At 46.9% G+C, this 143,209-nt stretch overlaps 1 protein-coding gene across 2 annotated transcripts; it reads left to right on the plus strand.

Moving 5' to 3' along the window:
* The first annotated feature begins 9,842 nt into the window (after window positions 1–9,842).
* On the plus strand, window positions 9,843–105,616 carry Gfra2 (GDNF family receptor alpha 2). Of its 2 annotated transcripts, XM_021642428.2 has the most exons (9): window positions 9,843–9,982; window positions 14,899–15,213; window positions 20,879–20,962; window positions 45,649–46,003; window positions 90,886–90,995; window positions 91,709–91,849; window positions 93,677–93,849; window positions 103,131–103,184; window positions 104,202–105,616. In XM_021642428.2, exons 1-9 carry the CDS (start codon window positions 9,943–9,945, stop codon window positions 104,322–104,324), a joined length of 1,395 nt encoding a protein of 464 aa, XP_021498103.1. In that variant the 5' UTR covers window positions 9,843–9,942; the 3' UTR covers window positions 104,325–105,616. The 2 variants fall into 2 exon arrangements, with proteins under 2 accessions (XP_021498103.1, XP_060247410.1); XM_060391427.1 differs by lacking the exons at window positions 14,899–15,213; window positions 20,879–20,962 and having other exon boundaries at window positions 9,849–9,982; window positions 104,202–105,615.
* Window positions 105,617–143,209: the final 37,593 nt, after the last annotated feature.

Below are 143,209 nucleotides of genomic sequence, written 5' to 3' on the forward strand. Positions count from 1 at the left end.
GAGATTCCTCTGTTGAGAATTCTCTGTTTAGTTCTATGCCCCATTTTTAAATTGGGTTATTTTGCTTATTGTTGTTTGATTTCTTGAGTTCATTATATATTTTGGATATTAGACCTTTGTAGGATGTAGGATTGGTGAAGATATTTTCCCAATCTGTAGACTGTCTTTTCGTTCTATTGACAGTGTCCTTTGCCTTATAGAAGCTTTTCAGTTTCAAGAGGTCCCATTAATAAGTGTTGATCTTAGAGCTTGAGCTGTTGGTGTTCTGTTCAGGAAGTTGTCTCCTGTGCCAATGAGTTCAAGGTTCTTCCATACTTTCTCTTCTAATAGATTTAGTTTACCTAGTGTTATATTGAGGTTGTTGATCCACTTGGATTTGAGTTTTGTTCAGGGACATAAATATGGATCTATTTGAATTTTTCTACATGTAAACATCCAGTTAGACCAGCACCATTTGTTGAAGGTGCTTTCTTTTTTTTTCCATTGTGTGGTTTTGGCTCCTTTGTAAAAAATCAAGTGACCATAGGTATGTGGGTTTATTTCTGGGTCTTCAACTTGATTTCATTGATCAACCAGTCCATTTCTATGCCAGTACCATGTAGTTTTTCTTACTATTGCTCTGTAGTATAGCTTGAAATCAGGGATGGAGCTACCTCCAGAAGCTCCTTTATTGTATAAGGTTATTTTATCTATTCTGTTTTTTTTTAATCCACACTAAGTTTAGAGTTGTTCTTTCAAGGTCTGTAAACAACTGTGTTGGTATATTGATGGGGATTTCATTGAATCTGTCTATTGCCTTTGATAAGATGGCCATTTTTACTTCGTTAATACTATATCTAACGCTTCTTGAGTATTTATATACCAGCCTCTGAGGGTATGATGACAAAAAAGGTCCTGCCTACATAGAGCTTTGGGTTGAAGAGGTACAGACAAAACCATGAACCTTTTCAACAGGGTGGGGGAGTGCTAAGAGGATGTCATCCAGAGTGGAACCAGAAAGCCTCTGTGTCCTCACCTGTAAAAGGAGAGGCTCTTCTTTCCCACAGAGACCTATGTGCAGTGGCCATGGGAAACTCATTCCTGAAACAGATGCAGGAAGGTGGGCTCCAGGACTCACTGCCTAAAAAACCCTTCCCAGTTGCTTGTCTGTGCAGAGTATCACACAGACTTCAAAGTGCTGTTGCGTTCACCATCTCACTTGGTCATCCTGCCCCGAGATTGACAGGGTAGGCAACTGCAGTCTCAGAGGAATTCAGGTCGCAAGGCCAACTGGGAACAGAACTGGCTGCATTTATACTTTGGTGACTCATTTTGCGGGCCTGGAGGAGGTGTGCAAATCCGCAAGACAGCGGCAGTTCTCACAGTACACGGACCCTCCTTCCTCCCTTGTGACAGAGACAACTTAGGGGAAGAAGGATTCATCACAGCTCATGGTTTTGAGAAGTGATTACCAGCCCATTATGGAGGGGAAGGCATGATGTTGGGCTAAGTCTGGTCATGGCGGCAGTAGTTTGTGGTAAACCTTGTTTGCATCTTTGTGGGATGTTTCCTGAAGGGAACATTTCAGTTTCACCTCCTCCTTTTTTGGGGGGGAAGTCCTTCTGAGGTTTCACTATATCACTGTGTTATGAACATTGTGCTGCCCTCATAAAAAGTATCAGCCTCTTCTCTGGGCTGGCAGCAAGAGAGGACTCAAGCCCCAATATGGGACTCTTTCCACAATGCCTCACCGGCTGGCTAGATGTTGTCACAGGACAGCAAGAGGATGAAGGGCTGGACCCAGCTCAGCATAAAGGGGCATTTTCACAAGGCATCTTGGAATTCTGTGGGGGTGCTGAGCTCCTATTGTTATCATGAGTGAAGACCATGGTCCAGCCATTCCCTTCCCCTTGTAGGAGCAGTTGGCTATAGTGCTGAGATTGCCATACTGGAGCCTACCTAATGAACACAGTAACTTCCTTATGGCGACTGCAGCCATAATAGGAGGTGATGAGGCAGCCTCAGCTGAAAACAAGTGGTGCATACACCAGACCAGCACCCAGGCATCTGGCTGCTATAGGTGTGTACAGTCTGAGGGATGCCCTCCATACAGTCCTGATCACTGTGGATATTATTCTCGTTCCTTACACCCCTAAGAGCTTTGGCCCTGAGAGCAGGTGGTGGTCATGATTCTACTATTCATGATTCATTCTTTTGTGTTTAAACACTCTTTCTCCGGTTTTCCATTAAGAAGCAGGAAAACAATAAGGTAGGAAACTCAATAAGAGAGCAGAAAAACACTAGTTCAGGGAAACTGTGGCATAAGATGAAACATTTTGGATAATGGGAAAAGAAACCCTTAGAATAAGAGGTCAGGGTGATGGGGGTAGCTATGCAGATAAATGTGCTCATTTGATGAACCTCCACTCTGGGCAGAGAGAGGGCACTTCTGCTTAGAAAGTGGCACTCTTGTTCTCATTTTGTGTCCAAAAGCCCTTGTGAGCTGCTTTTCAGGCCTTGGATACAGAGCTGGAGCCTTTGAGTGACAGTCCGTCTCAGACCTAGTGCTGACGCTCCACCTATCTTGCCAGGCTTGGCTAAATAAAGCCCTGGTCCCAGTGGGGAGCCACTGGGGCTGAGAGCTCTCCTGGGGGCGCCAGGCAGCAGGAGCTGTTCAGGAGTCCTGGCAGAAGCAGTCACTGCCCTTATCTGTCTTAGCCTTGAGTAAGCTGGCAGATGGCCAGTGCCTGAGCGAGGCTGTAGGGTTATTCCAGGCAGCCTGGGGCTGTCAAATACAGCATTGGCCCTAGCACAAGTCTGGGTGTGGTAAATACATGCCAACCACAGGCGGCAGAAATGGCAGGGCCACAGGGCAGGCAAGGCACTGCCTAGGGTTTTAGCTGGCTATAACTCTGCAGAAGGGCGGATTCCTGGCTTATTTACGCTGTGATGGGTAAGCGTGCAGGCAGCAAGGAAGGACTGGGGTGCAGCCTTCTTTTGGAAGTCTGGTGAAAGGAGTTCAGATCAACGCCAGCGGTGCCCAGCTTGTCTGGGATGACAAAGACGCCTTCCCAAAGTGCCCTGGGTACTTTTTCTCTGTCCCCTTCCCCCGACAGCCACCTGTCCTGGGAGAAATCTTGAGTGATGTATCACACCAGCAGTCTGGGCTCTCTCTTCTCCTTCCCGCTTCTGAATGACAGTGAGCAGCCGCTGCTTACCATAAGGTGAGAAGGGGACTACTTTCTTGTCCCAGATCTGAAACCTGCTGCCATATATCGTGACCTTGATTATGCCATGACTTTAGCAGTGTCGTCAACAGTCTCCAACCCAAGTTTGTCCACTTTGAAGGGAGGCTAGTTTTGGTCATGTCTTCTTCTGGGATGCTGTAATGTGGATGGGGAGGGTATTCTTGCTATGTAAGGCACTGCATCTCCACCAGAGGGTACAAGGCTTTAAGGCTGCAGCTCTGTCCTTCCCCCACCCCGCTCCCTCCAAGAAATTGTAGCAAGCAGGTTCTTCCTCCTCTAATGGACGACGTTGGAGCTTGGGGAGGGGCTCCCTGGGCTGGATGAGGCAGTCCCTGGGGCTTGGGAAGAGGCTTAGCAGAAAGAGCCCACCTCTTGCAGAGCTCCTACCTCCGCAGGGGGGATGTGAAGCACTGAGAACACCGACTGAAATCAATTAGGGGAATCAATGCCCCAATGCAGTATGCCTTTCTCCCTTCCTCGTCTGCTCTCCCTCACCCTGCCTTCCTCCTCCACTCTTAGAGAAACGGAAGGTTTAGTTAACCCCCAGGCTAGTTCAGTCTTCAGGGCTGTGCCTTGGGATCCATAATGACTGGGGCAAGGCTGGTTGGGACTCTGGTGTTACTAGAGAGCAAAGGGGCTCTGGAAAAGGACTGGGTAAGCTCAGGGATAATCCAGGCTCAGGACACAGGGCTGCATATTGTGGGGCTGTTTTATGTGGGTAGGATCCTTTCTAGCCTCAAGCCTTGAACTCCAAGGGTGAAGCCAGACAGGTCCAAAGTATAAATAACAAAAAGGATTTTTGAGTCTCATGATTTTTTTCCCCCACACAGACAGGGCAGGGAGAAAGGGATTATTTTAGATGTCCTTAATGCAGGTACAGAATTTATAGGCCTGGAGAGCTGCTGTCATTTTGTTTATTCATATGGAACCCGGATTGACTAATACAGGATCGTGAATCCTGCTGCCTGGTTTTATCCCATTTAGAACAGGACTTTGTAAGTTAGACTACTAACCTAGCCCATGGATTTATCATAAGAATTAAATGGGTGTTAGCTTCTATTTCACTACCAAGTTAGTTGCTTATTTTTTCCCCTCCCCAAGGCAAAGCTTGCAAAAATGTTAGTGCTCTTATTCTAGCTCGGCCATTTTTAAGTAGATGGCAATTTTCCTCCCCCCTTTCACTGTGTTCAAGCTGTCACCAACATCCTGCTGATTCATCTTAAAATGTACTGCCTCTGACAGCCATCTCCTGTCCATGCCCACCGCCATCTCCTGTTAGGGACCCTCATTACCTCAGGCCAGGACTGTCACAACTGCCACCCAGCTGAAGTCCATCTTCCATACAGTTGTCATCTCAGCATCACTAAAATTATGATGTCACATACCTGCTCAGTGTCTTTCGTGGCTCTGCAAGGCTCAAGTCTAAAGGCTGTGGAATGTGGTGCTCTCCCATAGCTACGCTGGATCTATTAGCTCTCCTTTCCTCCAGGCCTGATCCACTTGTGCCCTTAGTTTCTCTCAACGACTGGATGTCTCAGCCCTTCCTTACCACAGCAGCCTCACGCATAACTCCCATGCCTGAAGTGACCTGCTCACATCTCCAGAGTAAACCTCAGTGTCCCGAAGTCCAGTGGCGCTTTCTTTCCTCCTCTCACTGGGATCCAGTTTACCTTTGGGTTGTCCCCTCTCTTCTTCACGGAGGAGGCATGGCTAACTATCTCTAAATGCTTTCCTGGCAGAGACACCCCAGCTGGATCCCCATAGCCTTTGGCATGGTTCTGAAGACAGATAAGGCATCTGGTAAGTTTGTTCTGGTTGGCTGATGGTGAATGTCTTGGCTTAGGCTGCTATTCCATGGATTACACCTCTGTGGTTGCTGGTGTGTCTTATCTTAGCATAATGGGGTAGCATCTTTTTATTTTTAACTCTTGATTGTTTTCCACCTGTAAGGCAAGGGAGCTTTACACCAAAAGAAGACATTCGGGACTATGAGTGGTGGTTATTCTGTGTCTCCTTACTGCTCTTGCTCTTGAGTCTTCTCCCCAAGACAAAGGAGAGAAGGCACCATGTTTTATGTGTCCTCTTTCTCTTCCCCTGCACTCTATGATGCTCAGTCTATGTCCAGGGACGGGCCCTTCTGTGAGCACAGGTGCAGCAAGGTGCAGCCCACGAAAGTTGCAAAGGACACAGGGTATCTTAGGTGTGAAAGTGTGCCATGTCTTATCTCCCAAAGGACACCCTCCATCCATGACTTTTTGCAAGATCTGCTCTCATCTTCTGGAAATCACTTTCAGCTTCTCTTGAACCCTTACTGTTTTCTAATCTCTCCTCATTATGCTTAGATCCTGTAGCCTCATTCTCACTCTGGATACAGGAGGAAAGGGGTGAGTCAGCCATTCTACCAGCGGCTTTCCGGTGCAGTATCTTGTCTAATTTCTACAAAGTTGGTTTTAAGAAATATCCCCACTTTTTAAACTTATTTTTTATTTATTGCATTTTATTCACTTTATATCCCAGCTGTAGCCCCCTCTCTCATCTCCTCCCAATCCCACCCTGACCTCCCTCCCTCTTCTCCTCCCACCCCCCTCCCCTAGTCCACTGATAGGGAGGTCCTCCTGCCCTTCCATCTGATCCTAGCCCCCCAGGTCTCATCATGACTGGCAGCATTGTCCTCCTCTGTGGCTTGGTAAGGCTGCCCCTCTCCCCCTCAGGGGGAGGTGATCAAAGACCCAGCCACTGAGTTTATGTCAGAGACAGTCCTTGTTCCCCTTACCCTTAGGGCACCCACTTGGAGACTGAGCTGCCAGGGTTTACATCTGTGCAGGGGTTCTAGTTCATCTCCATGCATGGTCCTTGGTTGGAGCATCAGTCTCAGAAAAGACCCCAGTGCCCAGATTTCTTGTATCTGTTGTTCTCCTCGTGAATCTCCTGTCCCCTCCAGGTCTTTCTATCTCCCCCTTCTTTCATATGATTCCCTGCACTCTGCCCAAGGTTTGGCTATGAGTCTCAGCATCTGCTTTGATATCCTGCTGGGTAGAGTTTTTCAGAGGCCCTCTGGTAGGCTTCTGTTCTGTTCCCTGTTTTCTCCCTCTTTCAATGTTTATCCCGTTGCCTGTTGCCTTTCTGAATGAGGATTGAGCATCTTACCCAGGGTCCTCCTTTTTGCTTAGCTTCTTTAGGGTACAGGAAATAATCCCCCCACTCTATAGATGAGCTAATTGAGGCCGAGAGAGATTAAATTGCTCCATGCCTAGTACAGTCTCCTCAGCAGATTCTTGGTGAATGGACTGTGTGTGCCCTATCTAACAGTGGCTCAGATTGGTGGTTGGCAGAGGGTGAGGATAGGAGGGGAGAGGGTTCAAGGTAAATGTGTCTCATAGCTACAACAAGTCTGAAAGGTGGTGGCGGCGGCATTGTCCTTTGGGGCCTGGGTGGTCCTGAAGGCCTGAAGCATCTCAAGTCACTCACCTCCTATAACCGGAATCCCCTGTCCCCGTTCCCATGGGAACTCAGCAGCGCTTATCCCTGGCTGTCTTCTGCTGCTTTCTCAGCCCACTTAACTAGAGGTGGGGGTGGGGGTGGGGAAACAAAACTGTCGTTTCAGAGCCCTTTCCCCTTTATGCTCAATGACGGTAAGATGCAGGTATTTGGTTTGAGTAAAGGAGGGATTGCTCAGCAGTAATTTTGAAGCCTCTAGAGTATCCTTGAAGGAGAGGCCTTTGAGGGATGCCAATGAGTGGAGGTGGGCAACACCTGGACTATCAGAAGGCCCTTGGAAGTGGGTGAGTGAGCAAAAAGCTTTATTTATTTAATGGTGAGGCTTCCAGCCTCTGGCTTCCGGGCTAAGAGTCCCTGGAGGTATAACTCATATTGCTTTTCATCTTTTAACCTACACTTGGCTGACCTTAGATCTTTAAGTTCCCCAATTTTGGGGAAAAAAAAAAAACAACTCGGAGACCTTGGGAAGTCATTTCGTAAAACAGAAGCGTCCCGGAGGAGGGGCTGCCTCCCTCAGTATTGAGCGTTTCCCCGCTTTCCTCTGGAACCCTCCACTAGCCAGCCACCACAGGGGCGTCACTGTAGGGTCTAGGACTATTGTGGCTCAGTGGGGCCAGATAAGAGGCCTAGTCTGTGCTTCCCAGTGTTGGAAGAAACCGCCTTCCCGCCTAAATCCACAAGATGGAAGTTGCTCCCTCTAGCTTTCCCACTAGCAGCTAGGGCTGTTGGTTTTGTGAGTGACCTATCTCTTCACACTAGACACACTAAGGAGATTTCTAGCATTTCTTCTATTCCATCGCCTTAATATTTAACAATGTATTCTAAAAGACATTCCTAAATAAGCTTTGGATGTTGTTGACATCTCCCCCCAACCCCCCCGCAACTTGGAAAGTTGAGGAGGCATCACATAAGCCTGGCCCTAGCACTCAGGGTTCCAGGAGCCGTATGCAAGAAAAAGGAGTGCAAAAAAGCCAGGGCAGCCTAGAGTGTGTCATAGAGAAGCGGGACGGAGGGTGCGCGGTGTGTGCGGGTTGTATGATCCTGAGCGCTGCCGTGTGTGCGGTGTCTGCTTCCTGCTACCGCCAGTCAGCAACCTCACTCCGCCTTCAAACCTTTCCCAGCCAGACACTTCTTTTTCGGTGCTTCTGGGCTTTTATCGTAGATTCCGTGACTAAAATACGCCGGTGAGCCGGGCCGAAAGACAGACAGGGTCACTGTCCCCTTCCCGGCTTGGCTTGGGGAGGAGTCCCCATCCGGAGGGGTCCCCACCCGCAGCCTCGGGAGCCGGGAGTGGCCACAGTTCCCTGACTAGTTCTGGAGAGCCTAGGCTATTTCTGTGTGCGGGGTCGGGAGCGGAGGCCTGGATGCTCTGTATCTTGGGGCGCCCCAATCGGGTGGGGTGCGAAACCCAGCTGGACCCCTCCCGCGAGGTTCTGGCTGGCTCACTGGCCTAGGAGGAGGTATTCGGGACGTCCAGACAACCGTCTCTCTGGTCCTGGGGAGGAGACACCAACTGGGGAAGCGGAGTCTGGGAGTCTGGAATGGCTGCACAGCTGGGAGTGTGTGTGCGTGTTGGGGAGCGGGGCGGGGCGGGGGGGGGGGGGGTCGCGGCGGCAAGAGAGGCACCAGTGTGCGGTGAAAGTTGCAGAGCTCCGCAGGCAGAACACACGTGTAGGAGCGCGGGGCTAAACCCTGGCAGGCAGGCAGCTCTCCGGCTTGGAGGGCTGGCCCACAAGGGCTCCTTTGGGTCCCCTAGAGCTCTGAGGGCGACGCTCAGACCGGCTTCCCACGAGGGACACACCGGCTCGCAGAGAGTAGTGCTCCCTCTTTCAGACCTGGACCACCAGGCCAGGCTTTTTCTGCTGCCCTGCCCCCCACGCCTCCAGGATGGCTCCAGCCACCGGGGCTTCAGTGTCTCCCAGCCTCTCTCAGCCTCCCGAGGCTTCCGAAACCTCATTGCCCCGGGGGTTCAGGGCGGGGGTGGGGGGTGGGGGACTGTGGTACTTGGAGGGCGCCAGCTCTTGCCCGGCGGGGACAAGACATTGCAAGGAGAGGAGGAGGTGCAGAGGCTTCGTGGCTTTGAGCGCGGACACCAGCCGGGTGTGGGGGGGGGGGGACGGCGGGGAGGTGGGATCCAGTGGGTTTCTGGCCAAGGCGGCCGGCTGGTCCCAGGAAGGGCGGGCGGCTGAGCCGAGGGGGGCAGCGGTGGAGCTCACCCCCAGGCCAGCGCTCCCCGGCGCCAGCGCCTCCGCCGGGTGGCCGCCGCCACCACCGAGTCGCTACCGCCGCTGCTGCAGAGCGTCGCTGCTCCGCCGCGCTCCCGCGCTCCGCGCCGCCAGCCGCCAGGGAGCCGGAGCGCCGAGCCCCGGGCAGAGGAGAGGGGCGAGGCGCGAGAGCCCCGGCGAGGGAGCCGCGAAAGGGGAGGGAGCAGGCGGAGGGAGGAGCAGGGAGAGAGAGGGAGTAGGGAGGGAGAGAGACTAGCGAGGGAGAGCGGAGCTCGAGAGCAAAGAGCGAGAGCCAGGGAGAGGAGAGGGAGAGAGGAGAGGCACACGCAAGCACGGGCACTCTGGCACTGGAATTCCATTAGAAAAAAAGTGAGCCGAGCAAGGGTTAGCGGGAGAAGATTTTATTTTATTTTTTTGAATCTTTTCCTTCGTCTTGGTGCCGAAGAAGCGACTCTGGTCTCCGGTTCTAGAAGCTCCTACCGGATTGCTCCTCATCCGTCGGTGGATTTCTTTCCTCTTTGCATTCATTCTGACCCCCTCCCTTGCTGCTTTCTTCCAGCCCTTCACTTTCAGATCGCCTCGCCCCCACCTCTCCAGTCCCCCTCCTGGGAAGTGCAGGGAAATTGGACCCACGGGGACTCACGCCTTCCCGGACGCGCGAAGGGCTGGGCTGACCTCAGGACCAGGCTGTTGGCTTAGAAGGCAGCCAGACACATAGCTACGCGTGTTTGATTTCAGTGGCAAGGGGGGACGTCGAGAGGCAGCCCACCGCCCGCCTCCCACCCCACCCCCTCCAGCCAGCGGCGAGAATCCTCGGACTGGGGGGGATCTTCATTCGCGGCCCGGCGGCCCGGCGGGATCTCCGCATTGGATTTGGGGGTCATTACCGTTGCTTGGCTGTTATTACTATCGTTGTTATTTTATTGTTATTTTTTTTTTAAACCTAAGGGAGAAAGACACACACACGCACACAAAACTGGGATTTATTTAACATGATCTTGGCAAACGCCTTCTGCCTCTTCTTCTTTTTAGGTGAGTACCTGCAGGTGGCGAGTCTGGGGGCCACACGGGGCCGCGCGCCTTCAGGCGCCCACTGGAAGCTGGGCACGCGGGGGTGGGGTGGGAGGGCTGCGAGCGGGGCACCGCGGGAGACCTCGGGAGAGAGCGAGCGCCGTGCTAGGAGCCGGGGCCGGGGCACAGCCCGGGAGGCTCTGGAGGAGAGAGCCGAGCGGTGGCTGGCTGGTTTGCGCGGAGGACTGAGAAGGAGACTTCCGATATTCAAACCATCTCCGCACGCACTCACGCGCCGCGCGCACACACTGGCACATACGCTTATTTGGTAGGCTGTGGTAGCGCTCATTTCCCCCAAAATAATGGGTTCAATTTGCTGGAACTTAGGAAGTTAAAAAAAAAAAAAAGCAACTCTTGGTGTGGAAGAAAGGAGGGAGGAGGGAGGGAAGAGGCTGGCGGGGAGCGATCAAGCCAGTCTCCCCTTTTCTGATTGCTCTCAGAGTAGGTGGGTTTCTGAAGGAGGTCACGGTTTAGACGTTTCCGGGGAGCCCTTGTAATCACCACCTATCTGTCAACCAACCTGAGGAAAGCACCCCGTTTCCCCACTCCTGGGAGCACTTTGCAAGTTTCTTCCTACCCATCGCCTCCCTTTCCACCCAGACTCAAGCCAGGTGGGTAGGCAGAGTGCAGGTTTGCAAATGGGTGTTCAAGGCCTTCCGAGAGACAGCCCTGGGGCCTGGGGCTAGATGCACAGGGAAGAGGAGGCCAAAGTTTGTTCCTTGGAAGGAAGAAGATGAAGTGGGGGGATGCATGTAAGGGGAGGGGGCCAGATCTTAACAAAGACAACTCACTGTTCATCCTGGGAGCCCCCTCCCTCTGTGACAGGGAGGTGTGGCCGTCCAGTGGTTCCGGGCACCAGCAGTGACTCCCCATTCCCTTCCACTTTGTAAAATCTCAGCTGCTGGGGAAGCAAGGTCTAGGGATAGATAACAATTTCCCATCGCACAGGTGAAGAAAAGACGTTTGCAAGGCTGTGTGAATCTCCAGGCAAGGCTGCTGTTCGGGAATAGGTATTATGTGTTCTAGGAAGTGTGTGTGTGTGACCTGCTTCAGTTCAGGTGCTGTTCTAGCAGGTTTGCTGGCAGTTCAGAGAGAGCTAGCTGCCAAGCAGGATCAGGAGACCACCTTTCCCTCCAGCAGAAAAGGCTCTGGATAGCCCAGACAGGGAGGTAGACTCTGCTTATGGAAGATGCTTATGGAAGGTCTAGGAAGTGCCCTCCAGATTGGTACTGCGGATGTGTAGTCAGGGAGAGCCAGTCCTGACTGTATCCTGGGCCCTTTGCCTACTCTCAGACTTTCCAGCTCCCAGCTATGCATTCCTAGGGGACACAGCCCTGCCCTGGGGTGTGGCTTTCGCCGTGCTTGCTTTCTCCCTGTGTTAGTATCCCTGTGGGAGGGGGGGGTGGGGGAGACAGAATAGGAGGGCACAGAATGCCCTGGGCTCACTTTCATCCTGCAGTCCTTTCCAGCAGCCCGGGGGAAGTGGTCTCTCATTCTGAATGAACTGTCACAAAATTTGACCTTTTCTCCATGGATGGTCTGAAATCACAGCTTTCTGGGGCTTAGAATGATCAGAGCCGTGACGAAAAGAACATTGCATCTCAGGCAAAGCCAGCCAGATCGCCTGCTGTTGAGTTGTACCCCACCCTCATCAAGCAGGCATGCTTCCAGGCATAGGGGTCCTCACTGGAGGCCAGTGGTCAAGAACGGCCCCCCATGCAGCACAGGACCCCAAGTTGCTCATGGGGTGTGCCTGGCTGAGGAGGCCGAGAAAGCTGAGGAGTTCTCCCTCCTCAGAAGTGGCACGCTGCCCGTAATGGGTGTGTATGGGTATGTGAAAGCATGTGTGTGGAGTGTGAGCTGAGATGGCCACCACTGTCTTCTAGCCAGGGACTGAAATGGGAAGAGGGAAGAGTGAAAGGGGAGGGGGCTGCTTGGTGTCTCCTCAGGCCATGATGCTTCAGTTCCCTGTCCCCCAGAAGTCCCTCTCCAGAGCTGGGCAAAGGGCTCAACTGAAAGGCAGACCAGAGGATTCTGAAAGGCTCTGCTAGGACAGGGTGGAGTGGTGTGAGGGAAACTTAAGCCCAAAGAGGCCTCTTCCTAGCTAGAAGACTGTAGTCCGGAACCACTTGAAAAGTCTGCTCAGAGTAAAGGCGGTTCTTAAGCAGTTTGAGTTCATGTCTCAGGCCAGCAGTTTGGCTGGGGCCATGGTGAAGCGTGCTCCCCCCAGGCCCTGTCAACAAACCTTCAGATGCTCTTTCAAGGATTCTGAGTGAGATCTAGTGTCAGAGGACTGCAGTAGAGAAAAAGGGCTTTTTAGCCCAGCCACCCAGATTTCCAGTGTTGGCACACAGAGAGAGAATGCAATGGAAGGGTGATAGGAGCAGAGTGGGCAAAGGACTGACCCCCTAGTGGCAGTCTAACACTATTCTGGCTCTTGAGGGAACACTGGACCACCCTCCCCTCCCCCACGCTCCCTGGAACTGGGCCACACAGGTTTTCATCCTTCAGGCCACGAAGACAGCCTTTTCTCCTGATCCTTGGTTAGCGGCTCCAGGTTGCTGTGATTCCATTCTCTAGTTGGGCTTGGTTGCTTCTGAGAGTTTTGAAGGTGGGTCCCAGTTAGCGAAAGGATGTCCCCGTCCTCTCCAGAACACATCCTTGCCCTCTCATGGATGTCAGTTGACAGCACGGGGGAAGCCCTTGATATTGGCATGGGAACCAATAGGAGCTTGCGTGAAGGGCACCATGGGGGCTCTGGGCTCCAGGTGCAGGGTAGGCAAACTGAATGGCCTCCAGAGAAACACTCTCTGGAGTCTCTATCCTGACTAAACTTGTGTAAACTCTGAGCCTCCAGAAGGCCCAGGATGCCAGCATGTCCCATACCGAGTCCCCCTTGGACAGTTGAGTCTTCAGCTCAGTCACATGGATGGTGATGCCCTACTGGAACCCCGGGACAACTTGAGAGTGCAGGACTGGCTGACTGAGAGAGCTAGCAGACAGGTGCAAGTTGGTGGCATGGCGGTTCAGCTGGATGGCCCAGCAGCACTAGAGTCCTGTAAAAGGATGTAGGAATCTGCTGAGACCTTGAAAGAAAGCTGCTGCCTCAGCTTTCGTGGAGGGCACATCTCAGGCTAGCGTCTGGGCAGACCTTTCTTCCAGTAACTCCCGCTCTGTACTTGTCTCAGTGTGATTACGTTTTTTGAGCTCTTTCTGTTCTGGGGCTGGGGTTTGGTCAGTGGGAGAAGAAATTTCCCTTTGCTGTAACTGGAGCATCCTCCATCGGGAGTCTTACTCCCCTTCATCTCCTTAGCTGTTTCCTACTGGGGAAGGCCTGAGGCCCTCTGAGAATGATTCACTGCCCCCCTCCCCCCAGGTTCTGGGGGGAGTGACAGGCTTGCTGTGCACAGCTCTACCTGTAGGTGTCGCTGTCCCCCTGCAGTAGCTCCCCCATGAACAAGGCCTCCTAGGGAGAAGGCCTGAAAGTGGCGGCTCTGGGCAGGAATGGGGTGGGGGCATTCTGCGGTATTCTGAGGAAGGGGCTAATGGCCTAGAATTTTATTCTGTTTTGGGGTGGGAGGGAGTGGAGGAAGCCTCTCAAATTAGGTCTTTGGTCTTGCAGAAGGCAGTCTTTGCCCTGAAGTGGTATTTGGGGGCAGGGTCTGGAGTTAGGGCTTTAGGAAGGACAGGGGGACAGGGAGATGTCTTCCATATCTGGGGGAAACCATTTTGGGAGCTTGGCTTTGAAAGGGTCTGGCCAGCTTCTCTCTGCCCTTCATGTCCAGTCCTCAGGTCCCTCCTTTCTGAGGACATCATGGGAAGCAGATAAAAGGGGTAGGCTGAAGCCATGCTCAGGCGGGAAGGCAGGGCTTGAAGGAGGAGGGGGGTTCTTTCTTTTCTGTAACTGATTTATTATTTTGCTTTTGGAAGGAAGAAAAAAATAGAGTGAAATTTCAGAATAGTGTAGGAAGGAAAGGGAGAGAGAGAGAAGGGAGAGAGAGAGAGAGCACTCAAAGGGAAAAGGTGAGGAGTTCTACTGAGAACAGAACTCTTGGGAGACAGGAAGCAAGAGAAGAGGAGAGATGGAAGTGGGAGAGGCCAGTCGAGGTGGGTGGCACAAGGGAGAGTGGACGTGTTCCGCTTTGCCTGATGTATTCTTTTTTGCAGGGGGCTTGGGTAGAAATGTGGCCATGCAGACACTTTGTCAGGCCTCTGTCTGGTGTGAAGTTGGCTGATATTGAAAGGCAAGGCCTACTTCTCCTTCCTGGGCCTTCTGGACCATTGAGTTAAGCTTGTTTCTGGCTGTCTTCTAAAAGCCTAATGATACAGAATGACAAGACTGAGGGCTGGAGAGGCCTTTTTTTGCTTCTCTGTGTGCGACCTTCAGTTGTCTCCCTTCTTTGGACCCGAGCTCCCCAGGAATAGGATGCTGAGGCTCAATTCATGGGCCTGTCTAAGGTCCAGACAGGCTCTGAGGGTTGACTGACTTTTGATGCCTTCAGATTGATGTCTTGGATGGAGCAGAGGTTTGTCAGATGGGAGATGAAACGAGATCCCTCTGCACAACCCTTGCCACTCCTGTTGAGGCCATGCCATTCTGTCTGAACTATTGGCATCTCAGCCCTCCTGTGGTTTTCAGTGAAGGCCTTTCTGGATTTATTGTGCTGTGTTCCACTGCCTAGGATTGTACTTAGGAGGAAGTGAACGTGAACCATGGCTGTAGGGGTGCATGGCTAACTAGGTTGGGTCTGCGTTGACCTTGATCTTGGTGTACTTTGAGATAAAGCAGGTGAGAAGTCCCTTCAAGCCGTAGGCCTGCACTGGGGTCAGAGACTGATGGCCCTCATTCATGCTTGTCTTCCCTCCCTACTACCCAGACGAAACCCTCCGGTCTTTGGCCAGCCCTTCCTCCCTGCAGGGCTCTGAGCTCCACGGCTGGCGCCCCCAAGTGGACTGTGTCCGGGCCAATGAGCTGTGTGCGGCTGAATCCAACTGCAGCTCCAGGTACCGCACCCTTCGGCAGTGCCTGGCAGGCCGGGATCGCAATACCATGCTGGCCAATAAGGAGTGTCAGGCGGCCTTGGAGGTCTTGCAGGAAAGCCCGCTGTATGACTGCCGCTGCAAGCGGGGCATGAAGAAGGAGCTACAGTGTCTTCAGATCTACTGGAGCATCCATCTGGGGTTGACCGAGGGTAAGCCAAGGCGGGCCCCAAGGAAGGGTGGTGGTGGGTAACGGCATGCGTCCGGCTAGGGGTTCAGAAGGGAGTACTTGGTTAAAAGGTGGCCCGATTTGCTCTCGGTTTTACCCACAAGGGAAGCTAGAATCCAGAGAAAATATTATCCCTTTTAGGAGGACAGTGGCGATCAGCACAGGGAGATGACAAGGGTGAAGGATGATCTGGATGACCAGACGCAAGCAAAGGCAGCACGAAGCTGTGCCTAGGAGATAAAAGAGGCATCAGGCAGATCTATAAGTGAGAGCAGGAGGTTCCAGCCCCTGCCACCCTGATGCCCTGCTCCCTGGAGTAGAGCCCAGAGCGATGCTTATTTCCTTCATGTGGTCTTCTGGGTCCAACGGCTGACCTAGGCACTTCACACAGAGGTTAGGGGCTCAGGACTGGACATGAGCAACAGGTCCTATGTGTCCAGGCAAGCTCTCTTCAAGCCTGCCCCAGGCAGAACCTGAAAGCCCCTCCCCCAATGGCACGTCCTGATACTCCTCCATCCAGAGAGGCGCTTGAGACTTGCATATACTTCAGGATGATCGGTCAGCTCGGCAAGGTGTTCATTTACTAATTCAGCAAATATTTATTGAGAGTGCACTGTTGCTGTGTGTTACTGGAAGAGTCTAGAACCTGGTGTAGGCTTTGCCGTCATGGAACTTCTAGCCTGGGATGCGGTGCGTAAGTGAGGTGGCACTTGCCATTTGAAGGCATAAGCGTTAGGATGCAAAGGCCCAGGACATAGTAGGACCATGAGAGGAGCATCTAAGCCCTTGTTAAAAAAAATCTAAAGAGCCTTCTGGGAAGATGCTGTCTCTAGGCTGGGATGGAGTCACTACCTGGGGGAAGGACACACTGAGAGTGGGCAGCTGGAGGGAGAGACACACCAGGGTCAGAACCGAGGGCTGAATCTTCATGAAGAATTGTAAGTAAACTGGGCAGTGTAGAGCGTGTATCGGAAGGGGCTGGGAGCTAGGAGGAAAGAGATCTGGTGGGCAACAGGAAGCCTGAATGGTTTCAATTCAAATTTCAAGGGATCTGATCAGATCGATGCTCTGGAACAGCATCCATGTAGTTCTGGGGAAGAAAGTCAGTTGTAGGGATTGTGACCCCAGGCAGGAATCATGGTGATAGGAACAGGACAGGGCAACCAAGGAGGAGATGGGTCTAAGTGCTTCTTAACAAGGTAGAATCAACAGGTTTTGGCAGCTACTGCCTGTGAGATGGGAAGAAAGAGAATGGCCAAGGAAGACCCTCCTTCTAGCTTTCTGTGCCTGCGAAGGCTTTGAGTGGAAGAAGGCAGGGGGTATGGTGTTTCTCTGGATCTCCCTGCCTGTCACTGGTCAGGTCCTGCAGGCATGGCACTCAGAGGAGAATATGCTTCTAGAGGGAACCTGAAGTGTTGAAGTGTACATTAGCGTATGTTTGGAAGATGGAGCTAAGACAGTGGGTATAATCAGAGAATGCGGGCAGTGAAAGTGTCCCGGGGCCACTGTCATTAAGGTCCACCTGGAGAAGGAAATAGGCAAGAGTGATTGAGAAAGTGCTGGAGGAGAATTGTGTGTGTGTGGGGGGGACAATTAGGGAAAACAGAGAAGACTCTCAACAGCTAACAGCTTCAGGTGAAGCAGGAGAAAGTCTGAGGTATTCCTGCTGCTACTTGGTTAAGCCTCCTAAGGTGGCCCTGGTGAGGGAGTGAATGGAGGAGGCAGAGGATTGGATATGATGAGCTTGGATAACTTTTCCCAGAAATTTGTGTGTGTGTGTGTGTGTGTGTGTGTGTGTGAAGAGAAGAACAAAAGGATGACCCATTTTCTCTTTTAAAGACGTCTAAATCCCAAAGGAGGATGGGGTGATGGTGAGGCTGGGGGAAGACCACAGGAATGGTCTCTGTGAGGGCAGGGGGTGGGCCCAGGGCCGGAGCTGGGCCATTTGCCTAAGATAACATAAGTGTTCCTTGCAGAGTATCACACAGGAAGGATGAAAAGAGGGAGTAAAGTCCCGAGAGAGAAGGACCTCCTGCAGCCACCAAGACAGCACAGCTATGCTTAAGAAGTGCATATACTTAATAATGGTATTATTAATGGTATTATTGCCATCGAGAACAGAATAATTCCTCAGGCTTTAGGTGGCCACTTCTCCCTAGCAACTCCATTCCCAGAGCTGGAGGGATTGAGGATGGCAAGGCAAGGCTGCCCTAACACACACACACACACACACACACTTCTCCGCACATGGCACTGTGTGGAACTGCTTTCCTAACAGTTTGCCTCCGGCATGAACGTCATGAAACCTCTCACTTCTGGAAATGGATAGTTTTGCCTCTCATTTTCATTTTCCACAGCTTTAAAAAAGCATTTATTATTAGTTATTTTTAATTCTATGCAGGTATACATGTCTGTATGTGAGTACAGGGGCCCACAGATTCTCTGGAGTTCAGAGTTACAGACAGTTGTGAGCCTGCCGGGAACTAAACTTAGTTCTTCGGACAGCTGGCAGAGGTGGGCTAGCCTGGGCTGTGTAGCAACAGACAGGGGAGATGAGAGAAGAACTGATTAGAAGTGCATGGGCCGATTGGATTTCTTATCACCTTGGTGACTCCCGTTGGCATTGGCATTCCCCTGTGCAGGACTACCTGTGATCAGAAGCAGGGGAAGTGAGGCATTTCTCTGTGGTGGCAGCAGGGAGCACGATGCTGTGTGTATTTAGTTGTCGCTACCATGTGAGCTTCAAGGCCCCCTTGGAGCCTGGAATACCTCACTGTGCATAGCTGTCTCTGGCCCCATGTCTGAGATGATCTTTTTTTTTTTTTTTTTTTTTTTAATTTATTTGCTCAACGACCACCTGTTAACACTACTGAGTGCCTCAGAGGGTATTGGCTCCACAGAAACTATAGTGTCCATGCTCTTCGTGGGTGGGTTCCAGAAATACATCCTATCTTGCCCTTTCTACAGAAGCTTGCCTCTTCTCTCTAAGAGGTTACCCCTGCTCTTAGATCTCAGGGCTGGAGATTGTCCAGGAGGCCTTTGAACAGGAGGTTATATCCCTGTGAGTGGGAAGGTCTACCTGAGAGTTCATTATTCATGGTCAGGGCGAGCTGTTTCCCTGGGGAGGCTGTAGGTACTCTTTCCCTGCATCTTAATAATACAAATAATACTTAATACTTAATAATACTAGTTGGGCTGGGTCTGAGGCCAAGGGGAGGCCAAGACCCGCTGAGAGAGGAGAGGGGAGGGGAGGATGGGAGTGTCCTCCAATTCATGGTTTCTCTCTGATTCTGAGGTGGGTGGGACTCACGCAGGTTTTTGCTTCCTATACCCAAGACCAGAACCCTACGCCTATGGCAGGAGCTGAGGTGGCACTAGAGGAAGGGGAGCCAGTGTGTCAGGCGTATGGTCTCTGAAGAGATGGCCACTAAGGTTAGGGGTCAGAGCTGTAAGACATTAACTCTGTTTACAGGGGAAGCTGAGGCAAAGAGGTAGAAAAGATGTGCAGGGCATACAGCAGGCTGGAGCCTGAGTCCAGGGTCCTTACAGCATATTTGTGCTGAGGGTAATTCCATGGCTGGGAAAGGGGTAGGAGGGGGAGTCTCTTTTCTCCAGTCATTACAACTGTGTATGGGCACACTGGGGAGGTCACAAGTGGCTGCTCCAAAGGTGACTCTGAAATTCAGGGTCCCCTATCTTTAGACCAGGAAGAGCAAAGACCCACCCCATCTGTTAGTTTCCAGAATCTGCGTCCTGGATCTGCCTTCAGTGGCCCAGGCCTGACATTTCCTGGTGCACCTAGCTGCAGGACCAGACCATTTAAATGATAGTGGACAGAGAGAGGCTGAACCCCTGGTTAGCCAATGGTGTGGACTGCCCTATGACCAGACACATGCCTGTGCTTCCTGCAGTCGGGTAAGGAGGCAGTTGGGAAGTGCTGGGGAACAGTCTGGGGGCCGCAGAGCTCTGACCACAGGGCCTATTGAAGAGCTACTTTGAAGAGCATCATAAAGTGAGGGACCACTGTGCTCTAGTGCCACTACCCTGGGTTTAAAGCCAGGCTCCGCTGCTTACGAAGCAAGGTAACTAAATCACTCTGGAACAAGTTACTTATCTCTGTGCTCTTTGCTTCTCGTCAGCACAATAGGGGAGCGATAGTGCCCAGCTCACACAGTGGCGAAGAGGAGAGTACGTTAGTGTGTCTGAAGTATGTTTGGGGGCTGTGGGCATGCAGAAAGTGCAGCACAATGCCACTTTTTATCCTAACACCCCCTAAGCTCTTACATTGCTTGGCGTTAATTCATGGCAGTGCCTAGGGGTCCCCCTCCCCCCCAAGAGTCTCCTAGGAGAGTAGGTTAAGCCTCAGTGGGTGAAATGGATGGCACTTAGAGAGGCAATGGATGAATTGGAGGGCAGATTCTAGTGAGGCACGCAAGCTGGGTTGTACCTGGCATGCAGCATTTCCTATGAGGCAACATGCAGGCTAGAACTCCTCTCTATGGGAGAGAGCAAGCTTCTTCCCCATGCTTTGGGTACCTTTGCTCAAGGTTGCTGGTACCTTCTGGAGAAAGGAAAGCAGTAGCAGCTATGAAGCAATCCCAGGGCTAGCTGGATCTCCAGTCCTGGTTACCCGTGGCCTCTTGGGCTAGATGAAGGAAGTTCTTGCAGGGGACAGCCTCTGCTCTCTCTTGTAGGGATATTGTGCATAGATGCTGCACAGGTGCCCGACTGTGGAGCTAGGCTGTGCTGGAGAGAAAATCAATGTGTGAGGCTGTGGGTCAGCCCCTGTCTGCCCCTCCCCATCACCACACACACAGTCTGAGTGAGTTTGCATTGATTCCTCCTCACTGGTCAGGTCTCCTGAGAATATTTTCCTTTCTTGCAAGGTGTTTGCAGAGGGCATGGGATTCTTGATAATGTGGTGGGGGTCTCCTGGGCATCCCGGGCCATTTATTTCCTGTCACTCACTTGCTTCTCTACTGCAAGTCTCCGATGTCCTCTGAAGCTCAGAGGAGGTGCACGAGGTAACAGGTTAGAGGGGTGTCTGTTAGAGGCCAGGCAAATAGGAGCAGGGGGTCAGACCTTTCACCTCGTAGCTTTTAATCTCCCCAGCTAGACTCCTTCTGGTGACATGATGTGAGACAAAGAGGAAGTTCTGAGCGTAGGTCTCCAGGAAACCAGTTTAGCCCTGGGTCTGCCACACGACGCTGTGGGATTCTTCCACCCCCAGGTGCACACTGCTGGGCTACCCCAGAACCCTCTCTTGTGAAAAAAGGAATTTGGACTAAAAAAAAAAATCTTGGTAGGACCCCTGTCTCCAGTCTCCAGGTTCTGTGATTTGCTCTTGACCTCCTGAGGGCTACTGTTATTCCCAGCCTCCTTTCAAGAAGAAGGAGGGAAGTCCTGTAGGGAAGTCATATGGCAGGCAGTCATAGCTAGTCTCATTGGCGAGAAATAACTTGCCTCTATGAAATGAACTTTCACCCCTCACTTGCCTGCATGGTGTTTTCCACCTTGGCAAGCACTGCCCTCTCCCACGCCCTGGATGGCCCAGGGTGTGTTAGTGGAACCCTCTCAGGCAGAGCTGCTGTCTGATGGGAATGTTCTGCCTGACAGGAGTCCGTGTCTCATGCCCACCTCTCTTCCAGGTGAGGAGTTCTACGAAGCTTCTCCTTATGAGCCCGTGACCTCGCGTCTCTCGGACATCTTCAGGCTTGCTTCAATCTTCTCAGGTAAGTGATCCTCGCCGGTGCTTGACCTGCTTTCCTCTCATCCCCGTGCGTGGCCCATTCATCTGTTGGACTCAGGTGCTTTTCCTGGTCTTCTGTTGGCTCTACACTTCACCTGGTTCCTGGCTTGTAGGAAGCTACCTGGTCTCTTTGCTTCAGTGAGTGCCTGGAGTTAAGCATTTGCCTGGCTCGTTGGCGGTCAGGGGTAGGTCTTGAATGTGAAAGATGATGCCAGTCTGCTGTGTTGTTACTCATCTCACCCCTGTCTCTCTTTCTACTTCTCTGGCTCTTCTGCCTGGCGCTTTCCTTGGCTAGGCTGCTTACCAGCCTCTTTGTGCCTCAGAGGAAGCCCCTATCTGCTTGGGTTGGTAGTGAGTCAGTGGACTGTGAAGCACATGGCATACTGAGGGATTCTTGCGTTCTGGAAATACTTGGTATAGATTTAGACTCTTTCATCCTGAACATGTGAAATGCTCTGCAATTTAAAATGTGTTGGGCACTGAGACAATGCTGCAGGGGCAAACTCTACAACTGACCCTATGTGATGGAGCACAGCGAAAAAGCAGGCGTACTGAAGGTATTATGTAAGCTTCCCTTTAGGCTGTGTGTATCAAGTATGCATGAAGCAATATAATTTTGAGTTTGGGTCCCATCTCTATGACATCCTATTATGTATATGAAAATATCCCCAAACTGGTGACGTCTGCTTCTTAGCAGGTCAGATAAAGGGGACCCAGCTATATTAGTGTCACCACTATCCAGTCCACTTTGAGTTTTCTTTCCATTGCTTGAGCCACCAGAGAGGTATCTGAGCTAGGGATCTCCTGGTCCTGGGTAGGTCCCTTGAGGAAGGAGAAAGACCATGCTGGCCTCTTGCTTTGCCTGTTGGGCCCATGCTGAAGAATGAAATGAGGGGTGGAGGAGTGATTTGGCCAGTAAAGTGATGGCTTTGCAAGCATGAGAACCCAGCACCCATGTAAAAATGCTGAGCGTGTCAGTGTAAACTTATAATCCCAGCGTTAGAGAGGGGTGGGCAGGAGGATCCCAGGGGCTTCCTGGTGTGCCAGCCTAGCCTATTTGGTGAGCTCCAGGCCAGTAAGAGACCCTGTCCCCAAGATGGGTTTCCTGAGGATGATGTTTAACATTCTCCTCTGGCTTATATGTGAATACAACACCCATACATATGTGAAGACACATGCAAACACCTGTGCATACCTGTGCATACATATGTGAAGACACATGCACATACCTGTACGTACATGAATGTTCATGTACACAGATACACATTAAAAATGTTAGAAAAAAAAAGATCTATGTGAGGTTTGACTTGTCCCCAGATTTGTTTCTAGATGTACCTATCCATTCCTAAGGTGTGAAAAGAACAAATGTCTCCAGACACTGCCAAATGTTCCCGTAGGGCACAGCCATTGCTTATTAAGAAGCACTGCTCCAAACTATGAGCCAAGATTTCCTAGTCTCTTAAACAATGCTTCTCAATTATCTTTATTATTATCACCCCTTTAAGGATAGAAGAATAATTCCTTCAGGTAGAGAAATCAAGTGCCAAGAAATAAAGTTTGTGTCATAGGGTTGAGTTTTGGATGACCACCAAACACTTGGAATGTCTATTTATTTTTTTGTGCATCCAAGGACTAAATTTTACTACTTTGACATGATACCTTCCTTTCCACTGAAGATGTTCCATTTAGATGATCCTGAAGAGGGTGGTGTGTGTGTCCCTGATGGGAGAGAAGGGAGACACTGGCCAGTGTGTTGGCTGTGTCCTGTCGCTATACAAAAGACTTGATATCATTAACTCACAGATGAAAGGTTTATGGCTCACAGGTTCCACTGTTTTAGTTCATGAGTGGTTCCTTTGCTGCTGGGCACCCATTGCAGTGACAGGTGTGGCTGTGGCATAGAGCCAGACTGTTCAGTTCATGCCCGAGAAATGAAAGAGCAGAAGAGAAAGAGATTGTGACGCTATAGTCCCTCTGAGGGCACACTCTCAGTGATCTAAAGACCTCCCACCAAGTCCCACCACTTCAAGTTACTCCTCCTTCTCATTGGCCAACCTGGGGACCAGGCCCTTCATGTATGAGTCTTTGGGGACATTTAAGGTTAAAACTTTAGAGCTAGGCACAGCACCACATGCCTTTAATCCTAAACCTCAAGAGACAGAGGCAGGAGAATTGCTAGTTTCAGGCTAGCCTGGTCTACACAGTAAGTTAAAGGGCATCCTAGGCTAACAGAATAAGACCCCATCTCAACAAAACACATAAAATATTCAAACTATAGTAGGCAGAGAGGCCATCTAGACATGGCCTTGGGTCCTTGTGGTTGTTGGGGATGGTAGAAGTAGATGCAGATTTCAAAGCTGTACAGTTGCAACACCCTGCCTTTGGCCCCAATTATTCTGGGCTCCTCACTAGGGTCCTACCTATCAGTAGTTTTGGGCATAGAGCAGGCTTCCTTCTGGCTCTGCCTGTGGGTACGGTGATAGCTGTCCTATGTGGCTGGGTTATATGATTGACTGACTAAAGCTCCTTCCAACTGACATTCTGAGTCTCAGTTTCTATTAGTTTGGAGTATAAATCCTCTGTGGATTGGTCCTTTTGAGACTGTGCTGAGGCTCACATGTAGGATAAGGACATTGTTGGCATATGCGGGGGACATATTAGGGGTCTAAATGCATCCAGTGTGTTGATTACCCATTGATCAGATGCCAGCTGTTGATTACAGTGTAGTTGGGTGCTTTTGCGTTTGTTCTGTGAATGCTGGAGGTTCGTGGTCCTCACCTTAACCCCAGCTCCTATTGCTTCCTTGATTCAACCCTTAAGTTTCTTCCTAAGCAGAAAATCTGTATGTAATAGGCACTCGACACCCTGTGGGACAAGAGTGAAAGAAGATCACAGAACGTGAAGCTTACAGAGCCAGCATCTCGTGACCTGTTGCTCAGTTATAAATGAGCCAGGTATGGCTCTGGAACTCTGTGGTCCACCCACCGCCCACCATAAGGGCCAGGCATTGGGGGCTGTGGTACTGTATTATAGTTTGGGTGTGACGCTTTCCCCATAGGATGATGCATTTGAGGCCTGGTGGTGTTTTTTTCTTTGGTAGGGTTCAGAGCCCCGTAGATAGCATGGCTGGTAGAGGTAGGTTACTCTAGGCAGTGCCTCTTAAAATCTAGCCCTGCTTCTAGCCCCAGCCCCCCCAGACTCCTGACCCATGTAGTGTGAAACCTGTTACTTCAAGCTTCCATGTTCATAGACCAATCCACTCCAACCCCTTATACGTTCTGTGCCATGATGGATTTGCATTCTCTCAAACCATAAGCTAATTAACCCGTGTTCCTTTGAGTGGCTTCTGCCAGGTATTTGGCCACGATGACAAGAAAAGTTGCTAATACATGGTCCTGTTGACTCTCTTGGGGCAGTGGGTGGAACACAGAGTTCTAGAGCCATATCTGGTCCAGTTATCACTGAGCAGTGGGTAGCAAGATGCCGGCTCTATAAGTACCACATCCAATAATCTCCTCATTTGTCTTCCCAACATCCCTGTCCCATAGAGTGTCACATGTCTATTACATAAAGATTTCCTCCTAGGAGGTTTCACCCAGACCAGACCTGCTGTTGGGTGAGGGAGCAGCACTAGCTGAAGATGTAGCTAGGGAAAGGAGGCCCTCCCCCTGGTTCTATTCCAAAGAGCCAAGGAAGCTATTGAGGGGCCTTCAGCAGAAAGAAGGTGGGGACCAGAATCAGGAGGCCAGACTTCTCTGTAATATGTGCCCCAAGTCCCCCATGGGGCTTTGGACACACAGTTCCATATCTGATATTTTTTTTCTCCCAAGGGATGAAGACACAAGTTTGAGCTCCCCTATCCTTTGTCCTATGAGCTTTGGTCTCAGGTTGTCATAGGTCCCTGGGTTGGTGAGTCTTTGGGAAAGGTGAGCTGAAATCCAGCACACCAGGCCTTAGTGGGTGCTGCCTTGCAGGACATGACAGGAACTGGCTCCCCACATCCACCTGTCTTTGCTTAGCTGTGTGCAGTCCTTCTCTCTCTCTTTTTTTTTTTCTTTCTGTGAAGTCTGTGTTGGGGAGGACCAGCTCTGGGTGACCTCTTCTTGGTTCACTAGTATCAGCTGGGGCCCTGTGGAAACAGGGAGGCTGTTGTATCTTAGGGGTCCTTGTGCCTTTACCTTTTACCATTTTCTCTCTGAGGTTTGAGCCTGTGCTTATTATAAGGATCCCTGGAGCATAACTCTTCATCTCTGCTGGGATTCTGGGAAGACCTTCTGGGATTGAGTTGGCAAGGAAGATTGCTAGAATTCTTACAACACCCTCTGCTTGCCTGAGGCCCTGGGGAGGGCACAGCCTCACCCCTCCCCTCCTTTCTCCATAGTCTTACTTGACAGGCTCTGGGTTCAATGATGAATCAGTCAGTCTCATCCCAAGGCTAGCTAGGGGCCCTGTGGCTGTAACTGACTGACCGAAAGCAACAGGGATGTTGAAGCATGTAATGTTGGGAGCCTTTACTTTAACATGAGAAGAGAGATTTCATGGAGAAATTGGGCCTGCCTTGTTCTTCGATTCAAACTGTCCTTGAAATCATAAACCAGAGCATTCAAAGAGGTATCTGATATAGCAGAAGAGCATGGGCCATCAGTCCTGGGAGCAAATCCTGTCTTGGCTGCTGAATGTGTCAATTGGCTTTCTATCACTGTGACAAAACACCCAAGATAAACAATTTGGAAGGAGGAAAAGTTTACTTGGGCTAACAGTTTCAGGCTGTGGTTGCTCGGCACCATTGCATTGGGCCTGTGAGAAACAATAGCACATGTGGTGGAAGTGTGTAGCGGAGGGAAGCTGCTCGCCTGATAATAGCTGGAAAGCTGAAAGAGAGAGGAAGGGGCCACAGTCCACACTTCCTGGGCATGCTCTCTGGCTTAACTTCTTCCCCCTGGGCTCCATCGGCTAAAGGTTCTATCAGTTCCAAGCATCATCATCAACTGGAGACTCGACACCTGGGCTTTGGAGGACTTTTAACATGTGGTTCATGTGTTCTTAGACCTCACCATGCTCTTTCTGCACTGGGTGGCTATCTCTGTAAACTGGGCATATGCTGTATACCTTTAGCAGTGGTGCAGAGACTTTAGTGAACATGGGCCAGATAATGTAGCCTTTGCACATGGAGACCAAATTGGGGTTGTTAGTTGCTCATTGCCTCTCAGATGTATCCAGGCAATGGAGGTAAGAGGTTTCCTAGACAGGATGTAGGGTAGGGGGAGAGGGTGGTGGGAGGGTCAAGGTGCTGAAATTGAGTGATCATCTTGTCCTAGGTTTTTGTGACCCTCTAAATGCAGCTGGGAAAGCTCACAAGGGTGGGAAAGATAGAGAAGAAAGTGAAAGATTTTAGGCAGAGAGTTTTTCTGAGAAAGCTTCTAAGAAGATGACCGGGAGCTAGCAGATATGTGGCCCCAATGGAGAGCGAAGAACTTGGCTAGGCATCAATGAACGAGGAGGAATGGTTTTGGCAGGCAAGGGAGTCACTGATGGTTATGAGGCCATGCTTAAGGAACACAGAAAAATGATGGGTAGATAGTAGAATGTCATTAGGCTCTGCCTCTGCATTTTGGTTGACATCTCTGAGGGAGTCTCCAGGGGCCTACATCCCATAGAAGCACTGCTTGAGACATAAGTTTGAAGCATATTTATAAACCACCCCCACTCTCTGTTTTCTGTGGCTGGAAGAGAGCCTAAACACCCTACAGGAGATACAATTGAGGTTCCGAGAGAGGGGATGGATATAGAGGATGGATATAGACTAGAGTTCAAGTTCTGCTTTGAGCTCTGCCTAGTATGCCCTAGAAATGTGCATGGGCCAGCAGAAACAGCTGTCTTCTACAGTTTTTCCAAGGGCCAAAGGAGACAATGCAGGCAAGCACTTTGCTTGGCATGTTGCACGGAGATATGTATTAGCTATTTAGAAATGATCACGGAGTAACTTTTCCAAGGTCAGATGGTAGATGGTGGCAAGGCCAGCCTACACAACATTTGAGAACTTGCTGAGTACCTTTTGTTGGCTTGACATTACTTCTGACAGCATAATAGTGCTGTGGGGGCTGAGGAATGAACATGACAGGGTGATGTGTTTAGACGACAGTGGGACCCTAAGGATCAGTTGAAGTCTTACACAGCGATAGCCTTCCAGGTGGGATAGATGGTGGCTGTTTGGAGACCTCGGCTCAGGGGCTTGAGGGCAGAAGGCTGGCTGTGCCTACTCTAACTTGCCATGTAGCTAGGATGGCTCACAGAGAGAGATAGGGACGTTCTTGCAAGTGGCCCCAGTGGTCTCTTTCTGGGGGCTGCAGGACAGGAGAGAATTCATGCCCAAGAAGCCTTGTATATGGCTTCTGAGAAGGGGCACTCCTTTGTTTTTGATTCTATGGCATGGTTCTTTGTCATGGGGCTCATTCTTATGTGTGTGCATGTCTTTCTGTGCCCTGTGCGTGCATTTTCCTCCATACCTCCTGGGTACCTACCTCTGTGCTTTACACCTTTTACCCCTGCCTTTAGAGTCCTGGAATGAAGGATGGCATCTGGACTTTGAGCTCAGCTAGTTTTAGCGTTGATTCCTGGCCTTGGTCTACTAGCTGTGTGACTTCTGGGTCACTCGGCTCTCCCGAATATAATTTTTTCTCATCTGTAGACAGAGTAGGTCAGTTGACTTATGTCTGATGATGACATAAGGACAGCCTCTCCTGTGGTATGTGGCACACAGGAATACCCTAGTTGGTGACCATTGGGGTCTTTGTCTGGGCACTGGAGGAAGAGAGTGAAGATTCATTAGGAGTGTTAGGCCTTCCCAAGAAAAGGCAACTGAGGTTTTTTTAAACAACTGCAAGATGCTCCATGTGTTATGCATCTTAGAGTTCTGAGGTGCAGGGATGAGGTATACCTTGCCAAGGCACAAGAAATGTTCGAAGAGAAGGTGGGGTCAAGGTGAGCCATGAAATGAATATAATTTTATTCATATCCATATGGAGTGTGCACTGCAGATGTATGTAGTCCGCTGCTGTACAAGGTGAGACCTGTGCACTCATTGTACAGGGGATATACAGACACTCTGTATGATGAGGCACCCCGTATGTGGCTTACTCTTCCTGTGGTTCACACCAGCTGCTGCCCCAAGATTTCAGGGGAAGCAGAGAGCAGCAGTGCCTGGGGATATCAGGGAAGTCTTAGAAGATGAGGAAGGGGAACCTGGGAATAACATTTCTTTTTTCCTTCTTTTTTGTATATTATAAATGTGTGTTCATATATATATATATGTATATTTTGTGTATAAGTATGTACATAGTGTTCATGTGTCTATGTGCTTGCAGCTACCTGTGGATAGAGACCAATGATAAACCTCAGGTGTTGTTCCGTAGGTGCAATGAACTTGCTTTTTGAGGTAGGGTCTCTCATTGTCCTGGAGCTTGCTGAGTAGGTTAGGCTGCATGGCCAGTGAGCCCAGAGATCTGCTTATCTTTGCCTCATCTTGCACTGGGATTGCAAGTATGTACCAGCATTCCTGGATTCCCCCCTACCCCCCACGATTGTTCTGTGGTTTGAATTCACTTCCTTATGATTGTGTAGTGAGGTCTCTACCGATATGTCCATCTCTCTAGCTCTGACATTTCTGATGGCATTATGGCTGAGAAGGCTGCCTAAGCTTGTGAGGAGGGGAGACCCCAAATTTCCTGAGCCTGGTGAGCTCAGGGAATATTTTATACTGAGCTTTGTGGCATAACAGAACTTGAGGTAGATGCTTGGTCAACAAGACCCAGTCCTTAGGGAGGGTTGGCTGGGCTGTCCTTGGGAGCTGCAGAGTCAATACACTTTGGATAGCATCCTAGTAGCTCTGGAGGGAAGGTTGGCCCATTTAGCTCTGCTGTCTGCCTAGGGAAACCCATGTCATGTCAGCCTGTCCCTTCTAGCTCCCTGGCCATTGGGACAGGTACGGGCCTTACAGCCTGGGCTGTGCAGAATGATGGAAGGTTTGGCTTCATTGTACAGCAGCCATGCTGTATGATCTAGAGTCTCCCGTGAGACAGCCACAGAATGGACAATGTCTGCAGTGGGTGGGCTGGAGTAGCTGGAAGAGCATAGCTCCTCCCCACCGCCCCCTTCATGTGGCTTAGGCGATAAACTGCTTATCCCCAGGTTGTCTCCCTGAGCCGAATGCAGAAGTGTGTTATTTAAATTTCAAAATCACATTCTTCTTCTAACAGCTGTCAGAGACTCTGAGTGTCAAGGAAAATTGGGCATTAGCTGTGGCTGTGTCACCTCTTCCGTGCCACTCCCCCCGTTTTCATAGAGAACTCTGCTGGCTAGGGAGTGGAGGGGTGGGAGAGGAGACTGTTAGGTGGCTTGGTGGAGATGAGCGACCCCATGGCTGTGGCCATGCTGATGGGTGGCTGGACCAGCAGAGGGTGAGCCACACCCCCAGCTAGGAGTACTAGAGCTGGAGAGATCTGTGTGCCTTTCTTCTCCCTCCATTTTATCTTTTCTGGAAAAGCTGGGGGACTTCAGGCTCCTGTCAGTGGGTGGAAGAATTTGCTGGCACCAAAGTGTGATTTGGTGTTGGTGACTTCAGCTCTGGTTTCCTTTGTGTTCAAGGAAGACATTTCTTGGGGGGGAGGGGGAGGGGGGAAGAAGTACAATCAGAGAAGAAATTTAACCCAAAGAAATGTTTTCTAATGGAGGAACTTTAGGTGCTTTGGCTTGGGTGGGACTTATTTCTGGTGAGGGTATTTTTTTCTTTTGATTCTTCATCATGTTGGCAGCCACCCGATTGCTCCTTTTATGCATGATGGGCTGTGCAGGCACGTGTGGTGCCATTATCAGCTCCTGAGCTGGCTCTCCTGGAATTCTGAATTCCTCCATTGGCCCCTGCTTTAGCCACTAACTACACCTGCTGTAAATTATCCCGAGAGAAGGCAGGCATGAGTGATGTCAGTTCCTACATTGGACACCCGCTTTCTCATCACATGCATTCATCAATATGATCCTGCGCCTGAAGGAAGTGTAGACAAAGGACCACAACAAGGTGAGAGGTCAGACTGGAGTGAGAACAGGGACAGTGTAAGTATGTGTGGCATATGGGTATATATATATATATATATATATATATATATATATATATGTATACATGCACAAGGTGGTGTTTGTGGACCAATGTGTGATACATGTGATACATGCTACGTGTGTATGCGATTATGCTTGTGTGGTGGTGTGTGATTGTGTTAGCCTTCATGTATGTATATAGATATGTACGTCAGGATGCATGAGCAGCATTTACCTATTGTGTGTGTAGTCCTCTGTGAGCATATGTGAATATGTGGTGATATGTGTTCATGGGGTACTTTGTATGTGTGTGTTGTGATATGGATATAGGTTGATATGTGATATATGGATATAGGTTGATGTGTGATTTGTGTGTGTTTATTATGTATGTATGTATTGTGATATGGATGTGTGGTTGATATGTATTTATGGTGTGATTTTAGTGTGTTTATTATGTGTGTGGTGATATGGATGTGTGGTGACATGTGTTTATGAGATGGTTTATTGTGTATGTTTATTGTATATGTGTATAGGCTGTGTAAGTTAGTATGTTGGTGTGGTATGTGGGGTGGCTTGTGCACATAGATTGGTGTATGTGTAACGCATGCTGGCATGTGTGTGTTTGTGTGGTGATGTGATGGGATATTGGGTGTGTTAGACATGGCATGTCACTATATGTATAGTGGTGTGTGTAGGAGTGTCTGTGAATTTGGGGCAGCAGCTTTCTGCCTGCAGATAGAAAGGAAGTCAAGGAAGGGGCCAGAGTCTGGGAGGTAGAAAGGTAGAGGATGGAGATCTGGCTTTCCCCAGGTCAGAACAGAATCCAAAACTGCAGCCACTCCTCTCAGCCCCCCTTTGTCTTTCTGGAAAGTTCTGCAAACATGGTTTAGGGTTGAAGACCGAGGAGCTTCAGAAGACAGGAAGGCATTTTGGTCTGGCCTACATAAAGAACTAGACTTAAGCGTGTCTAACATGGGTCATTCTACACCTGGAGGCTCTTCCCATGAGCCCTCTTTTAGGAGGCATTTGTTTTTAAATATCCCCAGAAACCCCTGGTGTTGCATACCCTTATTTAGGTATAGAGGATGCACCAATAACTTGACTCTGTTCTTATGGAACTGAGGTGCTGCAGATAGGAAAAGAAAAACCACAAATAGGCCAAGGAACAAATTAGCAGGAAAAATATGATTGTGACAATTGCTAAGCTGACACTAAAATAAGATGTTGGATGAAGTGATTCTGAACACTCAGTTATGACTCACAGGAAGAACCTAGCATGGGGGAGATTACGAGAATGGCAGGTTTGAAACAGGTAGAAAAAGACCCCAGTGGGGAACCCATGTGTGGAGGTGGGATCTGCAAAAGGCCACGGAGCTATACCCTGAGTGAGGTGGAGAGTGGTGTTATGGGAGAGGAGTGCTGAGGTAGGTGGGCACTCCAAGTGATGCAGATCAGGTACTTAGGAGTTGGAGTTTAGTTGAAAAGTGATGAGGAACCATCAGAAGAATGTTAGATGATTGAGCAGCACAGAACAATAAATGCATGTGAAAGCCTCTCTTGCTGAATGAGAGAATGGATAGTGAGGAGGAGGCAGGGGCATGGGAAAGAGTGGAACCAGTCAAGCTGTTACTGCTGATGTCCAGGTAAGGGACAGACAGAGGAGAATGGAGTGAACCTGTGGCTTGGAATAGATTGTGTAGGTGTGTGGGGCTAGAATTATGGCTCAATCACATTTTCAGCTTGTGCATCAGTGATGCTGCCATTGATTAGGATGGTAGAGATGAGGGAAAGGACAGAGTGGGGCAAGATGGGTAGAAATCTGGAATTCAATTTAGTCTATGTTAGGATTGAGATGCCGGGTAGGTGTTTGGCATTTCACCAGGAAATGCCAAAGTCAGGGGCAATCTATAGAGAGCTGTTAGTGTAAAGATGGTGTTTTGAGTGGTGGAAGCCAAAGTTTATAGTCTGAGAAAGATAGAGGTGAGAACCTAAAATGTATAGGGCTAAAATGTGGGCTACAGGGGAGGAAACTGGCTTGGAGTGGGGGATGGGTGGGCTCTAGCTGTTAGAGAAAGAAAGTGATGATGTGCTAGGTATGGCCAAAGTCAAGCAAGAGAAGCTTGGAGACATGGTCACCTCTCTTTACCCCCATGGAGCCACCCCAAATATCCTACTGAACCCTTCAACAGGGAGATATGGGTAGACGGATTTTGGGGACATCACCCTCTCAGGCTTCATTATGAAGAGGAACAGCTAAAGAAGGGGACTGGTGGGCCAAAAGGAAGTTTTGCTCTGTTTGAGGATGGGTAATGGCTGGGTGTTTGTTCTCTGCGCTGGATGGAACATGACTGGCAGAACTTGGAGAGCACAAGAGGGGAATGGAGGGGGCAAGAGGGACGTCCTTGAGCAGTGAGGAGGGACGAGAGCCGCATGGCCCTCACAAGCACAGGAGGCCAAGTGGTCTTTGTCAGGGATGCTTCTGCCTTCAGGGTCACAGGAGGCCAAGCTGGGTTGCAGGTGAGAAAGGCTGGTTGGTGCCAGGGAAGGAAGGTGAGGGAAATTCTGTTCAGCTCTTTTGTTTCCTTATAAAATGTGAGGCTGAGTTCTGTGCTCTGAATGTTTGTGCAAGCCCCACCTCCCACCCTGTTCCTGTGTCGAAATCTTAATTCTGAAAGTGATGGTATTAAGAGGGCTTTCATTTATTATTTTGAGTTTGTGTGTGTGCGCGTGTGTGCATGAGTTTATGTGCTCCTTGTGTGAAGGTATCCATTGGATTCCTGAGGAACTAGGTAATGAGGGGTATGTCCCCCTTGACTTAGATTAGTGCTTTTGTGAAATATTGCCCAGAGAACTCCCATGGTCCCTTTGGGCAAACAATGGCATAGGGAAACATGATTGCCCTTGAGCTGAAAGTTAGGGCTTGCTAGACATCCTAGACATCCCAGCCTCTAGAGGGGAATTCTGGTATTTATAGGTCACCTGATTTATTATTATTATTATTATTATTATTATTATTATTATTATTATTATTTGTAGCAGCCTGAACATACTAGAACACAGTGTTGTCAGATTAGAACAAAGAGGGAAGGAAGGGCTCAGAGAGACTGAGTCATGAGAAGCTGTGAAATGGGTTTTTGTTTTTCTAAATAGGACATTTGAGACTTGAGGACAGACATTTAAAGAGACCAGTCAATTTGGGTGTATCTGAGTGATGCTCAGCCATCTGAGTGCTGGGCCAGCGTGGAGATAGGAGGAGACTTTGCTTCCTTCCAGATTAGCGTGTTTGAAGAGAGATTGATGAGATGATGCGTTTGCCTGGAGGCCTGTAAGTTACGCCTGTAAGAGGAAAGTCTGAGGATGGGGTGGGGTGATGGAGGGCGTGGTTAGGACAATGATCAAGTCTCAGGAAGGGTGGAAAATTTTGCTAGAGTGGGTATTTCATGAGAGGAATCTAGGGAGGTGGCAAGAAGGTGGTCCAAGGTTGGGCTGTTGGTACAGTTACCAATGAAAACAAGGTTGGGGGCCATGACTGTGGCAATGGGGAGTAGAAGAGTCGGAAGGTGTCATGGAGGTGGGAAGGAGACCCGCATTGCAAAGACCATTTTTCTTGAGTGGAAAACACAAGAATGACATGGGAAGAGGTGATAAACCAGATGTAAAATCACTCCTAGAAAGAATGAAGGAGTTGATAGGTGACAACCCACTGAAGTGTGGGGACAGGGGCTTGGTGATATGACCTTCACAGGAGGACAGAAATGTTGAAGGAAGAAAGGAAGACATCTCATTGACCATGGACTTAGAGGTTAGCTATCCACCAGCTGGCCAGTGGCCTCTTCTTCTAGAATTAGTGTGTTAAACGAAGAAGTCACTGGCTTTTGTCAAATGTGTTATTTATCTACATTTATTGCTCTGGATCATTTAAAAAGTTTTTAGAGATTTGTGTTGAATGGTTTCCATGGCTTTTGCGCTTTTTGGAAATGTGTTTGGTAACTGTATTTTAAGATGTATTTAGTTTATTTTAGAAGCTAAGGGTTGTAAGTTGATGTATATTTCCTGTGGTGAGAAAAGTCTATTTCAAAATTGGTAAACACAAAGGTTTAGTTTACAGATTGCAACCTTATGTCAGCATCCGTTCACCACAAGTAAAAAAATGCTGAAGGAGGTCAATCATAGCAAAACAAAATACCTCAATTTCAGGTTTTCATAAACACAAAACTAAAATTGACATGCCTCTGTTGTATATATGAAAATCCCACATTCCAGAAGTATATTCCAAAGATGTAGAGACCACAAATATGGTGTAAGAAGTCCATTCACATTGGAAAAATATAACTTAAAATTAAAATTTCTAGGAGCACAAAATCAACTGTGATCTGTCTTTTGAGGAATTTGAGAATAAATTTTAATTATGTTTAAAAATAGTCAAAATATAGCATGATATTCAAAAGCATTAAAACTGATTCTTCTTGTTGATTTCCACTGTATTTTGCCATCCATCAAGTTGACTTCTGAAGGGCTGGCCTGCTTTCAAAATGTCTTCCTCCTCTAAAGAGTGCTTAGGTGGCTGTGGCTTTGTGTTGGGGTCACTGGACTTAGATTGGGACTCTCAGGGCATGTCAGAGGGAGGGCCGTGCTCTGGACATACAGAATATATATGAAGGATGAGGATTTGGGTCCTCTCAGGTCTCTGGGCTTTGAGTGACAACTGAAGGGGATAGGACATAGAATGTTGGAATTGGCCCTGTTGTCTCTTGGGGGAAACTAAGATACTATTTTTTGTAGATTGATTAGGAGCTTCAGGGGTGGGGGGATGGATATGAGAAGGGGTCAGAGGTCCTGCTCCTTCAGATTCTCTGTATGGAGAAGAACTCTGGAGATGGCCTTGTGTTCATGGGGGGGGGGGCAAGAGGTCTTCTTTTCTTTGGCCATAGTGTATAAAAGCAGGAGCATATGGGTCTGCCCTTTCCAACTGGTGAGGTGTGATGGATGTCAAAATGGAGAAATGGAAAGAAGTACTTTGCAGCTGGGGAGCTTATTTTTAAGAAGGCCCTTGTCGAAGAGGGACTGCCTCTGACATAATCTGATTGGCCTGCTCTTTGGTCACCTCCTCCTGAGGGGGGAGCAGCCTTACTAGGCCACAGAAGATGACAATGCAGCCACTTCTGATGAGAACTGATAGTCTAAGATCAAAAAGAAGGAGAGGAAGACCTCCCCTATCAGTGGACTTGGGGAGGGACATGCATGCAGAAAGGGGAGGAAGGGTGGGATCGGGAGGGGAGGAGGGAGGGGCTTATGGGGGATACAAAATCAATAAAGTGTAATTATTAATAATAATAATAAAATACCACAATAAAAAAAGAAGGCCCTTGTCACTCATATGCTATGAATTGGAGATTCTGGACCATTGGTAATGAGCTTTGCATTACTCTAAGAAAAACACTAGAGGCAGCTGATTATACAAGAAAAAAAATTTCATTTAGCTCAGGATGAGAGGGTCAAAGTCTAAGGCTGGAGAGGGGAAGGCTTCTTTGTGGGGGCATGTATAGGAACAAATGGTTGTATCTTGAACCTGAATAAAGAGGCCGATGCCAAATGACAATACTCTCTATCTCTAAAACCACTATTCCATGAGTGCTACCTTCCAAGAGCATGTACCCAACAAAGTAGAGAACTCCCAGTAATTCCCACCTCCAAAAATTCTGGCATGTCCTAGTAGCAGGGAATTAGCCAAAATTTCAATCCCCAGGCTCTTGGAGGACATGCAAACCACATTTAAACCACAGGGTATATTTTCATCCTTTATCACCCTGTTTCACCTTGGGCTGTATATATAAAGGGTGAACACTGTGGCCCCATCTTGCAGATGAGACAAACGAAGCTCAGAGAGGTTCCTATAACTTCCATACACTTGTTCTGCTAGTCAGTAGCTCATCTCTAGATAGGTCCACCTCTCAAACTCCTGCTAAGCCAGAGTACCCACTCTTTCTTTCTTTCTTTCTTTCTTTCTTTCTTTCTTTCTTTCTTTCTTTCTTTCTTTCTTTCTTTCTTTCTTTCTTTCTTCATTCATTATAATGGATACATCTTTATTGGAGGAAGAGGAAGTTAGAGTTCATTCTGAAGCCCCCTAAATATCAGTGTATTATGATTATGTGGGGTTTTCTCCAATAACAGCTCCTGGCTTTTGTAGATCTCTACAAAGTGAAAAAGCAAAAGATAAAGTCAGGTGCCTGCTTGTCGTTATTCTCCATTAATTAATTTATTTCTTCACTTCATATCCTTATTGCAGCCCCCTCTTTTCTCCCAGTCCCCCTCACAACCCCTCTCCCTCATTCTCCTTTCTCCTCCTCCTCAGAGAAGAGGAAGGTCTCCCGTGGGAGTACCCACTCTTAACAATAGCCAGAGACACAGAATGAAACCCAGGCGGCAAAAGGCAAGTTTTTGTTTGTCTATGCTTCTCATCTCCTCTGCTTTAGAAAGTGAACTCTGGGCAGCTGGGAGCCTTCTCAAGGTTGTTAGTTAGTGTTGTCACTTCTCTGGCAGGCTTTGGCCTGTGATGCGATAGAGTTCGGAGACTGGTGGTTTCAAAACTGAAGCTGCAGTTGGGTGGCCTCTTGAGGACAAGAGGTGAAGATTACAGCACGAGCTCCCTGCTTCTGTCTCTTCTCCTGTCACTCCTGTTCCCCGTCTGTCTTTCCAGTCAATCATTCCACTTTGGTAATTTGTTCATTCTTTACCTCATTGTCAACATACCCCTAATTGCTTGGGGTTTGTTGACCACCCGGTTGACTTGCCTTCATGTTTGCACCTCTTGACTTTATGAAACTAGACTGTCTGGATTTCTTCCAACTCAAGTTCCATTGCTTTTCAGTCTGTGCTATTAGCACTCACAGTCCTGCTCCCTCCTCCTTTAATCTTCATTCTTATGCCCAACCTAGACAGTTTTGTTGAGTTTGGTTAGCCCTCAGGTCGGTTATGACTAGCTTGATGTCTGGCCAGATGGCTCAATGATCTTTCTGTCTTGTACCATCTCTATTTAGCCACTTATTGATTTTTCTCATACCAAGCAAGTTTTATCCTGAGACAATTAATTCTGATCTGCTCCTTCCTTCTTATCTAATGACATCATCACTGTCTACTTGGTATTTGAAACTTTAGTCTGTCTGAGTTTTCTCTTCTCCTACTCAAAATACAGCCAGCCCTGTTTTATTGTTATTCTCCACTTAATGTGAAGAATGACCACCTGCCCAAGCCTCTTTGGACTGCTACTGAAACAGTTCGTTTGTCATTCATCTCTTTTGCCCATTTACCCACCTTTTTCTTAGTATACAGACCTTCCATGTATTGATGAATGAGCTATTGTGTCTCCTCCTTCAAGTGCTTATCATTTAGAGTAAAACCTAAAGGTCTTACCCTGCCCTACAAGAAGCTTCAGCCACTCCATTTCCTTCCTTCCTTCCTTCCTTCCTTCCTTCCTTCCTTCCTTCTTTCTTTTCCTTCCTTCCTTCCTTCCTTCCTTCCTTCCTTCCTTCCTTCCTTTCTTCCTTCCTTCCTTATTTGGAATTGGGGACATGCCTGCCTCTAGGCATGTGACTGTCCTGGTGTTTGCACTCTCTAACTTTGGATTTGTATGTGTGCTGCACGCCTGTTCATCCTTCTCAAGTTGACATCACGTCCTGGCAGACACTGCGCATCTCATCTCCTTATCATCCTTTCCTGAAGTTTCTTATTCTCTTCATTACACTTACCAACCCTTTCAATCATTTTGTGAGTATGTGTTTTATTACCAGTTTTCCTGTGGCTGGAATGAAAGCCCGTGGAGAGAAGGGACTCCATCTTTCAAGGCCTTGGCGTGTAGTCAGTGCGTGAGAATATTTGTTTGTTTGACTGACTACTGGCTGGTGCTATTGGTAGAGAGCCTTTGTGTGCACATGTGTGCAAATGGACTTGGGAGCAAGTGACCCATGGGCAAGAAGGGAAGGTTCCTGGCAAGAACGGAAGCTGACGTATCTAGGTCCCTGTGACTTGTCACCATCTCAGAAAGCTGGGACTGTTATTTCTGCCACTTGTTTGTGCTTGGAAAGTCTGCCTTGATGGTTGAGGGTGGGGAGGGGAAAGAGGAACAAAACTCGCCTGAGAATCCTCCTCCGGTGATGACAGAGCTACTAGCTGCCTTCTGCCCAGTTAGGACTGGTCAGTGGTGAGCAAGGTGTGCTAGGCACGTGCGCCGTGTGTCATGAGTGTGCATTTGGTGCTAGTGGTCACTAGCACCTAGACCTCATCACTGAAAGTTGGGCTCAAACTTTGGAAAGCAGCTTAGAATCATAGGGTAGGTGCAAAATCCACGTGCCAGCCTTAGAGCCTGTGACTCAGTGGGCCTTTGGAGGACTGAGATTGTGAAGAGAGCACCTCTGCTCACAGCTAGTCTCCGGCTTCGGAGTGTGCACACACAGCTGTGACACACAGTTTAAAAACTGAAAGTAGTGGCTTTAACGCGTCAGATCCAGAGCTAATGGAGGTGTCACCACATTAGATACATTTATGTAAGAATTGAAAAAAAGTTCAAAGATTGAACCGAGAAATCTTAAAATTTAAGATTAAATTTTAAATCAATTAAAATTAAAGAAAAAAAACAAAAGTTTAGGAAGATTAAAGAAAAACTTAAAATTTCACTTAAGAATGAAGGGAGTTGGCCAGGCTTAGCAGTTCAGGACTGTAATCTCAACTGCGTGGGAGGCAGAGGCAGGAGGATCACGTGTTCAAGGGCTCTCTGGGATGTAGAATGAGTTCAAGGCCAATCTGAGTAACTTAGTAAAAAATGCTGGGGGAATAGCTCAGTAGCAGAACACTCACTCAACCCACACAGTACAGAGTACTTACCACCCCCTGTCCCCCCCACAATGCACACAAACAATCACGGACACACACACACAGAGCCCTTAAAGAAAAAGAAAACAAATAATTAAATATTAGTAGAAGTGATACTGTTAGCGCTACTGATACTTAGATTTGGTGGGCTGTGCTTGGGTGAGGGGTTTGGCAAACTCAGCTCTATGTTAAATGCAGAACAGCTATTTAGGGAAGGAAGTTAGTTTGAAGGGTGGCATGCTGTGTGGGGACAACCTGGTGCTGCAGATAGATCACTGCCTCAGGGAGGGGTGCTCCTGACAAGAAAAGAGAATTGAGGCTGGGTATGGGAAGCAGGTGTGGAGCCTTTTGCGGTGAGGTCCACTACCCCTCTTCAGTCAGCTGCGTTCTTCTTTCCTTATCCCTTGCAGAGAGAGGAAAAAGAAAAAGGATTAAAAAAAAAGCCAAGATACGTCTCTAGGGGCTCGAGCTGCTGGTAGGAGAGACTGAGGTTTCGGAAAGTGTCAAGTGCAATTGAATCCAGCCACTCCTTTCCCCTGGGCAGCTGTGTACCATGTACATCTTGACCCATGTCTACTCCTCTCTCTACAGGCCCAGGGGACTCACTTGGGCATGAGTGGCAACATCTGTCACATCTGCCTGTCAGGGACAGGCAGTCCTGGGTCAGAGGGCCTGGCATTCATTTTTTTAGCTCTCTAGTCTCTGTTGAGGTCTGCGTGGTCTCAGCTGTCTGCGCAGGGAATGGGTAGAGACCGAGAGGGCCCAAGCTTCTAGGATCTTCACCTTGTCGGCTGCTGTACATTTTGTTTTGGAGCTGGTGGGCTGAGGTGGGCGAGGGATCCTGGAGGGAGAGGTTTGTGTCTGGAATCCTTCTGGACTTCCTTTGCAGGCAGTAGGAGAGAGGCCTTGGGTGGGATGAAACCAGTCACCTAGGCTTAGCACCTGGCTGTGTGCTAAGCTCTATTCTTCGCACATGAGGGATGCTCAAGTGGGTGGCCAGGCCAGTTCTGAGGGGGTGGCTTTCTCCACAGTGGAGCACCCCGCCATCCCTTTGACCCCCACCCTGGGAGACTCAGAGGGGGCATCTTCCCAGTATTCAGGCAGTTGTTGTTCATACTGCTGTATTTCTTGATCTTTTTTTTTTTTTTCTAGGAAATTTACCAAGTTGAGGCCCAGGGGTTTCCATGTCCCACCTCGTAGCAAACGCTTTCACTATTCAAGCTCCAAATGGAAGCCACTGGGGCTATAATTACGCTGGCATTAGCTCTGAACACTGCTGTGAGGAGGGGAACAGAGCACCTGGGGGAACCTGGATGCAGCCACAGGCCTAAATTAGCTGTTGCTCTGCTTGCAGTTGTCAACTGCTCCTCTGCAGAGACCCCCCTCCTCTCCTCCTCCCTGGCCCCAGGCCACTCACTCTTTGCTCCTGCCAGCTAGCAGGCATCTAACAAGTGCAGGGAGGACTTTCTGGTATGGGAGAACACCCCCAGCCCGCCCCCTGCAGAGGCAGGCCACACCAGCCTTTGTGCTGACAGGCATCCCTGGGTCCTTTCGAAGCCTTCAGAATGGCTGAACAGCAGATCAGAGGATGGCTCCAGAGGTCAAGACTCCAGCTCGGGCAAGTCTCGGGCAAGTCAGTCCACTTCCCGACCAACCAGCACTCCCTCTGTTGTTTCCTTGCTCTTCTTTTTTTTTTTTTTCCACTCCCCCATTTCTAGGCATGATTTTCTTTCTGTTCTTCTCAGCCTTTGTTTGACTGTCCCCTCTGCCTGGGACTTCCTACTTCCTCCAACTCACTTTGTCAGTTTTAGCAAAGAAATTATTACATCTGTGTCCCTCTAACTCCAGACAGGTCCTTTCTTCTCTGCACTCTGACCTCTTCCAGGAGAGCTCAGCATTGGCATCTGCAGAGATATGCGGCTCTTCTGTCTCCAGCTTTTTTTTTTTTTTTTTTTTTTTTTTTTTTTTTTTTTAGCAAGGTGGCAGTCTAGTGGCTGGGAAAGTACCTGGTATGAATGTATGTATTATGTGTGGATTTATTTAAACTTGTGTGTGGTGTATGTGTGGTGTTTATGTTTCACACACTCTCTCTCTGTGTATACACATAGACACAACTGTGTGTACGAGTAGAGGCCAGATCAATATCAGGAGTCTTCCTCAATCACTTCTCCACGACAGGGTCTCTCCTTGGTCCTGGAGCTTATCAGGTGACTAAGCCAGCTGGCAATGTGCTTCAGGGACCGCCTGTTCTTTCACTCTCCCAAGCACTGAAGCTGTAGATATCCTGCCAGCCTGGCTTTCTCTCTCTCTCTCTCTCTCTTTCTCTCTCTCCCCCCTTTCCGTCTGGGTTCTGGGCATCCAAACTCAGGTCCTCAAGTTTCTGTAGCAGATACTTTACCTATTTTACCTATATCTCCTCAGCCAAAAGCTACTTTTTAGGAATAAATTAGGAGAATGAATCTCGATTCCTTTCTGCCTTAGTTTCACCTCAACCTGTTTCTTTTCTCCTTTTTGTCGCCTCTTTTCCTCCCTCCACCCCTTGTGAGACAAAATCTCCCCCTGCAACCCGTGAGGATACGGAACTCACTATATAGTTGAGGTTGACCTTGAACTCAGGGCAGTCATCCTGCCTCAGCCTCCTGAGTGCTGGGGCTATGGAAGTGAGCCATCATGCCCTGCTCCAATTCCCATTTTAAAGAGATTTCAATGTTTTTAGGGTAGTTTCACACTCACTGTGCGACTGAGGGCAGAGGTAAGCTTCCCATCCATCCCCACTGCCAGGCTGTGCTTTGTTACAGCTGACAGCAGCGATACTCTGTTACCATCCAGAGTTTATAGCCTCTGGCATCAGGATCCACTCCTGAGTATTTCTTGGGCTTGGGTACACGCACAGCACCTGCCGACCATTGCAGTGTCAGGTGGAATATTTCACTGCCTTGATAATACCCCGTGTTTTGCCTACTCACACATCCCTCCCCCAACCACTGATCTTTTTACTGTCTCTATTGTTTCATGCCTTCCAAAATGTCATGTTCTCAGCATGTTATGCCCTGCTGCTTTCGTGAGTTTCTCATGGTGTGACAGCTCATTTCCTTTTATCAGCAAATAATCTTCTGTTGCCTGTACTCCCTTCCTCTTTATTTCACCACAAAAAGAGGGTACATTGCTTTTCCTAGTATTACAAGGTTGTTGATTGCAAAGCACTGTTAGAGTGGATGGTTCACTTCTGATCTCTTCTGCTTCTGCCTTCTCATCCCTTCTTGCACAGGCCACCATTAATACTTGAATACAAATAGAATCTTGTTCACTCTTACCTGGTTTGGGTCAATTTTGCTTTCTTCAATATTTTTCAAGCATTTACTATAAGCAAAACATTGTTCTTGTTAGATTTGTTCTTCTTTTTTTTTAATATTGAAAACTTACTGAGTATTTATGTATCAGACATTTGTTACATATAGGAAAGTATGTTCTCAGCATCTTATGCCCTGCCTTATTTTAATACAAGAAATGAGTTTAGCATACACACTGTGGCTGCTCCTATTGTGTGCAGTGGGGAAAACAGACTGTCTTGGGGGTTAATGCAGTATCAGAAGTGGTGTGTGGCAGCAGGTGAGAAGAACTCACAGAGAGATCTGAGCCAGCTGATCACTATTGTTATGATCATTGAGGGAAGAGGTGAGTGTTGTGGGCTAGGGACACACCAAATGCAGAAGCTCCAAGGCCAGGCCACCATTGGCTTGTCAGTATTGGAGTAGAGTGACCAACAGGGAGGAGGAGAAGGAAGAGAAGGAGGAGGAGCAGGAGGAGGAGGAGGAGGAGGAGGAGGAGGAGGAGGAGGAGGAGGAGGAGGAGGAGGAGGAGGAGGAGGAGGAAGGTTAGACAGAGCAGTGCTGCTTAAAAGAATTGTAGCACACCACGCAGATGAAATTCTGAATGTTATTGTGGCCAAATTAAAAGGAAAAAAAAAAAAGACAGGTGAAATTAAGTTTGATACTATGTTTAACACTTCATGTCCAAAATATTATCCATTCAACAGGCAATCAAAGCGAAGAAATTATCACTAAGATTCATTTTTGCTTAATAAGATTTTAGAATCTGATGTGTGCTTCCTCGCCTTCCAGTTCAATGTCCAATAGTCACCGTGCTGGACAGTACAAATACAGAACCTTATAGCTCGTGCTGAAGCCACGGGGTGAAGGCAGTGGATGTCCTGGAACACTGGGATTACATCTCCGTGCCTAATGTTCTTAACACTCACACTAGCTGTTGCGATGAGAGAAGATTATTCTGGGGTTTTATAAAAACGGGAAAAAACGGGGGGGGGGGGCTGGACATGGCAATGACCACCGTGAGGAAGGTGGTAGCGGCAGTAAGAAGTGGTGTATTCTGGGTGTGTTCCTCCCTGGTCTTCCTGATGTGCTCTGTGGTTTGAAAGAGGAGTCGTGGATGGAGTAAGGGCTTTGGCTGGAGCTTGGTTGGTGTGGCTGTTTACAGAAGGATGAAGTTGACTGTCAGTCGAGCCACTTGGGGTCTGGGTTTGACCCGAGGGTGTTGGGCTTTCAGGTGGTATTGCTGAGTAGAGGCAAGCAGATGAGAGTGGGGTTTTGAGAGAGGTCTCAGGGTATGGATCTGTTTGATGGTGGTTAATGGCATGAGATGGAATGAAAGGTGCTCAGAGAGGAAGGCTGGGCCCTGGGGAGCACAGACAAGAACCACCAAAGCAACCTGAGCAGGGAGGTATCAGGGAGGCCAGAATGAAGATGATGAAGGGAGGAGATTCAGGTAGATGTGAATGAGCTGCTGGGTCCAGGGCTACTGATACACCAGCTGGAAAGGCTAGGCCTGCCGGTTCCTATCAGTGACAGGGGGAAGGACAGCCTTCGGGCTGATGTGGTTCTTTCTGAGAGAAAATGCAGGAGAACAAGACACAGATGGGGAGACAACTCTTTAAAGGGGAGCCAAGGATGGGTGAGCCAAGGAAATCACAAGACCATGAGGAAGCCCCCTTCCTCTCTCACTGTCTCTCAATTAAAGATAGCCAGTCACAAAGCCAATAGGAATGTTCTAGAAGGCAGGGCAAAGTCATGATGCAAGACAGAGAAGGTTACAAGTGATTTCTCATGCTATCAAAGATGTTCTGTCATAGGTCCTATTTTTGCAGACAAGGAAACTGAGGCAAAAAAAAAATTGCCCCTACACACCTGATGAGTAGCTGAGCCTGGCTCAGTTCTACAAGGCCTAGTCCGGGCCTGGTTCTGCCTCTTGGCTTCCTCTCTGGGGTGGTCAGCTACTTCTTAGTACTTTTATGTGCAGCGTGGCACCCAACAGAGGACTGTGCAGAGGTGAGCCTTTATAGATGTTTAGTGAGTAAGCAATCAGTGGACCAAGGACTGCCTATGCAAATGTTGAGTCACTATAGCCATAGAGGGGTCATGCATATGCAAATTCTGAGTCACCAAGGGTAGCCACAGAGGGGTCATAGCCTCCTCAAGCCTGCTTTTGATTCTTCTGTACACCTTGGCAGGCTCTTGTATAGAGAGAGACAAACAGGCAAGGTTGAACACTGCAGGGCGGAAGGACTTACCTCTGGCCTAGGCCAATCGTTCTCTCTGGTATACGATGGTGCTGAGTTACCGGCTTGTGGCTCCACGTTTCTGTCAGTGTTCTGGATGGCTGTGGCAGCCCCATACTCACCCACAATTCGTTTTCTTTTTACCTGCAAAACACAGGTTGGGTTGGATGACCACCCACCTGGCTCCCCAGAAGCCCTCAGCTGGGCAAGTTTGGATTGGGGTCCTATTCTTCCCTGTGCTCGTTATCAAGTTGGACATGAGAGTCTCTAGATGGGAAGTGGCTGGTGGTAGAGTCAAATGGTTTCTGTGACTGGTATCTCCTTGGTACAATTAAGTTTTATGAGGTTGGGACGGTTACTACAGAGGAGCCTTGTGATTCCTGGGAACCTGCTGTGTACCTCAGCCATCTCCTCACTGTATGAAATAAGAAGCCACAACACTAGGACAGGAGACCCAGGCCATCTGCCTCATGGTTGGTCATACATCCAGCAGTGTCAGAGTTCAACCCTGGGGCGGCCTTCCCTTAGAGGCCTTACGCTTCCCTTTCGGTGGCAGTGGCAGCTACACCCACCCTGGATACGGGAGAGATGTTTTGGTGGTTAAAAGGGTAGGGATGAGGAGGGTGGCTGGGATGTTGCTTGCATCCCTGTTGGCAACACTCAGTGATGGGTGTTGTCCACTCCAAACGCTAGGGATGCCACTTCCCCAAAGTCCTGCTGAGCTGTGCTTTTTTGGGGAACAAGCAACAGGGGCTCCTAGTTATGTGATCCAGACACACTATTTCCTGCCCCCCCCCCCATAAACAAGGCTATGAACACCCACTTCCATGCTTTTGAAGCCAACAGCCACCTCGAAGTGTTTGAAGCTGGGTTAGTCTGTTGTAAGACTCTGGATTGAGAGTCTCCTTCTGAGTCACTCCTTGTGTCTGCAGTGCACCCCTTTCCTAGGATTCTCACATACTCTGGGCACCTGCATATTGACAGCTTCAATGCCTCCTACAGTCATAGGTTCTTGATTCTGAGACAAGGAAACTGAGACAAGGAGCTGGCATATGAAAGCATACTGCTCTTGAATGGCCATGTGTGTCCCTCCTTCTGTGCCCCGAGTGTACTTCTGACGTGTGTTCCCCTTTGTCCTTCAGGGACAGGGGCAGACCCGGCGGTCAGTGCCAAGAGCAACCACTGTCTGGATGCCGCCAAGGCCTGCAACCTGAATGACAACTGCAAGAAGCTTCGCTCCTCCTACATCTCCATCTGCAACCGTGAGATCTCTCCCACCGAACGCTGCAACCGCCGCAAGTGCCACAAGGCCCTGCGCCAGTTCTTTGACCGTGTGCCCAGCGAGTACACCTACCGCATGCTCTTCTGCTCCTGTCAGGACCAGGCGTGTGCTGAGCGTCGCCGGCAAACCATCCTGCCCAGCTGTTCCTACGAGGACAAGGAGAAGCCCAACTGCCTGGACCTGCGCACCCTGTGTCGTATAGACCACTTGTGCCGGTAAGATCTGCTGACGCTACGGACGTCCGCTAGGGGTGCTCTTGAGGTTGGGCTCTGCTGCTGGGCCTCTTGGATTATGATGAAGGTGGTGAGAAGGTTAAAACCGATCGGTAAAGGACCGAGTCAGTTGTCACCTATTCATTTCATTCATCCATTCATCTGTCCATTTATAATGCACTTATCCACCCGTCCACCGCCCAGTTATTTCATTCAGCATGGGTTTATTATTGGCCTACTCTGTTTTCAGCTTCATGCTAAGTACTTCAAGGGAAGCCAAAACAAACTACCCAAGGAACTCTAAATTTCAAAAGGTGAATTTCTAACAGGAGGAAAGGACCTTCAGGGGTTTCTGTTCCACTTTAAGGGAAGCCTATGCCTACACCCCAGGAGAGGAATGTGATCTAAGAACCAGATCACTGCAGATGGAGAGCAAGGCCAAGCTAGTGTTGGGTGAGGACTAGGTTCTGGAGTCTGACAGTGCCAAGTTCAAAACCTGACTTTACTTTGCCACGTACAAGCTGTGTGCCTTGGAGTTTGTTTTTTTTATTTTTTTATTTTTATTTTCCAAGTCTTCATTTCTTCATTGCCTTGCCTGTGAAAGAGGAATGAAATAACACCACAGCATTGTTGTGTACAAGATTACAGGTCCAAACCTCATCACAGAGACTGGCACAGAGGAAATATATTTAATAAGTATAGCCTAATGGTTAGGTGTGGGTTTTTAAAATTTAGTTATAGCTAGTTGAAATTTTCTTTTCTTTCTTTCTTTCTTTCTTTCTTTCTTTCTTTCTTCCTTCCTTCCTTCCTTCCTTCCTTCCTTTCTTTTTTGGAATTCTGCTTTTCATGTTGGCTAAGTATTTACTGATCCATGTCATGTGCAGTGCTCAACACCCATTCCTGGCCATGCAGAGGAGAATGCACTTCTCTCTGCAGAGTGCATGTCCTGCAGAAGGAGAACTGGTCCCAATTCAGTGGAACATGGCTGTGGCTCCCAGAAAAGGGAGCTCAGGAGAGGGCCATCTGCCTAAGTCTGTGAGTCCTGAGGAAGGTCATTGAGTTGATGAAGGCTTGAGAACTGAGAAGGAGAGGGTCCAGGAATGAATGTGTCTGGAGGGAGTTGAGGGAGAGCTTGAGCTTATGGGAAATTCAGAGGTGGGTGATGGTTGCTTGCTGGAGAAGGGAAGGTAGCAGTGGTCTCAATTGTCTTCTGTGTTTCTGGACACGGTTGCGAAGGCCTCCTGCTTGTAACCCACTAACCCTGCAGAAAGTCTCTGAGGTAGGCACTGTTGCCATCTTTGAAGGGGAGGAAGACTCTTGCCCCGAGCCATAGGACACAGACATTTTATAGCTGGGATCGTGTAACACTTTTTCATGCCACTATGGCTGCTAAAGTGTCCAGCCTGGATGACAGCAGGCATATCTCCTTGGAATAAGGCAGTGGCTGCAGGGATAAAGCAAAGTGGAATGTTTCACTGAAGATGGAAAAAAAAAATGTTTCACTGAAGACTTGACCGGACTGGCTTTCTCTGAACCTGTCTGTGTTCAGGGTGTGGCCATGGGGAGGTTCTCAACAACACATTAATTGGATGGGTGTGTGGCTGGCATTCACATGTTCCTAGCTAAATAATGATGGGACATTGCAATTGTTCTGTGGGGATAATGTTGTAAATGCAGCATTGGATGGGCCAGAGTGACCATTACTGTCCCCGGCAGCATCTGGGGTGCTTGCGCTGGTGACTCCTGGGCTCAGTCATGAAGTGGTGAGAAGGGATTGAGAGAGGTGTTCTTGGGCACTTGCTTATGATTAAAGCCCAGTCATGGGATGGGGAGGGTTAATGGAGGTCATGAGAGAATCCAGGCTGGAGGGGTCCACTGACTGGGGCATTGTCTGTGGTCAGGAGATAAGTGGAGCCACTGGTGTGGGAAGCAGGCTTGACTGTACTGGAAACATCCAGGCATATATAAGAGAGGGACAAAAACTACACCAGAAGACAGGGAGGCTCAGGAGGTCACAGGAAAACCAGGAAGTGGAGACTTAGAGTTCAGAAGACAGGGGGCTCAAAGGGCAGGATTTGCCAAGCCAGGTGCCTCAGACTGTGTGCACGTATGTGTTTGTGGGTGTTGAAAGCCAGTTGCTGTGGCCCAGGGTTGGTGAGGAGCTGGAAGAAGAGGCACTGGGTTTAGACTATTTTCATCAGAGGGTAAAGGGCTGAAGCCAGAGCCTTCAGGAGGACATAGGATGGAAGATAGTATCTTTTGGACCCTGGAGAACTGGGCCTGTGTGCAGCTGAAACGTGAGGCTCCACTTTTGTTTGCTTTGGGAAAAAGAAAAAAGCTCTCACAATGTTTAGAGAAGGGATTGAACAGAGAGCTAGCTGCAGGGCTCGGGAAAGCCTTGTGAAGAAATGGACATTTTGCATCTGCTTTTTTTTTTCCTTTCAAAAATATACATTAGACGCAACAAATGAAAGAATTTGAAATAAGCCTGTGCCTGCTACAATAGAGGGATTGGCAGTGGCAACCAAGAGCCCTATAAGGCAGGAGCAAGCAAAAGCCTTGACTGCATAAGCTGGCAGAACTCTGACCATCAGTTCTGAGCTTCCTGGTGACTTGGATTAAGGGGAAGCTGGATGGATCATGTAATTCCTAAAACACCACAGAAGGGAGCATGCTAGTTCTTAGATGGAGACTTGGTCTCCCCTGTGGGCTAAATGCTAAACTGAGTTTGCCAGACTCTGTCATACACAACAACTTGTGACAACAGAACAGAGGAACAGCAGAGCCTTGAAAGAGCTGGTACAGAGCAGCATGAATCCAGGCTCAGGATTCTGTGCCTACAGGTGGCCCAGGCACATCCAGAAAGCCAGCAGGCTGTGAGGTGCTCATGCAGGTCAAGCTACTCAGCTGTCTGAGCTAGGACTCTCCAGCAGATAAGAGACAGCACTTTCTCTTGCTTGTCAGTGTTCTGTTTTTGAGGAAAGATGGATGGCCCATAGGACATGTGTTTCCAGTGTTGAAGTCAGGTGTGACTGGAGTGTTTTGGTGGATTCACCTACTTATTTAAGGAAACAGAAGGATTTTTGTTTGCTTATTTTTCTGGAGATGGGGCAGCCAGGAGTAGGAGAATAGTGTGGGGAAGCAGCGCAAATGTTTAAACACCATTATGCATTGTGAGGTTCAGGTTGGAGGATTCTGAGGAATGAAGGACTGATCAAGAAAATGATGCCCTTGAATTGGTCTGTGGACTTCAAGGACTACAATCCTTAGGGGTCTGTAGACAACACTGTATCAAGATTATTGGCTTAGGGACATGACCTGATTTGTCAGGCTTGGTGTAGGAAGTTCATGTTGCCCCAAGATGAGGATTATGTGAGCTCATTTTTCCAACCAGGACGTTCCTTGAACCCATCTTTGCCTACTTTCCATCCCACTTACCACACCCTTCAGTACACAGATGTAACTTGGGGTCCTAGAGAAAGAAGGGCAAGAATGAGGAAAGAGCCTGCGTTTAGGATGGGTTTGACAGAGGCGCTGTGGGATGTCACAGCACAGCCGAGTTTCCTGCAGAGGACTCGGCTCTCAACTCAGAGCTGAAGCTTTAGGTGTGCTGGGAGACATGTGCGGGGGAGACCTCAGAGCCAGATGTGGAGTGACAGGCAGGTGGTGGATGGAGAGGGTGGTGCTCCAAATTAGAGACCTGCGTGTGTTCGCCTCAATAGCCTCCTACTGGGCTATGTCCTTTCCTGAGCTCTGGGTTTCTACACTGATCAAACAAAGATACTCATTCCAAGGCATCTCTTGGGCTCTTTTCTTATTTTCCAGATCTGTGGGCTGGAATCTTTCCAGGTGGATTCTAGGATGTTTCCTATTGCTACTGGGGTCAACCTCAAGGGCATTTCTCCCCAAGGTCTTTCCAGGATGGGCTTAGAAGGAAAGAGGACACTATATTCTCTCTAGCTCCCACAGGTCTGACTTCTGAGTCATGCTTTACTGCCCAGCAGACCCTGGTAGCCCTGTTGGTGCTAATCACAGCTCTATGAGATTAAAGATGGCTGGAAAGGGCAACTAGAGAACACCAAGTTGGGCTTGACTCTGCACTGTGCCTAGGAAGGAGCTCTGTGCTCTTCCTTACTCTAGTTTGGATTTTTCCAGGTTTCTAGCTTCTAAAATGGGCACCCCGGCAGAAATCATGAAACTAGTGGCACCAATGTCAGGGGGTTTGGAACAGGAACTGAAGACCCTCTCTTTTTTGGGTATTCAAATTAAGCTAGTTAAATGGGGATAATGGAAAAACATCTTTGGGGATTGGGTCTTTGGAAATGGAGTTCCCATCCTCTGAAACCCCAGAATCTGTCCCCTGTCCCCGTCCATGCTCTGTTTCCATAGCATTCAGTCCTGACTTAGCCAGTCCCGTCCCATCAGCTGGTCTTCCTTCCGTGGAGGGAGGCCAGGTATCCCTAGGCTTCTTGCTGTGTTCTTGGCCCTGAAGTACTGGAGTGGAAGGAAGCAGCTTTGCTAAGGCCTAGGTGGCATGACATGGGAGCTGGGAGGCTGGCTTAGGAACAGCCTTGAACTTCCCCCGTGTGAGGTACAGTAGATTCTGCTGTGCTGTCCTGTTAAATGTTACTACCAATGAGACTTTGTAGGTTTCCCTTGATCTAGCATTTGAGGAAGTATTAGTTAAACAAGGATATCTGCTAGCTGGGCCTTGGAGTCATCGCCGGTGCTTCTGAATCCTCCCACTGCTCTGTTGACCTGCGTCAGATAGAGCTTCTGGAAACTTTCTAGTGTACTCACAGTATATGTGGCAGCGAGGTTGTCCCTTAAAGAGCTCAGGCTCTGCTCTTTGGGTTTGTCCCCTTCCCATCCCAGGGCTCAGGGCTGTGGACTAAAGCTAACTGAAGATCTAAAGATGATTTAATGATCTCATCTGATAGGGAGCCTGGAGAGCCGGGGACTTTTTGGAACTAGTCTGTGGAATCTGACTGGATTTCCTCCAGGTTCCAGTGGGTCATAAGCTTCTTTTACATTTTTGAACACAATTGTTTATATCTTCTCAGCTTGCACTCATTGAAAGGATGTGCTCAGTTGCATGTGTGCATGCATGCATGTGTGTGTGTGTGTGTGTGTGTGTGTGTTTATATGTGTGTGCACTCGTGCATGTGTGATGATGGTTGTGAAGTCGTGGGGAGGATAATTGCTTTCTTGCTAACTACCTCTTGCAGGCCGCATTTGGAAACGGCCTCCTGAAGTGTTCTATTCCTCCTGGTCTGCCGGGAGGCTATAAATAACTTCTTGCTGGACCCATGCCATCAACAGAGCTGTGATTTAACCTCTGGGTGCTGAATCTGTGCAGAAATAGACTCCAGCCTGGGGCTACCCCGACAGTCCTGGGCCACTCTTGTGCTGTGGATGCTGTCTTTGTCGTAAAGAAGAGGACGGCTGGAAGACGGAGTGGAGGATCCTCCCTCTCTCAGGCTGTTCTGAACTGGGGTTTGATTCTTGACTCCTTGGAATGTGCTTTTCTTTGACTCTGTAGGATCATTGTTGGCTGGTGTGTTCAGGAGACCATCTCTAATCAGTAACAAAATACTATTTCCAAAGGGGTGGGGATGCTTAGGACTTCCAAACATTTACTTCTCTTTAAAGAGAAGCCCTATGTATCTTGATGTGATGTACTAAGTTTTGGATGTACATTTTAGAGAGAACTTTACTGTGTTCATTAGATTCTGGAAAGGTCCTTAGGCTTCCTAGAGCTTAAGAATCTCCGTCTTGGGGGGTGGGGAGGTCAAAGAGCCAGCCATTGAGGTCCTGTTAGAAAAAGTCCTTGTTCCCCTCACTATGGGAAACCAATTGGTTACTGAGCTACCACAGGCTGCATCTGAGCAGAGGTTCTAGGTTATATCCATACATGGTGCTTGGTTGAATATCAATCTCAGAAAAGACCCCTGTGCCCAGATATGTTTGGTCCTTGTGGAGCTCCTGTCCTTTCCCCATCATACTCCCCTTCCTTCCTATGGTTCCCTGCACTCTGCCGAAGGTTTGAATGTCAACAATTTCCTGGAGATGGATACAGAAATTCCCCTTTGATTTGGTAACAGAGGGAGCTGTTACTGACTAGCAATGTCACTGGCCTGGGAAGGTTAGCTTGGGTCTTGGTTGGAATCTGATCAGTCATTCTTAAGGCAATTGCCTCTAGCAGGGAGAATGGGGGGTTGTCTTGTGGCCATTCTTCAGCCATTTAATAATGCCCCGTTGATCGTTCATGTTGGGCCTGGCTTTGTGCTAGAGTTCATGAGTAGGGAACTGAAAGTCATTGGGGTATTATGGCATCACTGTATTGGCCGGCTTTGCAGAGAAAGTGAAGACCTCTATCTTTAGATGAAGGCATTTTTCATTAGGCTTTTGTGGAAACTCTAGTTTTTCTCTGCTGCCTCCCAGGTCCACTCTGGTGGTACTAGAGAGCACTCCTCTTAGGGAAGGTGGGATTCAGTCTCATCTGGGGGCCTTTCTGGCCTGGATCAGAGAAAAGCTTCACTGCTGAGATCACCTGAAAAGGGAGTTGCTGTGGACTGGCAGTGTGTGTGTCTCTTTTGCCCAGCAACTTTGCTCCCACAGCACCCAAGTAGGCTCTCACGGAGGCCCTGCTCATCTTTATTCTGGGTCAAGAGAAGGGCTCTTCCTGGAACTTCCTCTCACATGTTGATACAAGGCAGAAATGTTGACTATTATTTTATAAAAGGCCCCGGGGATAGCAACTCAGGATGCTCCAGCCTAGATACCTAGATTACATGATAGAGTCTGCACAACTTCCTGCTGTGGCTGCTGTTGGCCTAGCAGCAAAGCTACACTCCTTAGTGGGTGTCTTTAGCCTTCCCCACTCATCCCACCTGGGCCCCCCAAGACTCACTCCCAGCACGGATGAGGCGTGGTCCCTGTGCAGTGAGCGATGAGGCTCTCACTGAAGAGCTGTGATTAAGCACCTACCTCATCTCAGGGAATGGCGGAAGAGGATCCACTCAGGAAGAAGCTGTCTATGCTGGGAGACTTAGGATATAAGCTCATGTGGTCTGTTCTCACGGGGGGGTGGGGGGGAGGGCCGAGAGAGAATTAGGCCACTAATCCTATCATGAGTAGTGCTCGCCCTCATGACTTTTAACAGTGCTCACCCCAAAAACTCCATCTTCAGAGTCCACACTGGGGTTTAAGGTTTCTATAGAAGACTTTTTAGACTTAAATATAAGCCTTCAGTCCTAGTACTTCAACCCACCCTGCAGTAAGCCTGTCTCCTCCTCACCGCCTAACTCTCGCTGGCAGATGGCTGTGTGTGTGGACTTTCTCTTGATCTCCTACGTATCCTTCACTTAGTACTTGCTGTTTATCTTCTTGATTAGATTTCCCACCTTTTGTTGTTGTTGTTGTTTGTTTTCGAGACAGGGTTTCTCTGTATGTAGCCTTGGCTGGTGTCCTGGACTTGCTTTGTATACCAGAGTGGCCTCCAACTCACAGAGATCCACCTGCCTCTGCCTTCCCAAGTGGATTTCCCACGTTTTCATATCATTATGTTACCACTGTGACATTTTACTGATTTAATGAGTCTGTGTTGTGCCCCTGCTCTGCCCCAGGCATTGTGCTAGATAAAGAGGTACCTTGGAGGTCACAGTAGGGAGGACCCCACCTAAATGGAACACACAGTCTGGTGGAAGAGACAGTGGATAGGTAAGCAGACAGCTGTTATATCCAGGTTGAACATCCCATATCTGAAAATCTAAAATGCCAGATGCTCCATAATTGAGACCTTTTTGAATAGCAATGTGACTCTGCAAGCAGAACATTCCATTCTTGACCTCAGGAGATGGGCTGCAGTCCAAACCCAAGTGTGCTAAAAATACCGCAAAAAATATCTCCAGGATGTCTGTTTAACATGAACATGAAACAAAACCAAGTTCCCTTTTGGACTTGGGTCCCATCCTCATTATGTCTTAGTATCTAAATGCAATTGTTACAAAATCTGAAAGCTGAACCACTTCTGGTCGCAGGCAATTGGATAAGGTATATCGAACCTTAACAGAATAGCTACAGTGAACAGGATATAGAAATAGAGCATCATAGGAGCGGGGAGGGGGCACCCTTATCTGGCAGAGGTCGGGAAGACTTAGACATTTGAACTGAGACCCCAGGCTGCTGAGATGGCTCAGCGGGTAGAGGTTCTTGCCACCAAGCTCAATGATCTGGGGGAAGGACTCTGCAAGTTGTCCTCTGGTGTCCAAGCATGTATCCTACGGTGTGTACTCCCTCCACAATAAATAAATAAATAAATAAATGAAACACATTAAAAAAATAAGCTGAGACGTGAGGAATACGGAGCCAGAGTGAGACAGACCAACAAGAGGAGGAGTTCCTGCAGAGGGCGTGGCATGCACAGAGGCTGCAGGAGGGAAAGACTTAACATTGCCAAAAGAAGGGATGTGCCTGGAGCTTAGCGGCCTGGGGTGCTGTTGTAAGGAGGCAGCCTGTGGGCCCTGGAGAGCTGCTCAGACTGATTCTGGGGACAGGTTGAGAGGTGCTCTTGAAGCTGGACAGTTACGTCACTAAACCTGAGTGAGAAGATGACTGATGGGGGATCAGGAGGGGCACAGATGACTGCAGGACTCTGGGCTCAGATGGTTTTTGCACCACTATGTCAACAATGATGGTGATGATTGCTTGGCCGGAGAGAAGTGGGTAAGGTAGGGAGACTTTAGAGATAGGTTTGGGAGTAAGGGCAGTGGACAATTTCCAGGATGACCCAAGGGATACATATATGCGGTGGCATGGAGCCACTTTTTCAGATGGGCAAAATCTGGGGTTGAAGGCAGATCAGGAACTCTATTTGGGTCATGGTTGGTGTTTGGGTGCTTCAAGACATCTCTGAGGCTTGACTGGGTTGGTAAATTCTGGGGGTTATTAGCAGGATGGTGATATTTTAAACCGGGGGATGGTAAATTCCCCTTGTGGAGAGTCCAGTGAGAGAAGAGGCACGGAGGATGTTCTTGGCCTGCTAGGTACCTGATGAATGTTTGTCATTCATCTCATGAGGTCCAGGGTTCAGAAGAACATGTTCTGGCAAAAAGCAAGTGGACAGCCATATTAGATGCTGCTGAGATGGCCATAGGGTGTGGACACTCAGGGAGCCATTGTATTTAGAAATGCAAAGGGCTGGGGTGATGTTTTTGTGGAAGTTTTGATAAGCTGGTGATTCCAGAAACCTGCTAGCTCCTTTAGTGCTAAAGGAAGTCATGTCATTTGGTCCTAGCTTGCTGCTGGCATAGATGGTGGGGGGATGGTAAAAGGTTTGCCCTTCTGTAGAAGGATGGATAGGGATAACCAACATTGGGTCCAGAAAGTGTGGTATGAAGTGGAGGTGGGCAGGGGGGTTCTTAAACCATAGGCAATCCCAGGTCCTCTATCTTGGTAATCTGCAGGTCCAAGAATTATAGCCAGAGTGACTTAGATGGAGTCAATGTGTAATCCTGCTGGACCACAGCCTTGGTATAGAAGAAGGACCTTTTAGCTCTTTACAATGGCACAAAAGGTGGTACACACTCACTAGAAAATATCCTTAAAATTTAAACCTGAGTTTGAACCTGTCTGATGATGCTGGTCTGTGGATACTGAGCCACAGCTCCCAGTCATTCCTGGGAACGCCGTGATGGGCAGATAATTTCTCTTCTGATGGGTGCTTCATCAATAAGCCACATGAGGTATTCAGCACTGTATTATAAAGCAGGCTTTATGTTAGGTAATTCTGCCCAGCTGAAGGGTAATATAAGTTCTCTGAGCACGTTTAAGGTAAGCTGGGCTAAGCTATGATGGTCTGAAATACAGCTTGACTTCTGATATTTCCATCCTATGACTGGCTTATGGGGATATAACTGCATTTTAAGTTGAAGAGCATGCATGCTGCAATTCAGACTCCAGCGCATCCCCACCTGGGCTCTGAAGGTCCTTGATATGGTCCTCAATGACTTTGCCTCTCCTGCTCCAGGCCAGAGTCCTTTCGACTTTGGAAGACATCTGTTTCTGGGTCATTGCTCTGGTGGTGGTCTCTACTTCTCAGCTCTGTAGTCGTCCACAAGGAGGCATTTAGTGTTTTTATTGAAGGCGTTTGAGTGATGTTCCAGGGCTCTGGTGATGGGACTTTCTCCAAGGTATTCAAGAATGGGATGTGACATTCCTGTCTCCAACATCAGGAAGGCACTGAGGTAGCCTTCACCTCCTGAGTACCCTGCTGAGCATCCCCCCACCCCCCAGCTCTGCTGTCCCTGAGTCACATGCCAGCTTCAAGGTCTCTATCAGTTGCCTTCACATTGCCGTGATGCAATAGTTGACAAATAAGAGAGTGATTTATTTGGCTCATGGTTTTAGAGAGCTTCAGCCCATCTACGTGAGGAAGGCATGGCGGACTAGTTCACGGCAGTGGGAACATGTGGGCAGAGGCTGTTTACCTCATGGTAAACCAAGAAACAGAATGTGTCAGGAACTAGGGAACATCACCCTCAAAGACCTACCCCAAGCCTAGAGCCTCCCAAGATAACACTAGCAGTTGGTGAGGAAGCTTAAAACAAAACAAAACAAAACAAAACAAAACAAAAAACCAAACCAAAAACCCAAACCAACCAAACAAAAAAACCCATGAGCTTATGGAAGCAGTTTCAGATTCAAACCATGATAGGGTCCGGTTAGGGGTTGTCTTACGAGACTCCGAAGCCTTTCACCAGTGGTGTTGCTATGGAAGGTTCTCTGATTTGTCTGAACACCTTAGGCTGCTGGTGACACTCACTTGCCTACTGATGAATGGGAACTCTCTATGAGTCATATAGCAAAGTTTGCAATACCTGCTCCCATCCTTCCTGGCTCAGGTCTTCCGGAGATAGTGAGTCTTTTCTGTCCTTGGGGGATGGACTTTGGGGACCAAGATCTGCTTAAGAAATGATTCAGAAAACTGCATCATGAGTGGGTCAGACAGCCCTGGGTTTTGATCATGAACTGCATGAGTGTGCAGACTTTTTTTTTTTTTTTTTTTTTTTACACTGTTTGAAGAGCCTCTGCCTGGAAGGACAGAGGAAATGGATCTGAGGATTTGGATTTCGCTTTGGGTATCTAAAGGCACTGCTAGGTTAGTTCGGGCTACAGGTGGAAGGCTGGCAGGGTCACTAGAATCTCTTGGAGGTGATTTCTCTCCTTAGTTTTAAAGAAGTAGTTTCGTATTCTGAGGTGACCCTTCTGTTTCTTGCAGAGGGAATGCATCAGAGAGGACTGTTACAAAAGAGACAAGGGGCCCAGCTTATCCAGCCCATCTGCACTTTGCTAGGGAGTTTAAATTTCTCTGGAGAAGAATGAGGATCATGAAGTATTTAAGCAGGAGGGTAACATGACCCAAACTGCCATTTTGGAAAGATGCTGCTGTGATGAAAGTGTTGGGAGGCAGGAGACAGGGAGGCCAATAGGAGACTTTCCTGTAATGGGTTTGCTATAAGGGCAAGTCATGTTGTGAATGAAGAGAAACTGGCTACAGGGATGACTTAAGACCCTTTGGGGGTTGGTTTCTGAGGACTTATTGGAGGCAGACAGTGAAGATGTGTCCAGAGGCTCTAGCATGACAGTTGGCTGGTTGGTGAAGCCGTCACCTTGAGAACCGAAGAGGAGAAAAGGAATTTGCTAAGAGATGAGGGAGGGATGTTTGGGTTTCAGAGCTGTTGTTTGAAAACCTTTGAATGTGCAAGTGTCAATGTCAAATACAAAAGGTATTTGTTATCCCGAGTTCAGCAGAGAGGCAAGGGCTTGGGTGGAGATGATGGGATTATGGGCAGTAAATCATGAAAAGCTGTGAGCAGCGGCCTGGTGGATGGGCACGTAGAAAACATGAGCTCCTTCAAAGAGCTCTAAGCTCATTTGGGGAGGCAGGCTTGCCCCTGTGAACTAGGAGCCATGAAGAGGAGGCCTGGTTTAATTAAGAGTTGTGAGGATTAAACTGCATGCTGCAGGCAAGCCCTGGAGAGCCAGGGAGGGCGGGTGTTGTGGAGAGTGGGTCCAGTAGCTGGGCCAGGATGGAGGAAGGATGCTTTAGGGCAGAGGCTTCAGGGAGAAAGGGGCTGAGGAGGAAAAAGGGCATGGCTACTGCGTGCATGTGCGTGTGTGTGTGTGTGTGTGTGTGTGTGTGTGTGTGTGTGTATACTCTTCTGCTCAGAGCAGAAAGGCCAACAGAATGAAGAGAGCTTGCTTGGAGGAAGGGAAAGTTTGAGTCTGTGGCTTTGAGATGGCCCAGGGGATCTTGAACAGATGTGAGCTCCCCTCCCCCAATGCTAGGCCTTTCACCTGTCAGCTCCCAATTCCAGAAGGTTAAGGATTCTCTCAATTTGTTGCCTGATAGGAGGACGAAGGAGTCAGGTGGAACAGGCTCTAGTATAACTTGGGGGGTTAGTCTAAATCCTAATTGATCAATTTGGCCCTCTGTGTCTACATCTAAATTCCATACCCATTGATTCAGTTGCTCATAGATGGAGTGTGTATAAATATAAATATATATATATATATATATTTAGCATAACAACAATGTAACAAATAACACTGTAATAACGACATAGCATATATCAATGTATTAAGTGTTTTAAGTGACTCCACAATGTTTTTTAGTATATAGGAGGATTATATAGGTCAAATGCAGAAATCTATACCATTTTACATAAAGGAATTGAGTTTTTTTTTTTTTTTTTTTTTTTTATCCTTGGATGTCCTGGAGCCAATCTTCTGGGGACACTGAGGGACACCTATGTTTTCCTGCTCATAGCTGATATGGCAAGGAGCCAACTGTGTGTCCCAGGATGGTGCCTGCTTCCTTTCTTTCACCCGATTTTTTCTTTCAGTTCTCAAAAGGAGATTCAGTTAGTTTTTATTTTTATAAACGTACTATGGATTCATTGTAAGAAATAGTTGAAAGCTGGTTGTGGTGGCTTATATCTGTAATCCCAGGGTGGAGACAGGTGGATCAGAGTCCCAGGCCAGCTAGTATGGACCACCTAGAGATCTTGTCTCAAAAACAAAACTAACAAACAACAACAACAAAAACAAACAAACAAACAAACAAACAAAAACCCCAACCAACATCATGAAGGATCCTTCAGGCCTGACACAGCCATAAATCATCTCTAATACAAATACCTTGAAATAGGCTTTGAATAACACTTTGGGGACATGTATGCTCTCGGGCTTTATTTTTAAAGGATGTTCATACATTTTAACAAAATGATGTTGTGTGTGCTGTTCTGTAAGCTATTTTGTGTTCTCTAAATATGTGGGCCACATTTTTCCATGTCAGTGCAGTATGCTGTTTTCCCTGTGTGAGCTGTGTGTCTCCACGAATGGCTTTTACAGCTTGTCTGCCCCCTTGTTTATATGCTGATAGCATCTAAGGAATGTGTATCTGGGTTAGACAGTAGGGGACAGTCATATTCTAGGCACTCTGGGGAGGAGGGATGCTCAGAATATCCTCAGAGAATTCTTAGGACTGGTGTGCGACTTTCTCTAGGTGAAGGGGAGCCATGAGCTAGAATGAAGCAGCTGCCACTGTCTTTACAGCAGGCAGGAGGTTTTCCCATTTGTTGCTGGGACTGCTCTCTGCGCAGCGGTCATTATAGGGAGCTGAGTCTGCTTACCTCTAACTCCTGCAGTGCTCTGCCAGGACTGGTCTGAGCAGGTGGGTTTTAAAAAGAAGCAGAGGCTTTCTTAGTCATCATCCCGAGGCTCTGGGGGAGATGATGCCCAAAGCAGAAAAGCTGAGGAATAGATCTCTGTGTTGATATCATTAAATCACCAGCTGGCTCGCTGTGTCAGGAAGGGGCAAGTAAGAGGCACATTCAGAGAGTGAGAGCGTGTTAGCTATGAGGAGCCTCTGAGGTCTGAGTTGTACATTTTCTTAGCTCTGTTTCCTTAAGGGTTTTGCTTTTCTCGGGGGAAGGGGTATTTTACTTATTTTTAAAATTATTTTTAAATTGTGACTATTTTCCTTTTTGAATGTCTCACCTTTTAACTCAAGTTAGCCTAGAACATAGTGTGTAGTCCAGGCTGGTCTTGAACTCATGGCAGTGCTCCTGCTTTAGCCCCTCCCCAAGTGCTGAAATCGATTAATGGTGTGAGGCCCCTTTAGCCCCCTTATCACTCACACTGGGGGAGTTTTAAATGTGTGAGCAAGGATGTTTGCCGGTCTTTGGACAACTCTCCCCTAGTTTCTTCAGGGACAATTTGAAATCCCAAAGACACCAACAAGTAGCAGCCACCGAGTGTGATAAACTCTGAGCTTGGAAGACTCCAGGCAACAGTTGTAGTTATTAAGCTGTGGCTTCTCCTACTGTGCAAAGAAGCCTAGAGCTCTGCCTGGAGGGAGAGATAGGCTGTTATCTCCTAGCAGGTGGGCAGGTGGGAAGCAGGCTGGTGCAAGGCAAGATGTCTGAAATCCCTGCCCCTTCCTACCAGGTTCCCTCCCTCTGGCTGGCCTATTCAGGAGCCTAGGGAGGAGAAGCCTCTTCCGACCATGCTCCCTGCTGCTAGATTTCTGCTTCTGTGTTCTGCTGCTTTAATTTGGGATTCTTCCATTTGGGATGTGTGTGTGTGTGTGTGTGTGTGTGTGTGTGCGTGTGTGCGCGTGCGTGTGTGTAAAAATCAGACAAGACCAGCTACAGCCTCTGTGGTAGTAGGATGGAGAGCCATGGCCCTTACTTCCCTGCTGTTTGTACCAGGACTACTCTCCACACTTGGTCACTGTGCATGCTTATCATTTTATCATTGACAGATAAGTGGCTCCGAGGAAAGTCTGATGCAATGATGTGTAACATGGGGCTCAGAGGTGGTAAAGGTGGGGCCTGTGTTTATGTCTTTTGTATGCCTTAGTCTTCTTCTTGCCAGGATAAGGTAAATGCTGTATGGAAAGGTGACAGCTGTGGTGCTGAAAATGACGTAGTACGGTGGCCGTTGAAGCCCCAAGGATGCATGACTGCTTCCTGTACAGGTATATAGATGAAGATGCTGAAGTATAGAAAAGTAAAGGTATTTGTTCAGAGTTACATGACTGGGAACCCACAGAACAAGGATGAGAGGTCGAGTCTTGCCTGTCTGGACACTGCCCTATTCTTTGGAGGCAGCTTGATTTGGCAGAAGAGGAACCCAACAGAGCTAAAATTCTAGGTACATTCCAGCCTTGGGGGATGTGAAATCCATGAGTCTTACTTCCTTATTATTTTTTTTTTAAATGACAGAATTGGAGCAAGATGTGCTGTTGCATGCCTGTAATTTCAGCACTTTGAAGGAAGGGGAATCAGGAGTTCAAAGGCAGCATGAACTACATAGTGAGGCTTTGTCTCAAAAATAACAAAATGGACATCAGTGACTCTGTCCTGTTCATCATATGAGGTTCTAAGAACTGGGGATGGTTGCGAAGGAACAAGCTAAGCATGCTTTATTTGAGTTGCTGGGACCTGAAGTGTTTTAGATAAATTATTTTTAGTATTTACATATATATGCATATATATTGGAGGTGAAATCCAAGTCTGCCTATTTAGTTGGAAATTTGCTTACAGTTTCAGAGGATTAGTTTTTTTTTTTTTTTAAATCATGGCAGCAGGGGAGCAGGCATGGTGATGGAGAAGTAGCTGAGAACTCATATCTGATCCACATATTGCAGGCACAGAGAGACAGAGATAGAGAGAAAGGGACACACAGAGAAACAGAGAGACAGAGAGACAAACAGAGAGAAAGAGAGAGATAGAGGAAAAAAGATCCACTGTGACATACCTTCTCCAACAAGGCCACACCTCCAAATCCTTCCTAAACAGTTATACCAACTGGAGACCATGCATTTAAATAGATGATCCTATGGGGGCTATTCTCATTCAGACCACCACGTTTGTAAACAAGACCTTCATTTATGTTTCCCATGCCTTATATACATAGACTGAAGATAATTGCATGTGGTCTTTTCAGTAACTTTTGCATGAGATAAACCTTCCTGGTGGCCCTTTTCTACTTCTTGTTTCCTGTTGATACTTAAATGTTTCAGATTCTGGAATATTTCAGATTTCAGATTTTTGGGTTGGAGTCTTAGAACACGGTAATATTTACTTTATTCTTTAAATAAAAAAGTGTGTGTGTGTGTGTGTGTGTGTGTGAGAGAGAGAGAGAGAGAGAGAGAGAATGTGTGTAGGCCAGAGGTGGTGAGGTATTCTTCCTCTATTGTTCTCCGCTGTGTTTTCTGAGGCAATATCTCTTTTCTGGAGCTCACTATTTTGGCTCTACTGGCTGACCATTGAGCTGACCCGCTCAAATCTCTGTCTCTGCCCGATGTTTTATTTTTTTTAAAGGGTGGAGGCATCTCATTTACCTTCTTAAATTTTATTTTGAAAATTAAGCATTAAATCACTTCTCCCTTCCCCCTCCTCTGCCCCATTTCTTCCACGTACCCTCTTGTTCAGTCCATTAATATTACTTGCATGTACATTATTTCAGCTCTGCCCCCTTGGTATTACATAATAAGCTAGGTGGCGCATCCCTGTGGAAGAAAGTTTCCTACTCTCTCACCATTGCTTATGTGCCTGTATTTCTTTGTCAAGGGGTGATGTTCCATGAATTTTCCCTCTTCCCCGTTAGCATGACTGTTGACATTGTCATTGTTTGGTTTTGGCCTAGGCATTAATATTGTTGAGGTGTCATGAATGTAGCTTCTAGGAGACATTCCCACTGCAGATTTCTTGGTCTTCTGGCTTTTAAAATCTTTCTACCCTATCTTTCTGCTATGTTCCCTCAGCCTTAGGTGTAGAACTTGCATTGCAGGTGTATCAGCTGGGGCTATGTACTCCACAATCATTTGTTTTCTGCTTTTTTTTTTTTTTTTTTTTTTTTTTTTTTTTTTTTTTGACTAGCTATGGTTTCCTGGGATGGTTTTCTTCTGTTGCAAAGAGAAGTTTCTTTTATGAGTGGTGAGAGCTGTATTTACCTGTGGGTGTAAGGATATGTTTCGGAATGAAGTTATGAATTATGCTGGTTTAGTGTAGTGGGTGTGGTAGCCTCTTCTCTAAGATCCATGGCCTCAAAGGGCCCAGGTAGGTGGCTATGTTTCTAGTACCAGGCATGATTTTCCTCCTACTGAGTCGATATTAAATCTAATTACAGAGCTGTTGGTGACTGCCAAGTTATGAGTGCCATTATTGTACCCTTAGGGTCATCGTGCCTCATGGGTCATTGTTATTGTTCATAGGATGTCATTTATGGCTAGGTAGGACTTATCAGTTGCTTACCTCCTTAGGAACCTTATGTAGCATCTTCCAAACTATAGCACTCCCCCATTTTACCCATTTCCTGTTTCAAATCTCTTGTATCCTGCTGTTATTCCACTCTCTAGTGCCCCACCCTGTAGACCCCCTTTACCTTCCTGTTTCTGTGGTTACCCAGCATACCTGCCTTCTACATGTGTGCTGTGTATCCAAACTCTGGTCCTCATGCTGGCACAATGGGCACTTTACTCATGGAGCTGTCTCCCCAGTTGAGAATGCTTGCAGAGATTAATGTAACATGCCCAGCCCCATTGCTGGCCTCCAGACCCAGCTCTGGCCTAGTGGGAATAGGGGGAAGAGGGCAGTGGGCTGGGTAGAGGCAGGCAGATCCGAAAGGCAGGGAAGGCTTGGTGTTTGGCTACACACAGAGTTCTGGAGGTGGCATTTGGCTTCCAGCTGTGGGCAGAAGGTCGAAGACCAGTTGGACCTCAGGTCAGCCTGGGCCTGGCAAAGGAGAAACCTTTTCTTTCATTTCTAGCCAAGTGAGTCTGACACTGACTTTCCTGAGTCCCCACAATACTGCCAAAAGCTAGCCAGCCCATGGGGTGCTAAAGTCTGCGTGGGGAGAGCTGGGGATCTCAAAGAACCCATTAGCAGGGGGTTCCTAGCCCTTAGTCCCCTTCCTTTCTCCATGAAGGCTCAGGCCTGCTTTAGTCTCCACCTATCTCTCTCCCCTTTGAATCAAACTCCAGAGGTCAATGGCAGAAAGGAGGGGGTAAAGCGAAGTGATGATGACTTTGATTTTCCCCCCTTCTTGTGTCAGAGCCTGGGGAGGGTGGTTGTTTTGCTTCCTGGACCTCAGTGGCGAATTCTCTGCCAGACAATCATCGCAGCGCTTTCATTGCTTTCTGATGCTCCTCTAACTGTGCAGGGTCGGCTATTAAATGGTCATCAAACCTCAGCCTCTATCCCATCAATAGTCATAAAGTTGGGGAGATAAAAGCCATCAGTTTTCCATTATAGCTGAAAGCAATACTGTGGATGGCTATTTTCTGAATGCTGCAGATAGATGTATTTTAACTAGAGCACAGTTTCCAGCAGGCCCAGCGCAGCTGTGGGCCCTGCTGGACCTGGGATAACCTGCCAGGTGCAGAAAACGAAGGCGCGGCCCAGCTGTATCTCGATCAGTTCCCTTTCCTTGGAGATTCAGATGGGCAGATCCTTGGGGGTGGGGGGCTGGGGGGTGGGTCGAGGCCCCACTGCTGCCGCTGTGTATGCCCACTCTACGTATTAGTGAGATACAGTGGGGAGGTGTGGAAAGTCGTGACAATGCCCAGCCTGATGGAAAACAGCTTCTTCCTCCAGGATCCTGAGCTCCTGAGAGACCAGGAAAGGGCACTCTGGAATGCCTGCTTACCTGTGGGGAGCCTGGTGGAGCAGGCATGATCTAGAGGCTGGGCCCAGTTGGACATGGAATGGTCCAGTCTGAGGAAGTTGGAACCTGAGGAAGTTGTTCCCATAGGATACATGGTGCCTGTAGCATCTCAGACAAGCATGCCATCTGGAAATGGATTTTGCAATTATATAGCCTGGCAGTGAGCAGCCATCGGCCATGTTTGCAGAATGAATTTGCACCTTCCCCTGCCCCAATATCAGGGCCCTTGATAATGCAAGTTCTAGAAGAATCTGGGCTCTGGCAGCCCTGGCCCACATGCCTGCTGCTGTTCATTTTCCCTGAATATGTAAGTCACTCCACTTTCCTAGTCTCTGGGACTAGGACCCCTTGTCTTGCAGGGACAGGACCCCTTGTCTCAATGTCCTGCTGGCTCAGTGGGAAGTTCCTAATGCCATTAGAGGTTCTTTGTGGTCATCCCCTCTTTTCGCATCTCAGTCTTTTCCAGGAAGTTGCCTTCTCCATTTCCTGTGCTGGTGTACTGATGTGCTCCAGTCCCATCAGAGCTATTCTTAGAGACATCACAGTTGTCGAGTGTGTGGACTTCGCTTTACAATGCTCTGGGGTCAGCTCGTGTTTCCTGGTGTTTGGTTCACTCTTCTGCCTGCCTAGAGTGATGTGGTCCCACCATGGGCTGACGCTGTGGGTCTGGGCCTGCAGGACTCTTGTAGATGGGGGTGGGGCAGCGGTCAGACTTCAGTCTGTGCTTCTGATCCTCCTACAGCCTCATGAGGCTGAGAGTCTTTCCTGTGGACCTGTCAGAGTATTTGTTGAGTGCTCTGCTCCAGGTGTTTTCACATGTGCCATGGCTGTGACATCTACTGGCATCAAATTAGTCTAGGGATAATCTCCTCTTCCTCCCCCCTAGGCAGTACCCTCAGGACTTCAGGCTCTAAGGCTCCCTGTGCTGTACCATCCTTTCATCAGTATCCTAGGGCAGTGGGACTCAGGGCACTACAACCATGATCTTCCTGTCCCACACTGATGACCAGTCCACTCAGCAAGCCCTGAGTATCTCTAGCTTTTGACCTGCCTCCTTGAGTATTCTGAAAATTATCCTTTGTCTTAGCCTTATGGACACACAAGCCTTCCTGTCTCAAAATCTTACCTGCCTCCTGGAATGACTATGTCGGGGGAGCAGGGTGAGAAGAAAGGAAAACTCTGTTTTCCCACATTCTTTCCTCTCCTGCACCCTTAGGAAGGGAAGACTCAACTGTTTCTACCATGTTGTCTGCCCACATGTGACTCTCCTCATGGTGACACTGTGACACTGGACCTGGTGGCATGGCGTGGTGGCCTGCTCTTTAACCCCAGCATCTGTCACATGGTCTGGTGACATGAACGTCGTGAACATCCATGGAGTTCTTAAGTGCTCTGTCTCTTAAATGAGAGACTGTAGCAAGGCATCTCAGCTTCTTCCGGAGGACCCAGGATTGGCCCAGGTGACCAGGCAAGGTGTGTGGATGGTGAGCAGTGCCCTAGGGGTACCTGCCATCTACAAAATGGTTCCCACCTACTCTAATTATTTCGGAGCTGGAGCTGCCGGGACACCGTGGTTTATTTTTCTGCTGATCTGTCCTCTCTGTTTGCTGCCATCTTTTTTTCTGAGGGTTTTTTCACTTTCTGTGCTTTTCCTTCTGCCACCTTTCCTCTTTGTACAATCTCCAAGGAGCAGAGAACCAGATAACTGAGAGTGCGGGAGTTGTGAATGCACCAGGGGCTTGAGGATTCAAGTGGAGGGAGAACCAATTTTCTTAGGAGCAAAAGATCTCTTTCAGTGGACAAACTTCATCTTGCCTCTCTAGGTGACTGCCTTGTACTTGGACGGCTGCCAGATGAGTGACCTACAAATGTGCTGTACGGTAGAGCCCTTTTAGATTAAAAACATATTTTAAGATAACTTTGGGAAAGGGAGTAGAGAGCTCCCTGGAAGACTGTGGGAGCCATCAGACTTGGCCATCGTGATGGATCAGGTTAGTAGGCCACTCAGATTCCGCTATGTCTCTGTAGAGTGACATTGTCCTTACTGTCCCCCGATTGCCAGTACTGGCATACTCTACTCTGTCCTTTCCTCACCCTCTGTGGATCTAGGAGTCAGAGTGAGGATAGTTTTGATCTCATCATCTGGAGCACTGGCATCAGCACAGATCTATGACTGTTGCTTTGCCAATGGGGTTGCCTTGCCAAATGATGTCCGGGCTTTTGGCGATGGTGACAATAGCAACCGTTCTACCCAAGGGTACCATGGGCTCAGGCAAAGATGCTACACCATGAAGCTTTTCATTGCAAGATGGAAGAAGTATAGGCTGAGTGAGGGCCAGCAGCATTGGAACGGAAGAGGCTAGGACAGAACTGCCAGGTCCTGCCTGAGCCTAAACCTGTTCACCTCAAGCCTGAAAATGATTTTAAAAGACTTTATTGTGAAAGAATCCAAATAAATAAAAACACCACACACCAAAATTAATCAGACCCAAAGTCTATGCAACTCAATGACCTATACAACTGAAATAGGTATTCTGAATGGAAGCAGCAGAGGGTCACGTTAAATTTTATACTTTTAGTATTGAATATATTTTATGTACTCATCTACCATCCAAAACTAAAAACCCATGACAGAAGTAGAACAAGAAAAACAAGCAGCTTATATCTTCTTTATAAATCATGTCCATTACTGGCATTCAGTCTTTCCTCATCTACTTATTTTTAGTCCTCTCTTGGCCTGTTTTTTTTTATGTTCTGTTGCACCCACATGCACATTTGCTAATATATACTTATATTACTGGCTAGATTCTGCATATACGAGAGAACACGCAGTGTTTTTCTTTCTGAGACTGTGTGACCTCACTTGACATTGTACATTCTAAGCCTATCCATTTCCCGCGCTTTTTAAAACAGTATTTTTCTTTAGAGCTGAATAGTATTCCATTTTATATGCATATACCAAGTTTTCGTTTTCCGCATATCTGTTGATGGGCTTGTAAGTTGAACAGCTCAGGGGAATGGATGCATGCAGCCCGTCAGCCTTCGTTTAAAAACAGAGAGTTAGAATCAGATAATCCCCTTCCCAAATTCTGTATCTCCTGAATGAAGACTTAACTCATTTCTGGAATTTGGGAGTGGGAGTGAGTGAGCATAGGATTTATATTACTTGTTCTGTCTCATTTCTGTGACTAAACATCTGGCCCAAAGCACCTCATGGGATGAAAGTTTATTTTATCCCATGGCTTGAGAGAGATGCTTTAGCCCATCATGGGGGAAAGCATGGTGGGGTCCATGGCGGCGGGAACATGAGACCCCTTATAACTTGGGGGATCAGAAGGAGACCAAAGAGAATGCTGGGGTTCACTGACTCTGCCCTTGTCCTTTTTATCCACTCTGGAATCCCTTATCATGGGATGATACTGCCTGCCTACAGGTTGGGTCTTTTTTCCTCAGTTAAATCCAGAGGTGTGTCTCCTGGGCTAGTCTCAGTCCAGTCAAGCAGACAATGAAGATAGACGGTTAATCTTCACAGCGTCAGAGGAGGAGAATCACGGGTTTAGAACTTAAGTAATAGCGTGTTTTGTTAGTTAGTTAGTTTGTTTTTTTCTACCCAGTCAGGTGTGGAAAAGTGAGGACTTTTGCATTTCATTGCCATTCTGTGTGCTTTGCGATTCTGGAAGTTTATATAGGACTATGTGGATGGCATGGGTTTGTGAGTACTGTGTATGTGTGAGTGAGAGAGACACACAAGGAAGACATGGATATGGGGACAGTCTTTCAGGGACAAACTATGAGGAATAGATTGCTTACTCAGCATTCATTCAGGCTCTTGCTTTAGCTCTCACTCACTCAAGTGCATGTAAGAACTGAGAAGGAGACCTTGGGTCGGCCTCTTCCCTCCAGACATAACTTCTTCATTTCTGGGGTGATCTGGGTAACTGACCTCGTATATCTGTTCTTAGTTGTAGCACTGATAACCCCAGGAAACTCCTTTGTACCCCATCTCTCTTGTAGCTGGGATATATCTGCAACTCCTTCTCTTCTTTGGACTTTCTGGGGTAACAGTCATGATAGGTAACCCTTCTAGGGCATCCTGGTTTTTGCATCTTTGAGTTGGACTTCCCATATCTTACATTAGGTACTGGGACCACCTTTTGTGTAAGCCTAGAAACATAGGACCTGGTTAGGGAGAGATGTGGTCCTAAGGCTTTTGGGCTGGAAGATCAGAGAGAGGTTTTCTGTTGACTTCACCTATCTTCATGAAACCCATTGTGAGTGTATTGTCCTGAGTGAAACAGAGTGTGGAGTTCGTGAGAGAGGTTATCTGTGTAAGCATTTCTGCCAGTGTATCTTCCCAAAGTGTCTACGAATTGTAGGCGCTACCTATAAGGAAATGGCTCTGTCTTTAATAATCACAGTCACATGCCACTTAATGGTGGGGATATACCTGAAAAGTGTGGCACAGGGCTTTTTTGTTGTCATGTGACCATCTTGGAGGATAGTCATGCCACCAAAGATGTCACTGGGTAGTGGAACCCTGTTGGGACCACGTGCTGTCCAGTGTTGATTCAAGCATCGTTGTACAATGTATATATTGAAGCCTTAATCCTCTCTGGTCTTCAAGAGCCCAGTTTTATCTTCTTTCTCCAACTTAAGGATTGCTTACAGATGGCCATGGCAACTCCCCATGGACCCAAAGTGGAGGGGCAGCCCTGGCTCTTTTTAGCATGTAGGCATATATGAAGGGGTGCCTGTCCAAAGTGCCCCATAGTATAACCAGAATAGGCTGAGAGGCTTACATTTGCTGTGTCAGGCCTCAGGAGACGGTGTGATAAGCAGAAAATGGCTGCCACATCCTGAGGCAGCCCTGTCACAAGATCTGTCTTGCTCCGTGGGGCTGGCAGATCTACACTTTTGGTCTTGATGCGCTCCAAGTGGTGGGCAATGTGGGGAGTATGCCAGCTGGCTACTGAGCACCCTCAAGGTACGTAGTTATATGGTGGAAAATAAAGTTGAACAGGCACAAGGTCCTCATAACCTTCACTGCTTCTCCAGGCGAATTCTACTGCCGCCCCCTCCCCCCACATGAGTCAGCTGTGGTGCTTAACAAATCCCTGATTCCAATCGCTCCTAAAACCTGTGGGAACAAAATCTCTGGGTGTAGGGCTTAGGGGCTCTTTGTTTTTCCTGTGCTTTCTGGCCAGTTTTCTTTCTGGAGAGTGTTGAGAGGTTCCAGGGTGCATTCCCAGAGGCAGTGCTGTACCCAGGCTGGGAAGGACGCTCCCAGATCAGGGGAACCGAGCAAGCTCATTGGTTTCCCCCATGTGTCCTGTGATTAACTCCCGTCATGTCTGAATCTTCTAGAAGTCTGTCCCCGGTAGATGAAGTGTGCCTGGGTTCGAGTGTGACCCAGATTTACCCACCATCTATTAAGCACTATCTAGACTTGTTTTATCATCCAGTTGGCATTTCTTCTTATTTTTCAAACAGCCTCATTAGCATATCCCTGGGAAAATAATCAAAATATTTCCTGTGAGTCCAGACAGACCCTGGAAATGGAATGTCACTGCAGATTAACTGTGTTTTGCTCAGAACAGATGGGTTGGCCCAAGCCTCAAACACTGAGCAAGGCCCAATGTGGAGACTCCAGTCTGTGGCCAGGCAGACAGTAACAACATCTGCCTTTCTTCCCTAGCTGACGATTACCCTTGTCCTGCGTAGTAAACACTCCTAATTTTGGGGAGTTAGGATGGGAATGCAGGAACATGAGAAGTAGACATGGCTTCTTTTTGGCCTGCTCCTTTAGGTGTTGTGAAGGGAGTCCAGATTCTCACACAGTCTGCCCTGGAAGGGCTCAGAGAATTGGAAGATCAGAGTAGAATTTTCTCCCCAGAATATCACCCAGGACTGTTAACAGTGAATTTCATCATTGTCTCACAGCTGCTTAGAGTTCACTGAGTGAAAGGGTAGGCAAGGCAAGCCCTTTTCAGTTACTGGGCAACAGGCCCAGTCCTACATGGGTGGTAGAGATTGGGACCCTTGGAGAATTGAAACTTTGTCCCTGATGGAGGCTGAGCACACTGAAGGTTGAATTTAGATATGATTCAAAATGGGATGGGGGAAAAGATGTCAAAGGTCTGCTGGGGTTAGGAGGGGATCCATGAAGGTGGCAGGTTGGCAGGCTCTCCCCAAACTTATGCCTACCTGGAACTTCAGAACTTGGCCTTATCTGGAAATACGCTTTTCAGACAAAATCTGTTAGGGTGAGAGCATGCCATGTGGTAGAATGGACCGTAAGTCCAATGGCCGGGTGTCCTTGTTGGGAGAAGGGAGGATGCAGGGACATAGGAGAAAGGATGTGTGACAGCATATCCAGAAATTGGAGTGATGACACTAAAAAACAAGGAGTACTGTACCACCAGCAGCTGGAGATGAGACAGACCCACCATAGAAACATCAAAGGGATGTTTCAAAAGAAGCTTTCAAAAGGAGCTTGGGCATCTAGACTCCCGAGTGAAAAGAGAGCAAGGAACCGTCCTTTCAAGCGACATGGTTTGTGGTAATTTCTTAGGTTTGTTACAGCAAGGTGATATATTGAGGCAGGGATCCCATACTTCATGGAGTCACCAGCCGGAGATCTTGTTCTCACTGTATTCTCTCCCTCAAGATGCGACCTGGAAAGCCTAACAACGATTATGGGAGGGATGTAGATGGGTAGGTGGTGCTTGAGAGTTGGGGAAGGCTTTCCCGGGCAGGGGTAATGGAGAGGAGGGATTCCTAGTGGAGTATCCTAGGTGGAGGAAATGGCTAGAGGAAATATCATTTTGAGGGCCTTGAGAATGTAGGCTGTCACTCTGGTCACTTTTTTTTTTTTTTTCAAGAAAAGAAAGGCTCAGAACCACCCTGGGTGGAGCCCAGATGTGACCCAAGGTCAGGCAGCTATGGATCTGCCTCTGTGACTGTCAGCCCCATTCTGGCATCTCAGTGGCATTCTGTTGTCACTACCCTGTTCCCTACCCCAAAGGCAATGCTCAATACATGTCCAACGGCAGCCAACCCTGTCCATCCCCGTCACCCCCCAAAGAGCCAGCAACCTTGACCCTGCTCCATTAATAGACCTGGGTTCCAGTCCAATTCCATCACTTCCCAGTGGAGCTGCGAGGCAGTGAGCAGCTATGTCACCTTTTTTCCCTGTCAACTGGGGCACTTTGCAATACCTGTCTATCTCAAGGTGTTTACTAGTATTAAACATATTAATGCTTTTAGAAGCGCTTAGCAGAACATAGTAAACACTCAAAATTGTTAGCTATGATTATTTATTATTAGTTTGATAGGTTTCTCAGCAAATGCAATGGCAAGGCTAAAAAGAAATAATTATAGAAAACATAAACAGCATAAAAATACCAGTTTGCAAAATACAGGTTTTATTCCAAGTACCTGGGCGGGCTCAGCCTGGCCCTCTCCCCCGCCTGGCACTGGGCACTGGGTTTCCCTACAGGGCTTCTACTGTTGCCTCCTTCCCCTCTTGAAGCCACTCAGCCTGCTCAACCTCTTGTTGTCGACCATGGCAGCCAATTGGTTTATAGTCAGAGCTGAATTTTGGGAGGAACTCTAGAATCTTCTTTGATATAGGTGGATCCTAACCTCTGCCTTTTTGACATCTTCAGACTGCCTGGCTATGCTAGTGAATGTGGAGCTGGGAATAAGCCCCTCCTTTGCTCTCCTCTGGAGTAGAATCTGCCTGGAATGGCAGATTTTAAAAGGTTTATGGCATGTCAACGTGATGTTAATACTCTCCACTGTCAACTTGAGGGCTGCAGCCACTGGGAGATAGACTTCTGGGCACACCTGATGAGGGATTATCTTGATTAAGCTAACAGAGGCAGGGAGACCCACTCATGGGGAGGGTATTGTTTCCTGGGATTAAATCTTGGACTGTTTAAAAAGGAGAAATCAAGTTGAACACAGCATTCATTCTCAACCCCACCCTCGTTTCCTGACTGGACGCTAGGTGACTTGCAATCATAACTTTCTCACTATCATGGACTGGACCCTGGAATTGTAAGTCCAAATAAACTCTTTCTTAAATTGCTTCCTTGGAAGCATCTTACCACAGCAACAAAAAAGTAACTAATGCAGACCTAAGTGGGAGCAAATCTTAATTTGGAAAGCCAGTGGTCTAAGGTTATGCTTGACTAATGCAGTATCATCATGAGCCTTGTTGAGACATGGAAAATATCCTACAGAGTCTCTCTCTCTCTCATACATATACTGGCAATTGAGTCACAGTTAGTTAGGGGTGTGTTGTGAGAGAGGGTAACCTGACTTAGCCCAGGCATGATTAGTTTTAATTTTTATTTATGTTCTGTTCTGTGCACATACATCCACCTTGACACCAGACCTGACCCCTTCCACATCCTTTTCCTGCAGCCCACCAGCTACCTGGTCTTGATGGACCATTCCCCATTTGTCTTACCACTCAGAAAGGCTCTGTTTAAGGCTTCTGGCAACATGTTCTTCAGCCCACTCCTTGCAGATGTACTACTACAGATGAGTGTATCAACTAGGCATTTGAAGACTAGCCCTCCTGTCAGTCATGTGGCTGGCTGCCTTCCTCACTGCTATAGGTTTCTTGCATATCAAAAGTCATTGCTCTCCAGAGTGATGATCAGTCAATTTTCTACTCTTGCTTTCCTACATGACCCCACCCGGAAACTTCTGTATAAACTCAGGCTTCCTATTACGACACACACAGAAGGCTTAGTTGCTGACAGCAAGAAGGAATGTTAAGAAATGCTCAGCTCCTATAGAGGACCATCTGCAGGGTCAGGCTCACTCTCAGCATAGGAGGTAGGAGTATTATTCCCTGGTGCTGAGGTCAGAGGTCGTCAGCCTGATTTACTGCCTGCATCTACCCCTCATCCTTGTGTGTAGTCCATCTGTATAGGCCACCCTCTTGTTTCCCAGGTCTGGGATGCAGTTTCCGGCTTCCTACCCATTCTGCTTCACACACCTCTGTTTCTTTTGTCTTGTTTGGATTCCTCTGTTAGTTTGTTGAGTCAGCTCCTGCCTTCTGCCCCTTTCCAGGGATTTCCACCGTGCCTCACACACTAAGATGAGATTCTTACCTCAGATCCCTTTTCAGAAGTGAGATTAAAGAACCTCTTTGTTTTACAGGAAGTTTCAATGTCCAGTAGTATCAAGGCTTGGTCACTTGTCAGATGACAGGGATGGGCATGAAGTGAGTGGTCTTGGGATATACCTTCTGTGTCAAAGTTCCTGTTGGGGTCCAAGGCTTTCCAGTTTGGCTCAGGGATTCCTTACTGCTTACCTTCTTGGGGAGAATGAAAGGCTTGTGGTAGGTATTCAGGAGCTTCCTCTTCTCCATATTGGAGCCTACTTGTCCTGGAAAGGCTTCCACATTCTCATGCTTTAGGGCATCTCTTGATTCTTCTTTCAGGACCCACTCACCCATTCTTTCCCATTGCCCGATTAATCTCCAACTCTCTCCAGTACCTTTGGTCTTGCTGGTCTGTCATCTCTCTTTGGGTCCCCACTCTCACTTGTGTTTCAGTTTCCACTGAAGATTTTCTTTCATTTGTACCTTGTGTTCTTGTGTCCTGCATTTATCCCTTAAGCGTTAGCCATGGCAGGGTCCTACATGGCATGTGTGAAGACTTAGTAGAGATGAGAAGTTTGCAAGATCTGTGACTCTGATGGCATTGAGATAAATGTATGAAGACACTTAATAGGCTGAGGAACTGATTCCTTGCTCTGCCTTTCATGGTGTTGTATCATTACTCAGCCATTGACATCTTTGGTTGAAGCCTCCTTGGTTGAAGCCAGATGGTTTAGTTCAAATCCTCAGACGCTCTAGGGACCTGATGCTTCATTCTGCTTGGTAGAAGTTTCTAGAGGACAAAGGTTATGGTTTGATTGTGAAATGTCCCCCAAATGTGTTTGAACAGTTGGTCTCCAACTAGTGACATAGTTTGGGAAAAAATATAGTGTGTAAAAATATAGTTGTGAAAAAAAATAGCATCCTAATGGACTCAGGTCTAAAAGGAATGGGCTCTGAGGATTATAGGTCTGCCCTGCTTTTGGTCTCGTTTTCTGCTTCCTGTTTGATAATATATGGACAGGCCATGCCATAAAGTTTTGCTGCCATGGGTTGACAAATCCCAGCCACCATATCATCCCTGTCATGATGGACTATATTTCCCAAACTGTGAGCCAAATAAATCCTTCCTCCCCTAATACGATTTGGTCAAGGTTTCATCTCACTGAGGAGAAAACTAACATAGCAAGTGCTTAATCTATTGAGCCTCAGTGGTGACTTGCTGCTTGGCCTGAGTAGCTTCCATTGTCTCCTACTCTCTGCAGCCAGCCTGTTCTCTGATGGGAGCTGACTGTCAATTGACAGGCTGGCTGTAGTTTCATGTAGTCATCGCTATGCACACAGCCCATGGTGTTTCCTGGACTCACCTGGAGCCCAGCCCTGTGACAGCAGAGGAAGGTCTATAGTAGGGCTAAAGGGTAGAGATGGAAAGGAGACTTGAGATTCAGGGCTTAGGTAAAGGGCTTCTGATTGGTGTGTGGTGTGGTGTGATATGGGTGGGGTGGAGGTGAATAGGGGTGGGATGAAGACTTTTGATTGAAGGGCAAGTAACCTTGTATGCGTCATATGCTTCTATCAGAATAGCAGGGTCTGTGTATGTGTATGTGTTGTGCCAGAGAGAGAGAGAGAGAGAGAGAGAGAGAGAGAGAGAGAGAGAAAATGAACACTTCCTGTGTGCAGGTTAGCTGAAGGGCCTGCTCTCTATCCTGAATGCAGCAGTCTATATGCCTGACCTTATGCTGATTTTATTTTTGTTTCAAAGTCTGATTTTTTTTTCTTTTTGTAAAACACTAACCTCAGCGAAGGAGAAAGAAGGAAGAAAAAGAAAAAGAAAAAAAAAAAGCTGAGTTCAGCAGCTGCAGTTTGCTGTATTTTTCTTCTTGCATCAGCAAGTTGGGACCACAAATAATCTGGTCTTCTATGCTCCAGCGCTGCTGCTTAGGACTTTGCCCTCCCAGGAGCCAGCATTCTCCCAGGAGCCAGCAGTGACGCTCCCTTTTCCAGGCTCCTGGCTTAGGCGCCCCGGGGAGGTGGATGGACAGGGTAGGGGGTCCAAGGGAGAAAAACAGTACAGAGAGAAGAATGAACATGCTGGCCAGCAAAGGGGCTGGTAATTAATTTCTAAATGGTTTCTGGAATCAGCTAAACATTTCCTTTTAACCAGTTTCTCTAGCCTCACATCCTTTGTTAGTTCAGGAAAAAAAATGTCATTTATAATGGATGTTGCCTTGATAAATTGCTCCCGAGAAGCACAGTGTTCTCATTAGTCTATATAATGAGAAGGACGCCTAGCGGTGGCAGAGCTGCCCGGGTATTTGCCTGATTGGAAAATATTTGTTTATGCAGTTCCTTTTAAAAGGCCTGGGTGGAAGTCCAGAGGGGAGGAGGCTGGGGGCCCTTTTACCTTCTCAGAGCAGCCCCCATATCTGTTCTGACCTGCTTCCTGGTGGCTCCATGCTTCGTCACACTGGCTTCTCCTGTGCTCTGCCCTCACCTGTCGCCTTCCCCTTCTTCCAGCTCTCGCACAGGGTTCTTGTCTGTCCAGCCGGGCAAAGATGAGAGTGGAACTGAATGTTCCCTTTTTATTACTCATAGAAGGAAAGTGTGATAAGTGTACACGCAGTACATTTCAGTTTTCAGAAGTGCTTTAGCGGATATGGTTGTGTTTTGTCCCCCAGTATAGCTTTCAGGCATGTGTGTCACCGCTGCCAGGCACTAAGAGGTGCGGTGATGCTTTGTGGGTTTATGGTATGTAAGCGCAGGTGTTTGACCCTGATACTCTGCTCCATCACTGGCCCCTTAGCTCTTCTGCTTGTAGGAGAACGGATATTTTAACTAGCCCTTTTCCCCATAGGGATACATTGGCTTCTCTTCTGTAGGTCCCCAAGGCACTTCTTCATGTTAAGAGTGGTGCTTAAGGACGTGTGTTAATTCTTGTAGGCCACTGGGGTCTCCTTTAGTGGATGGCTATTACCAGAGATGGTGGAGAGACATTTCTAAGTCTTAACAACCACCAAGCAGGATCACGGGAAGGTGAAAAGGCAAACTCAGTGCCGGGAGTGTTTGGGGCCTAAGTTATATTGGTGCCCAACTAAATGAAGCGTTGACACACTTTGCTGTGCTGACAGCTAGAGATCTGCCTGCAATTTTATTTCTCAAGGGAAGGAAGCAGGCTTCTCAGATTTCTTGCTGCTTAGAGGAAAGCCCCCCATTCTTTCAAGTATAGGCCCCATTAATCAATGCACGCATCCACCTACTCACTCACCCACCATCTATCCACTCAGATCTATATATCCACCTACCCATCCTCCTGTCTACCCATTCATCCATTCATTCTTTCAACTAGTCTTCTATCCAATGGTTAATGAGTCAACCTTTGGTCACTGAAGATCCAAACATGGACAAGACAGTGTCTGGTCTGAAAGAACCCATAGTTTAGAAAATGAAACATTAGATGTGAAGTGGAGGCAGGAGGATCAGGAATTTGAGGCTAGCCTTGGGTACAAAGAAAAAAATGTAAATTATAATAGATGCAACAAGCCATGACTGTAGTTTATGGAACACATTCAGAGACAGACAAAGGTATTCAGGCTTTCTAGAAGAGGTGGTATGTGACCTGAATTTAGAATTTTTGGAACTAGAAGAGTCTTTAAGGAGGGCATGGCTGGAGGAAGGTATTTTTAGCAAGTGGAGTGATAAAGGAGATTTATGAAACAAGGTTGGGAAATGCACCACTGTGTTGGTACATGGCTTTGGGTTGGGAGAGAGGGGGAGGGGTTGAGTATAGATAAGGTAATGGAGATTACTCCAGTTATGGTTGAAGTCAGGGCAGAACATGGGCCACAGGCATTTCTCTTTCATGGGGGTCTTAACTCTCAATATGCTCAGGAAAGCTGGGACCAACATGCTAAGCATTACTCCCAGATGCTCTGAGGCAATCTCTGTCACTTCCCAGAATCCACTTGCACCCTTTCATGAATGTGAGTCCTCAGTTAAAGGAGTATGAGTTCAAAGGAATATGAGTTCAGTATCCAACTATGTATCCTTTATGACTGGCAGAGCTGGGAATTGAACCACGGTGACTTGGGTTCAAGCAGCTCTTAACTATTGTTATTCTGCCTTTCTAGTTGGACTGAAGTTGAGGTGAAGTGCCCACCTCTGGATTAGCATTCCCATACTGAGTTTTACACAAAGACATGTCTAAATCTTTGTACCTTTAAAACAATATGCTGTGGAATGGTGGGGTTTGTATGGGATGCAAAGATGGAGATACACATTCTGAGGAGGCTGGAGTGAGGGTAAATGCTGGGAATAACAAAACAGGGAAAGGCTCTGGGACTTGAGTAGGAGGCCCTCAGAGTCCAAAATGGGAAGAATAAAGGCTGAGGTTGCTAAGAAGAGAGGAACTGACTGGCTAAGAATTCAGATGTTAAGCTCTGAGGGCAAATTACCCATCCTAGAAAGACTATTTTGAAAGGTCAACTACACAGGATCACCTGCTGCCTCCAACTGAAGAGAGATGGACTTGGAGTGTATTGCTCTGAGGCAGGAGGGAGGCAGGGGTGGCGAAGCAGAAAGGAAGAAGCCTAACCTCACAGCACTAGCAAGAACCATATCAGCATTCAGAGAAAGTTGAAAGAAATCTTTCAGCTGGCTGGCTACCTAGCTCAAGGCTAACCACACTCTTAACACAATAATAAGTCAATCCTCACTGAATAATTAAATAGAGAGCCTTCATAAGTATTGACTTAATGTGACAGCAAGTCTATAGTGACTTGGGGTTTGCTTATGTAAACACAATCTCCTGTTCAGCTTACTTAGCAGTTCAATGAAATAGAACAGTCCTTCAATTAAAATCAAATGATGCATACATTTAATTCCTTTCTCCTCATACCCAGTAATAATAGGTTTGGAATGCAGGTGAAGGGATGGGGAAGAAGTGGAAAAAACAAGGATTTGGTTTTGAAGGACACCAAGGGGTGTCCCTAATGACAAGCTCTTGAAGGAGAAGTGGCCTGACTGCTGCTGTACCTGGACAACCCCACATGGAGAAGATCCAGATGGGCTTGAATTGGCATTTGCCCTACCTGTGTCCTGCTAATTCTTTCCAAGAGAAGGCGTGGGTCCCTCACTGGGGCTGGCATACAGGTCTTCTGGTGGTGGACCAGGTCTGATTGATTGCTTCTGGTTACCTGGGGTCCAGTGGCTGTAACCACACCCTCTTCCAGGTCATTATTTTCCATAGACGCCTTCTTGATGCTCCTGGAGGAGGGATGGTGTGTAGTCCAGACTGCATGATCGGAAAGGAGGAAGGTGGCACCCAGTTAAGACCTGTGTCCCTGTGGCTTTAAAATGTTGTAGGGTGGAAGTGACAGGCTGAGAAAAGTGGGAGAGCTGTGGGCTACACAGCACGGAAGACTTGCTGGTTTTGGAGATTAGATCGGAACTTCAGCTTCCTGCCCTGGTGCTGCGCTATTCAGTGAGCTAATATGTCTTCCTAGTCCTCCATTTCCTCATCTGTAAAACATCCGATGACAATTTTGTGCTGATTTTGGAGCACTGCTGTCAGAGTACCATGTGGTGAGGTTAGTGAAGTGCTGTGTGGCACTTATTGGTCAGGGGTATTGTGACTCTGGCATGGAGGAATAGAGCTCATGCCTTGGTTAGTGGCACCCACCATATCCATCCCCATAAGAGTTAACCATGGCAGGGTGCCCGCTGTGCCAGAATCTGTCCAGACGCTTCCACACCCTCATCAGATAGCTCACTGCATCCGCCTGAAGCCCACACAAGCTTTGTGCCTTTGCTACCTCCATTGAGCAGGTGAGGGAAACAGGGCCTCCTTGAATGAGTTGAGAGGGTCATGACTGGGTGGTCATGGCAGAGACTGGGCGCTATGGCTGGATCCTTCCACAGGGGATCTGGAGGAGAAGAGGGAGGTTCTTTGGCAGCTCCATTCAGAATGGTTTCGCAGGCTTTCCCAGCTCAGCACCAAGACTCTCTCCAACATGGCCACTCCCATGAACTGGGGCTGCCAGAGTGAGGAGCTGGCCCTCTTAGGACTGGGGCTTTCTCTGTCTCTCCATCACAGGGTAGAACGGGATGAATTTGCTCATCCTTTCAGAACATTTTCTTCAACAGAAGGCCTAGAAAAATTATTGTTTATAATAAGCCAGGATTCCCAAGGCTTCTTTCAGTTAAACTTCAAGAAGTAATTACAATTTCCAAGCAAGTTTATTAAAAGAGAACACAATGAACAGTGTCTTTGGAAATTTTCGTGTGAGTTTTCTCAGTCTTCAGCTTAACATTTTCCCCTGTTTGTAACCAGGGGGCATAGACCATTCTGGCTGCTGTTTTTTTGTTTATTTATTTATTTTTAATCTGTTAACATGATTTTATATTTAAAATCTTTAGATATAGACACAACCCACATCCTTGTCATTTTTTATAGTGATACGACTCTCCTCAGCATTCAGGGCTTTCTGAGCAGCTCTTCCCTGATTAAGCAGGTCGGAGAGTCCCTGGCTCCTGCTGTCTTCTTGAAGAAGTCTGTTCAGTGTCTACTTCCAAACTCGTCTTGCTGAAGTGCTCCTGGCATCCTCCTCTTTTGTACGGATTGCAGGCCTCTGGGAATTTGACTCTTGGCCTGTAATCATTCTGTATTCTCTGCCGGGGATAAGACCCAAGACCTGGCTCATTCTAGACATGTGTTACACCATTGAGCTGTATCCCTACGTGAGCACCTTTTATTTTAATACATTTTGTTCTTCGATGACTTAATACATGTTTATAGTGCACTCCGGTTATTTCTCCAACCCCATATCTTTTCTTGTTTACTTCCTATCTCAGCCAGGTCAGCTGCTCTACAAATCTGTCTTCCATATTCATGACTTTTGTTTTATTTTGTGTATTGTAGAATTTAACCAGAGGTATCGGTATGGAAATGGGCTTAGAACTATCCATCAGCGCCTTGTGGGCTCACCAAAGGGTATATGAATGTATATTATGACCCCCTTCTCTCGGAACCTGTTAGCTGTCAACAGTTATGTAGTAAGAGGTAAAGCCCTATGAATTCTTTCCCCAGTGCCAATAGGTGCAGCTGCTGTGAGTTTATCATTGCTATGTCATGCTTAGGTGACAGCATTTTGAATCCCCTCTCCCTGTTTTAAGGCTCTTGCATGCACCCCCCCCAACATCCTCTGAGCCTCAAGAGAATGGTACATGTTCTAGTTTTATTTTGTTGTTGTGATAAATACTCTCACCTAAAGAAACCTGGGGAGGAAAGGGTTTATTTGGCTTACATGTCCAGGTCAAAGCACAACATGGAGGTAGTGCAGGTCAGACACCGAGACAGGAATGGGGGGGGGGGGAAACACTGCTCACTAGTTTGCTCTCTGGCTCACTCAGCTAGCATTCTTTTACAGCTGCCTAAGGATGGTACCACCCACAGTGGGTTGGGCTGTCCCAAATCAATCAACAATCTACAGAAATGGCCACAGGCCAGTCTGAGTCTCCCTCTTCAGGTGACTCTAGGCTATGTCAAGTTAACAGTTATGGTTAACCAAGACAGTATTAAAATCTTGTGCAGGGCTGAATCTTCAACCAGACTTTATTATCTTGGGCAGCCGTGGGTCTCTGCATTCACCTCCGTTCCTTGCAAAGAAAGGCTTCTCTGATAAGGACAAGAGAATCCTTTAACTATTGGCACAAACATACATTTAGAAGATGATTTGCTGCTACGTCCGTCTAGCTAAGCAGCAAGGATTCTTCCCTGGAGCCCAAGACCTCTTCAGTCATAGTTTTTTGGGCAGGTTTGCAGTACTAGTGTGGATTCATGTTTATTGATTTAGGGATGCTGAACTATCCCTATGAAGCCAGTTCAAACATGATAAGTGATCTTTTGAAGTGATCTGAAGTTCAGTTTGTAAGTATTTTATTGAGAATTTATGCAACTGTGTCTATCAGGGAGATTGTTGTGTACTTTTTTTTTTTTAAATTGTTGTGTCTTTGTCTGGTTTTGGTATTAGGGTAATAGTGACTTTATAGGAAGAGTTTGGAAGAATTTTCCCTTTTTCTATTTTGTGGAATAATTTGAATAGTATTGGTTGAAGTTCTTTTTTGGATTTATGGTATAATTCTGCGGGAAATTTAGTTTGCAAGCATTTTATTGAGAATTTTTTTGCATCTGTGTTAACAAGGGAGAAATTCTGGGAGTTTTCTGGTTGTTACTGCTTCTATTTTATTGTTGGCTATAGCTCTGTTTAAATTCTTATTCCATCTTGGTATAATTGTGTAGGTCATACGTATCTAGGAAATCACTAATTTCTATTATGTTTTCCAATAAAGAAGTGGAATATATATAGTGAAATATATGTTTTTAAGGTATGCCTTATGTTTTCTGAATTTCATTGCTATCTGTTATATCTCCTTCATCTTAATCTTATTAACTTGAGTGTTCTTCTTTTTCCTTTAGTTAATTTTCCTAATAGTTTGTTAGTCTTGTTTATCTTTTCAAAGAGCCAGCTCATTGTCTCATTCATTCAATACTATTTATATAATTTCTATTTCATTAACTTTTGCCCTGCTCTTAATTATTTTTGCTTGTTTACTACTTTTTGGATTTTGTTTATTCTTGTTTTTCCAAGGACTTACAGTAAACCATTATTTTTTATTTGAAATCATTCATAAATGTTGATATTAGCACTCAGCATTATAAACTTCTCTTTTAGGATGGCCTTCATTATGTTCCATAGGTTTTGATTTGTTGTGGTTGCATTTTCATTCATTCAGTTTTAGGAAGTTGCTTATTTCCCTCTTGATATTTTTCAGTGACCCAATTATCATTTAATAGGGTACTGTTTAGTCTCCCTGTGTTTATGGACTTGCTGCAGTTTTCTTGCTCTTGATATCTAGATTAAATCCACTGGGTACAGAGAGAATACAGGGAGCTATTTCCATTATTTTATGTTTGTTAAAGCTTGCTTTGTGTACTTAATTGTGGTTTCTTTTGAAAACCATTTTATGTGATACTGAGAAGAATGTGTATTACCTACTGTTTTGGTGGGATGTCTTGTAGATGTCTATTAGGTCCATTTGATTATGGTGTTACTTAATTCCAATGTTTATCTATCTAAATTTTGATAGATGACCTGTCTGTTGGTGCAGTTGGGTATCCAATTCCCTACAGTTACTATGTTGGGTTAATTTGTTGCTTTACATCTAATAGTGCCTGGTTTATAAAATTGGATGCACCTGTGTTTGGTACGCATAGTCCTCTTAATAAATTGATTGTTCCCTTGATGAATATGAAGTGTCTTTCTTTATTTCTTGTGGCCAGTTTTGGCTTGAAGCCTATTTTCTAAGATTTCAGAGTAAATATGCTTGCCTGTTTCCTAGTTTCATTTGCTTATCGTCCCCCTTTTCCATTCAATAACTTTATTCCAAGGTGATGTTTCCCTTGATGGTAAGGTATTTTTTTGGAGGCAGCAAAAAGATGGATTTTGTGTTTTAACTTAGTATGCTAGTCTGTATGGTTTTATTGGGGAGTTGAGAGCATTAATATTCAGAGTTATTACTGAAAGGTGTATATTAATTTCTGTAGTTTTGATGACTTCGTTGTATTTTCTTAGTTTCTGTGATGAATTGTCCTGGTATTGTATATTTTCCTCTATAGTCTCTTGGATGTATTTATCTTTCTTTTCCATCCCAAGTGCTCCTTCCAGCATCCTCTGTAGAGTTGGCTTAATGGTCATAAATTCCTTTAGTTTGTTTTTATCATGGAAAGTTTTTATTTCTCTTTTACTTATAAAAGATAGCTTTCTGAGTTTAATATCTCAGTTGGCAGTTATGGTCTTTCTAAGCTTGGAATATATCTTTCTTGGAGCTTCTAGCTTTAAAAGTTTCTATGAGTAATCAGGTGTTATTCAAATAGGCTTGCCTTTTATGTGACTTGACCTTTCTAGGAGCTTTCTTTATTCCTCTTTTATTTTTGTATTTTAATCATCATGTGTGTGGATAAATATTATTTTCTGGTTCTACCTTTTTGGTATTTTCTGGACTTCTTATACCTGTGTGGACATATTTTTTCTCAAGGTTTGAAAATTTTTTATTTTATGACTTTATTGAAAATGCTTTCTAGGCCTTCAACCTGCAGTTCTTCTCCTTTTATGTCTATCATGAATAGATTTGGTCTTTTATGGTATCTCACAGACCCTGCATGGGTGGTTTGTGCATTAAAATTTTATTTTTCCATCTTCTTTGGTTGAATGGTTCAGTTTCTCTAATTTGTCTTTAAGCCCTAATATTCTGTCTTCCACGTGATATATTTGCTTGGTGAAACGATCCACTGAAGTTTTTTTTTATTGGACTGGTTGAGAATTTCATTTCTAGCTTTACTTCAGGCTGAATTTTCTTTTTTTGGTATTTCTATTTCTTCATTGACTTCTATTTTCATATCCCGAATGAGCTCCCTTATTTCATTCAAATGTTTGCTTGTGTTTACTTGGGCTACAATTGGTTTGTTTTTGTCTTGAGTTCATTCACGTGTTTATGCTCTCTTTAAATTCTCTGACTTCTTTGAACATATTTAAAATTGTTCCTTTTAAATTCGCTGTCTTCAGTTTCATCTAAATTATTCTCCTTGGGCACCATGACTATAGGACTGTTTATTTTATTTTTTAATTGCTTGTGTGTTTTTGATGAGACTTGGACATCTGGAGTTAGGTTCTTGGATGTGTTTTGCTAAATGTTTTCTGCCCACAAAGCTGGAGCCTGGAGGTGGGCAGAGTCTGGCAACTTGGGGGAGAAGAGGCAGGTACTAAGGATGGGGTTGTGCTTTACTGGTCTACGCCAGGTTGGGTTGCTTGTAGCCGGTCAGTTGTGGGTGTACTTCCTGTCTGGAACCGTGCCAGACCAGGCCAGTTTGTGTTGGTTCAATAGCAGAGGACTCAAAGTGGTGGAGGACAGCTGTACAGTTGCAGGAGAGGGGGCTGTTTGTCTGGGTTCCTGCTGGGTTGTGCGTTAAGGAGTAGTTTTGCTGGAGCAGGCTTCTTGGGTGGGGGAGGGGCGAAGCTGCCTTAGATCAGCTTTGAGCTGCGATGTGTGCAGTAATTTGGCTGGAGAGTGCTCCTGAGGCAGGAGAAAAGTTGCAGATGACCAAGGCAGAGAGGTTGCCAGTCTGGGTCAATGCTAATTTGGACCCTGTGTGGTAGTTTTGAAGTAGTGGGCTCCCCGGGCAGGCTCTTAAAATTAATTAATATTATTTTTTAGTGTGTGTCTCTGTTTGAAGGGTGGCCAGGGATGTGCACGTGTGTACCTGTGGAAGCCAGAGGATGAGCTCAGGTGTCCTCCTCAGAGGCAGTGTTCCCTTCATCTGAGAAAGGGTCTCTCATTGGCCGGGAGCTCACCTATTAGTCTTGGCTGGCCTTGGAATCACCCTGCCTCTGTCTCCCCAGCCCTCGAATGACAAGCAATGCCTAGATTTTTTATGTGGATGCTGGGGATTGGAAGCAGGTCCTCACGCACCTGAAGCAGGCACTTTGCCCACTGAACCCTTTCCCCAGGCGCTTTCCTTTTCATAGTGCTTTTTCCCTGATTGCTTCAAGCTTGGCCAGAGAAAGCCTTATAATATTAGAGAGTGAACTAAGTGGTAGTCATTTATTTTTTATTTTTATTTTTAATTTAACTAACAGAGACGCGGCTAGGTTAAAAATAAAAATAATTGATTGGTTTACAAAATAAAATATAGAAGTGATAGTGTTTTCCAGGAAGCAAGAGAGCAAGTCTCTTTTTCTCCGTGTCTCCCCTTCTCTCTCTGTCTTCCTTTCTATTTCCTTCTTCTCCCCCCCCATTTCCATCTCACCCCCTTTCTTCATTCAGATTGCTATGGTAAGTCTTTTTAATATGACCCCAAGACCAAAACTGTGGACCTGGTATGTCTGTGCTAAAGTCTGGATAACTGAAAAGCAAATAATGTTCTTTCTTGCCTGCTCCATCAGAAAAAGCTCAGTCAGGGGTCCTGTTTGAACTATAAGGGCCAAGAGAAGGAGTGTCACAGTTGATACAGTCTGAGCCAGGCATCTATCTGGTCCCAGAAGGTGGTGTTCATTTATACTCTCCTGAGTCATTCACCCTTCTTGGGAACACTTTACCCTTCCGTGAAATGTTCAAATGCCCTGCCATGGACAATAAGTGGTGCTGGTGCTGGTACCATTCTGACTGGCAGGTTCCTGGCCATGGTGGACAGCTATGGATCACCACTCATTGGCTTCCATTCTAAGCCACATAACAGGTACAATTTGATAGTCGGAAGAACTGCAAACCAGAAACCATGCATTGGGCAGCATTGGAGGAGAAATTTACCTCCTGAGCACATGTCTTTTTGATAACGATGACAAAATATCTGACAGAAACTGTTTGTAAGAAGAAAGCTTTATTTTCACTCATGATTTGTGAAGGTCTCAGTCTATCTCTCGTGGCAGGGATGTGTGGCAGAATTTATGATGGTGACTACATGTGGTAGAGGCTTCTCACATCTTTGATGGGCAGGAAGCAGAGAGCAGCCAGAATTAGGGACCAGGTTAAAACCTTCAAAGTCCCACCTCTAATTGTCTTGTAGGTCCCATTTCCTAAGGCTCCATAGTCCCCTCAGAAAGCACCAGTAGCTTCTGAACACAGGCTCAAATGACACTTCAGATTCAACGTAGCACTCTTAAGCAGACTTGGAAAGGTGTTCTAGCCTGGGCCAAGACAGAATGTCACTAATAAAACATGAATCTGTGTTCTTTCTTTTGGATAACACCACACAGAAGGCAGTTGGAAGTGCACCTGTGTCTCTTTGGATGCAGGGGTCTCTCTCTCTCTCTCTCTCTCTCTCTCTCTCTCTCTCTCTCTTCTCTCTCTCTCTCTGTGTATATGCGTGTGGGCCTGTGTGTCTCTGTATAGAAGCATGCATATTCTGCATGCAACCACAATCCTCCTGGGGGTTTCTTTCTTTCATGGCTGGGGCATAAAGCAGGGTATTTAAAGCTGAGGCCAGAAGGCAGGATCTGAAAGTGCCCACAAGCCCAACTCTGTAGTCTATGCAGATTGCATACTTCAGACTGGAGCCTGCCATCCCATGATCTGGAGACTTGGTAGAGAGATTCCAAGCTCTGCTGTTGCAATCTCAGGTAGGGGTTGTTTGGGGTGGAGCCTAGAGAATTTTCATGTCTAACAATTTCTGGCCAATGACAGTGCTGGTAGTCTGTTTACCACACCCTGAAAAGGGTCCTGCCTCCCAAATCTGGGTGAGTACTGCTATGTGGCTTACTTTCTGTATTCCCAGCTCTGCTTTTTCACCTGTGCTAACAGATAAAAATATAGGATGCCCAGGAAAATCTGAATCCCAGATTTGTAAAACTTTTGTTTTTATAAGTATGTCTGAGGTGTATAATAATAATACCCCACATTCATCTGAAATTCTAATGAGAAGGACATACTGCATCTAATATGGCCACTTTTTCATCAAATTAGGGTCAAGTGTCTCTCTCTTGCTGCTTTTCTGTGATTGAATAGGCCACAGCTGTTAATGAACCAGGCTCAAAGGGGGCTTGCGATTTTAGGGCAACTCACCTGTTCTCATGAGCTCAGTTAAGAGTATTTTGGTTTGTGTACATTTTGGTTCTCCTGCTGGCTCTGTGCTCCTCTTTCTCTCACGATTTCTTTACACCATCTCATTTCTGGGGAGTCTTAAAAGCAGAAATATGTGATGTGGGGGACTGATCCAGCAAAGTTGAGCTCTTTGCAGCAGAAACAGAATGCAAGAGACCCATGACATCCCAGGGTATGAGGAATGAGTGACATTTTGCCTAGAGGAGGTGGAGATCAGCAGCAGGCACCCCACGTGTAATGGGCTGGGCTGGAGCACTGGTGTGGTTGGTTCTTGTTGTGTTTGAGTTGGAGTATGTAAAGGGCTGGAAGGAAATTGACTCCACTTGGTCTCTTGTTCTGGCAGAGGAAGCCCACTGCTGTGGGTTTATCACGGATTGAGAGGCAGAAAGAAACTTGAGCAATCAAAGGACTCCTGGAGACTTGGACTTGGCAACCTCCTGAATGGCTCCATTTGTCCCCTTTGCTTGCCAAACTGCCTTGATGCTGAGAGTGGCGAGGATGACAACAGAAGGCCTAGATGCTTCCCTTCCTCTCCCATCCCCTCACCAACTGTCATCCAAATCCATGTCCTCCTCTTCCTTTTATTTTGAACAGTTTCAGGTCTGGGGTTCTGGCGCTGATCACCGCTTCGGGGCTTTGAGGAGAGTAAGCTACAGCCACACAGGGTTGAGATGGTGTTTTCCCCTGCATACCAGCCTGGATCCTGGTCTTTGGGCTCTGTGCACATTCCATAATTTCCAGGGCTTGTGCTTCCCCCTGCCCCCTGCATTCATCATGGCATGGAAAGAGTTAGTGGGTTCAGGAGGGCAGGGTCTTCCTGGGATCCAGCAAGCTGCCTCAGGAGCACTCCCTTCCCTTGCCATGCTCACACTGCCCACACAGGATAAAGTGGTGTGTTTTTCTTCTCTGTGGGTCATGAAGAGCCATTTCCTGTTTACACTTCCAGACCCAGGCGTAGTGCTGGGGAGAAGGCAAAAAAGATGATGATTCCTGTCTACATTGGTGGCTGCCTTGTCTGGTATCTCTCGCCACTTTATTGAAGCCCTGCACAGGCATAGCTTTCTATTTAAGTGGGGACACTCGGTTCCAGAGACATGGCCAGGTCACATAACAGGGCAAGGGACTGAACACTGCCATGTGACAGATGGCTATCCCAGCAGCTGGACTGGCTTTCTTCTTGCCATAACCTTTGGAGGGATCTATACTCTTCTGTTCCCTGGCTTGCATCCTCACCCCACTTCTTCTGCAGAGCCTGGCTGATCTCTAGGTTGCTAGGGAAATGTCCTAGATCCCTCAAAGGACCTTTGTCATATTCTCTCATTTATGTTTCCACTCCTTCTCCAGCCTTTGAGTTGGCAGCATTTTGAGAGGCTCCTTGGTCTGCCAAGGCAGCCAAAAGATATGTAGGCTTCCTAGTGTCATTTGATCTTGGAGCCAAACTTGTTAGAGAGGGGAAGGCAGCTCTGGTTGCTGGTGGTGATTGGAGCAGTCCAGGATGTTTCCAACAGCTGCAGGTCTAGCTGGAACCCTCAGCTCAGTTTTGGTCAGATCATGTGACTTATAAGGGAGTGAGCAGATAGGGACTTTTCACTGAAGCCCTGTTCCCTAATCTGGGGCAGTAGGGTGAGGATCATGCTGCCTTAGAACATGTCACTGGTGTTCCTTTCTGATGCCATATTGACATGCTTACTTACCACTCTCATCTCAGTTATATGCCAGGGGATATGCTCCAACACAACTGGAGCAAGGATAAGGGATATCGGCCACCTCATGTTTAGGAGGAACTTGGACAATATGGATAAAGCAAGAAATAAGATTGTTAATGATGGATATTCTCACTGGAGAGACCAAACAAGACTCGTCAGCAAGCCTCTGTGCTGTTGAGTTGCCTGGTCTAGATTTTCTGTGTAGTTTCATTGAGAAAGAGGACAAAGCCATGTGACCTATGGAGAAGGGTTGGGGTAGCTTTGGGGAGGCAGGAAGTTGGAGACAGGTTCTATACATGCCCACATGGAGTTGAAATGGACACATGCATTTCAGTCAAAGGAGGTATTAAAAAAACTTCCTACAAAAGATGGTAACCAATGGTTGCTCACAATGTAAGCTTCTTCAGGATCTCCATTCTGCCATTATCTTCTATTGCCCTTGCTTCCTTTTGGAGGAAGATTTGACCAAAGTGGAGTTTTTGAAGATCCTATAATGTCTCCCAGGGATGTACCAGAGTACCAGAGACTAGGTAGCTTAAGACAGAAATAGACTGTCGTACAGTTGTAGAAGATAGAAGTCTGAGGTCCAAATGTCAGTGGGACCTTGCTTTCTTTGTGCTGTCAAAGACTCAGATGAGCTGATAACTGAGCTCCCATGGGCAGGATCTTCCCTGTAGGAGGTCATGGTTGTCTTAGACATGATAGGGAGGGAAGCATCCTCCCTAGTCCAGGCTGATGAAAACTTCTGTAGCCAGAGCACTAGGGCAAGAGGGAGAAGGAAGGCAGCTAACTAAGGGTGTTAGACTTTGTTTCACATCCAGTTCTGAGGCTGGGGTAGAGAAAGGTCTTGACCTGCTCCCGGATGAGTGTGGCAGAGCTGTGCACAGGTGGTTACAAAGCAATGTCACAGATACTGACAACAATGGCTGGTGGCATGCTGGGTCATGAAGAGAAAACTAAAAGATGGGCTCTGCCTAGTGAGCCTGGGGAAGCAGGAGAGACGCAGCCTGTTGGCCTTTGCTCTGACATGATGCAGAGGAGTCCAGGCAAGAATGAGGAGATGTCTCACCCTAAGGAGACTCTTCCTTCTTCTCTCTGGCTCCTCTGAACATCAGGCTAGGGTAGGGGTCATTGGATATACTTTGAGTTGGGAAGAGGAAAGAGTTCCAGGATTTGGGCAACATTTTCCAAGGCTCTAGGTATCAGGAAGTGGAACCTGGTTTTCTGTCCAGGTCCTGGACATGGTTCACCAGCACAGTCCCTCCCTCCTCTCTGATTTTCTGACAGCATGATTCAGTTAGACAGCATTGCCAGTATTTTCTTTGAGTCCCGTTTGCTCATTTGTCTCTGAACTTTAGTTTTGCTCATTTTTTTGAGACAGCTCTCACTATTCCTGGCTGACCTGGAACTCACCATGTGTCTCAGGCCTCAAACTTGTGATAACACCCCTGCGTTAACCCTCTGAGTTCTGGTATTACTGGTACATGGCTTTCTTAAATTGTGCTATGCCCGGCTCCATAGGCCTCCCTTCACTCTCTACTCCCTCCCTTTCCTGGCTTCCTCAGGTTCTAGGATCTGCAGTGTGGAGCTTCTGTGCCCCAGGCAGTGTGGAGGAGGCTGGAGCAGGCTGCCAGACTAAACTGTTTCCTCCTTGGGTCTTTTCCCGACACCAGGTCCCGCCTGGCAGACTTCCACGCCAACTGTCGAGCCTCCTACCGGACAGTCACCAGTTGCCCTGCGGACAACTACCAGGCGTGTCTTGGCTCCTATGCTGGCATGATTGGTAAGACCTCCTTGCCTTTTCTGTGCGTTCAGTCATTTCACTTCCCCCATCCCCTTCTGCAACCTCACTGGGCTGGGAGTTGCTGCAGCCCAAGGTTGGCAGAAGTGACTGACATCACAACCTTGCCCATTGTGCATTCAGATAGAGCATCTAGGGGAAAGTAGAGGGAGACCACCTTCTTATCAGGAGGGGTCATGTTTCTTTATTACAGAGCTTTGGAAATTAAGCCACAGCCTTCTAGGTACTGCTAATCAGTCATCGTGAGCTCTTGTTTGGAGCTTTCACTAAAGACTTGTTGCTATTTCTATTTCACAGGCAAGGAAACTGATGCTCAAGAGAAGCTGAGTTCCTTGGCCAGGTTCCCTTAGTTGGTATATGCTAGCATTAAGATACAGCCTAGCATGAGAGCCTTCAGCTCTTTGAATCCAGAAGAATCACTGCATGTTTGTATGGCAGAAAGCAAGGGAAACTGAAGGCTGGGCTGGAGCTGCTGGGGTCTTTTCTGCTCTCCTGATGACACAGAGGCTGGTGGTTCTCTAGGCCTTTGGCCTTTTTGTTCCTGCTGACCCCAGGGGTAATTGTGCTCAGAGTTAGGGTTGTAAGTTGGGGTATCTGTGTTATTTTTTGGGATGGGGCACAGGTGGGAAGGCAAGCATGAGCCTTTGTCCTACTGTGCCTATTCATCTTCTTTTCCTTCCCTTTCTCCCTCCCAGGGTTTGATATGACACCCAACTACGTGGACTCCAGCCCCACCGGCATCGTGGTGTCTCCCTGGTGCAATTGTCGTGGTAGTGGTAACATGGAAGAAGAGTGTGAGAAGTTCCTCAGGGACTTCACAGAAAACCCATGCCTCCGTAAGTCTGGGAAAACTTTCCCATGCCTTATGCCCCTTCTGTCTCCTACCTGGCATACATTTCTGCTACCTGGGAGGGAAGCTGCCCTGGTCCTTTTCCTCTCATCTTGGTGGGATCTGCACCATGTAGGGCTTCCTACAGAGATCTGTAGTATTTAGCTCTCGTATATTTCATACCAGAACTGCTTGTAGGCTGCCTGAGTCTACCATCAGAGTCTTCCAGCCCATGGAAGGTCAAGATAGAAGGATGTTAGTTGGCTGTTATGACAGCATCAGCCTGTTTCCCTTGGGGATTGAGTCTCATGAGGACCACAGGCACCCTTTCCATGTAGTGGCTCTTTCCTCTTAGAATTGGTGACTTTTTAAAAAAACACACATTTAACTGCTTGTCCAAAGGCAAGGAGAAGAAGTCATAGTCAAATCAAATCCGTCCTGCCTTCGGCCTTTGCCGCCTGACATCCCTTGATGATTATACCACCTGTAATAATTTCCTTCTTTCTTTCTCCTTTCTTCCTTTTGTTCATCTACCTTTTTTCTTTCCCTTTTTGTCTGACATCAGGGATTCAGAGATAGATTCCAGTGCCTGTCATTAAAAGACAAGTGGCTAGATAAGGTAAACTGAGGAGTCATTTATAATCCCAATGCAGATAGAAGCTGTAGGGTAAATCTCTCTATGGCGTCAGAGTTCAAATACCCAAGCCCTTCTGGACAAGAGAGGACTCAAGGCTTCTCAGAGGCTGTATCTCCTGAGGATATCTGGCTATTAGTCAGTCATCTGATAGTCTATTCTGACAGAGTTTCAGGGCTCTCTGAAAGAACATAGACTGAGGAGGAGGTTGCAGAGAGCCTTGTCACATAGCGCTGAAGGCGACCAGAGTGGCATTTGGGTTTTCTTGCCTGAAAGTCATAGTGGTGGGTGGTAGTACAGGTTAGCCATTGGTGGTAGGATCCAGTCCAACCTAGCTGTGGTATAGATGTTATAGTGGTTATAGATATGACTTTGATGGGTAACCTAGCACTGAGACTGCAGTACTATAGCAGATGCCTTAGGAAGAAGACAGTGATGACTAGGGGTAGAATCACGGATGACCGAGAGGTGGGCTTAGCTGACTGCCAGTGGGTGAGTAGGGAGGCACCATGGCCTACTGCCTCCTAAGGTTCTGCTTTGGAAGACTTAGATACAGAAGATACCTCTAGGACTGGCAACACAGGGGTGAGAAGCATTGTTGGTTAAAGGAAGGTATGCATATCTACTAGAAAATGTGATGACTTTGGACGTGGAGATTTCTGTAGGTACTTGTTGAATTTTAAGGATGATTTTGTCCCTGACTAGCTGACTAGTGCTACTAGTTGGTGGTATGGTGGGAGGGAGCTGTCCAGAAAAAGTCGGTGATGTGGAGAGGGAGAATGACTGAGTCTGAGGTAGGGATCAGGTAGTACCTGAGTTGGCAAATAGCTGGAAGAGCCCATGCCTAGAAAGCTGAGGATGGGGCCTCCTGTGAGACAGATCTTCAGTGCTGACCATCAAGATGTTTCCGCCATTACAGCCTGGTCAAGTGTCTCTGGAGTTCATGGCTCCACTCTCCACTCATTCTCATCGTGTTACTTTCCTTACATTTTGATTTCTCTGTCTTTTCTAGCTTTCCTCTTCTATTTTCCTCACCAACTGGGAGATCATTTTAAGTCTGAAAGGAGCTTTAAGCCAAGTCAAATTTTAATATGCCACCATCCTGGGCTCTTTTGGGAGGGCAGAAGTTGGGAAGGAAGCTGAGCCAGAAGTGATGGGAATGGGTTGTGATTTTGCTGTTTTTATCTGCCCTCTCTCCAGGAAATGCCATCCAGGCCTTTGGCAATGGTACAGATGCGAACATGTCTCCCAAAGGCCCCGCATTCCCAGGCACCCAGGCCCCTCGGGTGGAGAAAACCCCTTCATTGCCAGATGACCTCAGTGATAGCACCAGCCTGGGGACCAGTGTCATTACCACATGCACATCTATCCAGGTGAGGGGTGTGCCTCTGAAGCTTGGGAGCTGCAGTTTGTTATGATTCACGATCTCCAAACACATCGTGGTGTCAAGCATGATATGAGAAAACATGAAGGAACGCTGAAGGTTCCTTGAGATTAGGAGCCTAATGGTCAGGAAGTTGGGAAAGAACATTTTTTTAAAAAACCTTTTCATCCATTTAGGCATTTTTATTTGCAAATATGAAAACACTTGTTACCTAACAGTATTGAATTAGACATACTGGGGCACAAGAGAAATGTAATAGTTACCGTACAGCTGCTGTGTGATAACTATCAGCTAGTGTTCTGGCAATCCTTATCTCATTGAATTCACAATAAGGTGACAATATTCTTATTCAACGTTCAAGAAACTGATCCAGAAGTATTCAATAATCATGCATCTGACTTTTGTTGGCATGAATTTTCAAACCTTCATCTGATTCTAAGACTTATAGTATCCATTGGATTGCTCATCCATTAATCCATCCATCCATCTATGCAATGTCGAGTACAGACCCAGTGTATACTGGCTTTTGTATGAGCTTCTAGGGAAACATTGGTGAATGAGGTTGATGTTGTTCTGGGTTGTACAGCATGCTGGCTAGACTTATGTCAATTTGACACAAACTATAGTCATCTAAGAGGAAGAAACCTCACTTGAGAAAATGCCTCTATAAGATCATGCTGTGTGTCAGCCTGTAGAGCATTTTCTTAATTAGTGATCAGTGTGGGAGGGCTCAGTCCATTGTGGGTGGTGCCATCCCCGGGCGGGTGGTCCTGGGTTCTATAAGAAAGCAGGCTGAGCAAGCCATAGAGGGCAAACAGCACCCCTCCATGACTTCTGCATCAGCATCTGCCTCCAGGTTCCTGGCCTGTTTGAATTCCTGTCCTGGCTTGGTGGACTACAGTGCGGAAATGTAAGTCAAATAAACTCTTTCCTCCCCAACTTGCTTTTTGGTCATGATATTTCATCGTAGCAATAGAAACTCTAACAATGAAGACATGCCGTCTTTATGGGCTTGAAGGTTAAATAATGACATTCTTCACTGTAATAGCTTGTCTGCTAAAGAGGTTGATCCTAAGCACGTCAGATGCCTTCTTACACGGATGCAGATGCACACATAGACCTACAGACACACAGACATAAGAACACATAAGTACACACGTACACATGCGCACATGAACACACGCACACACAAACACCTAGAACCATATATTTGGAAGGAGATCTAGTCCAGAAAGTCAAAAGGAGCGAAAGGTAACCAGTGAGGTGTGGGTAGAAAGTAAGGAGGTGTTTCAGGCAGGAGCTGACAGTGACTGGCTGAAGACATTGCTAGGATCGGGGAAACATGAGCAGGGGCACGCATGGCCTACTAGAAGGTTTGGGAGGACCTGAGATGGTAGGCGGTGGTCTTCTCCAATCAGTAGAATGTAACACTCATAGCACCAGGAGAACTTGAACAGGTTCCTCCCATCAAATCACAGGTCTGTGCTGGTGACCCTCATGGTTAGGAAGCCACTGTTCCTTCTGTTCCTTGCTGGGGTCTCATTATCAGTGACAGTCGCCTTTAATTTTATTATTTTTCTTCACAGTTTATTCATTATATATCCCCACTGAAGCCCCCTCCTTCAGCTCCCCCAGACCTACCCTCCCTCCCTTTTCCCCTCATTCCTTTCCCCTAGTCCACTGAAAGGGGGAGTTCTCCACTATTGCCATCTGCCCAGCTTGTTAAGTCTCATCAGGACTGCTTGGATCCTCTTCCTCCATGGCCTGGCAGGACTGCAACATCAGGGGCGAGTGATCAGAGAGCAGTCATGGTATACACTCACTAATAAGCGGATATTAGCCGTATAATATAGGATAGCCATCTACAGACCTAAAGAAGCTACACACTAAGGAGGACCCTGGGGAGGATGCTTAAATCTCATTCAGAATGGCAAACAGGATAGAGACCAGAAGCGGTGGAAGAGAGGAAACAGGATGAGAATCTACTAGAGAGGGTCCTCTGAAAAGATTCACCCAGCAGGGGATCAAACCAGATGCTGAGACTCAGGGCCAAACTTTGGGCAGAGTGCAGGAAGAGAGGGGTGGGATTAGAGAAACATATAGGGGACAGGAGCCCCACAAGGAGACCAAGAAAACTAAAAGTCAGTCGCCTTTAAAGGCCTTCAGTTACAGCTTTCCTGTTACTTTCTTCCTCCATTAAGCCATCATTCCCTGTTTGGGTGGAGTAAGCAATGTCACCTTTGGCTATCTCCTAATTACATTATGCATACCTGAATGACTGCCAAGAGAGAGCTCAGGTCCCCACTCCACAGACAGCGTCAGCTCAATTTCATGCTAACATGGTCTACCTGCCAAATGACTAGGCTCAGGCAAGATTCACCTGTTCTTCTACGCCTTACATGACCCCAGAGGGTATCCTTGATCCCAAGCTTCTCGGGGACAGCTGGCCTATGGAGGAGCAACATTAGCTATACCATTCCTATGATCCCTCATGGGCATAGAGAAATTCAGTGCTGTGGCCTGAGTCCTCACCCAAGACTCCTCAGTGCCTAGTAACTTCATCTCATTATTTCTTCTTAGGAAAATTAACTCTTTACATATTGATCAATCAATTGTTGTTATTTGCGAGCCTATTTGTATGTGATGTGTATACACAGGTGCACCAGCCACGGCATATATGTAGAAGTCAAAGGACAACTTTGTGGAGTCCATTTTCTCCTTCCACCACTGTGTGGGCTCCCAGGGCTCAAACTCAGGTTGACAGGTTTGCACAGTAAGAACCTTTACTTGCTCTGTCATCTCATGGACACCCCTATTCTTAGTTGTTTTGTTTGTGTCTTTGGTTGCTAAAGCACCCTTGCTTAGTTTTTTCCCCCAGTACAATGTGGACTTTCAAAGTCTCCAGCCTGGGGGCCTTGTCTTAATCTTGATTTGTTTCCAGGGGAGATGATAGATAAGCTGTAAGAGATGATGTGGAAATGCATTATATACTGAGGCACGTTGCCCAAAGACAGGGATTAGGAAGCTCTGGGATGGGTTGGAGGAGAGGGAGGCTCCTTAAAAAGTGGTTCTTGCAAGCCTGCCCCCAGGATTGTCAACCTGGCACCCACTGACTAAGTCACTGGACAGGATGTCAGGGAGAGCCAGTCTAGACGACAAGGAGGAAAACCAGGTACTTAGGAGAGACCTGCACAGCATTCCTCTGAGTTCCTGCTCAGATATGTAAGAGGAATGCCTCTGAATCACTGATTACCATCTTATTGGGCAACCCCTTTTCAGCCATGTCAAGCTGTCCTGGCTGAGCTGAGGGTTGTCCTGGGGGCTCTGTTGTTTCTTCTTCCCCACGCCCCTCTCCTGTCTATCACTGCTAATTTGCTGTATTTCTTTTTGTCATTTAAAAAATTATTATCATTTATTACAGTTTATTCAATTTGTATCCCAGCTGTGGCTCCCTCCCTTGTCTCCTCCCAATCCCACCTGCCCTCCCTCTTCTCTACCATACCCCTTCCCTAGTCTACTAATAGGGGAGATCCTCCTCCCCTTCTATTTGACCCTAGGTTATCAGATCTCATCAGGACTGGTTGCATTGTCTTCCTCTGTGACCTGGCAAGGCTGCACCCCCCAAGCAGAAGTGATCAGAGAGCCTGTCACTGAGTTCATTGCCAGAGAAAGTCCCTGCTCCCCTTACTAGCGACCCCCTTGGAGACTGAGTCTATGGGCAACATCTGAGCAGGGTGTTAGGTCCTCTCCAGGCATTGTCCTTGGCTGGGGTATCACTCTCTTCAGGCCCCCAGGGCTCAGTTTGTGGTATTTCTATCTGATGGTCTCTTTGGTGGTCCTGATGGTACCCTTGAAAATTCAGCAACCATGACTACAGAAACAGTCCCTGAGTGAGGGCAAAGAGCAAACTCAGTCAGAGTTGGGGGAAACCTACTTTCTTCAAAGTACAGGTTGGAAGAGAGCAAGATCTTGTTTCTTATCTTCCCTCATCTATCTTTCTTTCCTTGGGGGAAATTCAAGGGGCTCCTTTAGATAACAGCCTAATAGGGGACCCAATGAGTAGGTCTAGATGTTAAGACTGCAAGGATCCTTTAACATCTCTTTCCTGTATTGAAGGGTGGCCAATAACTTGTTTGTGGCTTCATGGCTGCTTGGTGGTTGAGCAGAGCCAGGACCTGGGCCTCTAGTTGCCTTGTGCTTTCCCTCTCTCTCTGCTCTGCACAAAGAGTGGATGTGGGGTTGAAAGCTCTTGTTCTTATTGAGGGCATTCTGGACTGGGGCGTAGAGTGTTGTACAGCATAGGGGAGTACTGAGCTGGTACTTCATCCTGTCTTTGAGGTAGCTTCAGGTTGTTTCATAGAAGCAACCTAACAGTGGCCCCTTTATGTGGCTTATGGTATATTCTGAGGTTGTCTCCAGCCTCAGGTTCTGTCCATATCTGAGTCTTGTGTGCATCTCCTTGCCCTTCCCTCCACCCTACTGAACTCTGGCTGGGATCCAGGCCAGTCTTAGATAACCAAGGTCTTTGTTTCTGAAGTCTGAGGCAGAAGGCTGCCTGTCACATCTTGGACAATTGAGAAGATTTTAACACTCTCACCTGATGACTGAACCAGACATTTCAAGCAGCAGTATTTTTTTCTTTTCACTCATTTTATCCTTTTACTCTATGGGTCCCTCTCTCAGGCCCATTGGTACTCGAGCATGGGACTGGAATTCACCTTGGCACATGGCTTCATTTGTTCAATAGAAATTCTAACTGCATGTCACTCTGTCCTGGCCACTGAGGCTGAGAAACTTAATTAAGCAGAACCCTGTTCCTCATAGCAGAGGGATAGACTGGAGACTCAGATGATTGATCTGCCGGGGTTTAGGGTAGGAGGGCTTGCCTCATATGGTAGTGAAAGCTGAGGACCAACCAGCAAGGGAAAACCTGCTGCCAGGCCTGGAGGGATTAGAAGGGCATTGAGTACATGGTTCGGAGTAAACAGGGTGTGGTAGGTAGAGGGAACAGCCAAGCTGAGGACTTAGGGTGTTTGAATCTTGTCTCTGTGCCATATGCAGCCCTGTAGGCACCCATGACAGCCATTCTGCCTGCAAAAGCCTAATATGGCTACCACTGGTCCTTTACTGAAAACACAGACCCATGGCTTTGACCTGGAAGAAATACAGGTGTTAGTTTGGCAGGACAGGGAGTGCTGTGTGTGGTGGGGAGGGTCCTGTATATGTGGAATAGGCAGAAAGTGATGAGCAGTGAATCTTGATAAAATTTTGGCTGGGGGGAATGTGGGAAATGCTTGGAGTCAAGGTTGTAGGAGTTAATCTGACAGCAGGTAAATATGGGCAAGGGCACGATACATAGTCAGGAAGCCTGTTGGGAGATTCTTGTGATTCTCATATTCACGGGCTTGAAAAGAGAGAGCATACAAGTGTGAGAGAAGGTCAAGGGCTTAAGGTTGGGGATGGGCCCTAGAACAGGAGTAAGGGTGCAGGAGGGAGCTGGCTGCTCTGCTTTCCCAGCAGGCTGCCGCTGGGCCACAGTCACTAGTGTGTGAGCCATGCCAGAGAGACTCTTGGGAGTTCAGGACTTGACTTTGGGAGGCAGCATGGGGAATTCCTTCTAACTTCCTGGGCAAAAAGGACCTCCCTGGGAAAAGGTTCTAGAAGGATGAAACTTGCAAGTATGTGCCACTTGCACCCAATTTTTCTTTCATGCTTCTTGTGGCCTTCAGGAGTTAGCTTTTCCTACAAAGCTCCTCTGTCTCACCTCCATGCAGTAAGAGTAGTTGTTGGAAATGCTATATCCTGTCTTAGCAGCCTGGGCCTGTGTTCTCAGGGATATCAACAATCCATAGTCTGTGATCCTACCTTATGAGAGGTTCTGAGCAGGGAAGGAGCATATCTCAGAGCAACTAAGGACAGTATTTTTTTTGTGTGTGTGTGTGTGAGAGAGAGAGAGAAAGAAAAAGAGAAAGAGAGAGAGACACAGAGAGATAGATATAGACAGATATAGAGATAGATAGAGAGATATAGAGAGATATATTTGGAAAGGACTGGCACCCTCTTGGGATTAAGGCTGCCCAGATACCTTTGTGTATAGACTTAATTTTCTGATTCTGTATGAGCCCTTTCAAGGCAGGACTTCTGTATGAGTCCCTTTTTTTTTCTGCCTTTATTTATTTTTATGTGTATGTATCTGTGCCATGTCACAAATGTAGATATCAGAGGACATGTAAGAGTTAGTTCTCTCTTTCTAACATGGGGTTTAGGGGATCAAACTCAGGTTTAGACTTTGTGTCAAGTACCCTTTCCTGACATCTCCTGAGCCCCAGGAAAAGAAGCAGAGAAAGAAGCAATCCCAGTCCATCAGGGAGGGAGGGAGGCAGCGGGCATGTGTTCTGTGTTTTGGCCTTCATCTCTCTGCTCCTCACCTCCATGTGCCACTTTTAGAAAAGCCAGGCTTTCCTCCCCCCATGCCCTCTCACTGCTGTTTTGTGTGACTAGAACTGGGTGGAGAGGTCTTGGGTTAGCTGTTGGAGGCCACTGTAGCCATTTGCTATCTACACTGTTTTCTGGAATCAAGAGGGAAGAGATTTTTCTAGGCTTTTGCCTCCAGGATTGACATTGCGCAGAGTGGGTAGAGGAGTTCTTAGAGAGAGCCTAGCCGGATGCTGTCCTGAGTCACCTTCCCTCAGTAGCCTCAGTCTGCAGGCTACTTAAGTTGCACCCACTGACCTCGAGGTGTCATTTGGGTGCTTGGCTCCTGAGTTCTGGCTCTGGGTACAAAGCTACTTGGTGCTTGTCATGCTTTGTGCGATGAACAAGCAATCTTGAGATCTATGGGGAACATGTCCCAAGTCCCACACAAACACCACAGTATCTTAGTTGGGTGTGTTCATCTGTCTAGGTTATTTCATAGCTGAGAAAACTGAATTCATTAAATTTATCTTGGGCAATCAGCAGAACCAAGGCTTGAGCCCAGGACTCCGGCTTCTTGGTTCTCTACTTTTTATTCTGTTCCAGATCACCTTTCTCTACTACTTTCCTTGGGGCTCGTGAGATGGTTCAGCAGGAAAGGATGCTTGCCACAGTCTAGTAACTTGAGTTTGATCCCTCAAACCCCACAGTAGAAAAAGAGAAATGACTCTTACAAGTTGTTTTCTGAGTTTGTGACATGGCGCAGATACAAATACATAAAAATAAACAAAGGCAAAAAAAAATAAAAAGACCATAATTCCTGCCTCAAAAGGGTTCATACAGATTAAAAAAAAATAAGCCTCTACACAAGTGTGTCTAGGCAAGCAAGTCCTGAAGTAGACAGTGAAAAGGACTGGGCAGTTAGAGAGTTCTAGAACTAGATCTTGCAGATCATGAGCAGTGGGGACCGATCTAGCTTCTCACAGCCTGGAGCCTACTGTCCTTGGTTCTGAAGGATGTTTCTCTCTGGTTGTGTGAAGTTTCTGGGCCCTGATCAGTCTGGGGAGGAATGAAGGCCTAGGTCAGGGCCCTAGAGAGTATACCTGTTCAGATCCTATCTCCATGTTTCTGAATGAGCCAGAGGGTGAGGTTCTAGCTTGAGGTCTGGGAACATTCTTAGATTTTCTTTATGGTTGGATCATCTTGGTGTAGAATCCTGTACGGCCATCTGTGTGCAAGTCTAGGGGACTGTACCGGCTGCCTGAGCTTCTGTCTAGTCACAGAGTGTTGTGGCTGCCCCACCTTAGCTAACTGGTTAGCAGAGTTGTTCTCTCAGACCTTATTTTCCTTAAAGCAATAGACTACTTTAAACCAATCTTATGTGTAACTCTAAAATACATTAATAAAAAGAAGACAGGGTACCTTTGATTGGAATGAGACGAGGATCTTGAATCCCACGGGACTCTCTGACTCTGAGAGTTATATGGATTCCATATTTAGTGAACGTTGAAGGCAGGGAGGAGGACACAGGACTAAGCCAGGGGATCCCTGAAGGCAGGCCAGGCTTGCCACACCTGATAATTAAAATAGAAAGTGATGCTGGGTGCAAGTAGATTCTTAGCGGTACACGGGGAGCACACATGTGACATGCTGAGGATTAGGATAGGGGAGGGTGCCAGGTGGGAAACTGTGAAGACAGTAGAGTCTCTAAGATGAGAGGCAAATCCTCCCTGCAGTGGCTGCCCAGAGTGTGGCTAGAGTGGCACCATGCCTTGAGGAGGAGAAGCCCATCTTTGGGGATTTGAGGCCTGGAGCCCCTGGTCCTCTGAAGAGAATAGCAGTTGGTGGCTTGGCTGGGCCAGATCTTGCCACCTGGGTACACTGGTGCTGTGGTCTTAAGCAGGCTCCTCCTGGCTCTGGATTATTACCATACTCTCTTGGCCTGGGTTTCAGTATGACAGCTGGGGCCTCACTCAATTGACCAGATGCCCAGGATGATTGGTTGCCTATAGTGTCCAAGAGATTATTGATAAATCTGGCCAAGAACAGTGACTTCTGCATAAGTTCTCGGGATTCGTGGGTGCTTCTAGTGGACAGACTGTCCCCACAATTGCTATGAGAACCAAGCTATATTGAAGTCAGGATAGACATTCCATATCCCAGGTTTGTTCTTATGGGTCTCTCACAGTGTCAGTTACAGAGAACTGTAGATTGTGAATATCCTTTGGTCCTGCAGTTACATCAAGGTAACTGCAGCATTACCACACCTGCCTTTCTTCTCATCCCCCACTTCATTTTCACATTTTCCCGGGTGCACACATCTGTTTGGGGTGGGAACAACCAAGCGCAGTTGACAGACCCCGAGCATTAGTGACAGGCATCACTAATGGATCACAGCTCTCTTCTCTCCTGAACTCAGATGGGGGCTCCATGATCTTTTCGTCCACAGCTCTCCAGCAGCAATGGCAAATGATGAGCTGGCACCCACCAGCCATTTTTCCTCTGTGGCATTTATTCATTTGCGCTTGAATGCGCTTGGTAAAACATTAGCTGAGCTGCTGGTGGGAGCCAAACACTGGGCAAGGAAAGGACATGTTCTTTGTCTTTGGGGAGTTGTGTGTGGTATTTAGAGATATAGATGGCTGTTGATCAGAGAATGCTGTAAACTAGAGGTCAAAGTTTCCTCCAGGAGCTGGATAAAAACCCTGAGTGTTTCAGAGGGAGCAGGATGCTTTGTGCTGGACAAGACCCAGCCCATGCAGTCCATCACATCCCCTGTGCTTAACAGTAAATGACAACACTGGATAAAACCTGGACCCGAACAGTGTGATAACCCGTCATTCTGTCTTTCCCTAGGAACAAGGACAGAAGGCCAACAACTCCAAAGAGTTAAGCATGTGTTTCACAGAGGTGAGTGAGGGTGTCACGGGGGATGGGTATTGGAGGCTAGCCCAGAGGATCTGCTGTGGAGGTAAACTTTGAACCCAGAGCCCTTGGGTCAGCTGGACTTCACACCCTACTTGGATGTGAGTGTGAGCTCACTCTGCGGGGATGGCAGAGGCTACAGCCGGAGCCTGTGGGTGTCTCCTTGTGACTGACAAGTAGTCACGCTGAACAGAGGCTCTCCCACAAGTCCCTCTAAGACAAATGGGTTGAGTACCTGCTTGGCTCTGCTCTTGTGATGGTTCCAGGACAGAGAAGTAGAGAAAGCCCAGACACTTGAAGGAGTCTCTTGCCCAGGAGTATAGGAATGACCTGTAGACCCAGGATGATAACTTGGGTGAGAGGAGAAGGGTGGTACAAGATTCTGCAAAAGGGTGAGGGGGGGCTCTGCCAGATGTGCAGGGGTGGGGGGAGAGTACCCTAGTAATCAGGAGCAGGGTGAAGGTGGCCTTCTCTTCTCCCTGACAATTATCAGGCCCTTGTGGACCCCGAAGCTTTGTCTTTTTGGGGCCTTTTTTTGTTTGTTTGTTTGCTGGTTTTGAAACAGAATCTTACCTTATAGTCCTTACTGGATTTGAACTCATTTTGTATGCAAGGCTCACCTAGAAGTTATAATTTTTCCTACCCCATCTCCTGAATGCTGGGATTACAAGCTTGTGCTACCATACCCATTTTCCTTTTCTTCCCTGGGGCACACTCCCCATCCCCAATGTGGGGGCTACCAGCCCATTTACTAAGGACTACTGCCCAGAGCCCTGAGGCTCAGAAGAGAGTAAGGTTATCATTTTCTCCTGTCCAGTTCTCTGGAGGCACAGCTCTGCCCTCAGAGTGCTTTCCTCGAGGGAAGAGGAAAGTCTCTGTGTGGCTAGAGAGGCAGGTCCAGAGCAGACAGTTTTCTGGTTTGTTCATTTCTTTGTCTGACCACAGCCTTACTGATGGATTTTTGTTTCCTTTGTATGTGTCTCCTCCTCTGCCATGGATCAGCTCACGACAAATATCAGCCCAGGGAGTAAAAAGGTGATCAAACTTAACTCAGGCTCCAGCAGGTCCAGACTGTCGGCTGCCTTGACTGCCCTCCCACTCCTGATGCTGACCTTGGCCTTGTAGGCTTTTGGAAGCCAGCACAAAAGTTCTTCAAGCAACCCAGATGTGAACTCCCACCTGACAAAATGGAAACACACAAACACAGACACATGCAGACTTACACAGACACACATACATAAACACACACACACTCCTCTTGCAAAACAGTTTTTTTTTTCTTTCCCTACATTGTCTCTGAACCTTTCTCCTCCCAAGTTTCTTCTCTGGAGAAGTTTTTATAAACCAAACAGACAAGCAGGTGGGCAGCCAGAAGCCTGCCCAGAGGTTCCCTGCAAGGGACACCCAGCACCAAGGAGGGCTCAAGGATCTGGAGCGACTCTTTTCTCTTTGCTGGTGTTTTCTCTCTGGACCAGATGAGATTCTGCCGTGGAAGGGACTTTGCTGTGTCTGGTGTGGACTGGGGAAAGGACAGTTGCAGCTGCCTACTCTGGGGACCTGCCCAGGCCTCACAGAGAGTCTCAGTCAGCAAGGAAGAGGGCTGGCCACAAGGACCTTGTCACCTCTTCCTCTTGGCTTCCAAGACGGAGGTGGTTTGCTGCCACCCCCAGACCTTATGTGGCCTAGTGGGTCTGAGTCTGGAGTGAGAACCCCCATGGCTGCTCCAGGCCAAGGTGCCTACCACATAGCTGGGGTTGGGAGCTATTGCAGGAGGAAGCTCCTTTGGGGAAGGAGCAAGCCTTGGTAAAGGGCACCAGCTCCAAGGTGCACCTTCCTTCTTCATGCCAGGAATCTTGAAGTCAAAGAGAAATGATCCTCTGTTGGCTTTTTTTGTGGGTTTTTTTTTGTGTGTGTGTGGGTCCATTTGGTGGGTCTCCCTTGGGAGAAGGGCTGTTGAGTGGGGCTGGGGAGACCCTAGCTGGACGTGTGTCCCTAACACTCTGCTGGGCTCCCAAGACTGCCCTTTCTCTCTTCTCCTGTTTCTACTTTCTCTTTCCTTATTTCTGAGACATCCATCCACTGTCTATACATACTAGGCCTCCTTTCTCAACATACGTGTATATCCATATATCCTGTGATTTTTCTCTTTCTTTCATTTTTTTAAGAAACAAAACTATGGAAATAATACCCTACAGATGAGCGAAAATGTATTATTGTAAAATTTATTTTTTTTAATAATGTTGTCTATGATGGGAAGAAAGGAACCAGGCCCCCTGAGCTCTGGTCCAGTTGGGCTGATGGGGCTGTGGCCGGGGACTCCCGATTGCATTCACTTTTAACTGAGCTCCAATAAATGTACTAGGAAGCGAGTTGCCTTGTGCCTCACTCCTATGTGATTCCACCTATGCCTTGTTCTTGGCCCAGTGCCATCTACTGAATGCTTACCTGAGGGGTGTTTGTATATATGTGTTTGTGTGTGCTAGCATGTGTGCATGCAATGACAGATGAGGCCCACATGTCTGGGTGTGGTGATAGATGGAACTCACATAGGATGCGTGTGTGTGTGTGTGTGTGTGTGTGTTTAACCTGGTGGACAGCCTGTGGGGTCTTGTCCCCTCCTGCCTGACCTTCCCCTTCAGTGCTCATGCCTGTTGCTGTAAGGTTGGAAGAGAATGCAGACAGAAGTGGGGTGGGAGAATTGAGCGAGACACTCTGCCATGGGTCCTAGGTTATGCTTTTGTTTTTAAGCAGCCTGAGTGGCCTTATATATGGTCCTATATACCTCATATATGAAATGGAATGGTGTCTCCTTAGGATTTCCAGTCTATAGAAAATAAAATCTTAGTGTTTGGGGACTGGGGTACAAAAGAGCAGTTTTTCCCTTTTCTCTATCTCTTCCTTCCATCTTTCCATCTGAGCCTAGTTGTATACTGGGACACATATACATATGTATCATATATATGTAATGTATGTATATATACATACATACACACACATATATGTAAATGTGTGACATGAGTAGGATGGAGACGGAAAGACTAGCCTACGTCCTCAAGGTTGCCTATGATCCTGCCTTGTCACCCTATTGGGTAATACCATTTTTCAGTTTCTCAGTCCTGGTTCTGCTCAAATGGCTCTTACTGATCAGACAAATGTTAGTAACATCTGTTCACAACTGGCATGTTTTGCTTGAGCTTCAGCCTGAGGGAAGGACAGTGGGCCAGCCAGCCCTCTTCCCTGCCTCCTCTGCCTTACTGGAAGGCCACTTGAGAATATACTGTCCTTTTGACTAGCAAAGGCCACACGAGTTTGGAAGGGATTTCCTAGAAGGCTCTAGGAAATGTGGGTTCACAGAGTTGGAAGGGGATCCAAAGAAGGCTGGAACAGAAAGCAGACAACATCTTAGGAGCACTGGGGACTGGACACTGAGATGGAGGCCGGGGCAGACAAAAGTGAAGCAACAGTAGGACCAGTAACAGGCTGGAGGGACCCGCAGAGAGCAAGTTTAAGTTGCTTCGAGGTTGTCTGGTGATGCGGGTTCCTGTGTGCTTACCTCAGTCACCACCTTATGACATCAGCTTCCTTAGCTTCTGGTTCCTGAACACTCCTCATCCAGGGAACGTGTCTGCCTGCAAGGCTACCACAGTTCAGGCTCCCTATTTGAAGGCCTTGGCAAGTCTGAAGCTACATCTCAATGCTTCCTCACCTGCTGGGGAACACCTGTCACTGGTAGTTTATACTCAGACAAGAGCTCGGATGTCAGATTTCTGTTGGCTCTTGCCTCTGGCGGCACCAGGCCAGACTGAAAGTCTGAGGAAGCCAGCAGGAGGGGTCTGAGAAGCTCTGTGTTCATGAGCTCAAGGTTCTGGGCATCATGGGAGCAGTGCTGCTTGTCTCACTCTGACCTTGTGGTAATGTTCCCAGCCAGGTCTTTGCCTTTTGTTGAAACTAGTCACACCCTGCCTTCGCAAGGAAATATACAACTGGTTTCCCAGGGATGGGCTCTCGAGCCTGATTTTGCTGTTTCTTCCTGGAAACAAGCTTTGCACAAGATCTTCAGACCCTGATGCGTCCAAAAGACCTCCCTGGCAAGATACTGGCAAGCCAGAATGTCCCTCTTCACCTCTGTCATCTTCAGGCTCCCACTAAGGATCACCTGATTGCTGAAATGCCCACTGAGGAGTCCAGCTTCAGCAGTCCAGTGCCAGGCCTGCTGATCTCTGGCACTCTGGTTTGATACACCACTTACTTACTTTGTTCCCAAACTGCTTCTTTGTATGTTTACATGTGTACATGTGTGTGTATGCATGCATGTATATATATATATATATATATATATATATATATATATATATATATATATTTTTTAGCTATGGACTGCCAAATGGCCAAATGAGAAAGGCTTTCCTTTGCTCCCAGAAGGGTGAAGTTTTAGGGTTGCCTCCTGACTGGATAAATTCTTGGTCCAGAATGTTCTAATTTGTGGAGTGTATTTAAGTCAAGCAGCCCCTGCCAAGTGGGCTAGGATGCCAGGGGATAAAACCACATTCCCTGTTAATACAAGCGAATTTATTCATGGCCCATTTTCCACTCTTAAAATTCTCCATGGGGGTTGGTGTTTACCTTCTAAAAATGATTAAAATTTTAAGGAAAAGTCAAAGCCATTTGGAATCAAAAGTGACAAATAAGACAGGTGATATTCTTCATGGTAGGAGGAAGCAGTGGAAAGCTGCCTTTTGGTCACTTATGGGAAATCTTGTCATCTTGTTCAACCTTGGTAGCCTCACCTACAAAGTTATATTAGACAAGCACTTGAGTTGTTCTTTTCCACTCTAAATGAGATCTGAAAGAGATTCAGAGAAGCACAGAGACGGGCAGAGATGGACAGGAGCCAACTCTCAGGCCGGCACTAAACAACCAGCTTGTTTTTTTACTGACCGGTGTGTCTACTGCTCTTTAAGAGACACTACCAATATTCTGGACATGGGCTGCATGTCCAGTTTGCTGAGGGCTGGCTTACATTATTTTTTTTTTTCTTGACAGGGTCTCTCTGTGTAGCTCTGGCTGTCCTGGAACTCACCTTGTAGTCCTGGCTGACCTCAAACTTGGAGATCCACCTGCCTCTCTCTTCCAATTTCTGGGATTAAAGGTGTGTGCCACCACCAACGGGTGGCTTGAAAAGTTTAAGTGATGAGCTGAAAACTCAGTGTCTCTTACACTAAAAGGAGTAAATAAACAGAGATCTTCCCGAAGATGTTAGCAAGGGGCTGGGGAGATGGCTCATTGCTGTAATGGCCGCCATGCATGCATATGGACCCGAGTTTGGCTCCCCAGAACCCACATTAACTGTGTGCGGTGGTGTAAGCCTGCAAGACAGTGTTGAGGTTGGGAAGACAGGTGGGTCCCCAGAGCTTACTGGCCAGCCTGTTTGGCCAATCAGTGAGTGCCAGGTATAGTGAGAAACTTTATGTCAAAAGATAAGGTGGCAAGTGATCAAGGAAGACACCACATTGACCAATGGCCTTCACCCACATTGCATACACATGCACATGTGGACACACACACACACACACACACACACACACAAACCGTACAGAGCAGCAACTCAAGGGGAATGTCATTTACTACATCCCATATATTTTTAATGCCAAGTAGGGTTGTAGGCTGTACCTTCCATGGCAGAAGAAGACAATCTTGCATTTTGAAAGGATCATAATAAAATTATTGAAAACAAAAACCCCGACAGTGAAGAGGTTTTGAAATGCGCATATCTAAGATTTTTGCAAATGCTCACGTGTTCCTGTGCAAGATGCTGTTTTGAAATTGTGTAAACTCATCCCTCTGTCAGGACTCAGGCAGATTAATGCCATGCCCCTGGTGTATATACTGGAGTAAAATGTTCCTACCTTGTCTCAGATACTGGAGGTGACTCCAATTCAGTGGCTAGCACCAGAGGTGTGTTCCAACTGCCCCACCAGGCATCGAGCTTGAATTGAACCACTGTATAGATGACCTGCCCATGCTGGCCCAGAGCTGCCCAGGTAGGGACAGCCACTAGTAGGGGCTTGTTGGGCACCCTTGTTGCCCTTCTCAGTATCCTAATCATTTTTATGGCTATAGGTTCTAGACCATCAGAAGACACAGGGCTGAGTGTACTGTAAGGAACCTGCAAGGCAATGGGGAGGGAGTTCTACAGTTTCATGAAATCAAGCATGATGTATACTTGAAAGAAAAGAGAAGGGGAAGGAGGTTGCTTCTCGATGGTGAAGGATCCTCGCCTGAGCTGGGTAAGACACATCAGTACCACAGTTTTACATTTCCTGGAATAGATTAATGGCTTTTCAAGGAAATGGATTTTGTGGGAAGATGGACCCTTTAGGAAAGAAACTGACCATCTGAGATCCTGCTTTCTTGACCTTAGACTGTTCATGTCTTGGGAGCTGATGGTTAAGAGGAGAGAGACTGAATTTGGGACTCAGAGAGATGTGATTTGAATTCTAAATCTGTCACTGACCAACTGGGCCTTCATGCCCTGTGTCCTTGAATTGTCTCATCTAGGAAATGATGATTTGAAGCTGGCTTTCTAGGAATGGTCAGGATTACGTGGGATATTCTGTGTGCCTGGCATATAGTGGCCACTAAGCCGTGTGCTATCTCACCTGAGGGCCAATATCCTGGGCCTCCTTGATTCCCTTAGCACCTGCCTTGATTCCCAGGCTCATCTGCTTGGGGGTCACCTTTGAAGCATCTCCCCTCTCTTCCTTTCTACATACTTAGAAACTTTTCTGGAGCCCCTTGAATAGACAGGGCTCTGGCTGTCATTACACTGCAGGACACTGCTCTTGGAAGCCCTGCCAAGTGGAATTGGGAGGGCAGAGAGAGTGGGGAGAGCAGAGAGCAGACATGCTTGTTTTATTTGTAAATTACAGTTGATTTGATCCGAGAGTCACCAGGGACAGTGGCCACAGAGCGTCCAAATGTCACACTCTCTGGAGTCCTTTGATTGGCTGTCCCTTCTTCAAGCATGAAGGGAGAGCACGGGCTGCCTGGGCAAGCGCCCCAGCTCAGAACTGAGAACAGGAGGCATCGATTAGACACAGAACTGAGTTCCTGGGAAGGTCAGTGCCTACGGGAGGTTGACTGCCATGTGGTCCCTCATCAGGCCTGAAGCAAGGGCAGAGATGTCTTTACAAGACTATGGGTTTTAAAAAGCTCCCGTCAGGGAGGCAAGCCCAGGCTTCCAAATCCAGTTTCTGAGGGCCTGTCTGTGTGCATTTGCCCCAAGTCTGGCAAGAAGGTAAGTTCTAAAGACATAAAATATCAAAGGATATTTTGTCCTTTAGAAATCTAGGACTTTCTAGATTCAACCTGAGTAAAATCTTAACATCTATTGGCTAGTGACAATAGCTTAGCCAGTGAACTTTTGGGTTCCTTAATACTTTCTTTAGATTGTGATAAATAAGTTAATTTTTACATTTTATTTTTATTTATTTATTATTATTTTTTGTACTGGGGATTGAACCTGGGGACTAATGCATGCTAGGCAGGCACAATATCATGGAGTTATATTTAATTAAAGTTATTTTGAACCAGGTTAGGGACTCACTGAATTGCCTAGGTTGGCCCTGAACTTTCTATCCATCTCAGTTTCCCAAGGATATGGGATTGCTAGACCATATCACCAAGCTTGGCTAGCAATTTTTTTTTTTTCTATGCTGAGCCAGAAAGAAAATATGACAAACTCTGCAGGGCCATGCTATCTTGTCAGCTCTGCTGCTATAGCCCAACAGCTGTCACAGGCACTGTGCCGAACACCAAACTAGGCTATGTGCCAATAAAACTTTATTTACAAAAACAGACATAGGCTTCTTTTGGCTCATGGGCTGTAGTTTGCCAATGCAGAGTGCAAGCTGTCAGTCTAAGGCAGCTGAAACACAAAGTGAATGTTGGCAGGTAGTGGCTGAGATGAGCCTGGGGATGAGGTGGAGGAAGAAATGAAGTGGGTCAGTTATTATGGAAAGGGATGTGAACTCACTGGCATGCTGGTAATGGAGAAAGTGGGGAGGAGGTGTTAAAGTGGGGCCAGGGGTAAAAGCGAAAAAAGAAAAGAAAACAAAACAAAACAGGAACATGGGTGCTGGGTGCACATAGCACTGTGAGGCTGTTCCATCCCTGTACTGAACATTGGTCCAGATGGGTGAATGGGACTAAAATCCAGCCACACTCAACTCACGCATCTGTGCACCTGCTCTAGGCCTCATGAGAGCAAGAACATCATTTCCTAGTTTGCAAAGGCTTCTGTATGTGTGGGCACAGGACCGACTGCCTATAGCAAGAACAGCTGCTTGTTAGGGATTGGAAGGGAGAAGAGTTGCACTCTCAGAGATGGCTGGGTGTGTCTGCAATGCTCTCAGCAAGTCACCTCCTGGACCCCAGCCTCCTGGTTTGCCAAGGGAAAGGACAGAGGGCATGCTTGTTTACCAGATTTTCTCCACAATAGGGTTCTGAATCTATATCACTAGCTGCTTCTGAACTCGCTGGGCTACTGCAAAACGACCTGCAAGGGGACAAAACTCGTCTTTCTTTCAGTAAATACTGACATTCTGCTTGGCTGTTTCAATTTTTATTCTACGAGTCTTAAGCTCTGACGGCTGCCACAATGTTCACTGTAGGTATAGGTGACAATTGCACATGTCACTGACTGGCCTCTCCCTCTTCCTTCAGGATGACTTGTCTAAGGAAGCCAACGCTGGGGTCTCGTGGAGCTGAGATCCATCTGAGCCTTCTGAGGCACCTTCCCATGGGAGAGTGCACATTTGACTCTCTAGCTTGGTCTTAAACTACCCAGCAGCCAGAGGTCACACACTCTCTTGCCTGTCGCCCACTCAGAGAGAGTAGGCAGGAGTTTGCACAAGTGAGGTGAGCCTGTGAGTGTGAATCAGGGTGTAGGATCACCTGCAGCCCAAAGGAGGCTTCCAGGAAAAACACTCCTTTGTCTTCAGCCCTCCCGGGACTTGCTCACAATCCACAGGAGGTCAACAATTAAAGACCTGCTTTCACCCTGTTCCTGTCTGAAAACCCGGAATCCAGCCTGATTGGCTGAAAGGATCTCATGGGCTGACACCTGCTGGCTCCATCTATCCTTCACTTTTATCCACCAAGGAAGATGAAAGGGCTTTCTGAGGGACCCCAGCGACCTGAAATTACTCATAATTCTCATTTTGTTAGAAAGATGGCTGAAGATGAAGCGGCTGCAGCAAGGGATCAGCACACAGCATGGCCTTCTGGAAAGTGCGTTTGTAGCACGCAGGGGCTGCTGAACCGACTCTCTCTTTGAAATGGAGGTTTGGCCGTGTTGTCAGTTTGAAGTAGTCCAGGGGTACTGTTGGATTGTAACAACGATGACACCCTAGTTAGCATCTCTAACTTGCCTTTTACTCTCTCTATTGTGTGGGTCTGAGGCAGCGGCAGAAGAGCCCAGGCAATTTGGGGAGTGTTTGTACACACAGCCATCCTTGTTAGGAGGTCCTGCTTTGAGTGGAGTGCTGGATAGAGTGAGCCCTGTAAGACTTGTGCCTCGGTGGGTTTTATCTGGCAGGACAGTACGTCCATATTCCTTAGCATCTGCAATTGAGGTCCCACCTTGCAATGGGTTCCACCTAGACAGCAGGCCTAGCTACTTCCAGATACCTCTTAGGGAGAGCATAGATTTAGGACCTGGGCCTTTCTGTGTGGGCTCTATAACTTCAAAATAGAACTTGGCCGTGGTAGGAATCACAGGACCATCACCTACAGTTGATCAGTTGATTGATTTTTGTAGCAAGGTGGCTTGCTCCCAGGAACAATCTGAACAGAGAGACCTTCTTCCGGGGAGATCCCTCAAGGTTTGCTTGTCACTTGCTTTGTATACCTTGGTAGCTGCTGCACCTTGCTTCTGTCTTTCTGTATCTGCTGTTGTCAGGTCAGGCTACCAAATGCTTAAGCATTCCTTATAAGGCTTAGTTCAGTGGGATTGTGGGTATGCTGTATGATCAAGTCTCCCTTCTTTGCTGGGTCTTGTTACAGTCAGCTCAGCACAGACTCGGAATGCAATGGTCCTCTTGCTGGGATTCCCTCTTCTGTCTGGTTCCTTTAGAACTTTGTCTGCCTGGCCCTCGGTAGCTCTCTGCTTTCTGCTGGAGGTATTGCGTTCAGTATTCTTAGGCCGTGGAGAAGTAGTGGCTTTCGTTCTTCCTCTTGGTTGGCTGGGGGAGCATCAACCCAGAATTGGCCGCGTTTCAGTTCGCACTCAACATCCCATCTTGCTTCCTGCCCACTGTTCAGTCCTGCCTTTGGAAGGGAATGGAGTCAAGAGCAGAGTCTCACAGGGTACAAAACAACATGGCAGGCCACTGGCTCCAGCCACATGCCATTCCCAATGATTGCTACATTTCTCTCAGTATCCAGCCTCTTCAAATTTCACTACGTAACATTTGCACCTGTGCAACAATCTGGGGCAAACCCCCCAAAATTTAACTTGAATTAACCAGAAATTTTCAAGGGAGGCTCACTTAAATGAACAAAAATGGTCTCTGAAGTGAGATCCAACCCTCACAACATCTGACGAGGCCCTCTCTGCTCTGGCTCTGGTGACCTTGCTGACCTCTTCCTTACCTATCTGATCTAACTGCTGAGGCTTCTGTACTGGATGGCGTACACGCTGGAGACCCTCACCTCCTGGCCTTAGCTGTGGCTATGCTATCATCTAGTGTGTTCTCTTGTTCATGAGAATGTGATCCCCCCCTCACTTCCTGGGGGTACCACTCCGTGTCAGCTAACTTAAGAGGCCTTCTCTGTCCAGAACAGCTCTCTTTCTTTTTTCCCCCATTTCAGCATTACGAATGCTAACTTCTGAGTATTAAACCTTTGTCAGACCCCGTACGCATGCGTGTTTATGTGCGGGCATGTGCTGCTTAATGATAGGGTTGTGTTCTGAGAAATGCATTGAGGGGCCATTTCCTTGTTGCGTGAATGTCACTGAATGCTGACACTAACCCTACACAGTCTGAGTCACTGGCGATCATGACCTCTGGATACAATCAAGAGCTACAGTCAATCTGGAGGTGAGGGAGGCTGTTGCTGAAGTGACAGGGCATAGAGATTTATTGTGGACTACTTTATCCGTGGGAGGGATGTGCTCTAAAATGGCAATAAAAGGACGGCAAACACAGAAGGCAGCGGCAGTTGTTTACTCTCATTCATCAAATGTTACAATTGTATGTTTTGCATTTTTATACGACTGATGGCGCAACGGCTTTGTGCATACCTCAGCCACAATCAGGAGCGCTGTACTGCCCTCCGAGCATGACTGCTGTTAAATAGGAGGCAGAACTTTCTCAGTTTACTGGAGTCTCATGGTACTTTCATTATCACGTATGTAGTCCTTCATTGATTATCACTGTGCAGTGCAATACTCTGCTGTGTGTGTGTGTGTGTGTGTGTGTGTGTGTTACCCTCTTACACTACAATGTATGCTCCAAGAGGACATGCTTATTTTTTTCCCAAGGTCTATGCTTAGCTTCTGGGACAGGAGCTCTTAACAGAGAAAGAGGCTTCTGTTAATATTTGTTGATTGACTGAAAGAAAGGAAGCACAGGCTGGCACGGAAATCCAGCATAGAGTTCAGATAGCATGTGGAGAGGGGCAGGGAGTCTCAACTAGCCATTTCTTTATTATTGAAACCAGTTCAAAGCCTCTATCTCACTGCAGATTAACACCGGGGCTAAACTAGAAGTCTGGAGTTCTTTTCTATTTTCTCCCACTCTGGAAAATAGCTTTATCTCGTAGGCAGCTGCATGAAAGCATGCAGTCTCGTAGAAAATGATTAATGTGCTTAGAAAACTTTTCTTGTATTTAGAACAAGACAAACTTTTAAGTCTAGCCAGCCAAGCCCCAGTCAGCTTAGACTCAGGATAGGCACGAATTTGGACCAGACCCTCCAGGGTGGGAGGATGTTTGCTGTAAGCTTTGGATACATATTTAGGAAAGATCTGCCGAGTTCTGTTGAGAGTCCACGTTACTAACAAGCTCTCAGCCACCCTATTTCCCCCTCCCATCCCTCTGACCTCGCCTCACCTTCCTACTTAAGACAGTGAAACAAAACATCACATTCCAGGCCAAAACACACGTCTCTCCACACCTTGTGATTTCCCAAGTGCAGGTGGGGACTAGCCCAGCACTGGAGCCTCTTTACTCAGTAAATACACTGGCAGGTTAGTGCTGTGCTGGGCCTGGGCCTGGAAGGGTTAAGTTGCCAGTTAGGGAAGAAGGAAACAGTTGGGTTTTATTTACTAATGAGATAGGAGGGGAACACCACATCTTATTTGTTCAGGTTGTGTGATTGAGGAAAGCCATCAGCAGAGGGCTGAGGTACTTGTTAGAAATCACCAGGCCATTATAACTGAGATCAACAGCTGCCTCTTGAAATGGAAAGGAAATAGACACGATCTCAGGAGGACGATCAAAATGAAAGATCTCAACGTGCCTGGTGAATAAACAAAACTTAATAAACAGACTCTTTAGCTGAACAGCCTCCTTAAGGTAATGATGGCTCCTGACAGTTGATAATGGGACATGTAAGGTGTCACTTTGGGGCCAAGGGTTGGAAGAGGTAAAGGGGCAAAACAAGTCAGCTGAAGGAAATTTAGGGCTTTTCTCTATGTTTTGAAGACAAAGGAGGGGAGAGGAAGCTCCAGCTCTGTAGCTTTCTGTATTCATCAGCAGGTATGTTCTTGAATGTGTTTGCTGTATTGTGACACTGTGTGGTCCCCTACCTGGCAAGAAGGATTTAAAGATATTGCCTCCTACAGCGTCAAAGGCCTGCTCCATGGGGCTGAGGTGGCCATAGGTCTTTTCAGCCTCCTGCAGGCTGTGTGTGCAGTGGGGGAAGAGCGATGGGCTGTGTGGGCACCACTGTGAATGTGCAGACGTATAGGCAGAAGCCTCTTGGTGTCAAAGAATTCCTTATGCCTTTGCAATTCTCTGAACCAAAACTTGAGTTCCTTCAGGGAAACTTGTTTGGCTAACAGGCCAGAGCGAAAGCAGCTGGAAAATCCAGACCTGCCCCACCAGGTTATGCCGTGCCCCAGCTGTTGGTAGCCCTGATACCCACAATAGGGTCTGGCAGAGGTTGGGAGAAGCCACCCTTCTCCTGATGCTGTCTATGCGCTTGTCCTCCTGCTTCAGGTACAGGTAGAGAGCCTGCTGGTCTGGGCCGTCTCTCTTGATGGCCCTCTGCAATTAGTGGAGAGTTTTGCTAAATCTCCTGTCGGCTTTGGAACAATGTCCTTAACTGCTTGCATGTGAACTCAGAGATGAACCGAAGGGAGAATGGCTGGGGAGACAGAAGCATCTCTGGAAACATCTTGAGGGAGGGCCCTGTCCCTCCCCATCCTAGCAATTTCATTTTTCCTCCTGCTCATGGCAGAGACCTTAAACATTAGAAAAACGTTAGGGAAGGACTAGGGACACTGCATCCTTTCAGATGGGGTCCAGGATGCACCTACCCTCTGGGGAATCCTAGGCATGGCCCTCCGTGCTGTCTGGAAGTGGCTACATCTTTGAGGTGGGAATAAGCCCAGGTCTCAACAAGTTCTCTGGTGAAACAGCATGTATATAAGTTTCAGGAGCCCCCTCTCCTTAGAGATGGACAAGACCTGCTGAGAGAGTTATCTTCCAGGGGCTCAAGAAAGCAAGGTGCTGGTTTCTTAGCTTTTGGCTGCCTCGGTTTCCTCATTTTTCAAATAAGTGGTTCTGGGACAAAGAGCTCCAGGGAACTTGGAACTCACGGTGGGGCTGAGAGCTGAGAGTGGCAAGCTCACCAGGTAGACCAACTCAGTGTTTACATGATCTTGTGGTCTCAATTTGTTACTAGTGGCACGGACTTTGAAGAGCTGGGGTGTAAATGGGTTAATATATGTGAAGCACCCGCTGCAGGGCCTGCCACACAGCAGGCTTTTAAAACATAGCTTCCCTTCTGATTTTCTTCGGCGTTTAATCTTTCACTGCCTGCTCCTCTGCTTTTCCGCTCAGCTGCTGAGTTAAGTCTGATCACTGGGAAGCCAAGTAGGGATTTATTAGCTGAACTCCCTCCATCAGCGTGTACCTGCAAACATCCCGGCTCCCACTCTTGGTCCTGTTGGAAGACGCTGTAAATCATGGCCATTTCCTGAGAGGCTGCACTGCTTGAAAACCCATTCTGCGGGACACTTTCCAGTGGTGAAAGGTGGTGTCCTTTCAGTTCTCATGTGTGTGCTGATAGACTTAGCATGGGAAAAGCCACCATGTCGGAAGTCAGAGCACTTTGGAGCAGACTGTGGTTCCCCTCTGTGCTTTGATGCTGGGAAATGCAAATTAAACTTTGGTTCTAGAACTGTAGTGCCCCACCCAACCTCTCTTCACCCATCCTTTTAGCCATCTCCTTTGATTTGACAAGACTGAGGGAGGATTACTTACTTCCATGCCCTTGGCTTGCTTTTAACTGAAACACAGGCTTTCTTTTATTTCCTGTTCACCAACACAAAGTACTCTGTTTATGTTATGTTCTCTCTCTCTCTCTCTCTCTCTCTTACACACACACACACACACACACATACACACATACACACACACACACGCAACTTCAAGTTCCTTGAGGCTAGGGATAGTGTTTTCCAGCTTATGACACCCATCATAAAACATGAAGTATCTGAAATTTCTGATGTGTTTAAGAAACACTTGTTGAATCACAAGCTATACGAGTGAACAAATGGTTAAAGAAATCATTTAGCTCCGCTTTCCTGAACAGTTCTCCGTTCCTTTTTCTTCTGTGGGTTTTGATCTTTTATAATAAGTGTAGTGCCCAGCAGGATGGTGCATGCCTGCAATTTCAGCACTTAAAATTCTAGGGCAGGAGGATCAAGAGGCCACCCTGGACTACGTAGCTACAAGTGCCTACCTTTTATTATAAACACAACTTTAAAGCTTTTAGGAATTATTCAGGTGGGATGGTTCATCTTGTCGACTTGACAGCATTTAGAATTGCCTGAGAGAAAGACCTTCGGGTGTGTGTGTGTGTGTGTGTATTTCCAGACACATTTAACAGAGGAATGAATTCTGAATGTAGATAGTACCATCTGATGGGCTGGAGTCTCAAAATGAATTAAAAAGAGAATGTATTTATGCTCACTGATGGTCCATTCAGTGTGACCACACCCCTGGCACCCCTGACACTCTGCCTTCCCCACTGTGATGGACTGTACCTTCCTAGGAAGTGACACAAACCGTCCTATTTATTCTACTTTTGTCAGATATCTGAGCATTGTGATAAGAAACATTGTGATAATAAAATAGGGCTGCGGTTGTCTTCAGAAACAAGTGACTGCATATCTCTTGTGCAAAACCTTCTTGGCAACTTCCAGGCAGCAAGTTAGTGGGGCTCAAGACACAGACTTTGGAATAAAAAGAACTAACACCTTTGTGTTCTTCTCTAATTTAACCTTCTCAGGAACCTGGTCAAATCCTTTACCTCTTTAACTGTCAATGACATTTTCCTCAGGTAGTGTAAGATGATGCAAAAACAAGTGAGTAAAGTGGAGAACAGAGTGTTTGGCTCTTCGGAAGTGCTCAGCAGTTCCTTATGACAGAACAGAATGTCTCCATCAGAGAGGTGCCTGGGGAGTTCCAGCACTCTGATATATATATAAATGTTAGCTTTTTGGAGCCAGGCTACTCCTAGGATGCAACCTTGGGCATCTGGTTTTCAGATTACAGAGGAAATGGTGTTGACAAGGAGTCTTCCTCGCTGATGTGGAGAGCAGAGCTGTGGTGGCAGTCATGACATGACTTTGATCCCCTAGGTGTTGGAGGGGCCGTGACACAGCTGGCTGTGAACCCTGGGCCCTGGTTTTAGGTAAGAATGTTTCCCCTCCTTTGTGTTGCTAGCCCTGTCTATCAGCAGGAGCCCTCTCCCAGTCCAGGAAGCCTGCTTCCATCTTCATAGCAGAGGCTTCTGATATACCCAGAAATAGCAAAGGCAATAGTAAGATTCAAGCCAAGTCTGGGTAGGATAGACTGTTGAGCCATGAGCAGGTGTGCGATTTCAAAGTGCAGTTTCCTGTCTGATCTCATTGTATCCATACAGGGATGGTGTGAGGCTGACTGGGCAGGTGTTTTCAGCTGGATTTTATGGGAGAAACTCGAGAGCCACAAAGGTTAAATAGTAGGAGAGAGGGTGATTTTTTTATTTTTCTCATGCAGTCAGTGGTAGAGCTAGGACAAAAACTATAGCCTGGGGCCTGGTCAGTGCTCTCTACCCTGTGTCTGGAGGAACGCTGCAAAGGGTTACATGGAGCAGGTGGTGCCTCTCTGATGCTTGCTTTTAAGACAGTCAGAGTCTGACCCTAAGTGGTCCTGCCCGCAGGAGCTGAAAGGGCCTCACTTTCTAGTGAAGGCACCTTTGCCCTTGGCCGACATGATCTAATGGCTCCAGGGGAAGACCGGATGTCAACTTTGAAGGCTTTGTTTGTAAGGCTGGGTTCAAAGTCAGGGACTCCAACAGCAGGAGTGGAGAAACAGTATTAGTGATGGAGTGGTGGGGAGAGGAAACACTGCACTGAACCTCTGAAGCCCGAGCAGGTACACACACAGGCCTCCCTCTCAAGTACACCCTGGACATAGGCACCGGTGGCATTTATCAGCCTTCAAATTGCAACTCTCAGTATAAAATTAAACCCATACTCAAGGGCTTTTAAAGCACAGCCTATTTACTCGGCGTCTCTTTATGAAGCACTCACCAATTTATTATCCAGGCAGTAACTCACGCCGCATGGCTGAGAACTGGCCGCTCACCCATCTTACTTAGGAGGAAGGCATCTTTTGCTGCATGGATGGAACACGTCTCGGCCTCCTGGAGCTCCGGGACAAAGGAGGTCTGCAAGATAGTCCTGAGTCTAGGAGGCAGGTGGGTACACTATATGCTGAGGGTGACCTGCGTGAAATCCTTACTCAGAACTTGATGGCTATCTTCTTCCTGGTCCTTCGGGAATCCCTGTTGGCCTGAGATATGAGGAGATATTTATTTATTCAGAATCTCTTATCTGCAGCCTCTGTACTGATCCTCATGGATCCCAAGGCAAAATTTCCTTAAAAGCACCTAAGGAGTCTGGGCATGATGGACATCTATAATTGTAATACCCAGGAAACTCAGGCAGGTTGGGATCACATGTTGGGATCTAGCCTGTGGTACACAGAAAATTTAAAGCCAGCATGGGCTTTTCCTCCTAGTGAGGCTTACCCATAAGCCTCAAAGCTAGCCTTTTCCTCCCTACCTATCCAGAGAATGCACACAGGGAGGTCCCTACCAGAGGACCCCTGGAACCTGACCTCTTTTCATTTGAGTCGGAGGACTGTCTACTGATATCTTCAAATATCATATGATCTAGGGAACAAAATTCTTGCCTGATGACTTGGCCTAGCACAGGAACTCTGCTCCGGTCTCCTTCCAGACGACAGAGCAGGCCCAAGGGGCTGTTTCTTCCTCCTCTTCTGGGGAGCATTTGTGCTAATTATCCACCGCTTCACTTACATAACCAGGCCTTTGTCAGCAGTTTTCCTGTGGGACCTTATGTGAAGTTGGGGTTTGCTGTTCAGCAAGCATTTCTGATGAATGCCCTGGAAAGTTCTCGGTGCTGTGATTGTGTTTCTTCCCTGCGGGGCTGCTGGGGTGCTAAGCCACACTGCAGAACCTTGGTGAGCAGGCACCTGCTGGGGGTGAGGGGGAGAGGCATGTTCCAGGAAACCCTCTGAGTCATCTACAGAGGCAGGGGTTCTGCACATCTGGCTCTGGCCACAGCTGGAGAGGGGATGATTTGTTTTGTTGGGTACCTGTCCCGCTGCCCACCACCACACCGCCTGTCGTGAATGTCCCTGACACCTGGGCTCGGCCACAGACCTTTGTGTTACACATAATGCTCAAGCTTGGAACTCTATTAACTGAACCATCATTAGTGGCAATGATAGCAGCAGCTATTAATTCAGTGCTTTTTAGGCAGCAGCTAGCAGGCCAGGCCTTTAACGTGTGTTATCTTAGTTAATCATATAAACACTGCAGAGGGTGTTTTACTATTGTATGAACTGTATAGGCATGGAAACTGAGGCTGTCTTTAATAGCATCGGGTAACTTTTCTTGGGGAGAGGAGAACAGAAATCTACTCACCCAGGATAGGGCACATAGAACAGGCTAAAGAAGTGATTCCATCCAAGTCTAGCTTGTGAATGATTGGATTTAATTGGGATTACTTACAGGAGCATGGGTGATTTACAGGAAACTTCATTACCCAAGAAGAATTTGTCTCCCTACTCAGTAGCTATTCATCAGCGGCATATCCAGGAATGCAGGGCTGTGTGCACCATCTCATGAACCTTTCTCTCTGTCTCTTTGGTGGAATGTTAGCGGGGCCCAATCTTGTGAGCATCTTATGCAAATAACCATAGGTGTTTTGCTTTTAAGTCAGCAATGGCCACGACATGCCCAGAGGACAGAGTTCCACAGCAGCATTCCACACTACATTCAAGGTCACTTCACTGTAGTAAGTGTGCAAAGTGGTGGAGGAAAGGAGAGATTTGCAACCAGGGCCTTCTCCTCATCTGTTGGACTGCTTGCTCAGTTTTACAAACGCGTATTGTGTATCTCCTGTATGCCATCATTAGAATACAAATGAAGCCTTTGTCTAGAGAAGCTCCGAGTTTAACGGAGGAGGCCTTCTTTGATGAAGGCAATGTGGATGGAATACAAAGAGATGGGCCCAACACATAGCAAGGAAGGAGGTGGTGTTTTGGGTCCGCCAAAGAAACAAGCAACAGGAAACATAAAAGCTGGAATTTATTCTAAGGAATTAGCTCAGATGACTACAGGGGCTAAGTCTCATGGTCTGCCATTTGGCAGCTAGAGAACCGAGAAAGCTAGTGTTGTAATCTTAGCTCAAGTTCAAAGGCCTGAAATCCAGGAGCATTCACAGTGGGTCTGAGCTCATGACTAGAAGAGCCCTGATGGCTCAGTTGCAGACATCCAGCAGAGGGAATACATTCAACCTTCTGCTACATTTCTGTTCTTTGAGGTTCCTCAAAGGGTCACATGATGCCGACATGTCGGAAAGGACAGAGCTCTCTTTGATTGGCTTAGACACTAAGATCTTTTGGAGACATCCTCAAAGACAGATGGCTGGGTTCCCTGTAGCCTCGTCAAGTTGAGATATAGAAATAATCATTCCAATGGCTGGGGGTCAGTGAATATTGGTGAAAGGGAAGGCTCAAGTGGCTTCCTGAGGTTTGTAGTGCTGGATGTGGAACTGGGCCAATAGGCAAGAGATGCCTGGCAGGTGCAGCATCCTAGCAGAAGGACCAGGTACAAGTGATGAGTAAGCATGCAGAGAGCTGAGGGCATCTGCCGCCCTTGGCATGCGGTTAGAATCTGATGGACCCTAAGCCAATAAGAAGCTCATATGCCATGGGAAGATCTTGTTAGTTGGGGATCATGGTTTAAATGCAAAGACAAGGAGGCATCTAGTTCATGAGCTTCAGTGTTGTGGTGAGACTCAACTCTGCTGTTCACCAATACCTCTCTCTAATCGTTACAGCTCGAAGTCCATTTTGGTATAACATTCCCTTCAACATCAATGTTATATGGTTCCACCGGATGAGGACTATTATGAGGGCCTGATATTAATGCTTTTTACATTCTCTTTGCATGCGAGAAAATGCAAAAAGCACTCTCATGAAGTTCAGCCCCAATCTGATTTGCAAACTATTGGCATCTTTCCATCCTCTATAATAATCAACAATGCATATGTTGTCTATAAATTATCTAGTTTGTGGCATTTTGTTATAGTGCTGATGTGGCCTAGAAGTAAGTGTTCTGCTGCCATAACAGAATACTACAGACTGGGTAAATTTTAACTAACAGGTTTATTTGTCTCACAGGTGCTCCTCCTTCTCAGAGCTGGGCAAAAGTACTTTGAAGTTTGTGTTGTAAAATAATCAGGCAATATGTGTAAAACATATCTGAAAAAGAGAGAGAGAAGAATATGGGGAGACTAGTCCTGGGACAACCGAAAACACTGTGCAGTCTTAATCATTCAGGCAGTGTGCTGTCCACACACGTAATGATAGGTAGGCCAATGGGGCTGAACAGCAGAACCAAGATAAGACCAGTTCGTGTGTAAGAAAACTGTGGTACGGATGATGTCTTACATCATCATGGTAAATGTTAATGCTGGTGTGTGTGTGTGTGTGTGTTTGTGTGTGTGCTGGCGGGCGGGAGTACGTGTAGGTCCATATATGCCTGTGTGCATGTGAAGGCCAGAGGCTGATGTTGAATGTGTTCCTATATTCCTTACCACTTTGTCTTTTGAGACAGGATCTCTTAGAGAACCTGGAGTTTGTGGATTTGGCTAGGCTGGTTGGCCGACGGGCTCCAGGGATCCACTTGTACCCACCTCTTCACGCCTCCTCATTGCTAAGTTTGTGGATGTTATACATGTGCCTGGTTTTTCGATGGGCCCAGGGGATGCAAAAGCATGTCTTCATGCTTGCGTGGCTGGCCTTTTATTCTCCCTCACCACAGGTCCTGCAAATGTGAACTTTTAATCAATACTGTTGGAATAGTAGAGAAGCCATTTCATGAACAAAAAGTAGTTTGCCTCTCTACTTCACCCCATGGGTTGAGAAAACTTCCAAATGGAGTAAAGATTTAAGTAGTGAAAACAAGGAATGTAAAGGTAATATAGGAAAACTTGGGAGGGGAGAGGATTACCATGGATGGCAATAACCTTTGTAAGTGTGATATAAAATCCAGCGGCCATAAAAATGATGGATACATTTGAATACATGTATATATATGTAAATATTCTGCATATCTGAAACACCATATTCAGTCAAAAGGCACTTGACAATGTGAGGAAAAAGTATTTGCAATTCATATCGTAACGTAATAATCCCTTTAGTATGAAAAGATTTAGAAATTGAGAAGATCCATAACCCAATGGAAAATGGTCGAAGGACATGAACATTGAAATCATGAAGAAAGAAATGCAAATGGCCTTTATCCATGAATAGGCAAGTAGCCCATTCATGATGAGAGAAATGCACATCAAAGCCACACCATTTCTTACCTCTCCAGTGGGTAACACCCCCAAATCTTGACAAAATACAATGTTGGCAAAGTTACTGGAGAGCATGAGTCTCCTCTGTTTTAGGGTGAGTCTAAAATCGAAGACCCCTGTGGGAGAATGGCAGTAATGTCTACCTTGTCACAAATGTGTCTGCCTTTCGGTCCCATTGTTGATGATCCATCCTACAGTGTCCACCACTGGTGTGAGGCTACACATATACAGAGTCATTCCACAGCACAGAAGACTGGAGCTTCCTGTCCACAGGGGATAGGTGAATAAAAGTATTTTGACGAATTAGGAAATGCTGCAGAGGCAGGGAAGGAAAAGAAGACCTTCCAGGGTATTCTGTTAGGAGAGAGAACCAGCTGACTACAGCATGTAAATTACATCCCTAGTTTTGTAAAATAAAGAGAAGAAGCATTGTCCTGTACACGTGCTTGTGTTTCTGTTTACATCAAGAAATCACTGGGGAGATGGCTCAGTGGGTAAGATGTTTGCTGAGCAAAAATAAGGATCTGAGTTTGGATCTGAAGCACTCAGAAGAATCTGGGTGGGTGACATGGTTCTGTAATCCCAGTGCTGTGGAAGGGCAGAGGATGGCCAGTGCTTGCTTGATGACTGCCTTGCCTCAGGTTTGGGGAGACCTTGTCTCAAGGAATAAATCAAAGAGGGATGGATTAGGACGCTTGATGTTTTCCCCTGGTCACACTTGTGACCTGTTGAAATGAATCCGGAATCTCAGTGCCCCAGTTGCAGTGGTCCTCCAAGCTTGCATTTTTCCAAGGGTTACCAGCTGACCGAGGTGCACAAAAAACATGAGAAATCACCAAGGCTCATTGTTTGAGGCCCATGAGGTCATAAGGAGCCAAACAGGAAATTCTCCCAGCATCAGGATTCTCCAACTTGCACACTACAACCCAGTCTGATGTGTGAACGTCTGTGAGCTTTCCCTTGCTGTAACAAAATACCCGTGGAAATCAGTTACAAGGAAAAAATAATTATTATGGCTCTTGGTATCTGAGGTTTCAGTTCATGTTTGCTTGGAGGCTGCAGTCAGGCCAACTGTCCTGGCTGTCAGGGAGTAGGCATCCAGAGAAAAACGGATTACCTCATGGAGACCTGGGAGTGAAGGCAGAATCAAGTCCTCTAGCACTGATATCCCCTTCATGGACACACCTCCAATGGCCTAATTTCCTCCCATTGGAACTTATCTCCTAAAGGCTCCATTACTTCCAAATAATGTCTTCTGCTGAGGACAAAGCCCTTAACACAAGAAACTGGGGAACATTCCAGATACAACTATAGCAACATCCCACTCCTTCCCTTAGATGTCCATCAGCACATGGGCTGGCTCCGTCTGCAGAACACATGAGGCTGGTGGGATGGGTGCCACAAGCAAGCCAGTGTATTCTGTGGGATTTTAATCTTCCTCAGTGTACAGGAGGGAAGGGAAGGGTATTCATTGCATTTTATTTTAAATACGTAATTGTATTATAACTCTGGATTTACCCTTGCAAACTTCCATCCCACCTCCTCTAGGGTCATTCAGGCTTTGCAAACATCTCCCTGGACCCAAAGACATTCTGCTCTCACCTGCAACTGTATTCAGAAGAAATGAACTTTGGGGGCTTCTAGGAGAGTGAGTCCCCTGTCCTGCTTCCCCTCCCAGGAGCACTGACCCTCAGCAGGGAGGTGACAGGACAATCCTATGACTCTAAGGAAATTACTTGCTCCAGCAACTCTCCTTCCCCTCCTTTCTGGATCCATTCTTCCTGTCCCATGTACAGCTGGGTGGCAGCTAATGTATCTGTTGCTTCATCTCTTTGTCAACTTTGACCCTGGTTGTAGGCACATAGGCTCTTTTCTATTCAAGGTCATGACTGAGAACAGGAGGCTGATCTTGGTCTCTGAGAGGGTATCTACAAGTTGAGAGGATGTTAGGGGACCTGGCACCAGGCACCAGCACCTTACATTCTTCTTGTTGTCCTGGACTTGCTTTGTAGACCAGGCTGTCCTCCAACTCACAACCACCTGCCTCTGCCTCCCAGAGTGCTGAGATTACAGGCATGCGTCACCATGTCCGGCACACCCTACAGTCTCAAAAGGCTTAACACTTTGCCAAGAGGACCAGGGAGAGGCTTAAGGCAAGGAACCTTCCAATCAGGCTCATGGAGTCCCACAGATAGGGGAACTGCGTCCTGAGCCCAGGGTCAGCTGCTAAGGGTGCATCCTCCAGAAACGAGGCAGCTTTGACCCACTCTCATCTTCTGTGCTTTTTCTGATTATTCCCACTTGCTTGTTCTTTGTGTGTGGGAGAATGTCTGTTTCCTTCCTGCTTCCCCAGGAGGTCCTGAAGGACCCGTGGGAATCGGTCTTGGAAAGACTTGGGAGTTTGGAGTAAGTTGTTAACAGCCCAGATTGGGAGGCAGATGGGATTTGCCTAGCCCTGCTGTGGTAGGTATCTGGTGGTGGGAGGTGCTGGCAAGAACAGCTCCAAGTTTCCCTGCCACCCTGCCTGGCCTGGATCATACCCCTGAACCCCCACACCTTGCTTGATTGATACTGCTGTTGCCCTGTCATTTCATGGAGGAAGAAGAAGGACCTGGGGTGGTCCCCTTTCCTCTACATTGCCCTCAGCTCCCTTCTAGTAAGTTGTAAGTTGTCTTGGGACATCTCCAGAGGCTCTTCCACCTGGACTGTCAGTCCTGCCTGTTCTTTACTGCATAGTGTCCTCACCCCAGAAAGTGTTGGGGTGATGGGGAGCCCCTCAGATAGGATACAGTTGCTCTCAGCCCCGTGAAGAAGTTAGGGTTGCTTCTGAAGGGTGCCTGTCATAGCTGGGGTGCCTTACATGCCAGCTGTACTGGGGTGTTTGCATTGTGGAGGCCACATTGCAGAGCAGAGCTGGTGCTGGGAAGCCCAGGGCAGAAGGTGGCCCATGGCCACTCCACCCACTCTGCCTGTCTATACTGTGTGACTTTGCTCCATCAGCACCTGGCAGAACAAAAGGCTGTGTCAACCTTCAACTGCATCTAGAAGGAGACTTTGCAGTTTCTTTTCTGTAGGCTTGCAGGAGGGCAGGCCCACTTCCTGCCGCCCCCTCCCGCCCTCTCCTGGCTCTGTTCCTAGGTTTCTGAGCCAAACATGCAGAGAGAATTAGGCTTTGGCTTCCAAGGGTATTTGGCCTTCCAGCAACCCCTGAGGACCAATGGGCTCTGTTTACCCTTCTTTTACTTCTGCTTCCTTCCTTTTCCCTCCTTCTACAGCATTAACTTCGATAGGGGATGAAGGGGTAAGAGGTTGGGGTAGGGGTCAAAAAGGGATATCTTTCAGGGAGACCCAAGCTGTTAGAAAGGGTCTCATGTTTGGAAGAGAAAACAGTTGGACTGACCAACCTGGAAGGTATTTTTAGGTAACTCGTTCACAGTAGATGATTTTGTGGGCAGCCGAGGATGCCCTTGGAAACTTCCTTTAGTTTCTGTGAGTGTGTGTTCTGGCCCTCGTAGGATCCGTCCTCTTTTTGATCCTCATTATTGCTCCTTAGACTTGCTAGGGATCAGCTTCTTGCTTTGTGAGTTCTTTATCACATGTAACTGTTCCCAGGGACAGGCAGCCAAGTGACCTGTGTGCCAAGGAACACTGGAGACAGAGCGATCTAGAAACAGTGGGTCTTCCTTCGAGAAACTTCAGTCAAGTGGGGGACAGGTAAATTTCTAAAGCAGTGACGTTAGTGCTCTGTCCTTCACACAGGTTCCATAACATCTTCTGGAAGGAGAGACATAGTAGTGTTCTTTCTTTTTTTTCTGAAGCCAGTCTTCCCCTATCAGCTAAAGATTTTGGGGAACAAATGCATAGAAAAGATCTATCAATGTTTGGATGATTGTAATAGGTCCCCTCCCAATCACGCCTCCCCGAAAGGACCAGTATTGGCACAGGACACCCCAAGATCAAGTTCTCCTCATGAAGGAGATTTATTTGCCTTAGATGGACAAAGGGTAAGGAATAAGAGACAGGAGCTAGAGGATAAAGGAGAAAGAGAAGGGGACAATGGAGGAGGAGGAGGGGTATTTGCCTGGTAGGAGTGAAGGACTGCCTTCGAATAAAGAGGAGACCTAGGCACTCCATAGGCAAGTGACAGTTTCTGAAAGGAAAGGGGAAACCCCATATTAGGATGAGTTGGTTTATTTTAGTTGGGCACGTTAGTTAAGGTAGCCAAGGGGGCTTTTGATTGCTGGACTTCAATACTTTGATAGCTGGATGTTGGTGCTCAGCCTCAGGAGGAGGAAGTGGCCAAATAAGGGAATAGGCCTTGGGGGTAGCTTTAGGCCGAGGGAATGGGGAGAAGGGCAAGGCCTGCTAGAGCCCCTTCACTCCATACAGAAAGGCGCTTGCTGAGCTATTGGAAAGTTTTATGGTCTGAAGGAGAGGGATAAGGTCTGTAAGTATCGGCCTTAGAATGTCAGGCTCTGTTACTGGAGCATCTGGACTTGGGACTAAAAACTCCTTGGAGAAGATGGGCTATTATATTTCAGCAAGGAAAAAAAATGAAAAATAAGTAGTTTCATTGTTGTTAAACCCTGCTGTGCTGAGTTCCTGGCAGGATACAGAGCTCTCTCTCTCTCTCTCTCTCAATACACAAACACACAGAAACACACACAACTTTCCATGATCCTAAAAAAACAAGACAAAACAAAGCAAAAATGATATAGTCGCTCTACTTCCTATTTTACAGATACAGAAACTGAGGTCTTACACAATTTGAAGTTAGTTTGAACTCAGGTTCCACTTCTTCCTGCTTCATTCTGTTGCCTCCTTGGTGTTTGTAGAACCTGAGCCTGGCTTAGGGGCACTTCTGAGTAAGAAGCAGTGGTATAGCAGTGTTCAGCTTCAACTTTAGGTGTCTTTTTTTTTTTTTTTTCTGGAAGGCAGTGTGTGTGTGTGTTTGTGTCTGTATGTCTGTTTGTGAAGGGTGGTGGACACTGAGGCTTTATTAGCAGCTGCCTTTCAAAACTTGCCAGTTGATAAACCAAGGAGAGGATTTTTGTCTTTATCCGAGGGCTACTGAACTGTAACCTGACAAATTTTGTCAGATCTTCCTTGTTCAAGGGAAATTCTCTCCCCCACCAGCTGACAGACAGCCTGCCTCCTCTTCCATCCTCTGTGGCAGAGGAAAGAGGAGACACTATTACCTGTTTTTTTCTTTCATGCTCTATCAAGAGAAAGGGCGTGTGAACGCCCTGGGGCTGGGGGACAAACAATAAACAGAAGATTTAGGCATCATTTGCTTTCCAGGCTTCAACTTCCCCATCTGTACAATGGAGGTGACCCTACTTAGGTACCTTGTACCATGTGGTTAGTAGAGTGCAGAGTCAGAGAGCAGAAAGAGGCTTAGCAGAGGATAGCCCAGGGGTCCCCCAGAAAGACAGGAGACCCACTCTGCACCTCCACCTTCCTAGATGCAGACACAGGGGTTTCCCCAGGGATTAGAGCTCATGCATAGATGGCCCCTCCTCCAAAGGACAGGCCTTTTGGCTGCCCTGCAGAAAGCTCACAGCTCAAGTGTTTTCTTCCCACTTGTCCCCACACAGCCTTGTAAATTGCCTGCACTGGATTCTACACACACCTCAGTGGAAGGGGAATTACTTGCTAGATATACGGTGTCTGCGAGAAGGGCCTCTTATGAGTCAGTGTTCAAATATGTTACTGGCTCAATAAACAGAGGTGGTTTGTTGTAAATTAAGGAGAGGAAGCGAGACGCCTGCACCAGCGCTTGTTCACCCACTGTTTCCTATTAGCACTCCTTTCCTAAGTGCCCAGTAATTCTCCGGGGGACCTTGCTTGGAACTGGGGATGGAATTGTGCTGTAACTGTTGGGCAGAGCCACACAGAGAGGTCAGGAGACAGATAAGGCAGTTCCCGAGGGCTTGGCTGAGCTTTTGGATGATGGGACATAGACTACCCTTGCTGCGTGGCATGCGGGATGATAAAAGCCGGAGCATCCCGAGCAGGGCTGGGCATGCATCTGGCAAAAGAGAGCGTCTGCCAGTCATTGCCAGAGCGAACTGGAGTTGCTGTGCGCAACACCCCAGGAAGAAACCTGTGTTGATTGATTGACAGGGTGTCGGCTGTTGCTGTATTCTGGGCAGAGATGGTAGGTTGTTATTGCGACTGCCATGGATTCGGCTAGAAAGGAGGAGGTGTGATGGGGTCTGAGTTGAGAAAGGATGTAAGCTGAGAGGAACTGCTCGTAGAACCTAGATGAGAATCCAACAGGGCATCTGGCTGGCTGATAAATAATGTCCTGGGGAGACATTTTCTGAAACTTTCTATACTTTATCTCTCTATTAGCTAGGCCTTACTGGGAGGGGGCTCCATTCCATTCATGACCCTCCTTCCTGATGAAGTCCTTCCTGCCCCTCTGTCAGCCTGAATCTTGCAATAGCTCATCCTTTCACTGGGCATTCTAGGTGCTCAAGAAGCTGTTCTGTAAACTGTAGGTATAGGGTGGAGGAGGGGCAACCCATCTGGTTTTGACATCAACTGCTCGTGCTGGTAGCCATTGAGTTATCATTACCCCTTCTGTCCTTAGTCACCCATCCATGAGATTGCTGCTGGACGATTCCTATTCCCACCATCTGGCTTTCACAAACATGTCTCTCTCTCTCTCTCTCTTTTTCTCATCTTATGCCTATGGTAATACTGTTTAGAAAGGAAGGAAGGCATTTAGAACCCCAAATCTCTGAGACAAAGCCTAAGACTTCTAGTGTTCTCAAGTAAAAAAGCTTTTGACATATAAGGCCAGAGAAGGCTCTGGGACTGTTGGTCTTCCATCCCAAAGTACCCTGAGGAAATGGTTAAGGGGAGGCAAGTTGCTAGGGTCGAGTGGAGGAAGGAGCAGACAGTGGAGGATAGAGGAACACAAGTCAGTGAATCAGAGCTACCAGGGATTTGGGTAGCACATTGTTCAGTCCCCTTGGATTATAGGTGGGGATCTTAGGTAACAGACTGTAACATGAATGACACTAGTTTTTGTTGCGCCTTCATTAGTGTCCATTCCACAGATTAAATATTCACTCCAAGACTAAGAAGTAGTTAGAATCTACAAGTGAGCCAAACAGATGCACTGGTCCAGAAAGGCCCACTGAGAAGGTGCTACGGTGGGATTTGGCTTCACGGAAGGAGCAGGAGAAGGTGGGAGAGCCTCGGGTAGTGGCGGTGATGCCTGAGGAAGGAGATGGGGAGTGAGGCGCTCAGGTCAGAAAAACCTTAGGCTGAAGTGTGAATCCAGGGGTGATTTATCTGGGCTAGAGAGGAGTCTTTGAACCAGAATCATCCCCAGGGGAGTCTTGCATCTTGCCAGGATGGACTTTTCTTAGTGACCTCACTATGCTCAGCTCTGTTGGCTGAGAACAGCCCATGGGGTGCATGTGGTGATGGAGGCCAGGGCTGAGACACATTTTTTTTTTCACAGTAGAGGTAAGAGTAGTGGTATTAATGACCACCACAGCAGAAAGAGAGTTCTATGGATTGAGGAGAGACAGACATTTAGTCAGTGTTAGCCTCATGGCTTGAATAGACTCACATGCTTGAACACTGGGTCTTCAGCTGGTAGCACTATTTTGGGATCTTGATGTGGGAAAGGAATCAGTGGGGGTGAGCCTTGAGTTTTACAGTCTGGCCCCACTTCCTGTCCACTTTCTGTTTTCTACCTCCTGTTCCTCCTGCCATGCTTTCCCTCCAAAGTGGACTTTAACCCCTAGAAGAGTAAGTCAAAGGAGGCCCTTTCTCCTTAAGTTACTTCTTGACAGCTATTTTGGTCACAGAAACCAGGAAAGGAACTAGTGAGTCAGTGTAAGAGACAGATAAATGACTGAAGTAGGGAGTGGGGTACATAATGGGTGACTATCAGAGCCAGGTGGCTAGGCGTGCCATTTAAATAAGTTCAGCAGAGTAAATCTCACTGAGAAGGTCAGTCTGGGCTGAGCCCTGGAGGAGAGGAGGGAGCTAGCTCTATCACTGCCTGGTGGAAGAGTGTTTTAAAGGCGAGCTCAAGAGTAAAGGCTTCAATGCAGCACTGTGGGGTGTGTGTGTGTGTGTGTGTGTGTGTGTGTGTGTGTGTATGTACATATGTCTGTGTAGAGCAGAAAGAAGCCATGGTGATGAAAGTGCAGGGGATGGAAGGAAGGAGGCAGAAGGAGGCAGAAGGAGATGACTTCCCTGGATTCCACTGTTGAGGGGACTCAGCTTTGCTCTGAGCAATGTGAGCAGGTGGTTGAGGGTTTAAGCAGAGAGGTGTACCCCTTATGTTTGATAAACAGCCTTCTGGGCCTGTGCTGAGAGCATATTCTTAGCAGCTAAGACAGAAGCCTGGAGACCAGCTGGAAGCAATGGTCTGAATTCATGTGAGAAGGATGTGGGTGCAGGTGGAGAGGAGGAGAGGTCAGATTCTGGATGTGTTTTGAAAGGCAGTGGGGTGTAGGGAAAACTATCGACCCTGACCCCAAAGACCACATTCTCAGCACAAAGGATATTCATTTGCCCCAGACAGAGGGCAGGGAATAAGATTCAAACAGGAGATAGAGGAAGAGGGGGAAGGGAACAGGGGAGAGGGGAAAGGGATATTTGTTCTGGAGGGGAACAAAGGACTGCCTCTGGATAGAGAGAAGACAGATGTGTCACATAGGAAAATGTCTTTTTATAAAGATACAAGGGTTAACCCTGTCTTAGGCTGAGGTGTTTAGTTTTAATTGAGCATGCTAATTAATGTAGCTGAAGGGATGCTTCAATACTTTGATAGCTAGACTTTAGTAATCAGCCTTAGGAGGGGAAAGTGGTCCAATAAGGGAATAGGCCTTGGTGGCTAGCTTTAGGAATATAATCAAATGGTTTTTCGTAAGGCAGCAGGAAAGGGAGATAAGGGCAGGACCTGCTGGAGTCATGCTAGCCACACTTGAGCTGGCCAGAATCCCTTCAGTGGGGGTGGAGGTGGGAGGGGTGGAGGGCGGGAGTGGGTGTTAGCAGTTTTTGGCTCAATGAATTAGATAAAATTAGTTTCATAAAAAGAGAGAGTAGAACTTTTGGATTAGCAGAGGGAAAATTAATCTATCAAAATAAAAAGGGGGGGATAGGAAATGGAAACCACGGAAGACTGAAAACTTTATGGTAATATCATATCAATTTACAATAATGTAAGATGATTGGACTCACATTTCAAATTACAGAGACTTTTTAAAAAAAATAATTGAAAGTAGATTTTTTTCATAGAATGATCAAGGTTTTCCTTTCCTTGTCTCCCAGATCATTCATATCTCATCTATCCATATCTCATCCATGCCTTCTTTTGCTCTCTTTAGAAAACAAACAGAAAATAAAAGGCAAACAAACCAGACTAGAATAAAATAAACAAAGAGCAAAAGAGGAAAAAGGAAAAGCATGAAAAACACCAACACAACAGACACACACAGGAAGCCCATCAAAAGGCAAAACTGGAGAATCTTAAGTTGGAATTCAGAACTGGGGAATTAGGATTATACCTTCTGTCAGAGACATAAAAACGGTTGGCAGTAAAGAATAGAAAAGACAGCAAGCTAATGTGAATCACAAGAAATTTTACAAGAAATAAAAAGATTATAATCCAGTAAAAGGAACACAAAGATCACACTAGAAAATGATAAAATATATATCTAATAAGATAGGCTCAAATATCTATGTGCACATACTTAATATGCATGTATGAGCTTATAAAAAGTAGATGCAGAAACACAGAGAGAAATAGATAAATCAACCATTTTATTTGACTATTTTAAACTATTCTCCTCACATGTTTATAGAGCAAGCTGACAAATTTATTAGCTATATGGAAGATTTGAACAACTTGTTTAATAAGCTTGAAAATAAGTGCATTTCTACACACAAATATGTAACCTTATAGCTAACAGAAAATACACCTTTTTGTGTTAGACTTAGAACATTCACAGAAATGCTCATAAATTTTGTCACAAAGGCAGCCTCGGTAAATTCCGAAGGATCAACGTCATATAAAGGTTTTTGACCAAAAATACAGTGAAACTACAATAGCTAGAAGCAAGGATTTTGAATGGTTCTTTTACAAAGAAATGATAAAGATGGAGGAAGGGTAGCTTAAATATCCCAAGTCGGTCAGTACACATGTTGATGTATCACATGGAACTTCATGAAGATATATAGTTATTACTTGCCAGCCCCCCCCCATATATACACACCAAAGATCTGTGTCTGGATAATAAAAACAACAGGCTGGAAAAGCATACCAAACACTTAAAAGAAGGAAATAATAACTGTACAGGCAGACATAAACGAATTGGAAATTACAGCAAAGAAAATTCAGAAGCAAAGCTGAACGTAGGTACGTCTTTGGAAAAGGGAAATAAGATAGATAAACTACTGGTGAGATTAAAAAAAAATGGTGTAATAAAACCCAAACCAGACAAAAAATAAAAATGACAGAACAGATTTAAAAAAAATAGTAAAATTATACTCTGAAGACATACTACGCAGCACCAATGCATTGGAAAACAGAGGCGAACTGGAGACCTCTTTGTAACTAACATTGGCAAAGAATGAACAGAGTACCCAGATCATTCCACAGTGAGTGAAGAAGCTGAAATCCCAGCTTAGCCCCGCCCCTACACCCAGGTCTCTTGGATTACAGTGGAGTACTGTAAGTACTTCTACATATAAAGCATAGGGGAGAAAATAACCCTCACCCCAGAGAAGCTTTTTTAGGAAAAAAAAAAATCAGCATTTTTAGTGGAGTCAATTATTGTCATTCTAAACCAAAGGCAGAAAAAAAAATAGGTCCATTTTACTTGCAAATGTAGGTACAAACATAGATAAAAAAACTAACTGCACTCAGGGTCAGCTGCTTTGGACCCAGAGAAGAGCATGTCTGATTGCATGCGGGCTGATACCCCAGGTCCCGCCTCTGAGAAAAAGGTATTGGACGGGTCTGATGCTCTTTGGGTGGATGACACCTAAATGAACATCGGTACAAAGTCCCAATTTATTTCTTATATCAGAGATCAGACCTCTACTCTTGCCTGATGCGTCTAAAACAAAAAGGGGGAACTGTAGAGAGCTGCGGAATGCTGTGCCTTAAAGATGGAGCTGGTTTCCGCCTTCCACCTTCCCGATGGTGAGTGCTCTCTGTCACGAACAATTCCACATTTGGCTAAGGCTGAGGATCTGGCTTGCTTCCATGTATGTGGACCTATCTGCATTGCCCATGTGGCACGCCTGGGTTGGCTACCCAGAGGCTATTTAAGCTGTGGGCTGGCTTTCCCCAGGGTCAGATGATTGTTCAAGGTTCCTGAATAAACTGCATTGAAAAACAAACAAACAAACAAAAAAACTAGCTAACCCACTCCGGCAGGATATTAAAAATAATCACTGTTGAGGCTAGAAAATAATCACTGTTGATGGCTCAGTGGCTAAAACCTCTTGTTGCTCTTGCAGAAGACCCAGGTTGTATTCCCAGCACCCACAGGCTGCTCGCAACTCCAGTTCCAGGAGATCCGCCATCCTCTGCCATCCCCCTGTGGTTCACATGATCTTACACACACACACACACACACACACACACACACACACACACACACGAGAAAGAGCAGCCATGACTGTGTTGGTGGTTTTATCTGAAGAATGCAGGGGTGATTTAAGCGCGTTGAGAGTCACTCAATTTACCACCTTTATGAACCAAAGAGAAACTATATTGAAAAACAAAAGCAACGACAACAAAATTTGATGGGCACTCACCATCGATGCATATAGCCGTTTCAATAATAAGCAGAGGAAATCCCACAGTCTTTTTTAGTGTTAACTGTTGTCAAAATCCACATCTCAGGAACCTCTTTTGAAAGGGTGCTCACCTTAAGCCAACACCAAGTGGTTTGGAGAGAACAGCATCATTGTTTTAACTGGAAACTGTCAAGCAGGTGTGGGTTTGCTTTCTTGGTTGGCAGGGGAAAAGCTGAGGGGTGTGTGGACTGCAAGGGTTTTCTTGAGAGCCGAGTTCTGTTGAGTGTAGCACAAACTCTCCATTAACAATGGGGACTTGATCATAGGTAGGACCAGGTTGGATGTTCTAAAGCACGGCCTTTAATATTGCGGTATGTCTTGCCTCTGCCTTGCTGGTGACCAGGAAGCTGCTTGCCTAGCCTGCGCTCCGAGTGGCACTTTCTCAGCCTGTGTGGAATGAATGAGGGAGTCACTTCGTTTTGCTTTTAGGTGGCTCCTGGTGTGGGGAGCACGCTGGTGGGTACTTTGAGAGCTAGGTTCCATCTGGATCTGCCGGGTAGAGGGAGAAAGACCAAGGGCCTGGGAGGTACAGATGGGGGTCCTACAGGATTCATGAGACCTTGAAGACAGAATGGCTGGGAGCATGTCTGGGAAGGTTTCCTCTACTAACAGCCTCCTGGCCCTGTCTCTTCAAAATGTTTAGCTCAGAGTTTCGTCTTACCTTTCCATTGTTGATAGATATGTAGGGGTCTCCCTTCCCTCCAAGCGCTTACATAATTAAACACAAATCCAAAAGCCAATCTTTTCTTTTCTCCTCTTTTCTCTCTTCCCCTTTACCCCTCATCGCCCCTTTTTCTCTTTCTCCTTCCCTCCTCTTCTCTCTGCTCTCTCCCCCTACCCCTTATTCTTGTTTTCTTTCTCTTCTCTTTCCTGTTCTCCTTCCCCCCTCCTTCTCCTTTCTTTTATTTTCCTTTCAGACAACATTAGTGTGCAGAGTGTAATGGAACTCTAAAGCAGAAGGCAGCCTCTAGGGAAACCAGGGTTCTTAACACTCTTTCCAACCCTTCTTCCCTGGCCCTTGTGTCCCCTCATGGGACCCCTCTCACAGGTCTGTATTTGCTGTCATCCCTCTCATTCTCCTTCCCCATCTTGCTCTTACTCTTTTCAACCCTTCTAGACCATGCAAACCCAGAGCTGTGAAGAAGTTACCTCCCCAAAAGTTCAGGTGTGCCTCATTTCCTTAACTCAAGCAGCCAATACAACCCGGCTGATTGCCCCAAGTTTGAAAGTTTGTAGGAAGAACTGGTCAGCCCCCAGTCATCTACCCAAGTCTAATCACTGTTGGTCAGCCATGTGGCGGGGGAGGGGGACAAACATGGCTCCAGGGAGCATGTTAGCTAACCCTCTTAGAAGGGAATGTGGATTGGCTGGACTCTCCAAGGGCAATCTGAATCTGTATTTATCTAAAATAAATAAAACAAATAGAAGAGAAGTCTTCCTAACGTCTGGCTGGAGAGGATAACATGTGATTCAATGGCCTAGGACAGCTGCAGCTGGGACACAGACCACACAGAAGTGACGTACAGCCTGGTGATGTCTGAGGACACAGAGCTAGTCCTCATCATCAAGAAGAAAAATAAAAAGAAATTCATAACAGCTTAACACCCTCCAGGCAGAACCCAGCAATTTTATTTTTACTTGTTCAGGAGAGGACGCGGCATCCTGCTTCCACATTTACTTCATTCCAGAGGACTTGTGAAAAATGACCTCAAGTGTAAAATATTGTCTACCAAAGAATTAACTTAATAGATAATTTGGATTCAATTATTGGCTCAATAGGGAAATTTGCTGGGAAAAGCACAGGCAATATTTTATGACTGTCACATGATGCAGAGATTGTGAAATTAGTTATTAATGACTTAGGAAAGAGATACTTAGAAGCTGTCAGTGGGGGAGGGGATGTAGGTCTGTGGTTGCCTTCATTTCTCAAGCCAGTCCAGTTTTGCTGACTGACCCACTTGCCTGGGCTTCTGGCCTTCTCTTTCTCCCCAAGTGTGTGATTTGGGGCTAGTCATATGCGTGTTCTTTTGAAGCAATTAAAAGCTGAAGGTTGCTGCCATCCATCACAGAAAGGTGGCCGCCATCTCTCCCTGCCCCGAGAGCTTGTTGTTGACCTCTGACCTCTGCTCTAGACTATTCATTATCTATGACCAGGATCCTTGAGCACTGAATGAACTTTTAAAAGTAGAATGAATTGCCCACAGTTAATGACCATTATTGGCTACCTATGCTTGCTAGTGAGAAGGGGAATGCTTTTTTCCCCCCTGAAATCTCTGGAATCTCTTTGGTGGTGAGGACAATACACCTTCATTAGCAGTTTGAAGTTATGGCTACAGCTACTTTTTAAATTTAATTAATTTCTTCATCCTTCCCACAGGCACTCACTATGCTCTTTCTCTACACCCAGCACTGACTTAGGACTTGGTGGGAGAGATGTACTAGCTATGTTCTCTGCTCACTGTGAGCCTTGAACCCAAGGTTGCCCACTAAACAATACAGCCAGGATACTTTTAAGAGTGGGGAGGTTCTTCCCCGCTTCTTCTTCGAACAGGTTTAGTGTGTCTGGTTTTATGTTGAGGTCTTTGATCCACTTGGACTTTAGTTTTGTGCAGGGTGATAAGTATGATCTATTTGCATTTTTCTACATGTAGATATCCAGTTAGACCAGCACCATTTGTTGAAGATGCTGTCTTTTTTCCATTGTATGGTTTTGGCTTCTTTGTCAAAAATCAAGCATCCATAAGCATGTGGGTTTATTTCTGGGTCTTTTGTTCGATTCCATTGATCCATCAGCCAGTTTCTATGTCAGTACCATGCAGTTTTTATTACTGTTGCTCTATAGTACAGCTTGAGATCAGGGATGAGATACCTCCAGAAGACTTTTATTGTAGAGGATTGTTTTAGCAATTCTGGGTTTCTTGTTATTCCATATGAAGTGGAGAATTTTTCTTTCAAGGTCTGTAAAGAACTGTGTTGGTAATTTGATGGGAATTGCATCGAATCTGTAGACTGCTTTTGGTATGTGGCATTTTTACTATGTTAATTCTGCCAAGCCATGAGCATGGGAAGTCTTTCCATCTTCTGATATCTTCTTTTATTTCTTTCTTCAGAGATTGAAAGAACCTTGAATTCATTAGCACAGGAGACAACTTCCTGAATAGAATGCAATAGCACAGGCTGTAAGAGCAACAATCAATAAATGGGATCTCATGAAACTGAAAAGCTCCTGTAAAGCAAAGGACACTATCATCAGAACAAAATGTCAGCCTACAGACTGGGAAAGGATCTTCACCAACCCTATATCTGACAGAGGGCTAATATCCAGAATATATAAAGAACTCAAGAAGTTAAATAGCAACAAATCAAGTAATCCAATTAAAAAATGGGGTACAGAGCTAAACAGAAAATTCTCAATATAAGAATATTGAATGGCAGAGAAACACTTAAAGAAATGCTCAACTTCATTAGTCATCAGGGAAATGCAAATCAAAATGACCCTGAGATTTCACCTTACACCCACCAGAATGGCTAAGATCAAAAACTGAAGTGACAACACATGTTGGAGAGGATGTGGAGAAAGGGGAACCCTCCTACATTGCTGGTGGGAATATAAACTTATATAACCACTTTGGAAATCAATCAGGTACTTTCTCAGACATTAGGAATAGTCATACCTCAAGACCTAGCTATACCACTCCTAGGCATCTATCCAAACTATGTTCAAGTATACAACAAGGACATTTGCCCAACCATAATCGTAGCAGCTTTATTTGTAATAGCCAGAATCTGGAAACAACCCAGATGTCCCTCAATTGAGGAATGGATACAGAAATTGTAGTACATTTACACAATGGAATACTACTCAACAATTAAAATTAAGGAAATCATGAAATTTGCAGGTAAATGGTGGGAACTAGAAAAGGTCATGCTGAGTGAGGTATCCCTGAAGCAGAAAGACACACATGGAATATACTCACTCATAAAATATTAGACATATAATATAGGATAACAATACTAAAATCTGTACACCCAAAAAAGCTAAGCAAGAAGGAAGACCCTGGGTAAGATGCTCAATCCGCATTCAGAAAAGCAAATGCGACAGACATTGGAAGAGCAGGAAAACAAGGAACAAGACAGGAGCCTACCACAGTGGGCCTCTGAAAGACTTTACCCAGCACGGTGTTAAAGCTGATGCTGGGACTCACAGCCAAACTTTGGGCAGAGTGCAGGGAATGTTATGAAAGAAAGGGGAGATAAAAAGATCTAGAGGGGAGAGGAGCTCCACAAGGAGAGCAACAGAACCAACAAATCTGGGCCCAGGGGTCTTTTCTGAGACTGATACTCCAAGCAAGGACCATGCATGGAGATAACCTAGAACCCCTGCACAGATGTACCACATAGACTCAGTCTCCAAGTACTGGGTTCCCTAGTAAGAGGAACAGGGGCTGTCTCTTTGATCACTTTCCTCTGAGTGAGGAACAGCCTTACCAGGCCATAGAAGAAGACAATGCAGTCAGTTCCAATGAGACCTGATAGGCTAGGGTCAGAGGGAAGGGAGGAGGAGTCCCTATCAGTGGACTTGGGGAGGGTCATGGGGGAAGAGGGAAGGAGGGTGGGTTGGAAGGGGATGAGGGAGGGGGCTACAGCTGGGATACAAAGTGAATACATTGTAATAATAATAATGATAATAATAATAATAATGATAATAATAATAATGATATAATAAAATAATGGGAAGGCACCCAGCTCAATGTCTGACACAGGGGATGGCTGATGCACACATGGCTCCCAGCAAGGCTAATGAGGACAGAGAGTTATATGGGAGGAACACTTTTAGACACTCACTCAGCAGAGGTTTGAGGAAGCTGCCTATACATTCAATGAACAAAGAGTCTTGGTTTTGCTTAGCTGGTATTGTGAGAGCTCCTGGAGTCTCTGGGTTTTTGAGACAAAACAACACCACAAAACTGAGTAAGGCACTGTGTAGTTAATTCTCATACATGTGCATGTGTGGTGTGTGTCTGTGTGTGTGTGTGTGTGTGTGTGTATGTGTGTCCATCCATGTCGAGGAAATAGTAAGTGCTATAGATGAAAACATTCAATGGTGAGGAGATGGAGCCTTGGACCGTGGTGGGAAGAGAGGGCAGAGTTTCAAATTCAGTAGCCAGCGCTGCAGTGAGGATGATACATCCCAGCAATGATTTGAGAGAGGAAACATGGCTTCCATTTGTGGGAGTCTGGGTAAGACCTTGACAGGGAGCGCGAAGACCATGGTAGAAGCTCCAATATGGGAATAGATGTGACATATCCAAGAACTGGCGGTGGCATTCTGCTCCTAGAAGACAAAGGGCAAAATGCTGGGGCTGTGTGGAGAATAGACTGGGGGGAGCACTGGAGATGTGACAGGCAGAGCCTGGTGTGGGGCCTGAAAAATTCTCTACCTGAAGTGAAGCATGGAGCCATTCAGAGTGGTGACACGGGATCTGAACTGCTTTAGTGTTCTTGGCTGTTGCTGCTGGTCGCCAGGAAGACCGCCTTCTCAAGCCAACCCAGCGAGCACTTTTAAGGCTGTCAGGCTTTGCTGATGAAGCATTTATAGGAAGGAAGGAGAGAACTCCAGGTGGGCTTCAAGACCACCCATAGTCGATTTTGGGCTTTATATGTAGAACAAAATCTACATCCTGCTCATCTCTTTCTCCCTGCCCTGATTCTGTCTTGTCCTTCCGAGTATACCTCTCTCAATAAATCACTTGCAGAACAGTTTCCATCTCAGTCTATACTCCTTAAGGAACCCAGGGGAAGATGCTAAATGCTAACCAGGCCTGTAGTTCCAGTTACAGGTGAGACTAAAGCATTGTGACGTTGAGGACTGGGCGACAGAGCGAGTTCAAAGACAGCCCGAGTGACTTAGAGAGACACTATACCAGAAATAAATGATGCTGAGCTGAACAGATAACACACACACACACACAAAGCTGCCTTCTAGATCAAGAAACGAGACACGATCAACTCCCAGAAGTCTCCAGGGCCATTCCCAGATGCCATTGATTTGTGCTGTAGCAATGTAGATCAATTTTGTCTGCATTGCAATTTGATGTAAATGCACCCAAACACCAAGTGTTCTTTTTGATCTGGTTTTCTTTGCTTGGAATTACATTTGTTTGTGGTCTTGCATTTATCAGCAAACCATTCTTCATTCTACAGAATTGCAAGGTGTGAAGAGTCAAGATTATTCCGAGGTTTCAACTCTTGCAATTGATCATCCCCAAAATGTCCTTGTATGTTTTATTTATTGTACAGATATGAAGACACTGTTTGACAGGTACATGTTAAAGTGTGGAACGGCAATGTTACAGGATACACAAGTATTTTGTTTTTTTTTTTTTTTTTTTTTTTTTTTTTTTAGTTTTTCATGCTACACTGGGGATAGAACTGAAGACCATGTGCATGCTAGATAAATACTCTGCCGATAGCTGCGTCCTCAGCTCTGGCCTTGCTTTAATAGCTACCGTTAAGCAGCGTTGGTGCCATTAGCATCTTGCTTTGAGCAGACTAGCATTTCACTTGTTCCATAGACTGTTCAACACTTGGTATTGTCTCTTTTCATTTTAACTTTTCTAATGGGTGCACAGAAACATCTCATAATGTTTTTTTTTTAATGATTGTTCCCATGATTAAAAAAAAAAAAGCAACAAAACAAAACCACAGCGTGTGTGTATGCGTTACCAGTTAGGTTTTTCATGTGCACTCACCGATTTCTATAGGCTTATCTTTGTTAACTAAATATCCATGTTTCTTCTTTTGCCCATTAAAAAAATTGGGTTGTCTGTCTTTTTCATGTTCAGGACTTCCTTGTATATATTCCAGACATAAGTCTTTTAGAAATTATGCATTATATACATACATATTTGGGGATGTATATCTATATCTATCTATCTATCTATCTATCTATCTATCTATCTATCTATCTAATATAATTTCCAAAATGGA

This window comes from Meriones unguiculatus, chromosome 9 (assembly GCF_030254825.1).
Source record: "Meriones unguiculatus strain TT.TT164.6M chromosome 9, Bangor_MerUng_6.1, whole genome shotgun sequence".
In the NCBI taxonomy this organism is placed as follows: Eukaryota; Metazoa; Chordata; class Mammalia; order Rodentia; family Muridae; genus Meriones; species Meriones unguiculatus.

Coding starts and splice junctions, on each gene's coding strand:
- Gfra2 (XM_021642428.2), top strand. CDS start 9,943: ATGATCTTGGCAAACGCCTTCTGCCTCTTCTTCTTTTTAG. Junction 90,996..91,708: donor CTCCTATGCTGGCATGATTG/GTAAGACCTCCT, acceptor TCTCCCTCCCAG/GGTTTGATATGACACCCAAC. Junction 103,185..104,201: donor TAAGCATGTGTTTCACAGAG/GTGAGTGAGGGT, acceptor GCCATGGATCAG/CTCACGACAAATATCAGCCC.